Source organism: Brachyistius frenatus, unplaced genomic scaffold (genome assembly GCF_029030835.1).
Source record: "Brachyistius frenatus isolate BFR_SWC_R1_liver_20210118 unplaced genomic scaffold, ASM2903083v1 Contig_74, whole genome shotgun sequence".
Taxonomy (NCBI): Eukaryota; Metazoa; Chordata; class Actinopteri; family Embiotocidae; genus Brachyistius; species Brachyistius frenatus.
Window position 1 is genome coordinate 288,359 of NW_027210673.1, and position 107,664 is coordinate 396,022.

At 40.9% G+C, this 107,664-nt stretch overlaps 3 protein-coding genes across 4 annotated transcripts; 1 reads left to right on the top strand and 2 right to left on the bottom strand.

Moving 5' to 3' along the window:
• The first annotated feature begins 15,617 nt into the window (after positions 1 to 15,617).
• On the top strand, positions 15,618 to 47,238 carry LOC138626472 (tetraspanin-18B). Its single transcript, XM_069708128.1, has 9 exons — positions 15,618 to 15,869; positions 34,051 to 34,135; positions 41,556 to 41,651; positions 42,752 to 42,946; positions 43,234 to 43,308; positions 43,970 to 44,068; positions 44,303 to 44,479; positions 45,223 to 45,306; positions 46,353 to 47,238. Exons 2-9 carry the CDS (start codon positions 34,133 to 34,135, stop codon positions 46,398 to 46,400), a joined length of 777 nt encoding a protein of 258 aa, XP_069564229.1. The 5' UTR covers positions 15,618 to 15,869; positions 34,051 to 34,132; the 3' UTR covers positions 46,401 to 47,238.
• A 16,512-nt stretch (positions 47,239 to 63,750) lies between these two features.
• LOC138626464 (homeobox protein aristaless-like 4) lies at positions 63,751 to 80,806 on the bottom strand. 2 transcript variants are annotated; one of them, XM_069708113.1, is made up of 4 exons: positions 80,464 to 80,806; positions 71,431 to 71,744; positions 64,700 to 64,828; positions 63,751 to 64,071 (listed from the first exon to the last, which is right to left on the bottom strand). In XM_069708113.1, the coding sequence occupies exons 1-4, from the start codon at positions 80,804 to 80,806 to the stop codon at positions 63,751 to 63,753; spliced, it is 1,107 nt and encodes a 368-aa protein (XP_069564214.1). The 2 variants fall into 2 exon arrangements, with proteins under 2 accessions (XP_069564214.1, XP_069564215.1); XM_069708114.1 differs by lacking the exon at positions 71,431 to 71,744 and having other exon boundaries at positions 64,700 to 64,801; positions 80,438 to 80,806.
• Positions 80,807 to 103,327: 22,521 nt separating this feature from the next.
• Positions 103,328 to 106,997, bottom strand: lmo2 (LIM domain only 2 (rhombotin-like 1)). The gene is made up of 3 exons (XM_069708129.1): positions 106,319 to 106,997; positions 105,246 to 105,461; positions 103,328 to 104,687 (listed from the first exon to the last, which is right to left on the bottom strand). Exons 1-3 carry the CDS (start codon positions 106,357 to 106,359, stop codon positions 104,462 to 104,464), a joined length of 483 nt encoding a protein of 160 aa, XP_069564230.1. The 5' UTR covers positions 106,360 to 106,997; the 3' UTR covers positions 103,328 to 104,461.
• Positions 106,998 to 107,664: the final 667 nt, after the last annotated feature.

Consider the following 107,664-nt stretch of genomic DNA (forward strand, 5'->3'; position numbering starts at 1 on the left):
TCTGACTGCTCACCTCAGTTTGACATTTTTTTGAGTGATGTTGCCACGACCCCTTCGCCACCAGGGTGAATACAGTCCTGTTATTATCAATAAGAGCCAAAACCACAATTATCCTCGAACTCTTTACATTGACTTCCATGTAGTTCACAGAGCAGATTTCACAGTGCTGCTGCTAGTTTACAAATCACTTCGCTGGTCTAGTGCCATTTCTAATACAACTGAAGAGAAACCATGTGCAGCAACCATTCAATTCAATTCAATTTTTTTTATGTATGCCAAATCACAAATAGGTTATTTCAAGGCACTTAACACAGTAAAGTCCTTACAACAGAACTTTACAACATTATACAAAGGAACTCAACAATTGAACGGTTTCCACATAAGCTAGAAGTACAAAACTCCCTATCAAGGGAGAAAAAAAGCACCAAAAGAGGGAAGGGAAAACTCCCTTTTAACAGGAAGAGACCTCCAACAGAACCAGGCTCAGTGTTGGTCGGCCATCTGCCTCGACAAGTTGAGACTATTCAGCCTTAAGTTTAAACCAAAAAAGATGGTTACTATATAAGATGCTAAACAATGTTGCTTAGACTCTGCTTTTCTCTCAGGGTCAACTCAGATTGGAAAGTAAAAAGCCTTGTCATTACAGAAGAACTCTCTCATCATGGGGAAAATTACTACACAATGTAAACTAACACCTCACAAACTTTTGTCAAAGGTAAAAAAAAAATGTTTTTTAAAAAAACCTCCACATTTCCATCCCTGTCTTCTGGTGGAAGATATTACGTCTTTCCTTCACACAATGAGCAAACTTTCTTGTTAATCTTGCAGGAGGCACTTTGAGCCAGTGCGTGCATGCATGCTGGGTCTGAGAGTGAAAGCTGTTACCTTGAAAGCACAAAGTCAGAAAGCTGTTCTCTCTGGAGCAAATCGCTCCTGCTGCTCGGCCTCTTAATCTCTCATGGAGCTGCTGTGTTCCTCTCACACTCTAATAACCCTGCACTTCTGTTTTCTGACACACGCCTCAGCTTTATTGGTGCTTCCTGTCTTTCATTTGTGTACCATCCACCAGCTGTATCTGGAAAGAAACCCCGCTTCATTCTCCATCTATCTTCTATCCCAGAACCGTTGCTGCTCCCACAGGAGGTGTCAGTGCAAGGAGAAATCGTGTTCGCAGAACTTCAATGCTCTGACAGAATAATGCCCAGAGCACCAGCAACAGCATGTGAGAGAGAGAGAGAGAGAGAGAGAGAGAGAGAGAGAGAGAGATGGAGAGAAGTAAAGTAAGATTGCAATTATTTGCTTGTTTGTACGAATACATGTATTCGTAGGTACAATCTGATGTTGTTATTTCAAAATTTCCCCCTTCGACTCACATCTGACAGCAGAGAGCAATAAATCTGTGGCTCCTTTTTGAGACAATGTTTTGGACTTGGGCTCAGGCACACATTGGTCTGTGGAATGTAAATGCGATAGCTTGTAATCCCTCACATCTGCTTTCCTCATAAGCATCCACATCTTTATATGGTCAAAGTATTCTGTGTGGCTCCTGCTATTTGGTAACGACGTCTAGAAATATCCTGACATTTTGACATCTGTGGTGTAGCCTGTTCACAGAGGTAGCACCGAGGCGTGTTGTGCAGACTCGCTACTTCTAAAACACATTCCCCTGTGATGTTTAAGTAGCTACAAGTTAACATTAAAATGCATATTGCTGCTGGAGCACACTTGATGTGCACATTGTTTCCCCTCTCAGTGAGAATCATGCTACTTTTGTCTGAGCAGACTGACGGGGCCAAGTCCTGCTTGGCTCACACACTGAACTCTGTTGTCATGGCGACAGAGACGTCGTGGCGGTTGGAGTGCATCTCCTTCGAAAATAAGACCAGCACAGAGCATTATGCATCTACTCGTGCTGCCTCTTTACTATTAATGGATATAAATATTTATGTGGTTTGGAAGATATTTTCACGGTGGAGGTCGAGCCAGTGGCCTGTGGTGAGCAGAGACATGAGCTGATGAAGTGTTCTGTGTCAGACATTTGTGACTGTGTCCTCATGTGTGGATGCACAAGTGCATCTCTCAGCACCACGCCGCATAAAAAAACAACAACAATGCTGGACTTCAATGTAATGTGCAAACTGGGCTTTTATTGTGCTCACCGTACATTTAAATCTCACTCTCATCTTCAGCGGTGCTCCAAATCTGAATCATAAATCTGTGTTGCAGAGCCCTGGTGATGCAGCACGTTTACAATATTCTCAGACTGCAGTGCAGTAGCAATTTGCTGATTGAAATGACAAATGAGCAAAGAAAAATGTACTCGGAAATACATTTCATAATTAGTTAATTGAGTAGGTAATTCATCCAACCAAAATACCAATCATTTCTTAAATGTGAAGATTTGCTTTTTCTTCGTATTATATCACTGCAAGCTGAAAATCTTTGGGTTTGAGTGTTTTAAGTAAAATCAAACAGAATAAGTCATCATATTAGGGCATGGAAACCTGTGATGGAAGGTTTCAGTCTTTGGTGATGGATTAAGATAACTGATAAATTAACTAATAAGCAATATATTGTAATATATTAAGTAGTGTATTGGATAAAATCAGTTTACATACACCCCTCATGTTTGGTACATGTGTCAACCCTTACAGGAAAAAAAAAAACACGAATCTTACATGTTTACCACATGTTGCAACATATGATAACATGGGGAAATTATGTGGAAATGTTTTAACATGGGAATCTACATGGGCTTTACACAATGAAAATGTTCCAAAACAAAATGTTTCATGTGCACATTCACATGTTCTTTGCATATGAAATGCATGTGTGTTTTCTGTAAGGGAATAAAAGCAGTTTCAAACATCAATATAACATAAAGGAATTATTCGGTGCCTTGGAAAGTAGCCGAGAGCAGGATGGGATGACTGATAGCAGTCTGAGTTGTATCAATCTTCTTATTGATCAACTTTTGTCAAAAATAAATAGATGACAAAACAACATTTCCCAATATTACATACTGTTTCCTTTTTAACATATTACATTCTTATGTATGTTAAATAATGACAAATTTCAGATTTTGTTCACACTGGTTCGAAAACGTAAAAACCAGATATGTGATCTTGCTCTTGTGTCCATGTAGAAAAGTAGACGAGAGTGAGAAGAGAAATGCAAATTTACATTGAATAAAAAGAGTTTAAACTGACATTCACTGGCCACAAGGTCACCCTGTCACATCAGTGTGAAGTGTAAGATCTATATTTCATTTGTTTTCTGTGCTACCTGCATTTCACACTCGTCGCCTTCCTCCTCCAGTTCTCTCTCCAGCTTTGTTCTGCTAACACACACATGCTCTTTTGTCTCCCCTCCTTCTCTTGAGTTCGTCTTGAATCTGTAACATTATTTCTGGTAAAAGTGCAGCGCTGAGGCTCCCACAGTGGGCTCAGATTTATAGAAGATTAAATTATAAATAGAGCCCGTGGAATCTACAGGGAGAGAGGAAAAAAATCATCCTTTTATTATTTCATATCCATGCTTTCCTCATCTTTCCTCCAGGCCCTTAAGTTAACGTGACCCACCTCCCATGGCTGTCTCACAATCTATCCTCTCCGTAATGACTAATTTAAATGGCTTTGATAATCCGTTAGTACGATGAATTAAACAGCCATTAGAAGACGGTTCACAGGGAATGAGTGGATTAGAGGATGGCCTCAGCCTGCTCTCCATCTCATCTCTCACACAACAGGAAAGTATTTGTCAATCATTCAAAACATTTGTAAAACAAAAGGAGATCTGTCATTTCAGTTTCATCTTTCAGACCTGGGCTACTTTTAGGTTTAGCACTGTCGCCTCACAGCGAGGAGGTTCTGGTGAGGAGGTTCTGTGTTCGGACCACGGCGGGACCCTTTTTGTGTGGAGTTTGCATGTTCTCCCTGTGACTGCGTTGGTTCTCTCCGGGGACTCTGGCTTCCTCCCACCATCCAAAGACATGCATGTCGGGTTAATTGATGATTCTATAAAACATTCCCTTAGGTGTGACTAAGAGTGTGAATGGTCTTTGTTCCTGTCTGTTTCTATGGCCCTGTTTCCATTTGGCTATTTCAATCCAGACATTTGCGATCTGACCACAAATGGCCAGCAAAAGTACAGGTGGAAACACACCCAAGAAGCATTGATGTCTGATCTGCTCAGGCCACATTCGGAGGTGGCCACATTAGTTTAGCAGTGGAAACACAATCCATCCTGAGGATGCATTGTAAGACTACTCAGCTGACATCCTCTGAATATAAAAATAAAATAAAAGTAGCTACACGTTGATATGTTTGTATCTGACCCGGTGCTCCGGTGTGTTACCGTCATGTTACAGCAAGTTCGTTACATTTTGATTTTTTTTTTCTCCATTCAGTCTTTCACCTGATCTGATCTCTGCCTGCTCTTCTTTTATTTGTATTTAATCTACTGTGTGATTCTGCTGCAACAATTAATTGATCTGACCCGAATCATTGGGGTTCTGATGTTCAGGTTCCTGTTCTTGTGCTTATTTACTTCTTATATTTCTGTGATGTAGCCTACGTGGTAATTTGCATAAACACCGGGGGAAGTGATGTCCAACCTCAAGTGGTCACCCAGGACGCATGTTGATGCAAGGTGGAAACACTCTGCCTAAAGCTGGCCACTATTTGATCCGCTCACAGCCAAGATGTCTGGATTGAAATAGCCAAATGGAAACAGCCCCTATGTGGTGTCGCTGTGATACGCTGTCCAGCTGTCTAGCGTTTACCCTGCCTTTGCCCAAAGTGATCTGGGATAGGCTTAGAAATCATCCACTCAGAAATAACATTAGATTAAATTGATTAATTTATTAATTTTCTAAAATCTTTGTCAGATCTGGACAAACCCTGAAAAATATTCAAACTTCCTCCAAAATACAACTGATCTGGAGCCCTTATTACATTTTGACCAAAAAAAGCTGATGTTCAACTTCCTGTCAGATTTTTCCTGAGAATAATATTGACACATTTTTAGTTACAAAAAAAAAGGTCATTCAATTGAGGTGAATGTCCTGATCTTTCCCACCTCCTCTCTGCTGTCTTTGCTTGCTCTCTTTGCTTTGTCTGTCTGCTTGTTTGTTGTAACCTTGTGGGAACATCTTTATTTCAAGTAAACTTTGTTCCTATTTTTACCTGTTGTGTTTCATGTGGTGCTGACTTCTGAGCCCTCACAGTGTGCCGATATCAGCTCCCTGCTGAAGGTAACTCTGCCGCAGGTCTCTATCATAGCAGTTTATGATAAGAGGAATCTTCTTATCATAACAGAGTGGCAGAATTTTATTTTTTGCCAGTATGTAACACAGTATGTTTTTTACACACCGAAACACGAAGGGGTCTGACTGAAGCAGTGGGCAGCTGCAGTGCCTGGGGAGCATTTAGGGGTTCAGTGCCTTTCCCAAGGACACTTCAGCTATGGATGTTTTTCTTTGACGGTCCAGGGAATCAAACCTGGTGACCCTTTGGTCCCAATCACTTTTTCTTGACATCCAGGCCAGGGCTGCCCTGCCTGATTAACAGAGGCTCATTTTAATGCTGTGTGTTTAAAACAAACTTACATGCTGGAGTGAATTGAAACTGGTTGTGTTGGCTGAGCCTTGCTGTAAAGATGTTGTTCATGGCTCCCTGAGCTCCAGAAGCGTCCTGTTAATACATCTGTAGCTAGTCTGAATTTTATTCAGTAAATAATAAGTATGATAAATGTTCTTTTTCTTGAAGAAAGAACATGTGTCGCTGTAAGGTTGAAATAAAATCAGTTTTGCGTTGTTCAAATATAGTGTAACTCACAGTAAATGGCAGTCCCACATACTGTCGAAGTCTTTATTAACATCCTCCAACTCCAAAGACACTGCTGCTCCCAGTTTCTCCCTCTCTGTCCTATTCTGCTGTCTAAGACTCTGATGATATAAATGATAGAGAAGTCATAAATAAAGACACACTGTTGTCAGTGAGTATCTCTCTTCAGTCATGAGTTTGATGCATGAATGGCATCTTTTACCCGGTGTTGCTCTAAAAGAAAACATAGTAATTTGTTCCAGTTTACCGGTAGTGTGCAGTTTATCACGTCCCCTCCAGGAGAGAGGAAAATGCATTCATTATTAAACAAGGCCCTCCGGCACCAAACGTCTGTATTGTTAGCAGTAATTAACAAGGCACTTTCCTTCAGGATAACAGTAGAATAGAGAAGCGGAAAGCAGCTGATCTGGAAGCTCTTGACAAAAGGTGAGCGGCTGCAACAGATTTACAACAAGTCTGCCTGTGCAGCTCGCACAAGGAAAAGTCATGGAGGAGGCTTATTGTACACAGTGCATTCTCTGAATCCACATCGCACGTTAAAGTTTCATGTGTCTGTCAGTTTCTGAGTGGTACCGCAGTCAGAGCAAATTGAAGATTCATCCTGGGGGAATATAAATATCACATCAAAGAATCAGATCATTTTTCTTAAGAATATGTACACTGTCAACTGACAAAGGCATCAATTCTCCTCTGATAGACCTGGGCTCGTGGATTGATGATTTAAAAATGAGTTTTTATATGAAACCCAGCAATCAGGTGTTTCCCCTGAAACCACCTGGTGAGTTTTGACTTGAAGGAAAATGAGAACTAACCTGTGCTGTGTTGCTTTTCCCATGTTTTATTCCCTCACTGCTTCCCTTTTTCATTAAATCTTCCGTCTCGTATAGCATGCGACATGTTGACCGTTTATTCTCTGATGCTGCAACAGATGGATCTTGAAGTAAGACTTTGATATGAAATCATTTCACTGCTGAATCTCTGCGATCATGTTTGAGTTTTTAAATCAGGCTTTCCCACTTCACCTGGTCTCGTCTTTGTCTGGAAAGATTTGCACCACAGAGCCTCGATTCCTCATGATGGACTGTTCCAGTCAATCACCTGGATTATCTCTGCAACACTTGTTACGTCTTCAAATAATACGAGATGGAGATTCATCAGTAAATGAACATGCCTCCTCACTCAGATGCAGTGGGGGTCATTTTAGCCCTGGTGGACACATCCGTCTCTTCACTTTCATTGACAGGCTTGTTGGTTCACGACCTTGCCAGCCGAAGCAGGTGACCAAACTGTGATTACTGTCCTCATTTCAGTTAATACATTTTTTAGCCTTAAAATGCATACACATAATTCTGTATAATCAATAATTAATTGGCCATAAAGAGTGATGCATTTAGCAGACAGCAGTGCAGTGTTGTTAGTACAAAACAGCCAGGAGCTAACAAGTTCACGTGTTACAGTGAAGATGGAAAACAATTCAGTTCATTCTGCTTCTTTTCACGAGATAACCCACTCAGTAGTCTTTTATACAGTATAAATATCTTCCCAAAACCTTGCTGTAAACACAACACGTATCATATTCCAATATCATATATATCAATAATAAGGTATTATCACCGTTTAAGCAAATAGTCAAACTTGTTTGCAAACAGTTTCTAAAGACCCTTTTCCACTGCTGGTACCGGCCATACTCTACTTGACTCTACTCCCTTTTGGTACAAAATACTTTTCTGGATTATTTTTCCACTGAAGATTGCACCTCCTCAATGTGGCGTCGCTGTTGTAAGAACGTCCCATGAAACCGCTATGACCTCATCCTCAACGCGACACACGGGCTCACTGAATCCTTTCGTCAGCAACCAAAATCATACGCTTCCTAAATTGGAGGTGTCACCAAACATAATACCTGGTACTATCCACAACTTTTACCCAATGGAAAACCCAAAATATAGTGCGTAGAGTCAAGCTGAGTCGGAACCAGCAGTGGAATAGAGGCTTAACCCTCCTGTTGTCCCAGGGTCAAAATGACCCGCAGTTGTGTTCAACCAAGTTCTGTTTTATTTTATTTTTATTTTTATTTTTTTATAGGAGGCTGTGAGGGTTTCTTTAAAGAAACAGCCTCCTTGTCACCAATGATCCCCAAAAATATAAAAATTAAATAGAACTTGGTTGAACACAGCTGCGAGTCATTTTGACCCGGAGGACAACAGGAGGGTTAAATTACACATCAAGCAGACATTAGGGGCCAACTGTCTGATGTTTCTGGTTCCCTGATGAATGTAAGTTTTGGTCTCTGCCAGCTCCTGATGATAATATTTGGTTCTGTAGCTCAATGTTCCTCCATTTGGTGCTGCACAGTTGGTGTACAGGAGGTTGGGGAGTGTTTAAGCGGCCTTAACTGGTGTTAAACGTGTGTTACACCCCTTTGAAAAGTGATAGTTTTCACAAACACATATTGTAATTTTGTTTACATTTTTAAACAATAAAGCAATTGCATAACAGTCATAACAATGTACACATGCAGTCTGCGAATCAACTGTACATGTTTATTGGCACCATAATATTGAAGGGTGATTTTAAATGCAATGTGTTGGCAGCATGCATTTTCAGGAGATGAAAGCCTGTGCTGCTGATCTTGTAAGATAAGAACAGTAAGTTATGTGTGGGTAGAGGGGAACAGAAGAGAAATACAGTGTTTTCATTGCTCTGTCCTCCAGTAACATTATGGTTTCTGTGACATTTTTAGTTTTGCAGCCAGTTGGTTTAACAAGCATCACAGCTTGTTGTCTGGGGAAGAAAGATATCCGTGTAAAACATGAAGTGTCAAGAAAGTCTCATTAAAAATGACACCACCTCTTTTCCTTCCTGAGGTTTTTTATTTAATTATCAGAGGAAACAGGACCAAAACAGAGGAAGATCCAAAGCACAGGTTTTGTATTGGACACTGAATTTGGGGCACTCCCTGTCTTATATGTTAGCCAATAGAAACATGGCTGCAGTTCGTTTGCATGTAGGAAACACTACTGTCAGAGGAGGAGCACCTGATTTCTCTTTTATAATGTAAAATGAAATATTTCATGCAAGTTCTGGCACTTTGAACATGTCTGTGCAATTTCTCTCAGGGAGTTGTGTTTACATCCATATCTGATAACATCTGGAGTGTGATAAGGAAGAAATCCTTTGTTTGTATACTCAGACTTTTCTTCAGACTGTCGGACAGGTGTTTCCAAGGACCGGGCCTGTTCTTCTGATTGGCCACACTGTGCACACACATGCCAAAGTCCCTGATGGTTCCCCTCAGGCCTGGTGAATCTGACATAGAGCAGACAGTAATGAGAAAAAGGATAACTGTGTTCCATCAACAGCTGAGCCCTGCAGCTCCTGTCAACATTAAATACACATATATAGCTGCTGGCCATGCAGTTGCTAAGGAAGTGTTGGTATCCAAGCAGGAGTTGGCAGGGAAACATCCCCAAAGTTGATTCAAAAGATTGGATGCCACTGGAGTTGATTTCAAGCTGCATTTATATTTAATTTACAGTATGTATAGTAGTTCTCTGAGGGGAAGGAGTAAAATTACCTGGACAGCTGTAAAAAGGCTATAGTGTGAAGTGTAGGATGGCCAAAATAAACTCTGGGAACGTCATTATCAGCTCGTACGAAATTAAAAAGCAACCGTAGTGGTGAGATAGGACAGTGGTAAGAGTTATGGTCCTGAAAGTCCCCGGCTCAAACGATATTAACAGGTTTCCACATTACTCTCTTGGCCAACGGGGTCTCCAACTTGCTGGAGGAGAAAAGAACAGTGACCACCATGACAGTGTTGTTTCCACACCCGGATACTGTTCTCCAGTCAAAACCAAACATCTGGACCACTGCAGACCTGCCACAGAGGTGCACTGTTAAACATTACAGAGTAATGTAGAGGAATCAACACATTTTGTATCATTACCTTAAAGTTTAAAGTTGAACTTGAAGTAAGTTCAATCTAAAACTTTACTGTCGTTAAATTTCTTTAATTTGTTGGTTTGTTAAGCAGCACACAGTATTTATGTTGTTCTCTTTGCTGTTGTGAGGTCATCCTTGTGTGTTAGTGTAGATTTGTGTGCAGCTGTCCATAACTGCCCTGAAACATGAACAAACATTAAGGCCTTTGTGCCAAATGAAGAATTTAAGTGGAAAGCAAAACACATGTCAGTGTGACAAAACATTGGTGGATTATATTTGAAATCACTGATGCACTTTTTTTTTAGCAAGACAGTTTGCTAACATTACCTCGAGTCCAGTTTGCGGCTAAATGTCTGTCAAAATGGGCTGACTGGTCTAATGGTCAAACACTTTCAAGTTGACAGCTTCGCTGACAACCAAACACAAATCAATGCAACACAGGACACAAGAAGCCAAGAATTACTACAGACTAGTCCAACAGCAGGCTAGCTTGGCATCTGTCTTGCAGCCTTTTGTTTTGTGAAGCTCTCGCCAAAAACTAAAAGCCTGTCCACAATCTTTTCTAGTCTTGTTCAGTCCTTTCTCTTCCCTTCAGATTCATCTGTAAACGTCCTCACTGCTCTTCACCTCTGCCATGATGTCTGTACCGAGATTCCCCAGAGCCATGTAGATATATGGCTCTGAATGCCAAACTACCGTACCGGCTTACGAAGTTTACATAGTTCCAGAATAGGTGTTCAGGGTGTGGTGTGGGACTGAAAGAGCTGTCCTCCTCCCCATTAAATGTCAGTGTACCATCAAAATTCTTTTGAAGCTCATATTTTAGGGTAACAAGTTACCCTAAACTTCAAGTTTATTGAAGTTGTTTTCTCTCGTGTTTCTAAATTCAACCAGTTCACAATGTTTTGCAGTGCGCTGAGCCACGACGCCTCAATCCACAAATCATAATTCATTTTCAAAAATCTTTTATTTCCAGTTAGTTCCATCGTCCAAGACTCCCAGACCAGAAAATGTGTCTGGGCTAAACCAGTAACCACACAGCCTTACATATTTGTGATGCACAAACGACCACAGTGACATAAGAAGTGGCTCAATTGTAAAGCTGTTTGAATCAAGTTTGTCAAAACACACGCAGGATGTATGGCACACACCTCGAGGTACGGAGTCAATATAAGAACAAAATCAACAGTGTGTGTTTAATCTGAGATAAACAAAAAGCCTGTGTGAGATGAAGGAGGAGAGAAATTCAGTGTGACAGACGAATGGATCGTTCCCTCCCAGTGAATCCGATTTCTGGAGGAGGAGGGGATGCAGCGCTGGCTTGCCTGGCCTACTTTCCTCCATTCATCAGCCAGTTCATCCTCTGGGGAACACTGGAGGTACAGTATATTCAGGGTGTTCAGCCACGCTTGGCCTGTCACCACAAGACAGCGAAGAAATGGCTGCACTCAGGGAGGGAGAGGGGATGGGTGAGGAGTCAGCACACTTACTGTAGGCCACGTAAAGAGGGAGCAAAGGCAAAAATGGTCCAGTCATTCCTTTTTTTCCATCTTTATGCTTTCCCCTCACCCTGCTGCCCCGATGCCTCGTGTGTTTTTATTCTCTGCTTCGTTAAGCTCAGACCCTGCAGATGTTTCTGCCGTGTGCATCCCTGAAAGAAGAGGTGTATAAAATATCTGGATAGACTGACATACAATTCTACACTCTTCCCCCACTTTCCCGCCCACTTGTCTTCCCTTGCTCCCTCTCATGCCCTCAGGCTCCTGTCACTGACTGAGCTACAGCAGGTAGACATCCCTCATTATTAAGGTGGAGGAAATCCTAACGTTAGATTGCCTACAGGTGTTTTTTTTAATGCAACGGAATGCACATAGAAACAGAGAAAAAGTGAAAGAGAAGCACAATTAACAGCAGCCGCAGTACAGAAAGCATACTTCTAAAAGCTTTCTAATTCCACATTTAGTGTGTTAATGCTCAGATTTTCTTCTTTATGCCTCTTCCTACGGATTTGTCCAATTACTCTTTCAAACAGCACTGGGGCATGTTGCTAGGTTACCGCCAGGTAACCCACACAGTCACCACAGTTATTAAGATGAAGGTGTTTCCAAAAAAAATATGATTTCATAGCTCATGGCTTAAGAGTGAAACTGTCATTTATTGTCGCCTTATTCTAACCCTTCTCCCTCAGCTTAGTTAACGTGACAGATGCAGGCGGGCTCAATAAGCCAGATGGAGTTGCATGAATTCACACATAATCTCATGCAAAGCACACTGATTTTAGATGGTGTGTCGGATAAGGTCTTTAGGGGGAAATTGTCTGCCACTTGCCTCATGAAAATGGTCACAGCTTAAATATCGGCTGGGTTAAGAAGAGCTGTTTTCCAAAAGTTTCCCCTGGAGACACATGTTGAAGCTAAGTCTGGAAAACCGAATGTGACTTAGACAATGGAAAATGAAAGAGAAAAAGCTGCAGTGTAACTGAATGTGTGTGACACTGGCCTACAGGGCATGAGATGCCGTCGACACCCTGCCTCACAGTTTGATCCTGGTCCTGGAGTCTTGGAGAGGGCAGGAAGTCGTGATGCTTGGCACATTTCCCCTGGGCACTGGCTGATGCCCCCTGACAGATTGAGGCTGCAAGGATGTGTTCAACGTCTACGTGTGTGTGTGTGTGTGTGTGTGTGTGTGTGTGTGTGTGTGTGTGTGTGTGTGTGTGTGTGTGTGTGTGTGTGTGTGTGTGTGTGTGTGTGTGTGTGTGTGTGTGTGTGTGTGTGTGTGTGTGTGTGTGTCTTTGGGAATTTACATGTATCAAAATAATGGGAGGCGAACCGCGCAGTTGGGAACAAGTCAGCTGCAGCTTTGCTTGTTTGTTCAAGCAAATTAGATATAAATTCAAAAATAAATTAGTCATAAAAATCAAATCATCATCATCACTTAATTGATCATCTTACTGAGTTCTGCTCTATTTACTCAAAGTTGCCAAATCACTTTTTAATTTCTTTTGTGTTAAGTCTGATCTGCACAGTTTATGTTCAGTCATTAACTCTGATTCCCACAAGAAATATGCACTTAAATAGTTTGACATAAAAATGAAAAAGCAAGAAATGATTTTGATTGTGTGCTGTTTGTTTGTTTGTTTCTCTGTTTGCCAGCAGCATAAAGGAAAAACTACCAGCCTGATTTTCATGAAGCATTTACATATTAAAAACATTTAAAGACAAAACAATCCAGCATCGCATTACCGCAAATTGTGGTATATTAAATTACTTCTGTGCTGTTGTCGGGGAAATTCCGTAAGACTTCATCTCTGTGCGTGCGTGTGTACACAACAATAAGGCCCACTTTGTGAGAACTTGTGAAGCATGGCTACGGTCTGTTTAATGAGATAGCATGTGGTTGGATGCTATGTGTGTGAAATTGAAGCACTGGCAGTATAAATTGAATTAAATGGTTCTGTGTGAGATAAGAATGCACATGTGAGGAACAGCCTGTGAGCTGGCGTGTAGGCCACCTATGAGTGTGTGTGTGTGTGTGTGTGTGTGTGTGTGTGTGTATCTTATGTTATTAACATGGACACAAGAGTAAAGTTTATTGGCAGCGGCTTGGATGGAGGAGAAACAATTGGACTGTACACCAAATCGTGCCAGAAAAAAATTGGTTTCAAATGACTTTTGTACATGTAATGAACTGTGCGTGCAATCCAAATCCTCTGTGGTTTAACAGCCACATGGCTTAGCTTCAAGCTTCCGCTAATAGTGAACAAATACATGGCTTCTTGTACTTGTTCCCTGCAGAAGCAAAAACATCCATCACCTAATCTGAGCCACCCCAAATATGAATTACCATTTGGAGAGTAAATAGCTTCCTGGGTTTTCTTTTGCATCAGCTTGAGTAAAATATTCCTCGAATTAGAAATAAAATCCTACATGACTTGCACCATCATAGAAAGGTCAAACTGATGTTGGTGCTGTGTGTTGACTAGTGCGCTACATGCCGAGGGTCACAGATCACTACATTTGTTGATCAATCACTGATTATCTTAGAAAAACAAATAGTCACTGAACTGGAGTGTGTCAGAGCCTGAAGAGAGGACTTCTCTCAACACCACTGATCCATGTGAACCCTTTAAGGAGACGGGGGCTGTTTAGTCAGTGATTCACCTCAGCCTTTCTTTACACTCTGAGCCCTCTGAAAATACCCAAGCAGCCAAAAAGAAAATACCTCACAGCTGTTCTTTCTGCAGCCAAGCCATTCCTCTGATGCTTTTCTTTGCTCAGGCGGAGGACCTATGCCTGAACCCTGACAAGATTTTGAATCCAAACCTTTTTATAAGCTAATCTTTATCCTGTTTTGAACTTCACTTTAAGCTGATAGTTGTCTTTTTTTTGTTTTTTACTTGACTTCAGAAATGCACTTAAAATTGTGGAGGCGTCCTGAGGGCCAATAAGTGAGGGATTGAGGAGAAAACACAAGGAGACTGGGGGTTGGAAGTATCACGTATGCCAGTGGGAATGTCAGTGTCACGACCTTAGAGGAGAAGGCAAAAAGATCAGTCTCCGGAGCGCTTATCTTGCTCTCCATCTGTAGTAGATTTTGTGACACAAGGAGCACAGAGGGATAGAAAACACTTCAAGCGCCCCCCTCACCCCTCCAAATCAGGAACAAAAGCACTCCTCTTGTTTTCTGGCTTGTGAGAGAGGCACACAGCATGAATAATTAACAAGGGACAAACAATAACCATCAGCGGCCATATCTGAAAGTTGTAGCTTATCTGGTAGCTGGAATCAACAGCTTTTTTCAAGAAAGCGATACTCATTACTCCCACAAAGATAATATTACTGTTTGCCTCAGGATACTCTCTAGAAACTGTAATTTGTTCTGGTTTGTAGAACTTTTTACTTTCCCAAAAAGGGATGATTACATCTCTCATCTGTAGAAATAATATGTTGACTTCCATCATGCCTTTACTTATTGGAAACATCGAGTGCATTGTCATTTAACCTTTAAAAGTCAAACTGCAGAAGTGAGTGTTAGACAAACAATTTTAAGCAATGAGTTTTCCGATTCTTTTCTTGAAAAATGTATGAATTGGTATGTCTATAAAATGCAAAAAAAAAAAACGGTGAAAAATTACCTCCAGAATTTCCTACTACTATCACATCACACAGAAACAAAATCCTCACATTTAAGAAGCTGAAGGAACCAGCAAATATTTTGCATTTTTGCTTTGAATTCACTAATACAATTAATTGATTATTGAAAAATGTTGCATGTTCATTTTCTATGGATTGCCTAATCAATTAATGGACTAAACTCTACAACTCCAGTTATAAGAATATCTGATTTTTTTTTTTTTTTTTTTTTTAAAGGAGAATTCAGGTGTCAAATTGTTTCGACAACTGAAGGAAGAGTTTGGACAATATTAAAATGTCCTTCCTATAATTGTAACTTTACAAAAAAAATATCCAAAACTCATCATCGTGATATTAAACAATAGTTTGATTTTTTTTTTTTGTGTGAAATACTTCTTCTTGTTGTCAGTTAGATCATAGGATCCATAACACAGCCAGACATTTACTCATCTTACACCTCAAAATGGAAATAGATGAAACGGCTAGAAAATACCTTTGACCCAATTTTGACTGGCGTTGATTAAGGTAGTAACTGCAATTTATTTTCTACTGTGAATTAGTGTTTACCACTCCAAGTAACACAGGAGTGACAAAAGGGGGAAGGTGAACCGGGGGCGTGTCTGCCGGCGGAGAGTCTCCGCCCTCCGGAGCGCAGCGAGCTGCTGGATGAGCCGCTCAGCTTTAAGTGAGTTCACAAAACTGTTTGCATACCAATCTCTCCGCAACACTGCATGCCTGTCCAAACTGGGAGCGCACATTTCGGAGCGGTGGATTTTAATAGTTGGGCACGATTCACTCCAGTGGACACCCAAACTGACCGGCCTTTTTTTTTGTGTGTCTTTTACCTCCAGTAGTACCAGTCCACACAAACAGGCTGATCAGTACCATTTTCCCCGGGAAGCACCCTGTCACAGCCAGAGGTTTCAGCACGGAGCTCCGCTTCGAGGTAAGGAACGTGTCACTGCTTCGCAGAAGTGTCTCCAACCTTATTAATGTGCGTTGAAGTGAAACATAAAGAATCACCATCAATGGTATTCGTTACTGCCTCGTTGAACGGACTCATTATTTACAACAGCGTGTCTAATGGGCTAATGTTGTGCGCGGTGTTTGGTTTCTGCTTGGGCTACTTTGTTGCAGCAAGTTCCTCAAACACAAAATATCTCGAAAGAGGTGTGAAACACGGGGAAGCGCTCTTGATAATTGTTAAAAGTGATTTATTAAGCTGTTACACCACGTAGACCTGTAGACTCCTGTCCGGTCGCTATTTCCCCCTTAAGGAATAAAAGATTCATCATGCGCACACAATACATATCCACTGTTCCTATAAATGGCAGTTGTTGTTATTTAGTAATGGGTTAGATGATGAGAAACGTGACAGCAGGGGCCATCCGGTGCGATGTGTGTCAGTCTCCAAGCTGGCACCCTTCCCACGGGGGTCAGCCAAAACCGAGGAGGCTGTCTGCAGAGATGTATGGGGTCACCAGATGGGTGTCTCCGCCGGCGCTACCTTTGCTGTAGGGCAGGAGTTCGCTGTCAGTCTGCATTAATCAGGGGGATGCATCATTCAAAACCACCTCATGCTTTCTCTCTGTCTGTCTGATCGAAACTGGAGCGACTCAGAAAAAGGGGACCTGAGTGCTTTCAGCACAGTCACATGCTTAATCACAAAGTACTGAGCATGTGACTTAACAAGTGTCCAAGGAGATTTAGGGTGATCGAATTAGTGACAAGTTTGCTGCTAAAGTTGAACACTGACATCAGCAAAAAAGTGCAGCTTCAGAGTGAAAAGTTTTTACTCCCACAGATGAAACTCCAGCATCTGTTGCAGTCACAGCAGGGAACTAGGTTATAATCAGATTTTGCCCAAGGAGATAGGCTCCAAGGGACCCATTAACTCTCACCAGTGTCTAGGTGAGTGTGCTGTGCTGGATTGTCACACACCAGCCCTCCATCTCCCAGAGGCGGCTGCAGAGTGTCAGGAAATATCACACTCCAGCAGCTTGGACAGACTAACAGATAAGCTTCTGTTATGATTAATGGGCAGAGCTACTGCTGGCTCATGTAAAGATTCCTCTCTTTCTCTCTGTCTGTCTGCTCTTTGTTCCGCCCTCTTTATTTTCTGTTTTATCACTATTTCCCCCCCAGACTCAAATGAAAAGAAGTGATAGAGAGAGATGCACACAAACTGGAAACAGAGACTTTTTTGTTTCATCATGTTCTGAATGAACATTTGCCTTGTCAAAAAAAAGAAACAGTGGTATTGATGCTTTTGGAGCAGCTGCCAGCACTGATGACTAAACTCTGCCTGAAGCCGTCCTCTCGTCAGCTTGGTTCACATGAGCGTTGGGAAAAAGAAATAGTGTTTTTGTTCAGTGATGATTTCAGGGTTTGTAAACTTACAGTGTGATTTATGCGGGGGATAGAGGTTAGCCGCAACAATGCATTTGGCTGCCTCTGTTTACCTCGGAGGATAGCATTTAAATGGGAGCATGTCTCAGTGGATTCAAATGTCCAGCGAGCCAAGCCGGTATTTATTCCACCGACAGACACAGAACTCCTGGTGTGAGGCTTGCCACTAGTGATCATTTTTAATCGTGCCTTTGATAATGTGTTGCTCTTAATCACACAGTGCCAGCAATGAAACGAACAGCAATAACACATTAATATGAAAATGTGAGATGAGAAAGTGAGGCGAGTTCACTGATCCTAAATCCTCCAGTCCCTGGCAGAGATAGGAAAGCAAGAAATGTAGTGTATGGCAGCTCCTGCTGAGAGACCGGGTGACTGACTTGATGCCGCCTGGCCTGGCAGAGCATCGCTCATTAAAGGCCTGAAATTAATCAGTCTGCGGTTCCACATGGTTGGGTGCCTCCGATCTCTGCCCCTCCCCTCCCTTTCCTGCTCAAACTCTCACTTTCACTCTTTCTCTCATTCCTTAACATCAGCTGATGAGCATGCAAATGAGGCGGCTGCGTTTTTGGCTAGTCATTTGATCACTGGCCGTGAGTTTACATCCCTGATCCGTCCTGCCTCACCATCACATTCCTCCACCTCCTCTAGCCGTCCGTCTCCATCTGTATCACCTCATCTATTATTCCTTCTTCCCCTTGTCCCCCCATCCTTTATCATCCCCCCTTTCTTCGTTCCTGCCTCATCCAGTCTACAGATCACGTCTGTACCCATATCGATGGGTTCAGAGCAGTGGAGGCACGGTGAAAACGAGGCTGGGTCATCACTCTACACTCGCTTTTCCCTGTATCAGCCCCACTACAGCAGCAGTGGTCCGTAGAGAGCCCGGAACTAAATGGAGTATCTATTGGCTCAATGAGAAAATTGCTTTTTTCGATTGCTAGAGGACCCTTCATTTAATGTTTGTGATGCAGAGGCCTCCGCCTGTAATGGGTTCAGCATCTTTGTTGTCAGGAGACATGAGAAAATGAAATTAGCTTTTCAGCTGGCAGAAATAATTTACTTTCTGAAAGGTGTATTTTTCATCAGCTGTTTAAAAGCCATGAAGGTGTGTGTTCTTGTATAGTGTGTCCGCACTGTGATTTGTGAGGCCTGAATGTCCAACCAGTGTAGGTTGATGTTGTCAGTGTTTAGTTTTTTTTTTGTTGCTAAAAGCTCTTCTGCCATATAGTGCTGACTGGTTTGGTGTTTGTGTAAAACATGATTTCCAGTTGTTGGTTGCTGTGTAGGTCCAAAGTCCAGCTGACATGCACCTGCTCTGAAACCAAATGACATATTGGGGCTTTGTTGTATAAATATTGCAAAAATCTTTACATATTTTTTTCACTTGACTTAACTTAGTAGAAGAATTGGTGTATTGATAAAAGCAAAATGCAACAAAGTGCAATGGAAACAGGCTCGTGGTGTAAATTAAGGCCGTCACTTGAAGGTCGACTGAAGACACTCAGAACTGTGTTACAAAAGAAACATCTGATCTGTGTGAATCACAAGTTTCTGGTGATGGTTGACATTGATGAGAGAGAGCATGACAGAAAGCAGCTCCACGGTGGAGGAGTTAGTTCCAAAAAGGAGAGCATCAGCTGTTCGACAAACCACAGTCATATATTAGTTTTTACTGAATACTCGAAGGACAACTGTTGCTTCTATGCCGAGATATTTCACGCAGTATTTGTATTGTCAAGAATATTATTACAGCAGAAATACCAGGAAATATGCTGGTACTGTTTTAGGGCCATGTAACCCACCCGTACTATGGGCAATGTGAACAAAGCATGATATGACCTGATCACATTCGATACGTCTATCAGTACTGGTATTGAGGGGTGACACTGATACTGAAACTGTAGCCTTAAATAAACATAAGGAGTAGTTCATTAACTATTATGATAGTTATTAAGCAGAGATATGTTCATTTTCACACATCAACAATTGATAACATCTCCTTTTAGGACATGTTTTTTTTAGATAATTATTATATTTTTTTTTTATTCATTATCCGTTTATATGCCAGCTTGCAGACACTGATGCCTCATAGGAATTTTTTGCTGGCAAGTACATAGAAAACACAACAAACTGTAAAAGATCTGCGCACATGATAAAATATTATAACCTGTTTATTAAAAGTTTGTGTAATGTTTATCAATACTAAAAAGGGGGACTTAAAAGATAAATCAGAAGTCTGTAGGTATTTGGCAGGACTCTTGTTAATTCATTGTCAACTTTTAGTCACACAGGATTGACACATTTGTGCATTCCTTTGTCCGTTGCGTGTCTCCATCTGGGTCAGGAAGTAGTGAATGACCTAAACGTGGGGCAGCTGCCAGCCCCAGAGTTCAGTGAGAGCAGGAAGCGGAGGGGCCTCTCTTCCTTTTTATCAGGATGAAGCAGGACGCTGTTTGTGCTCAACCCAAGAATTCTTTGTGCTTATCTTGCGTTCACCCTATTTCCCTCAATAATGGCCGTGCTGAGCAGGTAATGAGGTAAAAGGTATGTATTTGACAAGCTGGGCTCGGGAGATAGCAGGCTCTCCAATAGGCTTATGGCTCGATAGGCTCTTAGTTGAGGGTACACTCAAGTCTGTTGCAGGATGTTCAAATCTATCTTGAAATCCCCACCACTACCACCACCACCATCCACCCACCCTCAGCCATCTCTCCCTCTGCATAATGTGTATCAGAACTAATAAACCATTTTACTCAGGTGTCCATTAAAGGACACTAGTGAGGACCCACCGGTCATTACACAGAGCGAGTGCACTCAGTAAGTCCGTGCGCTTTTGCCGGGAGGTTTCTTCATCACCTTGTGCTCTTTTTATCCCCCAGATGTAGTCAAAGCTCAGAGAGGGGCTTAGGCTGGCCAGGAGTCTAGGTATGTGACACGGGGCTAAAGTGAGGGGAGATTACCTGCCTGGCTTCAGAGACTTGGATGTACTGAATGATGCTGAGGTTTAAACCCATCGCTGCCTGAGAGACAGGATATAGCACAGCCACACAGCTTGTGTGTATAAAAGGGAGGCATTTGTTTTTGTGTTAGCAGGATGTCTGATTGTTCATTCAGTTCTTTGGTTAAGTTCACAGCGCAGTTCTGGGTTGACTCACACTGGGTTCAGTGTTGGCTCACTGGACTGGAGGAAGCTGGGTGGGTTAATCAAGTAGGACCGGGGAGGAAAAGCTAATTTTATAGATGTGTGACTGTTTCCCACTCTCACTGCCTAACATTGGGGCTTTTTACTGAAGATGATATTTGGGGCCCTTTTAATAATTAGCTTCTCACCTTGTTTACTGCATAAACGATCACACGATTTATTTCTCAACACAAATGGAGGATTGTACGATGAATATGAATCAGTGAGAAGTGATGATGCACGTTGCATAAATACTAAAAAAAAAAAATACCATCAGTATTCAGAGTAAATACTGTGAGTAGACTCCATCTTAAGACTCAGCTATGCTTCTCCATTTGTAAAATGTGCACAGGCGTCGTCACAGGTCTCTAATTCTGTACCAACGTTGTGTTTCAGACATTCTTCGCCGTTTGTTTAACTTGTAGCATAAAAGACTTTGGATGTGTAAAAGTTAGAGCTGGAAGGATTAGTCCAATTATCAATGTCGATCAATAGTAAATTAATCTGCAACTTATTTTATTAATTGACTGTTGCATGTCTTCAGATATCATCAGCTTCCAAGCTTCTTTATTGTAAGGATTTTCTGCCTTTTATTGTGAATTAAATGTATTTTGGTTATGAAATGTCGATCAGACAAAACAAACCCAAAACATTTGGCTTTATAAAATTAATCGCATCGTTTTCTGACATTTTATGAACAAAACAGAAGCAAGCATCATCGTGCATAGTGAGCGGTAACGCCTCTCCTGCATAGATCTTCAGGGACGTTTACGTGAACTTTTGCAGACATAGTGATGAGGAGACACACCACTGGGCATGAAAGCCATTTCACTTCATTTGTGGCCACTGTTCCACTCTTCTGTGTCTGTTTTTTGAGAATGGCACGGTGCACTGCGCTCACTTCAGATCTGTTTTTACAGCCTCTCCCTGTGACTCATTGGGTCTAATGGTTCTCTCGTCTCCTGACTCAGGCATTTTTCTGATGAAATGGGACTCTCTCCCAGCTTCTGGTCTTTCTCTTTTCTGTTGCCTCAGCCACTGCTGTGTCCCAACTCTCCTCTCTCTCTCCTTCACTTCCAGGCTCTCCTCCTCGAGTGCTCCATCGCATGTTTCTAAAACAAGAGAATATAGCATTGCAAGAGCACCCTTATTAACCATCACAGGCTTTTATAATGTGCCCTATTGTATTGCATATTCAGGGCCTGTTTTTATATCCTGTGCCTACAGGGGATCTGAGCCCCTGTAAATATCCTGCTTATTTTTAATCACTGACGATGAGATACACAGTGTAATGTGATATGATAATTGTTACTCAAAATGCAAACACGTTTGCTCTTGTCACAAATTGACTCGGTAATTTAGAGTGCACAAACTATTGTAGTGGTGGACAGTAGGTTGTTAATGATGACCCAGCTAATTAGGCCATCATCATTGTAAACAAATTAAATGCATGTGAGAGCTTGATGTTAACTCATTACCTCACTTTGTCAAACATTCAGCCTGTGATGGGAAGCTGATATGAAGCTCTGAGGGTGCAGCTACATCAGATTTATAGACACAGGGAGGAGAGTTGGTTGGTGTATGACATAGTCTTGTTTGCTGTCTCGGCTTTTTCAGTGTGTCTGAATTATAGAGTACCCCTAACAGGTTTATTTTCAGCATGATTTGGGTTTGCATCCCAGTCTGTTAATAACACTTTGCCGTTCCAGTCGGTGATAACCGTACAAACCTCAAATACACAAACACAAATGTACACACACACCCCTGCAGCCGGAGCACTGCTCATAAAAGTCAACGGGAAAATGAGGTAGTTTTATATTTACGGCATATAGACCTCATATCTGCTTGAATCTAGGCTAAATGTTTTGCATATAACTAGTAAACATGGCATAGAAAAAGCTTAGCAAAGCAGAGGTTTCTTTATTTTAACTTTGAAGTGATTGTTGTAAACTTCACCAGATGTAACTGGGCTAATGTGATTCTCTTTTTGCAAGCTGATTATGTGCATTTGTATTCACGTATGATGGCAATATGAGAGTCAGTACCTTTAAAACGGCCTGACATTTTCTTTACTCTCGGCCAGTTGCTTTTGGCTGTTTTTGAAGCCCACACACCTTGTCCACAGCACTGCTCCCTGCAGCTCCTGTGGAATAACACCACGGTTGTAATCCCCTCCCATAGGGCGAGACTCGCCACAGGTCTATTAGACATATGGGTGCTTGTCAGTCTCCACAGCATCAGGGGGACAGATCAGTGTTTGATTAAAAAAATAATCCACAGCGGGTTACAACTCCTACCTGGGGAAACTTGGGGGAAGGGCCAGCTAATGATCTCGCTCCTGCCAGGATCACAAGCCTCTGCGATAGACGCTTGTGTTTCCTTTCAGCTTGTTAAAAAGAACAGGAACTGAACAGTCTTTAGAGTTTATAAACTGGTAGCAGTGGGGGTGAGAGCCATCTGTCTTTACTGTTTTCTGTTTATGTTCAAAGCCTCTCAAGTTATTTGCTTTGCTTGTGTGATAATGTTATCTCACCTGAGGTTAAGACATGTCTTTAGAGTGTGATGCAGGTGTGCTTTTCTTGCCGGAGTCTTTGTTCGGTGTCGTCTCCTTTATTGCCCACAATCACACCATCAGACCACATCTGCTTGAACACTGAAGGTGCTGAACTGTTGCTTAGTGTAGCCATAAAGCCAACTGAGGTTGTTTGAGTTGAGCCAGCGATTCAGAGCAGTTAATGTGAAGACTGAAGTGATGGTTCTTGGACAACCTCCATGCATATTTCTTACCGTGCTGAATTCACTTGTTTGAAAAGCCTCTTCGTGTCTGACTGAATAATAACCTTTTCCTTTTAACAGCAAATCAAATGTACATGTTGTAGACGGTTATTTTTACTTCTCAAAGGGGAAAACAATTAGACAGCAAAGACGGAGCGCCGCGCTGTCTCATGATTTTTTGATGCCGCTTTATGAAATTTTTAACCCACTGCCACTTTAAAAGCGTGGGTTCCCGAGACAGCATTCATGGGTCACTGCGCTAAAACACGGCCTCTGTCCTTTGGGCAAACAGTTGGTCAATGCGAGCTGATGTGTGCCAACTACAAGCAAGTCACGCCATTAGCGTGGAGGGAATGTGTTGCATTTAATAAACTCAGTGGCTCATGGAAGTACCACAAGGAATCCACTGTGGTCTTCTAAGAAGAGCAGAGCAAAAATAGATCTATCTTTTTGAGTTAAAATGCTATTTTTTTCACTGTAAAATTTCTTCACTAATAGTTATTAGGGTAAACACAGACAAACCGTGAAGCATAATTCCTTTTTTCTTAATCCGCAACTCGCTGCGTCTTTTCTTCTTTGAAGCTCAGGGAAAAAGGAGAATCCACTGAATAGGAAAGCTGGCCACTGTTTAACCATTTATATGTTTAAAGAGTGTGATATTTTTATGAAAATGTATTTTGAATCAAACGTTTCTGACACAGGAATGCAAGAATCACCTCCACATGTGTTTGTCAGAGATAGCAGAGGCCCGGCAGGTGTCTGCAGCATGTGAAATTAAATTGACTGCAGTGTTCATTGATTTAAGTGTTCAAAAAAAAAAAAAAGAAAGAGTTCAAACGCTTGGAGAGGTTCCTTTCAGCGGAACATCAGGTGATCTTGGTTTGCTTTCCATTGATTTGTCACCTGTCCCCCGTCAGGACGACAGGCAAGGTTGCAAGGTCGTCCAGCATATAAGCTCGACCACCTGGTTATGACGCTCAAAAGTGTTTGAGGAAAAAACAGACTGCTCAGGCAATTCTCCAAGAGTTTGCACCCTGGAGAAACGGGCCCCGATCATCTTTCCAGATAACACTTGGCAGGAGGCAGATCCCATATGAAATGCCTCAGCACCAGTGTTGAAGCCAAAATAATTTGGTGGGTGTCTCTGAAAACCCCTGAGTGTTTAGAGGTTGTTTTAGCTTCATCTGTAAAGCCATACATGAACAAAAAAAATAATCTTGGACTAATGGCTCCAAACTGCTTTCTAACACAGATAAAACAGCTTTGAAGTGACTTTCTTTATGACTCTCTTTAATACTTTTTAATTTAGTATAAGTCAAGAACCGGATATGATCTCATTTGATCTCACCACATTAAAATAAGACACGAAAGAAACAACGGAGGAAGAGAAAGCCAAAGTTGTGAGCAATTATCAAAACCACTTTTACTTATCTCTGCAGGCAGTTTGGAAACAGACTACTTTTTTTAATTTAATAAGGAACAGATGTCTATTCTTTCCTCCCACAAAGCGTCTCTGGGTCAGCCTCCATACATTTGCCATATCTGGAGCACCCATGCAGTCTATACTGCAAGCTTTCAAAACACCCCCCTTCAAATATTTGACCGGCTCTTTGTGTCTGTTTCTGTTGCTTTTGGCTTGAAGCAAAGGTCTGTTGTGCTTCCAAGAAGCTTGAGACTTTGCAGGCAGCTGGAGATTTTAAAAAGTTAAAAAACAAAACCATTTAATATATCTCCTACTGCAACTCCACTGCTCATTATATTGAATATCATCTGTAATCTCCCTGCTGCTTTGTTCCTATCTTTACCATTTGGTGGCTGGTATCAACCCACACGTCTCATGGCGTGAAAATTAATGAGCTACATTTTTATCTTTGTTGTGTCAGCTTGTATGTTGCTTGGCATTATGTCTGGAAAACTATACAACAGTTTTCCTGGATACCTGTTAGCTTTTTGCAGAGACTACTTAGCCATCTGCAACAGTCATTAGCTGAATGCTGAAATTCCTCTAAATTATCTAAAATGATTAGCACTTTAGGCACACAGTTGTTCCGCCTCGACTCACAGGGTTGCTGTACGAGTATCTCAAAGATAAGTGCAAGATTTTTGTATTTTTTTGCATTTTAAAATCAAGTCACAAGCAAATGTTTAAATAAGCAGAAGTGCTGCAATGTGTTTTGCAATAAATATCCCAGTTGTGGTCACTCCTGTGGTCCTGTTATAGAAGTGGGGAGCACGAAATGGGATGTTTATTTATAACTGTAAGGCTGTGGTGGGCTGATGGAGATATGCTACCCACTGAAGCTTCAGTGCTTGCTTGTGCACATTACTCACAATTTCATCAGTGCCCCCCAATTCATACTGGAGTGCAGCGTCAGCAACATCTATTCAAGCAAGACAACTGTCATCAGTTCAGTTTAGTTCAGTCGAGAGACCTGAAGTAAGTTCAGCTGTGGTGTTGTTGCTATTTTGAACTTGTTATCTGCAGGTTCATACAGAAGCCATTACTATTATGGCTGTCTTCATAGTTTTGTGTGTTTTCAGTCTTAAATCAAAACCAACAATTCTAGATAGGTTTGACCTCACTATGTTGCCTATCTGACCACATTCATCTTCATACAATTGTCTCAGATCCATCATGTTTTGCGGTGTAAACCTATTGACTTGTGTTTCTTTAGGGACTTAATCCTGGACCCTCTCCAAGTAGCTCAGTTTCCATCCTCTCCTCATCTTTCCTCTGTCTCTCATAAATCAATGTGAAGTCATTGCATAAACTCCCTTTCCCACAGCTGGGAACTGTAGGCTCTCAAAAAGAAAGGGTCCCAGTGTGGCCAGTTAACCTTAACTCCCCGATTCCCACAACTGTGACGCTCCTGTCTTGTGAAAGTTTTATTTTGGCCTCTAAATATCAGTGTTTTCAGTGTTTCTTTCATTGCTGATGTTTGATGTTTTATGCATTGTTTTTCTAAGCAGCAGGGCTGTGGAAAAGAACTTTCTCACAGCTGGTGCTGACTGTTTACATCTGGCTAATACACTCTAAGCTCAGCAGATTAAATCTCATTTCTCTGAGTGCTTTTTGTGTTGAGCCAAGCATGATTTCTCCTGACGTCTCCTTGCTTGTGACTCCCTCAGCCTATTGACGGAATGTTTCTGAAAGCACTCCTGCATTTTCACAAGATTGAACCGTGGAAAATGTCCAGCCCCCTTTTTCCACATTTCAGTCCCATCCTTGCTTCCTCTTGGGACTCGCTCAGGGACCAGGGTACTGTATCTCCTCAAAGGACACCTTTCAACTCTTTGTCCAGGGAGTATCGAGCTCAGAGTGAAACGATGTGGAAAGGTATCTATCAAAAGGTTTTGGAGTGGGCAGAAGTCTTACAGTTTGGAGTTTAACTTTATCCTGGTTTCATCGTTCGTCCGCTGCTCCCATAGTCCTCCTGCCATCAGTCACACCCTTCTTTGCTGAAGAACCCAAGTGATAAAACAATTTTTTTGCCCCTCTGGCTAAAACCCATTTTCAGGCTATTTGGCCATTAGTGCGGGCATATTTGGCAGTGCGAGAGACAAAAAGCATGAGTCATTTTTGCTGCTCTCCCTCTGTGATGTTGTGAGTTTGTCACAGCTTGTTACCTGCTGCTTGTTACCACAGCCAACACGAACAGGCTGACATGGATGGGGGATTCGGAGAGATTTGGGGTTCTTTGGCAAATGCAGCTTCATGATGATATCCCAGTGTGGAGCCTCTGCGCTGAGGAAACGATCCAGATGCAAAGCTTCTGGCTCTCATAACCCAGTGGGACACCTGCCCTGCTGCTCCTGTGCAGCCCCCTGCAAAATCCACACACACACATACACACTGAGGCCGCCATCTCCCTGTGAGGAGGAAGGCTGGAATAATAACCTGCTGCTGCTGCATATTGATTTTCTATGCAGCACGTAAAGTATTTGTGTGCTGGCTTTCTGTTTTGTAATGCAACTCTGGCTTAGCTCAAGTCAAACAATGTGTGACTGGAACAGTTTGTCGTCTCAGTTACTCATAAATTCACCTGAATGTAAACTCCTAACAAGTTCACTGTTCTGCTTTACCACAGTTTGAATCGTTTTTCTAAACATAATAGTTCTGAAATTGACATAATTTACAACAAAAGACTCATTTTCCCAACATTGTTTTGATAAACCATGAAAAAGTGCTGGACGGCTCAAACAAATGAACACAACTCAGAAAATGGCTTACAATAATAATAATAACACTTTTACCCAGGACATCTACTCACCCTTTAGATTGTTCATGCACAACGTCAGTAAATACAGCTGTTGTCTGCAGTAGTTACACACAACACTATATTGATTTTTAGCCTGTTTGTAGGTGGGATGTGAAAAAAACTCAAAGTTAATGCCAATTGCCTATTTTAGTTGGATGTCCTTTGCATTAGTTTATATTTGGGGATAATAAATTACACTGACCCTCTTTATTATTATTGGGCCCAAGAATTTTTTTTAGCATCCACATGGTTATCTGATCAAAACAATATTGTCTGAGGGATTTGAAGCTCTCTATGCAGTTAAATATAACTTAAATTACAGACTGGAGTCATGATAAGATTGTTCTTTAATTTCTACGTTATTAGCAGTCAAGGTGGTCCACCTCCTACTATAAATCATTGCAGGAGACACTAAAGTGTCTACAGAGTCTGTTTCCTGGAGTCTTTTGTCCAAATTAAGCAACATGTTGCTCCCTGTTTTCTTCTACTTGTGGTCACCTCAGCCTGAGGTAATGTGAGATGATTGTATTACTGCAACAGTTAATGTTGCCACGACAGGCTTGTGAAATTCAAAATGACACCAGACCTTGGATATAATCTGGGCAGATATCCTGCTGTCTTCCTCCGTGTTTGTTTACACTTTAGTCTTGTAATGTGACCCACAGGTTTGTGCATTAACAAGCTCGAACATGTTGTGCATTGTTTCAGCTCAGTCTTTACAGCATTGTTTTACCTTGTTTCAACATGGTTCAAAACAACGATTTCTATGCCTCAAATATATATGGCAACTACAAATATTTGCCAATCACAGATTCTCACCACCACCATCTGATTTCAGAAGGATGTGTGAGTGAGCTTCACAGGGTGTGTTCAGCAAGGTATGCAGTGAAAACCATTAGAAATTGAAACCAGACCAGGGCCTCAGACTTGGGGCAGAACTGATGCTGTAACTACCAGGCTGTGATCCAAGTGTCCCTCAGCCCAGATTTTGGCTGTACTCTCTTTGTAGGGATTTATATTTCATACTAGTTGTGGCAAAGTTTTTGTTTTCGTTCACACTGCTTACAAAGTGATCATGCAGCAGGCTGCATTGGCACAGCTTGTGCGAGCATATGAACATTTCAGTTTGGCTTGTGAATGAGTCCAAACTCAAAGGCCGTCCACTGCTTTTAATTATGAAAATAAGTTTCATCTGGTCCCATCGTGCAAATAATGTGTTTCCACTTCTTGTGTATCTTCTGCATTTAGATGTTTACCACACATTAGCACATTAAACAGCTTCATGAGTCGAATGCTGACAGGTGGGTCAAGGTGAGGGCACATTAAGAACACATCACAATTACAGCTAATATTTCAGGTAAAGGACATTTTATTCCTGCTGAGGACCCTTGTAATGATCATTGCTACAGAATCAGATTTCAACAAACATGCAGGAAAACCTACTCTATGGTATTTTAGCCAGATTTAAATGAGGCCGACAAATGGTTAACAGATGTGTTCTTAACACGTTTAAGTGGCTGGTTTGACTTACAGGACAACAGTGGCCCTATATTTCTACAGTTAATGTCTTGTGGAAAATATCCCACAGGACAGCATGGTATAACAAAGTACAGTTTATTAACAATATATAGTGGTCTTTCAGGTGTGACAGTTTAAAAAAAAAACATCAGATTTCACTTAATGTGCTACAAGTACAACTACTTTTTTAAGTGTCTTTTGTTCACAGTAAGTAGGAGTTGTTCATGTGCAGGTTGACTGACAATTTGTTATTATTAGAGCTGTAATTGACAGAAAATGAACCTGCTGAACTGAATGAACGATTTTCATAATCAATAAATTGTTCAAGCACAAACAGCAAAAGTTTTTTTCTCAAAAGTTCCATCTTCTGTTGTCAGGATGTGTGTTTATTGTTTGTTCCAAAACAAGTTTGATTGGATGTTTGTAATCATAAAACAAACAACATGAAGAACATTGCATTTGGCTTTGTAGTAACTGACAAAATAATCAGCAGACTAATCAATAGTGACAGCAATCATTTGTTGCAGCTCTAGTTATTACAGAAACTTTTTCATAAAAATGATTTCACTCTCCTGTCAATCTACTAATGTGAACAGACAACAACTTTGGTGTGTTGTCCTCTGTGCACTCGAGCTGAGGAAAACATCCAGAGGGAAGATAATGCAAACTTCCTCGTTGTGCAGGCAGCCTGGATCTTCATGCCGATTCCTCTCTCGGGTTGCAGCTCACTGAGCTCCATGCCGCGCGAATCTCAAGCTTTACTGGCTTCAGGCTTTGGCTGGGATGGAAATGGTTATCGTGTGGCTGTTCGACCACTCACACGGTCCGTGGGTGGAGGAGTCGGTGAACAAACTGGGTTTAACAGTGCTAGACCCCCTCTGTAATGAACTCTTACCTTGGCTTGAAAGGCTACGCTGCTGGTATACTTGCTGTGTTTTTGTAACCCTCACTAAAAAAGCCTCACTCTTAATTGTGTCCCATGGGTCCCGAGCGCTCAGTATTCACAGCCTTTCCTGTCCCTCGTACTGATCCTCCCCCTCTCCCAACCTTAGCCCCATCATCCCGATTGGACAGGTCTTTCCTCTTTAATCGCTTGACTTCAAAGCAGCATCGTGATGCCCCACAGGCCCCTATAGGCTCCTCAGAGACGGGGGGCTAGCCTTGGGGGCCTGGGAAGTAGGGTGAAAGTGTGGTGGTGGATAAGGTGGTTAGTTAAGTTAGACAGGCACGAGTTAAAGAAAATAACAACAAGTAGTCCAGCTGCTGTTCTTCATCACAGTGTCACTAGAGAGAAGTTGGTGTTGTGTAATTATGGAAGCAGGTTGCACATGTTTGAAAGGCTCTGTGTAAAACACTTCTCGCTCCTCTTTGATGTGGGCATCTTTGTAGAGTGGAGAGATGTAAGCTGCTGCCTGACAAGCCTGCCACACAGAGAAGAGGACTGGCTAATGTTTGCCACGGGCTCACCACAGAGGTGGACATGGTGTCATCCTCCATCAGCATCAAAACAGCACCCTCCAAACACATTTCCAGCGGCTGCCTTCTCATCAGGTTTCCATTTAGCCCAAAACGATTAACACTGAGAAAACAGAAGACTGGTTAATGAGTTCAATCTGCATCTTCTAGCTGGAATAATTGTGCACTACATATGCGTGAATCCACTCCTGCCCGGTGTGTAACCCCCTCAGAGCTCCTACTGTAGTGCAGAACAAAGAAAACAGTGGGTTAGCTGTGGCCAGAGAGGGAGGGATGAGGGATTAGCTGTGTGATGCCCCCTGATCAGAGTGGGGATTGTTTCTCCATCATGGTGGTTTATCTTTATCTCTTGTGGTTGACTCACACTGTCAAATCGATAAATCCAGATGGGGTAAGGCGATAATTCTGCCTCAGCATTGCCCTCATTAAAGTGGATGTTCAGGAGATATATGGCTGCCGGCAAGTGCCCTCTTTCTCATGTCTGTAATATTAAAGCATGATGTATCTGGACTTTGCTAGAACTTGGCTCGAGCTCACTAGGGGGAGATAACATCCACAGCTGTAGATTCTTCCTTTTATTAAATTTGTTTATTTAAAAGTTTGATTCAAGGTAGAAAAGGCCCCAAAAGTCCCTAAATCTAAAGTTGTCTCTGAAGCTCAGTGTTTGTCCACACTGGTGAGGAGTTGAGCTCAATGCCAGCTGTGAAGTGAAGATGGACGAACTGTCACATCCTGCTTGTTTTCCACTCCGCTTCCTGTCCCCAAAGGAAATGTTGCTGATCAAACTCCCTGCTGTTCTCTGACCTCTGACATTTCAGTCAAGGTTTCCCACCTGATTAGAAGAATGAGGTGACTTTTGGAGCCAAAGAGAAAACACAAATGACTAGTGTCAATAAGTGCACATTGGCTGAACTATGCACACAAAAGTATTCATTCAACCAAAATGTTTTACAACCACATCTAAAGACACATGTTTATAGCTGTTGTGAAAGGCCACACCTAATGGCAGGGGGGTGGGGGAACCTGCCATCAGACACAAAGCAAGTCATAAATAATTGTAGAAATGAGGATAATACATGGATACATTTGGACAACATTTCTATAAAGACATTCATGGTTGTGCAGACAACATGTAGTAACTGTATAACCAATGGAAAAACAAGGGCTTGAAAGAGAGGTTAAAATCCTCCCGACTCTCACCTCCTGACACCTGATCTATTGTCCACAGTGATCTTCCTCCTGGTGCCGTAGAAACCACATCACTATCATACAGAGAGATGAGACTGACGTTTAAATATGACGTATCTTGGTAGGTGGGTATGTTGTTGCTTCAGCCTACATAAATTTGTTGTCGCTTTCTAACATGCAGCAGTCCTCTGTGTGAGCTGTGTGGATGTTGGATTGTCAGTCTCGACAGTTACAGAAATGTCTTCATTGGAAAGGTGAAGGCGAGGGTACTCCTGTTACTTAATGGCTACAACACTTTCCTCTGCTATATCGCTTGTGAATTGAATTGTGGGTAATATCTAGGCTGGATATTGTATGTAAAAGCACATAATTTATAATGTGCTACAGTCTCCCACAAGATAGATGTTGATGATGCAATAACATTGCCAGAGCCTGAAATATCAGCAGAGGCTAATCAATTAGTGGCTGCCTTGATGTTTAAATTGCCCACAGTGCTCGTGAGCTTAAATGTCAATGACAAATTGGCAAGAGAGATTTGTTTAAAAGGGAAACCATTGAGCGGATGTAGATGAAACCTTTTCTCTGGCATTGAGTCGTTCCCCCGCTTTGTTGGACCCTCTGTGGCCCGGCCTTTCTAGTCCCCCTCGAGGGTTCGTCCTATTGTTGTGCTTTCTCAGCTGTCTGCACTGATCTCTCCTCGCACCCCCATAACCGATTCAATGAGGCTCTGCGATCCTATTGGTGCTCTACTTTCCCATGAAAGGGTTTCCATGGAAACCAAAAAAATAATTCAGACCCTCAACACTGTTGCTCTCCACCAGCTAAATAGCTCTCTAAACATGGGTTCAAAAGAGACTACCGCTGCAACAGGCTTCAGGATCAAATTTGACCACTCTGCTGCTCAGTACTAAATTACAAACCATGATGATGACAGTTACTTTCCTATCTGCTGCTGCTGTAATATGCCGGAGCAAAATAGAAATGGGTTACAGTGTTGCATAGCCTGGTGTTATGTTCGCTAAACCATATGGTGAATATTTTGTAAATGACTCCTTCAACAAGCTGTGCATCTTTTGGCTCCCTGCGCACGTGTAGCCACTGTGATGTTATTGATTCCCTGAATGTGTGCTTTGTCATGTCTGAGTTCAAGGCTTTGTGATAAGGGATTGTATAATTCCAATGCATCTCTCCACCTCTTAGATTTGTCCGTTTTCCCGACTCGGGCTGTGATTGCCTTTTCCAGATGTAATCAGAGCCCTGTGTTCTGTATGGGGGAGGACGTGTTGCTGTCACTGTCAGTTGGGTTTTGTGTCCCGGTGAATCTGATGTCTGTTGGCAATACGGTGTGTCGGTGGGATGCTGCGGCGAGCTCTATCAGCCAGAATACTCCTGGGATGTTCTCCATCCCCAGCCCCTGTCAGATTGACAATACCCTACCTGTATTTCACCATCTAATGTGGCAAGAGCTGCATGTTGTTCATGTCTTCATAGGCAGCTCTCGCCATATTTGAAGCTGTAGTTGTCAGTGCCAGTGCTTTGAAATCTGCTCCAAAGTATTGTCAGTCAAAACTGTGCTGCTGACTATTTTTGCACATGGAGGCTGGAATACCAGCAGTTTAATTGGCTCTCATTGCGATATCGTTATTTTCAGCGGGGAGACAGTTGTGGCAAAGCAGTTTAGAAACAGGAGAAAGTTTAAAGCATTTATGCTCATTAGACAGACTTGGTGGGAGACGTATCCTACATTGACAGTGAAAGCCAGCAATGTGTGGTGAGACAGCAAGGTGTTCTGCTTTCAGTGAATAATGCATGAGTTCAGATGCTCATCAAGGTCAAGTCAGAAGCTGTATGAGGAGAGTGTGGTGTGTTGGGTTTTCTAATAAAGGATCATTAACCAAGTGAGAAAGTACACAGATTCTAATACCTCAAGGCAGATATTAAAGTTTTTCCTACCCAGAACACAGGTCCGAACTGCCACTATTAGAGGCAGCACATTTTTTTTTGTTCTATCCCTGTTAATTTTGCCTTGAAGCTGAGAAGTGAAATATTCACACAGATAAAACAGTGTTGCAGTCTTAGATTAGCACACTGCTGGGAGCGAGCGCTTCATACATAATAAATGCAAACTCGGTCATTTTAAGTGTCCTAGAATTTTATTTTCTGGGTTTTTCCAGCTCCCAGTCTTATTCCGCTCTAATGACTTGCGTACACCAAGACAAATGTGCCACTTCTCTTTCTCTCGCTGCTGCTTCACTGTTTATTCATCTCATTAGCTCTATCTTGACCTGTGCTTCTACTGCTGTGTTTCTGTCCAACAGCCCATGAAAACAGGAGAGGAGAGAAAAGCAAGAGAATTCATCAGCTTCACCTGAACAAAGACGAGGACACCAGCAGATACACATGGTATGGTATTTTCACCTCCAAATGCAGCACACGTGAAATAAATCCACAACTTTGCCATCCATCTATATTCCTGTGTGAAACCTATTTCTGACCTTCGAATTCCATCAGCATCTGTAATGTGAGGGTGTTGTCATGAATGATTTCCAGCATATCCAACAGTGACTCCGCTTCAGCACACATATGTTAAACCACTGAGTGAAACAGCAGAACGAGCTTGTTGACAGACTCTTTTCAGTAAGATGCTGACAGTACAGGCGCAAAGCCATTTTTACCCTCAACAGGAGGCACGGCGCTGGAGTGGGAGCTGGTGCGTGAAGCCGGTCCTGCAAACAGGCAGACGGGCGCTTTTGTCCCTCAACCATCACAGCAGGCTAGCACTGGTCTTTGTTAGCCTCTGATTTGCATTGGCATTTGTAACATTAGTATTCTAAGCACGAGTGAGCAGCAGACATGTATAGATTGAGAGGTTAAAGGGGAGTTTAGACCCAGACACATCAGCTGTAATCAGTCATAGCACATAACCATAAAAGTGGCCAACCAGACAAATAAATGTCTGTGCTACATGTGCAAGTGACATGTAAGATTATGACAAGGTTTTTCAACTGTTTTCAAATTTATAAGTACTGAGGTTAAGCATCATTGTGATTTAATACAAATTGGGTGTTCATTCATACAATCAGCCACAGAATGACTGTATGAATTGACCTTTGGAACAGTACCTGATAAGCACAAGGTCCATCCAGGTGCTCTTCCTCAATAGATTAATCCAGTTGTTATTCACACTGGTTTACAAATTGAAATTTTAATCCATTTTTTACCATATAACCAGAAGTTTACAAAAGAATCTCATCTTTAGAAAATATAAATGTTTGCAGTGTCCAAGCTCCATCTGCCCCTGAAAATTGTGTGGTACAATTAAAACAGACTGTTGTTTTTTGATACTCGGCAAGATCCCAACCGAGTGCTCCACAATCACACATTCTCATAATCACTGAGTTATATTAATAACCACATAGCCTACGGTGCAAGGTGTTGCCGTTGCAGCAAATTACAAGGCATGATAAAAGAATCATGAATTTTCTGCTACACATGTTCACGCCAAGGCATGAACACACTTTTGCTTTACTTCTATGAACTTGTTATTTGCAGTGGGGTCTCGTATATATGTGGTTGTCTCTTTCATCTAAAGGCCCCCACATAAACACAAACACTCACACACTTAATCCTCAAGGCTTTGTTTTGATCTTTGCATTGAGCTCGAAACCCCAGCCTGTAACACAAAGTAGGTTACACTCTTGTTTTGGCTGTTTTTGTTTTTCATTTCGTTTTGCAAAGTGCAAGAAGGTTCCTGTGTGTGTGTTGTGTGTGTGTGTGTGTGTGTGTGTGTGTGTGTGTGTGTGTGTGTGTGTGTGTGTGTGTGTGTGTGTGTGTGTGTGTGTGTGTGTGTGTGTGTGTGTGTGTGAGCGCGCACGTTATATCAGAGAGTGATAAAACCGCTTTTAGGCTTTCTACACTGGGGAACTAGCTGTATTCAAACTAGCATATGGCCTTGCAACAGGGTGTGAGTGATTGCTCATTAGACAAATGGCTGGCCAAGCTGCCCCCCCCACCCGCCCCCACGTAAAGTGCTGGGCTCTGCTCCTCTTTGTTTTCTAACAGGAACTAGTGTGAAGAGGATATGCCAAACCCTCCTCTAGCAGACAAAGGCCACTCTCACCCCATATCCGTGTTGCCGTAGAGACCAGAGTCCTACTTGGAGGGGCTGGAAAGATTCCTGTTTGGTGCTAAAAACAATCCCCCAGATTTGACAAAATTGTGTAGCCACAAGAAAGTCCCAGCTGATAACTTGTCTCATGTTTCTGTTATTTGTCAGAGTTTAGTGATGTATGAGCACATGTGTCTGTGTGCTCCTGTGCATGTTTTAGACAAAGTGAAAAAATGTTGTTCAGTCCCCTGGGGCTCAAAGTGTTTTCTCTATTCAAATCTCCCATTGTTTTATTTTTCTGCTGTGGCCATCTGTGATGTAAACTCTCTTTATATAGAGATTTGACAAAGACAACAACCTCAAATTCAATAGTAGGCTATTTAAAACCAGGGTCAATGTGAACATCACCAACATTTGAATTATCTCAAGGCTGTTGATCTTTAAACTTTTTCTTTATCGAGGACCTGACATTGATTCTTCTTCTCGTGACTCTAACATATAAGGAGAAGGCAAATATTACAGGAATTTGTGGAATAACCCGCTGAAGAAGGAAGAAGGGGAAATAATTCCCCTTGTTGTTGTCCCAGTACTTATTGAGCATTTAGTTTTGAATTGAATTATAATAAATTTTTGTGGAAAGCCCCAAACGCTGTATGTCATCCTCCAAAACACCGTGGGAAAAGCCCTGGCTGAGTCCTAACAAGCGGCGGTGCAGAAGTGTTTATGTGTTCATTGTGTGCTGATACCACATGCCTTCACTGCCAGACAACCAGCGGACTAAGAGCTGGAACTCCCGGGGATCAATGCATCATTGACCATGGGCCTGGGCCTGGTATTGATCCATCAGCCAATTTGTATCTTCACTCAGCCAGATAGAGGTGCCGAAACAATTATGTGAAATTCTCTGCTGGGAGACAGAGAGGATCACACACACACTTGTGTTCAATAGAAGCCAAAATCGGCTAATCTCAATCACATGTCCTCTCCCCAAGTTAACTATCGAGGAGTTATCGGTGCATTTCCCTGGTCCAATCTTTCTAATCTAAAGAAACTGGGGAATCAATTTCACTGTAGGAGTAAGGAGTATGAGCAACTGTTCGCACTGAACTAAAATCTGGATGAATGCCCAGTTGGGATGTCAGGAATGTGGCCTGCAGTGATGTTGACAACACATGGTAAGTCTGTTTCTGACTGTGCATTTGTTCACTCCAGGAGTCTTCTCTAGTTAATCAGCCTGTTGTTCAGGAGTGTGTCAGCTGCCTGGTCAGAGGACTTCTGCCCTCTGGGATTCACACAATATCAGCCCAAACTGAATGGGGCAGGAGAGCGCCGCTCACAGGCTCAGATAAGAACTGCTTTAGATTCACAGCACGTATTGGAACAATGGAATGAAATGATAAATGGCTTTGCAAGATGGACCCAATTCATCAGACTCTGCCTGCTTTTCGTGGTGAACTAGCATTGACCATAACCTGCAGAAGCTGATGATGTTCACCAATCATATATGTGTACTGTGAAAACTCATTAAGCTCAGTTAGCCTGAGGATAGAATATTTATGTGTGTCCACCTGAGCATCTAACCAGCATTATGACCTTTGCTAAAGCTCAGCAGTTTCCCAAACTTCCTCACCCGGCTGAGCTCCTGCGCTCTGTGTGAGCTACACCCACACACACTGAGTCGGGATGCCTTTGAGCTACTTTTGTACACTTTCTCTCTGTGGTTGTTCCCTGTTGTCTGCAAGCTGTATGCCCTCTAAAGTAGCATACAGTGCTATAGCTGCTTAGCATTCAGTACACTTCAAAGCTCCTCGTTGTGACAGAACAGCCCAGGGCTCATTCTCTCCTAATTGGAGGTTCATTAAGGGACATGGCGTGCCTCAGGGGAGCCCTGTTCATTGCCAGAGGAGCCTGTCTTTATTCGGATTTTGGGGTGTTTACTTGCTGCGGCTGACTTAGAAAGTCATGGAGAAATATGAAAATGGGTTTTTAATTGAGATAAAGGGTTATGCAGCATGTGTGTGGTCCTTTAGTGTCATTGTCTGAGGGTATTAGCGCATGCATGGAGAGCTTTAGAGTGGTATACAGTATCTGGCAAAACACACCTGCTTCGGGGAAGCTGGGGACAAATGTCCCTTCCCAAGGGTTCAATTACAGGTGATCATTTAGAGGGTCAATGACATTTAAAGGGGTCAAGCTTCAACCCTTATGATCTCATGGGGTTTTCAGTATTAATGATTCTTTGTTATGCCAGCTCATGTTCACGATGGAGTGAACTGGCTGGTTATGTGGGGAGCAGAGGGGGCGGCACAGTTTGGCGAGGAACAGACTAAGTGTCCCTGTCGTTCTGAACCATTTGTCCGGGGCGTTGGCGAGTGGAGAAGTGTTATGAACTCACTTCATTAATTGTGCCGAAAGTGACATCTTCAAGGGGAACCACCCAAAGGTGTGCTATTTATATATGGAGCACTCTCAATAGTCTATGTCTTCCTTATCTTTTAATTACAGTGAGTTGACACAACCATAATGGCTGATCGTGTAGATGCCGACCAAACAGGCCTCTGGTTTTCTGAGTTAAGCAGGAAAAAAAAGGCCCGTAGTAATGTTTCAGAATATCTCCTGCTCGTACGGAGAAGAATGTAGGTCGAATGACTTTGTCCTCATTACGGATCTCTGGCTGCCGTCGGTACTGTGGGGTTGATTTAGAATCAGTTCTCATTAATCCACTAACAAACCCAACCATGCCGGGCTCCACAGCCCAAGCTGTCTGTGGATCTGTCTTCGCCAAGAATAAACAATGGGATCTTAAAATGCCATGTGGCACTTTATGACGTGAGTACCAGGAGACGCTGCAGACGTAGAAAGGGTTGGCATTGATACCTCAGGGCAAAGACTGCCACTTAGATTGTCAGATTGAGGACATACAGTATTTCCTGCTAACACATTGTCTACAATTATAGCAGCAAAGTATTTCTTACTGCTCTGTGTCACATTCGTTTATAATAAGTGCTTTTTTTGCTAGTCTATACAAACACAATGTCACACAACTCATTAACTAAACACACTGCTGGTTTAGCAAACACCTGAGGAAGATCTGCCTTTAATATACTAGTAATTTGTCAAAGTTGCTGTGAGGCTGCAGCTCCTGGGGTGTGAATCATGTTTCGCTTGTCTACATAATGTACTCTGCAGAATATTCAGAGAGACTTAGTGGTCTGATCTCTACGGCTGGGCGGTGATCGATGAGGACCTGCGATCCCATGGGAGTCATGGGAAAGACCAGTTTGTTTACTCTGCATTTTCTCTGGGGTCTCTGTGGCAGTTTGATTTATGCTGCGCTGGTTTGCACCATCGGCTAGTTATTTGGAGCCTGGCTCGGCCCGTGCAGTACAGCCCATTTCATTCTCAAGCATTCAATTCATTTTAATGCAGAAAAGAAAATGGATTCCGGATCTGATAGTTGGCTTGACCCTGAGATGGGAGCGAAGAGCAAAAGGGTGAAGCTGGAAAAGAAATCTGAAATTTTGTTTGGAGAATAAGAAGTGAGCTGTGCCCTGAGAGTTTTTCCAGCCGACCCCGTCCTCCCCCTCCCTGTTCCGCCTCTTCATCCCCTACTCCAATAAATACATTTTACAGGCCCAGGATTGACAGTGGAGAGCTGGAGGGATGAGAACAGGCCTTTTCTGGTGCTTTTCTGTGAGTCTGTAATTTATGCTAATCTCAATTAAGACCTCCGGTGCCCTCATTAGGTCTTTCAGCGGGTATTAGGGAAAGGAGGGGTTAATGAAAACCCATCTCAGGCAATGAGGCTGTTGGTTGCTCTCAGAGTACCGTTAGGAGGGTGATCAATACCTAAGCATATCATTATGATTTACAGAAAGTGTTTAACCAAAGCTCTAAATCAATTTCCGGGGTCTGGGGACGAAAGTAGGATAGAAAGAAAATAAGCCCTCCGGCTGGTGAGGAGAGGAAAAGTTCTCATTTTATGTTAACTCGCTTCCACAGCAGACAAAGACTGCCATCCTATCTTTGCCATAGTTAAATTTTATTGTCACGGTAACTTAAATAAACCTGCAATAAGACAAAAAAAAAGTTTTCTGTGGCACTCACAGCACATTAAAATTTGGAGCAGACGGAAAAATAAACCAGTGCTAGCAAGCTCTAAAAAAAGAAAACCAGTTTAGAAAAAGATATGAGTTCTGGCTTAATTATTCCCACAATTTACGTACTTCAGTGTAAAATAATTACAGCAGCATTTGAAGAGTGCTTGTGTCAGCAGAGGTTTAAGGGGGGGGGGGGGGTTATGGTTTATTTCACCTGAAAATGTATATTTCTGAGTCGATTGTGTGCAGGATAGGGGTGAAAGGGTCAAAGCAGAATCACGTTTGAGCGACAGCAAAGCCCCTTCAAAGGCGGACCGGAATCAAACCTGGCATCGATCATAAACCTGGGCTTTCACTGCAGCTTCAGAAAAGCACAGAGATCACCCAGAGGAGTCCTTTGACAGCCCATCAAGCAGTTGAGAGACTGCCTACAGATTTGGAGATTACATTTGACGGGCGTACTTCAAAATACAGACACAAAAAAAAAAGAGAGAGAAGTTTTTTTTTCAATTTAGAGGTGGCAGTGTGTAGTTGTATAAACCTATTTACAATTCCTCTGAGAAATCGCTTTTTAATCCGCTTGTTACCCAGCTTCAGTCCTGGCTGTCACTACGGGAGAGCAAATTAATAATAAGACTTACAAAGCAAAGACTGCTGGTTCTTTTTTGCCAAATAATAAATGTTCTTACTTCACTGAGAGTGTAATTACAGCTGCCCCACAGATTGTTTCCACTTCACTTTCTGCTGAATATTTAGCGGTGATTCCTCAGACAGATCCTATCCTCCCTGAGGGGAAAATCGTGTTCATTTGCAGCTTGAAAGGTTAAACATTTGCTTTAATGAAACCTTTGTGTTGCATCACATATATATATAGGTGTACAGCGTCATGGATACTGAGCCTAAATTGTCTCCTAATGCAGGAGAGGTGTTCTTCATTAACCAGGAGTGCTTCCAGGACAGGCCTTCATCAAGGAAAGTGTGTTTATGTCAGGCAGAGGGTTAGCTGTCGGGAGCACATGGCTCCTGCCTCTCATTACATTAAGGAGAAGAAGACGTTTCATACTAAGGGCCATCCGTGGTCAGTTAATGTACCAAAAAAAAAACCTGTCAGGACTCACATCCTTAAAATGCTCAGAGACAGACAACCCCTTCAGTCACACTGAAGCCATGGACACCACTTGTCCAGAGACAGGAAGTGCTGATGGGAATCTGGCCAACGGACTGTGAAAGTACATTTTCAGATTAAATAAATGGTCACATTATGTGACAAAAATGAGTTGCATTAAATTGATTGACACTGTGTTGCCCAACCTGGTACTTACTAAAGGATTGCTGAGAAACTACAGCTGGTACAGTGTGCCTACTGGGACAACACAAGGATTTTTTTTTTTTTTTTTATCTGAAACTGGACCAAATAGGCTGACAGGTCACTCTGTGTGCATTAGTGTGTGACTGACAGAACTCATTAAAAATGTGAGCTGGTTTTTGCAGAGTATTATTTTCTTGGCAGTTTAAAGCCTATCCAGGGTGCTGGAGAAGGGGAATACTGTGAACATTTGGCATGATTTATTAAGTGACACATTTTGATGTTGTGTTTCATGCTATTTTCTCTCAGGGGCAGGGAGAGGCTTCAGCACGAGGGACAACCATGGAGGGCGACTGTCTCAGCTGCATCAAGTACCTCATGTTTGTCTTCAATTTCCTCATTTTTGTGAGTATATTTTCATCTGTTTCTCAAAGACACTTAATCGAGCTATCTCTGTAGTTAGTGTCAATCTAACGATTTAAGATGGACTGCTGCCTGGTCCCAGCCCGACTGACTAATGGAGCCACATTTGCATTTCATTAGATGAGGCAATCTTGATTCTATCAAATTCTCCTTTGATTAAATTTGAGTGTGCTGACACACATCTGAGGCACACCATGCCATGTGGAGTTTGTGACTGGCACCTGAGTTTATCAGTCTTGATCAGACAATCAAGAATAATCCTGTTAGTCTCAACCCGTAAAAGGGGGGGGGGGGTCAGAGTAAGACGGTTTGTCTTTTTTGCTGCTTTATTAAGCGCAACCAAACCATTTAGAAACTCTACTCAGAAGTGGGTGTTCAAGGCTGAGGTAATAATGCAACCAGCAGAGCAAAGAATGAACTTGGCTGTTAGCATCACTCATAACAACCACTTTATTTCACAGCTTTTGTGTGTGTGTGTCAATAGCCATTTCACACTCATGTAACTCAAAAGCATTTTTAAAGCGCAGAGCTTTCAAAATGGCTGCCTCCTCTCCTGGTAGCACAACCTCTTGGAGCTGAAGTGGAGCTTATTTGCACAGGGCCAGGTCTCTCTCTCTCTGGCAGGAAGAAGAGGATTGTGGTGTAAATGTTGGAGGCTCAGATTTCTTCCTCCTACCTCAGTCCCGTCTTTTCGTAATCACATGAGTCACCCCACGGTGACTGCAGATAGGGTCTTAGTGAAAGGGAGGATGGGAGTGGTGGAAGCGTTGTGCACTTCTTTAGCAGGTTGCTGGGTTAGTTGAAGCAGGGGAGATATCTCCACCCACACTCTCACTAAGGCATTGTGGCTCTGCACATAACCAGCCTTTGATCTCAGCCTTCAACTCTCAGTCCAACCTTTCAAATATTTGCATTACTAGTGTTTTCATCAGGAAATATATTACTTTCCATTGTATGACCTGTTGTTGAATTTTTTTTTTTGTGTCACATCAAGCTATCTTCCGAGTTCTCATTAATGTTTGAAAAAAGCAGCCAATTTCTGTTTTGTCTAACAAGTGTCTTCTTTGGCTTCTCTCCACCAGCTGGGGGGCTCCTTCCTCCTGGGAGTGGGAGTGTGGGTGCTGGTGGACCCCACAGGGTTCAGAGAAATCGTAGCAGCCAACCCCCTGCTATTCACTGGTGTCTACATCATTCTGGGTATGGGAGGCATGCTCTTTCTTCTGGGCTTCCTGGGCTGCTGTGGAGCCATCCGCGAAAACAAGTGTCTGCTCCTCTTTGTGAGTCTGCTGACAAATTTGAAATGTAGTTCTGTTATAGATCTTTGTTTGTGTGCATGTGTCCTGATTATTATGTCTGTCAGTTTTTAGAATGTCATGCTTGAAACAGAAAACCAAAAGAGCAAATGCCCTTCTATTTGCCTCTAGCCTCATCCATAGTTAATGCTGAGCGAAGTGGGCTCAGCCAGAATGTGATTTTTAAAGACTGACATGCACTTTTTCTGACATTCATCCACCTTGTCATACTCTCTTTCACCCTTTCTTTGTTTTCTTTTGTCTTATTGCAGTTCTTCATGCTCATCCTCCTCATCTTCCTCGCAGAGTTGGCTGCTGCCATCCTTGCCTTCATATTCCGAGAGCACGTAAGTTTTCATTCATGTGTCCAGTAGAGCTAGGTTTCAAAACTCAATGATCAGATGGTATACTCTACTTGTTTACTGACCTGACAGTTTCTTATTTAAATGATAATTTTCCCTATTTTTTTACAGACTTTTATTTAGCCGTTGTTCTCCTCCTATAAACAGTGTGACTCGTGATTGACAGTTTCACTGCAGCATCCATATATATATCATTGTTTTTGATCCTGATATTCCTGTTTCTTGTTAAAACCTGGCACCTAAATTACCCACAATTCTACTCTACCACCCACAGTTTGCTGGAAGATTTAGCAGCTAATGTAGCCTCGAGTCACTAGCCCCAAGCAGAGATAAGTCTTAGGCTACTAGTGAGCTCATTTCTTTCTCGCTCCACACCCCTCCAGATTTTTTTCGTTTGCAAACTTCTTAAGTCTCAACCGATCTTGCCTCAAGTTACACCCCTTAAAGCAGTTTATCGGAGCGCTCGAAGCTCCCTCTGGAGCCACGAAAGGCTTCATACATTTTTCACATAGGCTGCAACTACCCAAGATGTGTAAACCGACTTTGATGTGTTAAAATGACACCTGGCCCGAGGGTAATGATGTCATTTGAAGGACCAGATATTATCTGTGACACTAACCTGTGCTCTCGCTGGCTGTTGCTTCAGCTGACCAGAGAGTACTTCACCAAGGAGCTGAAGAGACATTATCAGGGCTACAACAACAGTGACGTCTTCACCTCCACATGGAACGCCATCATGACTACAGTAAGGCCAGCGTACACATGCCAAAGTGCTGACACTCTGTAGCTTTTACCAGCAGCCTGTGGAAACACGAGGGGTTTCAGCCAAGTGTCAGGGGGCTATATTTTATAGATAAATCCCAGACATTTAGGTCAATATTCATGCTGGATTGGTGCACGCATACAGTGGACCACAGGCCAGTGCACAAATAGGCACTCAGCAATAAGGGCTTCTTCTGCTATTCTCTCCTCCCTTCAGTTTGACTGCTGTGGGGTGAACAGCCCAGAGGATTTTAAGGACAGCCTGTTCAAGCTGATCAACCAAACTCATATGGTGCCAGAAGCCTGCTGCCAGCGTGCCAGTCAGACCAAGGAACTGGTCTATATCAACCAGGAGCAGTGCTTATCAGGCAATATGATGTTCCGCAATAACAAGGTAACTTCTGTCAAACTCTCTCCCTCCCTTTCCCTCCTTCTGAACCACCATCAGACTTAATTAGAGCAGAAGACAGTTGAGGGGTGACATCCAGAGACTAGCTGACTCCTCCATGGCTGATTAGTGTTTTTCTGTGTTTGGGGTGTCATGGGAGACCATCTTACAATGTGGTAGGGCACGGAGACACCAGTGAATGCATGCATCTGTGTGTGTGTGTGTGTGTGTGTGTGTGTGTGTGTGTGTGTGTGTGTGTGTGTGTGTGTGTGTGTGTGTGTGTGTGTGTGTTTATACACGGTTAAATTAGAATTTTTGTGGAGAATACATGTTTGCAAAAATAGAGGATAATAAGTATATGAATATGTGAAAATTAGATGCGCTTCACAGTTACACACACGCACACCCACATCCCTGCTTCCATATGTGCAAAGGAAGCCTGGAGCGTAGTTACAGAGAAAGCTGATAGGAATTTTTTTTTTTTTTTACTGCACTCTCCACCTGTTGTTTTCCAAGCCACTAGAACAATGAGACATATCCACAGTGTGTGCCTCTTTCTGTTCATTCACACAAAGAACTCATTAAAAGGCAGTGAGTCTGGAGGCCCTGCTTCCCACTCATTTAGCCGAGCCTTTGTTCAAAGCCGCACTCAATTGAAGCTGTGATGTTACTTTAATTGTGTCTGTAATTCTCCCAAGTTTACAGCCTATTGATTCTCTGCTGAGCGTCACTTCTTTGTGTGTCCACAGGGCTGTTACTCTGCAGTAGTTGACTACTTTGAGCTGTACATCTATGTGGCTGGAGCCCTGGCCATCGTGGTGCTAACCATTGAGGTATGAGGGTGTTTTAAAATATGCAGCATTTTCTTTGCCTCTCAAATCATCTGAATATTAATTTCAGAAATGAACCTTAGGCTATTTACCTAAATATGACAGTGTTATCTGAAAGCCCTTTGTGTGGAAAGATCTCCATCTGGTGGTGAAACTTGGGGTCACAGGAACATAGATTTAACTGGACTGCTCTGTGACAGGTTTTTTTTACAGTTGGTTACAGGCATGTCATTACATTTTTCACCTACATACTGGTCTTTTTACCAACATGCATGTCAGAGGAACAATTATTCTCACATCCAAAACACACTTATGTATCCCAAACATTGAATACACATCTTAGTATGACCTCTACCCACAGACAAATCTCCTCTCAAAGAAAACTCTGTCAGTCATACCACCATGACCTAAAGAACAATAACAATTGACAGCATTACAATAAGTGTCATTACTGTTTATAATGTAGCTTGTAATTAATTTTTACATTCATAGAATCGTGTATAAACCAAGCTTTCAAAGTAATACAAACAATGGCACCCATTTATTGAATGCACTGTGGTACACTACCATATAGGATTGTACCTGAACACTATATATTCACTTTGCATACCTAAAGCTACAAATATAGATATAAAGGAGTGCTTAACTCTGTTGGTTGGCCCGAAGTCCCTGTTATGTCATCATGTCCTCCCATTTCCTCATCTCAACCAAGTCTTTCAGAGTTCACAGAGGTGTTTCTTTTAAGTGGAGCAGAATGTAGCACAATGCAAACTATTTACAGTAGCTTTTTTAAATTTGTATGTAAACATGTTTAAAAGAGACTCAATAAATATGTAAACAATTTATGGAATTTCATCTGTGTCAAAGCAATGTAAAGCAGTGCAAAGACTGCAGAGGAAAGTGTTTAAATTGTTCCAAATTGTTTACACAAAAAAAAGTAAATAATCCAGACAGGGTGTAGTAGGCCTTAGTTTGTCATGACGTTGAACAATTTGTGTCTTTCTTTGCTAATTATTTCTTATTCCTTCCTTTTCTCTTCCTCTCCACAGCTTTTTGCCATGGTCTTTGCAATGTGTCTCTTCAGGGGAATCCAGTAGAGCTGCTCCAAGTTTGTTTGTTTGTTTAAAAAAAAAAAAAAAAAAAAAAAAAGGGAATTCAGGAGAAAAGAACAAAACGGACATTTGTAAATTTGTGGATCTCTTTTTTTCTATTGGCTAATTAGTAGAAAAACAAACTCTTGTACTTCACAGCTGGACTTTTGAGGTACTGGGTGTAAAAAAACAACAACACATAGATACACACAAACCATTGAAAAAGTGGGAGATCGGAGACAAAACTAATGTAAAAAGATTTGCGTGTGAAGTGGAAACAGTAGTTTGTGGACCAGGTCTAGCACAGACTGGGTGTAACGTGGACCGGGGAGGAGGACCAGGTGAAGCCTGAGCAGAAGGCACTGCACTGACTTTTGGATGAAGAATATTTATATTAAGTAAAGTTGGCTTAACTGTAAAAAATGGTGTTTCATGTACACTCTGGTTGTTACCCTTTCCCCTTTCATACGGTATACTGTAACAAACTCCCTCCCTTCACATGCCTTTTTTACAGCCACACATCTTTAATGCTGTATTATATAAGCTGTGTGTGTGTGTGTGTGTGTGTGTGTGTGTGTGTGTGTGTGTGTGTGTGTGTGTGTGTGTGTGTGTGTGTGTGTGTGTACATACTGGATGCGCTTTATGAATGTGTATAAACTAGTTTGTGAGCTTGTGGCTCTTCATGACCCCTCCCAAGCTTGAAAGCCAACAACCTCTTTTTCTATTTGTATGGTGATGTTTATTGCATTAGTGGTTCTATGTGGTTTTAGGTGGTGAAATGTATGTGTATGCATTTGTATTAGATTCTTGAAAAGTCAGTGACATAAATGGAATTTTAAACGACTGTTCTTGTGTGTTTCTTACACTGGTTGCACTATTTCACATTATTATTAAAATAATAATAATGATGGACGAAAGGTTTTGGATCAGGCTAATTAGGTTTATTGCTCTGCTGAACTACGATCAACTTCCCCTTCATTCTCTATTCACCGTCACTGTTTGACACAAAAAGGAAAAAAAAGAAAAAACATGGTAAAGCGCACTTGATAAAATACATTTTGATAAAAGGATATTTGTCAAAAATTATCTTTATTCATCTCCTGCATGAGTGATTGGTCAACTGCATCCGGAAAGTATTCACAGCGCTTCACTTTTTCCACATTTTGTTATGTTACAGCCTTATTCCAAAATGGATTAAATACATTTTTTTTCTTCAAAATTATACACACAATACCCCATAATGACAAAGTGAAAAAAGGGTTTTTGACATTTTTACAAATCTATTAAAAATAAAAAACAAAAAAAATCACGTACATAAGTATTCACAGCATTTGCCATGACACTCAAAATTGAGCTCAGGTGCATCCTGTTTCCACTGATCATCCCTGAGATGTTTCTACAACTTGATTGGAGTCCACCTGTGGTAAATTCAGTTGATTGGACATGATTTGGAAAGACACACACCGTCTATATAAGGTCCCACAGTTGACAGTGCATGTCACAGCACAAACCAAGCCATGAAGTCCAAGGAATTGTCTGTAGACCTCTGAGACAGGATTGTATCAAGGCACAGATCTGGGGAAGGGTACAGAAAAATGTCTGCAGCATTGAAAGTCCCAATGAGCACAGTGGCCTCCATCATCCATAAATGGAAGAAGTTTGGAACCACCAGGACTCTTCCTAGAGTCGGCCGCCCGGCCAAACTGAGCGATCGGGGGAGAAGGGCCTTAGTCAGGGAGGTGACCAAGAACCCGACGGTCACTCTGACAGAGCTCCAGTGTTGCTCTGTGAAGAGAGGAGAACCTTCCAGAAGGACAACCATCTCTGCAGCACTCCACCAAGCAGGCCTGTATGGTAGAGTGACCAGACGGAAGCCACTCCTCAGTAAGAGGCACATGACAGCCCACCTGGAGTTTACCAAAAGGCATCTGAAGGACTGTCAGACCATGAGAAACTAAATTCTCTGGTCTGATGAAACAAAGATTGAACTCTTTGGCCTGAATGCCAAGTGTCATGTCTGGAGGAAACCAGGCACCGCTCATCACCTGGCCAATACCATCCCTACAGTGAAGCATGGTGGTGGCAGCATCATGCGAAGGTTCATCTTCCAACAGGACAACGACCCGAAGCACACAGCCAAGATAACAAAGGAATGGCTTCGGGACAACTCTGTGAATGTCCTTGAGAGGCCCAGCCAGAGCCCAGACTTGAACCTGATTGAACATCTCTGGAGAGATGTGAAAATGGCTGTGCACCGACGTTCCCCATCCAACCTGATGAAGCTTGAGAGGTCCGGCAAAGAAGAATGGGAGAAACTGCCCCAAAATAGGTGTGCCAAGCTTGTAGCATCATACTCAAAAAGACCTGAGGCTGTAATTGCTGCCAAAGGTGCTTCAACAAAGTATTGAGCAAAGGCTGTGAATACTTGTGTACGTGTTATATTTTTGTTCTTTATTTTAAAGGGCTTTTTTTCACTTTGTCATTATGGGGTATTGTGTAGAATTTTGAGGAAAAAAATTAATCAAGTCCATTTTGGAATAAGGCTGTAACATAACAAAATGTGGAAAAAGTGAAGCGCTGTGAATACTTTCCGGATGCACTGTATTTCTCCTATAAAATGAGTCTTTGTTACATCTTCTTGACATTTGCAGTATTGAAATACAAAAGATGGGTGGTTTCATTTGTTGATCGATTGAGCCAAAGCATAATAAAATGCCATTACCATCCATTACACGTGGCTCTTTGTGTCATTGTTGTAATGAAATCAATCTCACCTGTAATGCCTGGGTGTATTGATTTTTTTTTTCCCCCCCCCAAACAAGAAACCATGATAAATGTAAACATCATGCAATGAGAATATAAAGAAAAGGTATGGTTTCAACATGCTGTTTGAAATTGATCCATTGCCACACCATCAGCAAATGGCACAAGGGAATATCAAAGAAGAATGAAGAAAATGAACAATAATTGCAGCGCAATATTGAAGCAGCAAAACAGAGCTGAGAATGAAACTGGAAGGCACTGTTTGTGGAATCTTTGTGAACATTAGTATACCTTACAGAAAATACACAAATATACACATATAAAAACATTGAGTGGGGATTTCAAAGCTCCTGCATACACACAAGTTATTACATCTTTTTTTTTTTCTTCTTTTTTTTTTGGCTTATTAGACCCATTTGCAATGGCATCATTTAATCTATAGTTTGACATATTTTGCCAGCAGGTGCTACTTTAAAAAATATTAATCAGTCTTTATCTTTGTGTGTTTAATTGTTTATTAACAGAGCAGTAGGCCTACAGCAGCCTCAATCAACCCATGAAACAAATCCCTCTTTATTCAGCTGATGGAGCTTCTGGCTGTTACAGATGTCTATTCATTGATTTTACACTCTAAAACTTTACATTTGAATTTGAATAAATGTTCAAATGATCAAAAATTTCACCAAAATTTTTTTTTAAAAGTCCAAAAGCTGAAACAGGTTTGTGTATAAGAACTTAGTTTTTTCTTCTTTTCTCTTCTAGCAATCATCTGAAGACCCCTCAGATTTTTCTGCTGTCCCCCTATATTTAACTGGATATATCTGATATCACGATATTTCAGGGTATGATAAAGATAGTCTTAACCATATGACAAAATACTGAAAAATATTTCATTATTAATTTCCAGAACATAAAATTGTCAATCAATAACTTTGTGAAACCAACCCTGGGCAGATAGTAGAGGCATATCAATACTGGATTTTTGGGGTTGATGCAGATACCAATATTATGGAGTAAAAGAAATTCTAATATCGATATATCAGCTATTATTTGTTTTGGTTGTCAGGGATAGGGTTATATTTGAGTTACAATTAAAAGAAGAATCTATGGGGTCATTATTCATTAACTTTTCAGTAATGTTTTTGAAACAAATTTACTAATTACTTGGCAACTGACCATGAAGACACCACTGTCATGTGTACTCCACAAAACCATGTGTGCTGCTGAGGTGAAAGTATTGTGAACAGAAGAGTCAGAATGCACTCTGCTGGACAAACTGTGTCTGACACATTTCTAAATTACCCGAAACATCTTTTTCTACATGATGTTTTATATTAGCGCATATATGAAAACATAGCGATACCACTATAGCCGAGGGAGGCCAATATAAAATGGCTCGTTTAATTATTTTAATGCTGATCAAAGTTATATAACCCATCTTTTTTTTCAGCATATGAGCACTACTGTAAAAAAAACAAAAAAATTCTGCTCGGTGACACAGTATTTTATTTTGATGATGTGATCATTTAACATATATACAGCATTGTAGAGTTTCCAGTTCACTATGAACATGCACACATGCCTGGGTTTAAAGCCCTGATTCGTTATCTTTATAATGTCTGAAGGATGCTGCTGATGCAGATGTCAATCCACAAAATGAGTGGGCAGAGTAGGTGATGAAGATATACCTGGTGAGCTGCTACATCTGTGGATGTAGAGTGCCACTGTGTGGACACAGGCTTAATTACACTCGCCAAATAACATTAAAATGAATATGTTGCTGTGTGTATAGTTGCTTTATCATATTGATGGTTACTATTAATTTGACTTCATTGAATATTTCAAACGTACAGTAAATTACTGGATAAGGGAAATACAGTTTAAAAATTATTGAATGCATATTTATTTTAGTAAATTGTCAGTATAAATTAAATCCTGTTAAAAAAATCCCCAATGCAGCACATTTGTTTAACAAATGACATACATATAGGCCAGTATTTCAATTAGTTTCTTTAAGTGGTTTCAACTCAGGATTTCCTTGGTATTAATTTTGGATTTCTATTCAGTCTATACGTACATCTACTAAAGAATTATATGTCCTGGTACCCCAAATTTATTTTTCAGAGCAATTAAAAAAAAAAAAAAAAAAAAAAAAATCAAATCTTAAAGTATATTTAAAACATTTCACTAGTTTAAAATCTACTCACTATTCCTAAGTGTAAACATTTTTCACCAAAAAAGTTGAGTAAATGGTTTTAGTTCAAGTAATGGAAATTTAAAGAGGTGTGCTGGAAGGTGTTCGGTCTGTTTAATATATTTAAAATGACAAGACAACACAGAGCTATGCCCTGACCATCCCACAAATAATCTTTATTGGGCTATAGTTTTTTTTGCAAGAAGCATGTTCTTATATGCAGCATGAGATGCTGAAAATCTGAGCAAAGCCATTATTTGGCACGCAAATCGAAGGGTAGGTCAATATTAGGCAATAAAACAATATTCTCACATCTTCATTACCTTCCCCTGCCACAGAAAAATGAATTTGATAAAAGTTCACGTAAAATGTATGACAAATTACAAAACAAATAGCCCATAGCACATTTAGAACATTTATAGAACTCATTAATTTGTGTTCATATAGCCTACATACTTGGTTAGTTGGTTGGTTCACACACACACACACACACACACACACACACACACACACACACACACACACACACACACACACACACACACACACACACACACACACACACACACACACACACACACATATACAGTATATATGTGTATCCTCACAGAAACTCCAGAAGGCTCCTCCCACCAGGCTAATTGATTAGGCTACAAATGAAATACCTCAACTCTTAGGTTGTCACTCATCTTCTTACCACAACACCAATCAATAACATCTCAGAAAACCCAACCAAAAAAAACACAAAACCTGAAAATGCTATTTAAAAAAAAAAAAAAAAAATTAATTCAATTAATGATCTCATGACGTACCCCTCTACGATCAGATTCAACAGCCGACTGGACTCGTGGCCGAACCGAGAAGAAACCGAGACAACACTCGCAGGTCACCTTTATGCAGGTAACTAAGCTTCAGCTTGTTTTAAGCGCAGTGGCGCCAAAACAATAATAATAATAATAATAATAATAATAAAGTGTTTAGATAGGTTTGAGTTAGCTATCTTCAGTCAGTGTTTACACGGGAAACACACAAATTCCCGTAAAAGTATGACTTGTCGTCTGTAAAAGTCAACCAGCAACGATTCTCATCGAAAACCACACAGCTGTAAAAACAACCATCTTAATGTGGACGCAGCAACACGTGCTATCCAGATAGTAAGCCTTTTTAATCGGGAGATATAAGGTTTTGGACATTTGCAGCTTTCTTGCTGAGATGCTCACATGTAGTAGTAACTCGGTAATCTAAACTGGGAGAACCAGTTTGAACGTAAACTGGCTGCTCAAGCATGCTGACCAGCGGGAGACTTTTATTAGTAGGCTCTTTGTGGCTGATATTGAAGCACTTTCATGATTATTATCAGTTCATTGAGGATTAAAAAAAAAAACAACAACAACAACTAACATTCTTACTTTTTGCACAAGACTTGTCGCTTGAAATGTTAGGGTTACCATTGTCTAAAATCCTACCCAAAATACCTCAAATGTAAATGTTAAATGATAGGTGATCATTTCAGTACGGATTGTATCTTAACTTAACAGGTTGAGGTGCTTTAATTCACCACGTGAGGGCAGTAGCATACCTACCACTCATCACCTACCACTGTTTGTAAATCTAAATGTTCCTCCAACAAGAAGTACTTTTGTGTCGAGAGTGTTTGTAACATACACGTGAGAATTTCCATAAGTATTTATTCATCATTATTGTCTGTGTTGGTGATGTGTTTTGTTCTGTTTCAAAATTAAAATGAGTAAATATGCATTTCATAGATTGAAAATTTGAGAAATGCTGCTATTTGCCACAAAATGTACCATTACATCATCTTTATGCATATTGTATTGTAAATTGGGCCTTTTCATCAATTCTGTAAACATATTCTCCAATACAAAAACTCTCAAAACTGTAATCCTACAAACACACGTATTGACTGAGGCAAATTTCACATGACAATGAGACTGGCACCTCAAATCAAAACAGTCTGGTATTTTAGGCCCACTTAGTGCGTGACCCGCTGATCACAGAGTGAGCACCGGGAACAGTCTGATTGTTGTAGGTCCTTCAACCTGAAATCAATGTTCAGGTTGATTTGGGATTTCACGACAGTTGCTTTAAGTGTTCCAGGTGATAAGCGTGACCATTTCACGATCCCGGAGGTTTACTCTCTCCACCGTGCTTCGGTCGCATCATTAACGTGTTAATGCAGCCCTGAGATGTGCAGCCTTCCTGGTGGAATCGCAGCAGATAATATACCTTGGCAGCTACTTTGTCATATTTCTTCCTCTGGCATGAAAATCTGGATTTACATTTGGAAATCAAACTAAAGGCAGCCAAAATTCTAAATCTGGCAAAAATCAACCTGATGCAAATATTGAACACATTAAAGACTGCTTTCGTTTTAAGGAAGAACACCAATTCATTTATTTTGTTGGAATTTTTTATATGAATTGACAGTTTGCGGTAAAATTCCTATCAGTGCATCTTTATTATTTTCCATCCAAATGCGGCTGCCAGAAGAGCCTCACTTAAAGCTTTTGGATTCTCTCAATAGTAACAAATCTGAATGGAAGAACAAACCCTGAAAAAAAGCATTTGAGAATGCTCCTTTGTTCTCAATATGTTATGAGTTACCGGGGTTGAATTTCTAATCTTCCTACCGCTGTTAAAAGATCTTGTGTGCAAGCTCTTGATTTTTTTTATTTTTTTTTTTAGTATGGGGTCATTGCAAAGGATTGATGTTGTAGTATTTACCTCTTTTCTCTAATGTAGTCTAGCACCACCACCTCTCTTCTTTCCTCATAAAAATTCCTACCCCGACAGAGAGCGAAGGAGTGAGGGATGGGGAGAGGTGGAGCTGAGGGCTTCCATGTTCAGTTTGTTTTAGCCCTCTGTTTGGAGAGGAAACTTTCATTGCTTGATGATTTATGGGTGGTTAGCCTCCCAGGGGAATCAGAGGGTCCTTTTTCCTGCGTGTAATAACCACCCCTTTAACATAAAACTTAGGTTTCTCCTTTGTGTTGTGTTTATCCAGTGTGAAAGGTGTCAGGTCCGGTGGGGAGTTGAAGCGCCCGCGATAAGCCCCGGTGGACCGTTTAGCAGAAACTACACCAGGGGCAGATGATTCACATCTGCTGCAACAAGACCACAAACCCAGTTATGAAAATATGAGAATGTAGAAAATTACACTCAATATTACACGTGATATACAGAACAAACATCACGTCAAATAATGCTGCAGCTCAGTCTAACAGGCTTTTGTGTGTGTGTGTGTGTGTGTGTGTGTGTGTGTGTGTGTGTGTGTGTGTGTGTGTGTGTGTGTGTGTGTGTGTGTGTGTGTGTGTGTGTGTGTGTGGTATAGAAGGTCTGAATGTCCCACAGAACCAGTGGCAGCCTTTGTGATGCACAGTGTGGTGCCCATGACCCAACGTGAAACAGGAAGTGAGCTGGGAAGGCTGGGATATTAGTCTGCAGGGATGGCTTGTTTCTCAGGCCGAGCATCATCAATGTCTTGAGAGATGTCTTGTGCCCTGTGACTCACTTGTGAAGCATGTGTTTTCAGTCCGCAGGACGTGGAGTTAGCCGATGACTAGAAATAGATAGCCCGAGCTGTCCCATGTGAAAAGACCACAGAGGGCTCTGTGGTTACAAAGGAGAAGAGTAATGCTAAGTGGCCGGCCATGAGCCGAGTACCACTTCATTTTTCCTCATTAGTTATCTCTTTGTATTTTTTCACCTTCTCTACCTTGTGTTTCTGTGTTGCAAACTTTCCACCCAGCTGGAAGCGAGTGCACCGCGAGCTCCTCATTGCACACCAGCTTTTCTCACCATGTGGCCCTCGCTGTCGAGCCGTCATCTCTGCCTGTCAATCAGTTCCAGAATGACACGGTGCACATGGGTCCGCGAGAGGTCAACTGTTTTGTATGTCTGACCTTTGAGCTCTGCAGCAGGAGGGCTTCGTGTGCAAACGCACCGAACAAGACTGGACTTGAGTGCACAATAAATCAGAACAGTGCTTCACTGTCCCCATATTCACAAGATTCATAATTGGAAGCATATTGTGGAGAGGACAGACAAAAGCCGGTGCTCTGGAGCAAAGAGGTTGAGGGGTTAAAAACACAGGCTGATAACAAACTTGAAGGGTGTTAGGATGGAATCAGCAGACAGGATTTCAGCATGTTGACTCGGGCTGTACGCAGGCGGAGTAAAAGTTGCAGGAATCAACAGAGTGAGTCATTTCATGGCTACAGCATGCCAGCTCACTGTCGAAGCATGTTTTATCAGTCATATTATTTATGTTCTACCACATGTATCCAGTAAATACAAAAAGCTGCCCTTATAAACCTAACCACTCTGGTCTTATACGTAATGCTTCTGCAAATATGCACTTTTAAATTTGTCTATTATTTTAACAATGCTGCATCTCTACAACAATACACGAGCGCTGGTTTAACCCACTAACCCAGTGGTTGTACGTCCACAGTGTTCACCTCTTTTAGCCAGCCCAAACCTACACCCATGTGCCTGCACCGCTTTCTATCCTTTCCCTCTCTGTTTATGTTGGCATGTCAAAAAGCCACACTAGACATTTCCACACTGTAATGAACTACAGTTTTATTAGTGGGAGTCAGTGGGTGATGTGAGCTGTCGTGAGGTTGTATCCATGGTTGTAGACCACAGAGATGCTTGTCGGGTAGCTGGCTGACCATCGGCTCTTTGGTGGCCTCCGTCAGCTGAGCGACTGACCGCAGATTAACAAACCGAGTTTCTACCTTCTCCGACATGAGAAGATGATCACTTTGATAGATTCACCTGGAGCTTGATCCATGTTTGATTCCAGCCTAGCACAGTGGCTGCTGACTGTGGCAGTACTATTTGGTTTTATTTTAAAACAGGGGTTTTATATTATGTTTACAAATTAGTTGTAGACACAAAAGTAACACAAACAAGCCTTGATACAAGTCATAAATGTAAATATGACATTATTTGCTCTCTTTCCTAATTAGTTCATACTAAATTACAAGATACGGGTTACAGCATCAGATCAGATTATGGCTGCTCAGAGAATTAATATACTGACTGTTTAAAAGTGACGATAGACTGCACGATTACCTCACTTACCTACTGAAGAACGGGTATACTGCTGTTGGAGATTTGAAAGAGTAATGAGGAAATGTGCGGTGAAGGCAATTACCACAGAAATAGCCTATACTAGCTTATTAAATTATATGATCAGCGTTTTGCCCGAACACCCGAGTATTAAGTATAGAAGAGGAATCATTTATCTTAAGAACTTTCAGACTTTGAAAACTTTTTCTTGCAAGCAAACAAGCCGACCATACAGAACTCACACATTGTATTCAGGTATGAGTAAGTGCAAATTTATAACTTCACAGTATGAGCAATAAAAGAGATGAAACTGATCTCATTGATAGCTAAGCTATAGATGAGATAATAGCAGTGGCTGGCTCAGAGCCAGGAACCCCATTAAAAGGAGCTCGGGGAAGGAAGGTATCCATGCTCCTCTCTCAGTAAACCTCTGCTCTGATCTCACCCCTGAACCACGTCCCCGTCCTACTCTTAACTCCTACTGCAAACATGCTATGTCTCAATTCGCATGCTTTTGTAAGTACACTAGCATATAGTACAATTACATATTAGTACACTTACTTGAGTAGTATATGAATTTTGAAAGGTTATTGTTTTTTCAGATCGCTCACTGCCGACCTGCACTTACTGTAACATTTGAATGCATCACCTACAAACATATCTGCTGGCTTCGTTCAGTTATTTTACCTTAAAATGAATGTATAATATATGTATAAGAATGTAAAATCATTTTTTGCGTCCTCTGTTTCACGCACACAATAAACATACCGATAGCTTCTACCCAAAAGCAGGATAGTGTTAATCAGTGAAAAAAAAATTCTACTGGACATATACAAAATAATAGTAAGGCCTTCACAACAGCTACAGCTTCCTGGGACATCGCAGTTTGAAAAAATACTTTGGGTCGGTAGTCCCTCCCTTTACACTTCGTAGCCATAATGGCCACCATTGAGGATGAAAAGTGTCCAGCGTTCCAAACCATTTTGAGTGCACCAAAGGGATACCTGTCGTGCTCTGAATGCTTCCATACATGACAGCGTTAATGCACTTATATCTACTCAGGAAAAAGGTAGTATAAAAATATGTGGGAATTGAGACACGGCCTCAGTGACCTGTCAGATCTTGTGACCTTGTGGTCGGACATGACACACTTCAGGTTCAACTTATTAATTTAGTTTTTAGTTAGGTCCTAAAATTTTCATTAAACATCCTAGAAAAACTTTAAAAAAACAAAAAACATTTATATTATAGGGGGCACTGTCGTACTCATGTTGCCTCTTTGTTTTCCTCCATTGTTTTGCAGATCTTTCCTAAAAACAGATGCCACTACTTTTAGATCATACATGCTCTGTAGGATTAGTTTCTTATGCGTGTCAAAAGCTTAGCTAAATGTTAGCTGTTTACTGGCATTCTCGGCTTGTAATGAGCAACGTTTTACTGGACAAAGTGATGTATGATGTGTTCCTTCCTCTCCCATGTTGAGGGCCTGTGGTGCTGACTTACGGCCACAACAGGCGACTGCTCCTCCTCGTCTGTCCCTTATAGGACAGAATCAATAAATCATGTGCCTTTTGATTTATGATGAAATGTTACTTGAAGTTCTTTGAGTGAAGTAGTAGCTAACATGGCCTGTGTGAATTCACATGTCTGAGTCTGTTAGGAGTGAGGTATCTATTTTTTTTTTTTACTGGTCAGCGTGCTTGTCATTTTGCTTTGACTGCAGCCGTTTACAGTTGCTAGGAGTCTCTTCATTGGTCCAAAAGTGTGTGGAGAAATTTGATTTACAGTGCAAGCAGCAGCTTTCTTTTCATACCAAAGGGATCATTTAACAGTTTAAGCCAAAGTGCCAGCGCTAAAATATGACCTATAAGAAAGTTTTGCTGAAAGCTGATATAAGGGCCGATTTACAGCCTTGGCCTTGCTAACGATGGCCCTTAATGAGCAGCTCAAGCATCTACTTGTTTATGGAGCAGACTGATTGACAGGTCAAGTGATGGAAAAATAAAGTAGTGAATGAGGAATTGGATCTGTCCCCTCTTTGCCATATCAGCAGGGCCCTAATGTAGTGGGGTGAACTTTGAAGTGCCCTAATGGTCTTCATGGTCCCTTAACCTTGCAGGCTTCTATTAGGGGTGTCAGTGGAGCCTGGCTGGAGCAGCGTGACCCATTAGGTTTAATGAGTGCTGCTCAGGGCACCGTGGGCTGCTCTTCTTCCTCTGTGAGTGTTTATTTATCTAGCTGTGTTTTAGACAGAAGGAAAGCCTCTTTAGCTAGCACTTTATGTTATCAGACCTGTAACCATGGTTCTGTCTGTGTCAGTAAAATGATCTCACCGGGTCATGATCGGAGACTAAGAGTTTTAATTTTTCCAGTATATATCTACAGTGTAATATTTCCTCTCGATGATTAATGGTCATTTATTAAAGGAGAAGTCTGGTGACATTTTGTATTTTCTTCCCGTGAAAAATCCCATGAAAAGACCCAAACTAACACTGAATTTGGCCGATCAAGTATCATCTGTGAAGCTAAATCCTGACATACCTTACTACTCTGAGCCATGAATATAACAACTTCAATGAAAAACTTATCAGAACCACATTGATACTCAAATGTTTTAGGAAATTCTGAACTTATCTTCAGTGAAAGTATACTCAATTCTTTTGATTGTTTTGAAAGATTTGCACTGGGTTGACTGTCACAGACCTAATAGGGAATTTGGAAAATATTGAAAGACACAATAACACATAATTGTTTTGTAGTAGTTAATGGGATTTGTTTTCCAGTCTATCAACAGTGTGCGTTCACTGTAAAACTTAAATAGTGTTGTTTTGAAGCGTTTTGTGCAAGTGAAGTATTCTTATTACCGTTACTGGAAAAAAATACTGTATGGTAAGTATTTCATCTGACATGTAGAAGCTTGCGCTGCAGCAGGCCTTCTTCTGCCCTTTCATTGCAGTCCTATTGATGAGCTCCAGTTCCTTAACTAGAGCTGGAGGCTTTAGTGGGTGACAGCAGGCTTCTCTCGAGTTTTGCCATTCTCATGCGAGCAGAGTGCTCCAGTTAAACTCTTGCGCAACTATGGAAAAGTCAGCATGTTGTTGCCATGAGCAAGCAGGAATGGGTGAACACCGACATTTTTTGCAGGGCAAAGACCACAACGATGGCAAGATGTGAACTGGCACAGGTTTATCTTTTTTCCTGGCCGTGCCTTCTCTTTGTCTTGCATGACAGTTGTCTTAAGTGGTTGTGCCTTTTGTGGAAGATCTTTCAAATTAAGAGAGGATTGATTAGACGTAGTTTTGTTGTGTAGGAAAGGCATTTTGAAGTGCTTATGATTTTTTTTCTGAAGCCAGTTTTGTTCCATAATTGAGCTTGTACTGCTAAAACAAAGAACATATGTGTGAAACAATGTCACACTGTATACTGTGTTACATCTCGGCTCTCTCACCACAGCTGTAGGTAGATTGTTAGTCTAACAACACCTGAAGGTATTTAAGGCACATTCAAACTATTAGGCTCAACTTTGGGCCTAATGGCTTGGGCAGAGCATCACATCTGGAAGCTGTGAGAAAAAAGGATGGGATCACACCTCCAATCGTGCGTACACACACATTATGGCAATGTATTTTGATTGTATTAAGCCCTTTATGTCATTGCATATCAGTGTGTAATATCTATGTTCATGTTCACTGGTCTTTTTTTGTCATTTAGTGTCTCATACGCACTATTGCAATTATAATTAATAACCCTGCAATCTTTGATTTTCTCATACAATACTGATAATCAATGATTCAACAAAGTCTGTAAGCAACACCTTTATTTATTATTTATTCAAGAAGAACTTTGGCTTTCTGAATATGCCTGTTTGAAAGTTAATAGTACCGTCACATCTAGCCATTAAATATGAAGCTACAATCAGCAGCCTTTAGCTTGGCACAAAAACTGGAAGCCCGGGGAAATCTGGCTCTGTCTAAAACTTGGCCATCAGCATGTCTAAAGCTTGTGATTTAAAACATTGTATTTGTCTTATTGAGAGGTGTACACAATACACATTTTATTTTACAGGCTCTTATGAGCCAGACGAGTTCTTGACCAGAAGTAGTAGCCTCATAGGCTGTATCTAGAATCTAGAATTAAATGAAATTTAAAGAAATTAAGTGAACAAATAGTGCCAAGGGCATGTGCACTACTTTCTACTTTTAGTCCTAGAATAAAACAAACTAATGTGAAAATTAGAGTTGTGTAACGCTGCTATTGTAAGTGATGAGGGAAAATTATGATTCACAAGTGCCAGAAAGATAAATTGAATGATCACTATGTCGCAGATTATTAAATGCCTGTTATTATTAGCGTCTACTCATAAGAGTGTGTTGCTGTGTTTAAGTCTGAATTGATTGGCAGTGGCCCAGAACAAACCAGAAACATTTGAGTTTATGATTCCAATGTTGCTAAATTATGGCTGTTGCACAGATGTGGATTCACTTTTTTCCTGCCTGACACCTGTGCTGTTCAAACCAGGAAGAAATAACCAAATCACCCAAACTTTTCAGCTTTGGTGGCAAAAAGTGTGATTGAGTTAGAAACTAATTGGGAAAGTAGGTTTTTAGGCCATTTAAAGAAAAACTATCCTCACCCATTCATCCATTGGAGATCCATTTATTTCAAAATCATTTCAAAATCACTTCAAAACCATCATCGACAGAAACGGCAAGTTACTTCTGTACAAACAAATGTCCAGCACCTTGAGCAGACCTCAGTGATGCCGTTCATGGTGCTAAATATGGAGACAATTTTCAACTACTGGGACAAAAAGTCTCTGGCTTTAAGAAAGAGACTACTGTCCCAGCAGAAGTCCAAAATAATAAAAAACAAAACACTTCCTCAACACTGTAAGTGCAATAACTTATTGCATTGGCACAATCAGAAGTAGAAGTGCTTGATTAATATACAAAAAGCTGCTTAAAGCCATACAAAAAAAATTAGAAAGCAATTTCAACCTGGGTAAAAGTCCAGAGCTACTCTTCAGTATAACACACAGAACATAACTTGACATTTCTCAGCAATATTACTGTAATACTTCATTGGTCTATTTCTGGAGGTCCATTATTTGACAAATAAGCAAAACAAATGTACAAGCAAAAGAACAATATCATTTATATTGTTCACATTCACACAATACAACATTATAACCATGAATTTCAATTGCTTTATTTCAGTAGTATCAACATGGACGGAGCTGCAGAGGAGGGGAGCACTGAGGGAGGACCAGTGACACACTGTCAACTTGACAAGTAGGAATTCTGTCACACGTGAAATCATGAAGGAATGTATTTTGTTCACATCCTATTTTTATCCTGAAATTTTGATCGTAATGTTTTTCATCATAATTTACTTTAGAGTCCTTTTTCATTTGCTGACTTCTGAGTACAGCCAATAAATCCTGTGCGTAGATTATATGAAAGTGTTAAAGTAATCATCACGTTGTCGCCTAACATACTCACTGTTGACAGAAAAAGGCTTCAATGCAAGTACAAATTATTAAATGGTCTATAGATGTAAAGGAAAACTTTTAAATTCTTTCTACAAGTTGAACTTTGAATTTGAACAATTGAAAAACAAATGTGATGACACTGAGGTCTCAAATAGAACTGCAAAAACAGGTCACCAAAAAATAATCAACACCAATATTCATAAGCAGTTAATCATTTAAAGTTATTTTTAAGCCAAAATTGACAAACACATTCTTCAATTTGCTCTTTTTCTTAATCTTCGTTTGCAATGAACTGAATGACTTTGGGCAACAAGACATTTGAAGACGTCACGTTGGGCTTTCCTGCCATCATCCACACAGGGGAAAGTAAATGGATATCTAGCCAGGCAGGCGTCTCGGAGAGATCGGCCAAAAGACTAATGAAGCCTGTCTCTGGCCGCTGCCTGGAGCCCAGCTCTGGTGACAGGCCTATTCCGACGGGGTAACGCACACAGATACCCCTGCAATCACTGGACATTCTCACCACATTCCTGCAGTGCCTCTAATGTCATCACATTACCTAAACGTTACAGAATGCTCCTCGGGACGATTGGGGCCACTGATGCGGCCTGCAGTCTCTGGCATGTGATGGATTCTGTGAGGAAGCTACAAATCCCAGAGTCATCTCAGCTGAGTCCACATCTAACGATGAACTGATTATTTCGCCGTGTGTGCAGCATGTCCTCACCATGTACTGTGGTGTTCGTAGAGCAGGGTAGCTCGCTTTACTGCTAATAAGTTGCATCTATTCCTGTGGGTTGCTGATTGGAGCTGGCGTGGTAAATTGGTGTTGAAGGTTGCTGCTGTGCACTGCTGCATCTGGCCTGCCAGTGGAGACACTGTTTCCTGTAACCTGAGGCCTGAGCCTCATAGGGGAACCTGTGGAGGCAGCCCTGGGAGAGGAAATGACAAGTTGGTTTGAAATTACTGCCAATCCAGTGCCTGCTCTCAATTGGCAGGTAAAATCTGCTCCCGCTCAATTAGACTCTGTTTACTTATTGCATTAAACCTGTCCTTCTTTTCAGGGACATAAACTACCCACAACAAACTAAATTATTTATAATTATAGAATTGCAGTTATAAAAAAGTAGTAATAGAAAGTGACTGAAAAGAAACTTTCAGCACTTGGTATGCATCTGAGATTGCTCTCACTGAGTGGATTTGTTTTTTTAAATAGCTTACAAAATGCAGACCTTGTTCAGAAATGGACTTTCACTGATTTACAGTATGAGAGACAAAAGTGGTAGTTGCGTAAATGATGTAAGTGTGGCAGGATGAGTGATACAAAAAATATGATAAAGGAAGCAAATAATGTGAATCATGCTTATTTCTGTAAATAATGAATGTATGATATGGCTGGATTTGGCACTGAATTCATATATTATATGAATGATATTTGTAAACCATGTTTGCGCTTGCTTATTTTACTATAACCTTTCATCAATATGAATGTTAGCCAGTTTATTGGAGAGTTAACCCCATATTTCAATGAGACCTGAGAGATCAAGGAATCAAGGATGAATGTCCTCATCTGAATCACACCTCTGGATTTCTCTCAAATTCAGCATCTGCTGATTGTCATAGTCACAGTTATCTTGGTTGTGTTGGCCGCTGTAATGGCCTCTGTTATCTCCACAGTCTCTCACTGTTCATTTGACCGGTGTTATCATTAGTGCTCTCAGGAAAAACCCTTCTTCCCCCACAGTGCTTGCTGATGGCTGCTCCAGAGAGGGGGCCATATGGGGGCCGAGTGGAACTGGGTTGGGACATCATGTAGCCCAGGAGATGGCCGCGCTGTGTTCCTTGGCCTTCATACGCAGGGCAGCTATGCTGGAGGATTTGCGATCTGGATCAACGTTGAGATCATAGCCATTGATTCCCCCGCCCATCCCACCACCCCCAAACAGGCTGCCCATATGTGTCTGTCCCATGTGGCTGCTCCCTGGACTGGGCACACCCAGGAAGTCAGAGACGCCTCCAGGACCATGAGGGTGAGGCGGCATGCAGGAAGGAACGGAGTCACAAGGCACGACGCAGCCAGGCACCGGAGACGCCCCGCTGCTGCTCCCAATCCACGAGGGGTTCTGGATCTGTAGAAGAGCAGGAAAAACAGGTTAAAGGGACTATAATGGATATTTTCACAATAACAATGAATTAAATGTGAAAGTGGTTGCTCGTCGACCTTCAGAGAATTATCCTTCCCTTTGGCTTTGCAAAGCTCTACAGTGAATTTCAGTTCGTTGTTTACCTCTCTGGTCTGCGACTTTACTGTTTCGCTTCACTGTCACTGCATTCATAGTGACATTTTCAGCCGCAGTAGGTTGATGTTTTCAGAGGTAAAGCCCTAACAACCCACTCCACCTTTCTGCCTCAACACCAGATGGCAGGCTAGTTAACATTGCAGAGCTTTTAGCAACTAAAGAGCCAGATATTTTCTTCGGGAGGTGGTAGAGACCAAATATAGAGCTAAAAGAGAGTATTAGACTTGCATTCAGGTGGTCAGAGGCATAACTTCAAATAAATTTGAATGTTTATATGCATTGTCTTGAGGTGTAAATAACTGTTTTGCTTGCAAGTTATCCATATGTCCACTGCCCCCATGTGAAGGTTTAATAACAAACCTTGATCATGTTTTACACTACATTAATATTTTCTGATTCTGACCGATCATGAGAACCTGCAGTTATCAGTGAGCGGACTATCACTATTGTACTTTACCTGTGCATAGTTTTCAGGCCGGGTGAGTAGAGGCAGCTCATAAGCAGTTGAGAAGTGCGTGCGGACCTGTTGCATCTGGCCAAAACGCTCTCGCTTCCTCCACTTAGCTCTGCGATTCTGGAACCACACCTGCAAAGAAAACAGACCATCAGGAAAATACCTCCTAATGCAGGCCAGCCTCTCTCAAACAAAACTTGAATATCATTTTTAAACATGGCTATCAAAGCTTTCATATCATGTGGAAGCACAAGTACTTTTTTTTGGAGAAAAGTGGGGCATCTTCTTGCTCCGCAAGACAGAGTAAGAAACTGAGACGCATAAATTGAAGATAGTGCAGCAAATAAATTCTGCAGCACATGAAAGTCCGGGCCCTAGTTTTAAGACTTGACGTGTCTTTAAAGTACCGTCCACACTGAGCTATTGATGTGAAAATGGTGAGTCTCCCCTGGTGCTGCATGTTTCAGCTCCTCCCTTTGATACACAGGCGTCTGCCTCCCTTCAAGCTGCCAGTGTCGACAGATCCACATCTGGGCCTGTAGCTGTTCATAAATCACTCTGAGAAAGGTGTGCTCTCTCCCACATGTCAGCACAGTGGGATACAGTAGGGAATCCCTCTGTGTAATCCATGAAACAAATGCTGAACTTTTGACCTAGAACATAACGTGTACTGTATGCGTGTAAATACGTATTTTCTATATTTCCAACTTTAGGTTTATGAAGTATTGTCTGTAGCACGTGAGGAAGGTTTTCTGGGTGAGTTTTCCAGACTGATAGACATGCTACTTTTCAGAAAGGGTGTACAGTACTTTCAGTAACCTGCTGACAGACCAAGTCCAGGCTACTTAGCCCACATCTCCTTAACTGTGGAAGGTACTGGGAAAGAATGACTGAATGGTGGAAAGGGCTCTGAAAGAAAAAGTGCTACAGCCTGAGCAAAAGAGTTTCAGCCTGAGAGAACTCCACAAGGATATTTTTGAAATCTTTAGATGTGTTCAATATATTAATCTAGAATACTCTACATACTTTTATTTCTCTCACGATATCTGTCGTCCTAGACGATGGATCCCATCGCTGGTGTGATGCTGTTTTTCGTGGGCTTTATTTATTTCTTCTTTTGAGGGGTAGAGGGTGTACCTGTGTTCAATTTTGTGTAACATAATCACGTTTGACTAGTGTAGATAAAAATAAGCAAAAAATATGCGACTGGATACGTCAAGTGTTACATATTATGACATGGTCTCTACTGTGTGCACAAGGCCAAACATGTCTACATGTTCTTTCGCTGCATCAACTAGTCAATTGATCTTCTTTAAAAAAAAAATCTTAAAAGGGTGTTGATGAGAGTTGATTAAATCAAAATGTTTTTCATTCAAACGATGAGCAAATAACAATGTTATTTAATATAGTCAAACGACTTCATTTTAGAACGTACTCAATCGTATTCTTACCTTTTTAGTCATTATTACATTTGTTGTTTTTTAAATTAAGTCGTGGATAGACGTCACATTATTTCTTAAGATTTCCGCCTTTCCTAACCGTGCATATCTCCTGTTTAAGTTGTAACTTTTGTTGATTTTTTTTTTTTCTGGAGAATTCTCTCACATATCCACGCAAAAGAATAGAAAAGCTGAGGGGAGTACTGGGAGTCTCCACATGTTTATCTGTATCTATTTGTTGATTGTCTGAATCTTATCCTCCCCAGAGAGAAGAGGGAAATTTCTTCAAAGAGAAAAGAAAGAGCGATCCCGCTTCGACACAGGGGTTTGAACTTGGATTGTGGGTTGATTCCCAGCCCAATCAGCTCGTGGTTTTCACAGTGCCTGACATGCAATTTCCCCTCAGTCAACCTCTTTAAATCCTCCCCTCTTGTCTCTCACCCTCACTGTTTCTCTCAATCAATGTAAACACAGTGAAATTAAATGACAAACCTGAGCTGTGTTGTACAAAGATGTGAAGATGTGAACTAATATGGGGCAGGAGTGGATTTTTATTAAATGAGATAACACCAGCTTTAAGCAGCAACCTGCATGCAAGTCTATCATTGTTCTAGATGCTTGTAACCACTAGCTGGTTCATTTCCAAAGAGAAAACCATGTATATAGCTGTTGTCAGGAGTTTTGTGAGAGGCTGACGTAAAGAAATGTCGTCTGACTCCGACATTCCTCAGGTCAGCTGGCGAGATTAGACGACAGCTCACCCTTACATAGGGGTAAGCGGATATCTGAGGTTGTGGCTGAACCCCAATGTCAAGGTGAAGGGTTGTTGCCCTTTGAATTATATCATATGTTTTGAGGGGCGCTCTGACTCCATGTTCTGCTCCCCCTCAGGATTTGGGGTCTATTATTGTTTTAACATTTGTCATGTCTTTCCTTTGGTGGCTCTTTGGTTACATGAGCTCTTAACATCACAGGTTTCCAACACAAAAGGTCCTGATTGGATTGATAAACATAAAAATGACTTACAGTTGTAGTTTTAGTTTCTAACATGTTTTGGAACTCTTTGATTTAACAGAGGTTTGTGCCTCTCGTGTATTAATAATAAATGAATAAATCTTGTACACAATTTTCCTGAAAATCTGTTCATATCTGAATTTCATTTAACAACACTCGCTGTAACTGTGAGGGTAATTCAAACTCTTTAAAGACTCTTTTAACCATCTGGAAGAAACATTGTTAGTCTCATGCGTGATTAAAATTTAAAAAAAAGAAAAGGCTAAAAACGTTATGCCTCTTATTCTTTTCTTAACTTGTACAACACTAACCAAAATTGTACATCTTGTAAGCAGTTATTCTACAGCCTCACATCAAAATGTGTAATAGCTACATGTGTCCACAGCTCAAAACGTATAACTCTCAGTACTGGCTCTAAAATTAAAAGATGCTAACGCTTTTCTTGTCCTTTTCTGTTGGCCCGCATCCACGTCTCTTGCCTGTCCTACGTTACTTAAAAGCTAATCCACATTGTTTTTGTTTTTTTCTTGCTCACAGACTCAATCAGTGGTTTCCTAGGATCTGTGTTTGATCCATCCTACCACCCCCAACCTCCTCCCTCCGCAGACTCTGTCACTTTTTCTACTCTGTCACATGACTTCCTTCTTGGACAACCCTGTCTCAAATATAGACATCTCACAATTTTAGAGCTGTTATTGTGAAACGAATTTGTTTTGAACTTTGGCGAAACGTTTCTATGATGTGAAACTGTATTTTGGCATATATAGATGTTTCTTTCCAAAATGTTGTGTTTTTATTCAAAATAAGGTGTTAATATTTAATTTTTGGTCACCTGGATGAGAAACTGCAGTCACAACTTCATTTAGATGTTTGTAAGACTCTTTGAAGAAATACTGTCCAGAACAGCAGTAAGTGCAGCTGAAAGAACTTCTAGGCTTTGGGCTAAGGTCAATATCAAAAGTGTTTCAAAGCTACACTTTGCTTTTAAAACAAAGTTTTATCAGTTACCGCTCGGTCATCTTAATTGTGATCGATCAAGATAGCCTTAGATAACTTTTCTCCTCCTCTCATCTTAATCTCGTTGTCATCCACCCACTCCTCTGTTGAAGCACAGCCTCTTCTGTCTGTCTCCACCCCACCCCCAACGCCGAACCCTCTCCATGTCTCTCCTCCCTCCTCCCTTTTAAGTCAGTGAGGGGAAGTGGGGATATTGGAAAGTGAGATGGGAGAATGTTCAAACTGGAGCTTGTTTTCATTTCATGTTTAATTTCCTGACGCCTAAGCCCTCGGCTTTCCGCAGCTAACCCCTTTGACCTTTTAGAGGCGTGCAGACGAGAGCAGCGGACCAGGCGTACACTTACACACACAGGATACACACACACATTTACATACCATATTATGTACAGATTTTTAAAATCACTCACTAACAAGTGCGGTATTTTAACCAGGACCCTCTCAAACACTGACTGGAACCTTTTTATACACAAGCATGTCGTCTGAGCACTGTATTCCCCCTGTCTTGGTTTCTGGGGACTGAGTGTGTAATGTTTCACAGAGGGTTTACTCTACGTAGCTTTTCCTTTGAACGGCAGGAGGAATAAGACCCAAGCCAAATAGTTTGGCAGAGAGATAATTCAGGGAACATTATGAAGTCAGATGTGTCCTTTGCTGCTCCATGTCTCTTATTCCCAAAGTTATAAACTTCTGCTCTTTTCAGAAAGGAAGGCCATTGGTGTCTTTGCATAAGCAGATTTCCAGTTAACAGAAATAGTTTTATTGTTTATCATGAAGAGAAACCTGTATATGATGCCCAAAAGGATGGTATTTACCAACTGCAAACACTTACTACCCTTGTTTATTTTATTTAGCAGACATCTGCAAAGAAGGTGGCTCGATGCTCTTGGAGCTCAAAGTGCTTGGCGGTGATACAGTAATTGCTAAAGACGCTGACAGCAAAATGCAGCTTACAGAGCCATTAAAGAGCTTTATTTATGCTCCAGAGCCAGCAGGCAGAGAGAGAGGAAGAGGGAGAAAGGGAGGGCAGAGTCCACAACTCCAGAAACGGCTTTGAAGTCCAGACGTCTCACCTCATCTCTGTCATCTAGGACCATTGCAATTGATAGACTGCCCCAGCAGTCACTCACACACAACTCCTCCTCCTCCTCCTCCTCCTCCTCCATAAAAAAGTAGGCAGCATGGTGAAGTTCAAGTCTGAGGTTGAGAGCTAATTGTTCTAAATAAACTAGTGGCAGCAGAAGTCACAGATGTGATTATGGAAAACTGCAGGCCGACTTTATGAAGACATTCATCATTAAACTGAGGATGAAACTGTAGGACCTTGACATTGGCATTTTGGCAGAAATCTGTACTCTGGATTTCAATTGCTGCTGTTTTGGAGATGAAAAGGATTCTCCGATCGCTTGCCAAAGCTTCGAGTGCCCCTTGGTATTCAACAATTGGATATCCCTGGACTTTGTCTCCGTGGACCTTCAGTTGAAATTGTGGGGTTTAGTCTTGATTGCGTGCATATTTAGGGTCTGATTTTAGAAGTTTGGGTCAAACCTCACAGTGACTCAACAGAGTCTGCTGTGTGCCTGTCAGATGAAAAAGTTAATTATATTCATCTGGGGAATAGATGGGTCTGTGTGAACACAGCATGAATGTACTTATTTTACTGTAACACCATGAGGACCAGGCCAGATTCTCTGTCCCTGTCTATGTCTTGGACTATGTGTGGAAATTGAAAGTGGCATCTCAAAGTGTTTTTTATATCCATGCCAAATAGCTTTGATGGCTTTCCATGTGTTTTCCTTCCCTGCCTCCAGAGTTGTGCAGTGAAGTAGTTTGAACATGGTAGTGCTGGGGAGAAACCCTTGGCCTCTGACCCTCTTGTGGAGTCTGCACCGTGTAAGTGCTAAGAGCAGAGTATTCCCCGAGTCCCACCCATTCAACCCTGATCTAAAACTGGCAGGCAGAAAGAGAGATGGAGAACAATAGGCCTTGCTGTCTGCTGCTCGGAGCAATCTTTGTCAACATGCCAGTCTTAACTCTCCCAACCCTCTTTCTGTCAGCTCCCCGAGTGATTATTAGCATGCAAACATGAACAACTGTGCCCATGCAATGCAGGTCATGGAAACTGTCCTCCCAGGAAGAAACGACGACATCAGTGGTTTCAGCATGTGCCCAAAATGTTTAAGTGACAAATCCCTTTTGTAGAGCAGTGATTCCCAAACTGTGGTTTGTAAGACTCCACCTGGTGGCACATAAGAGCCTTGCTGAAAGGCCGAACGATATGTACTCCAACTGGCCCAAGTCCAAAACATTTAAATGTAATTACATACAGCAGTTATTATATACACACATCACATCGCAATAATGTAAGGAAAATGTGTTGGTAATCATTTGAATAATTACAATCATTGAAATAGAAGTTGCTTCTGCTTAGTCACGTAGGGTGGTGTGATGTCATGTCCGACTAGCATAATGCAAACGTTATCTTGACACAGTCAGTCCTCAGTAGTTAATTTTATCAAGCAGAATGAGTAGTTTTTTAATTAACTACATGGTCCATAAAACAGTCAAACGGCAAAAGATAACGCTGGACCAGACAGGTCCAACGCTGAGGAGAAGTTGGATGTAAAGTCGAGTGGAGCTTTTTAGAGCTACAGATGCAAATGTATTCGTTGATTTTAAAACAGTGGCTGCTGTTGTTGCTGTTGTTTAGCTGTTCTAAGGCTATTGCAGGGTTGAATTCTCGAATTTGATTTTAGGGAAAAAAGAAAAGAACAAATTTGGTACCTGCAGTGTTGGTGCTTGTGAATTTTACTTCGGTACATAGTGGCACACAGTCTTAAAAGTCTGGGAACCTCTGCTCTGGTGGACTGGAGTGAAAACACTGAACATATGAGACAGCTGTTCCTTCCTACTTCCAAGCCAACATCGTCTTAAATATGATCATAATCATTTCCAAACCTTAACCACGTGTTTCATTATAGTAACCATGGCAACACCGATACTTTGACAAAGTAGTAATTTTAACCCAAACCACTATGTTACAGGAACTGTACTTATTTTAACTCGCACTGTGATTTTTTTTTTTTTTTGTGCTTAAACCTTACCAACTCTTAACTGTAGCTTTGTCACATCATGGAGCTGATTTATGATGCCTTACAGTGATTGGTAATTGTTTTGGAAAAGACAAACAAATCCCGCTGATAGGGATGTCAGATCAGCAAATGTTTGTGTTGTTCATACATGTATAGTTTGTCATGTGTATCCTACCTGTACACGAGCCTCTGTCAGATCTGTCCTCAGTGCCAGCTGCTCGCGGGCATAAACATCTGGGTAGTGTGTCTTCTGGAAAACTTTCTCCAGCTCTTCCAGCTGGTAGCTGGTGAATGTGGTGCGATTGCGTCTCTTCTTGCCTTTGTTGCTCTCAGCCTCGCTTTTGTCCAGAGGGCTAGAGAGGTCCGACCCGGGATGCTCGCTCGGCCCCTTCACACCGGGTTCCTTAAGGTTTAGGTAGCTGCCTTCCATCCCGGGAGGGTCGATGCTCGGGGGCAACTCAGACTCTGTCAAGCCGCTGTTGTCTTTCCCTGCATGGATGAGATGCAGAAAGAACGAGGTGATCAGTCTCAGTTTGCCACTGATTTCACACATGAAGTTCAGTTAACTCATCATGAGGAACATAACTCAGCCTGAGAGAGAGCTGTATAAAGTTTTTTTTTGTGGTTGTGAAGGGAGCAAAGCTTTAAAAAAAAAAAAAAGATTAACATTTTTAAAAGATAGCTTGATTTACGAACTGAGGGTTTGGCGTTGGAGAGGAGTGGAATGAAAGATGCCATGGGAAATGCAGAGTCCAGGGTTTGACTCTACTGAAAAGCACAAGTCAGGATATCTGCAGCACCAATTTTGACCAATATTTTAAAATATATCTTGTGTGAGTCCCTCAACTAGAAGTACAGCACACTATCTGTGCAGTACCTTTTTAATTCTGTGACATGGATTGATGGCAGTGCTCATCATTACAAATTTCAAGTGTGGATATTAAACTTTGGTCATGATGAAATACATCTGCGCAATTTTGGTTTCAGTTGTACTGTGCCATTCTTACGAGTTTCATATGAAGCGATTAATTAAGTGTGGCTTTACATATAATATAAACCATATTCTCACTGTAATAATATTTTCATTAAATAAGCAATTACAACCAAGTTTCTGACCATTAAAAAGCTGAATATATAGTGTAATACGCTGTTAATAGTAGTCCTGTAATTATAGTTACTGCTCTTACTATAATTTGAATATCAGAATCATACTTTCTTTAAAATGTGGCTGAATAGGGCAACCTTATAGCTGAGTGGTTAGGGTGCATACCACATGGCCATGAATACCATCAGTCGTGAATCCCCAGTTTAATTCCCGGCTGGCTGGACCTTTTCTGAACGTCATTCCCCTGCTCTGTTTCCCCTCTACACTGCACCGTCTGGATAAGGGCAAAAATGCCCTAACAAATATTCTTTACAAAAAAATTGTGTCCGAATAAAACCGTGGTGCCTCACATTCGCATCAACAAGTGTGTCTGCTCATCATCGCATTGCAAAATCTCCACAAAATGACATTTACGTTAGGCTTACATCATCTCTGTAATGTTTTATTTTAAGGTTCAAAGGCCCTGCCTGTGTGTCGCACATCTAAAAGTTGCAGAGAAGAAATGTCTTTTTTGTTTGAAAGGTATGTCACTACACATCGGTGTGACACAACCCTCAAAGCCCCTCTCCCTCACATCTCTCAATCACTCCACCTGAAATCCGAGCCACACAAAATCTGCTCCATCTCGAGCCTTGTATGCCGGGCCTTGTGTACGGGGGGCGACCACGCTTTATCCCGCAGCCTTGCCCCTCAAATGTAAACAGCATTGTGTTTGTCACCTTCGATTTCGTGAGCGTCCATTTTGCAACAGACCTTGCTCTGTTCCTGTCTGCGCTTGCTGGCTTTTTTTGTTTCCTTTTAGGAGATGAAGAAAGCTGTCCCTTCTCCTTCAATAAACAAACAGCCGTGTGAATAAATAAGCTGAAGGGCTCGTTGCGGGCCAGTGAGAACAGTGTGCTCGGTCAGCCTCTGTTTGCCTTTCTTGTGAATGGGCACGGAGAGCGCCCTCTCCTTACTGTATTTGTCTTAAACCAGCACATAATGGTCTCATTTTAGTCCAACAACATTTGTCTTCGAGTTAGGAAGATTAGGATGATTAACAAATAGTTTTGTGCATGCGTTTGCCTTTGTCACTTTTCATTTTTGTTTTGAGTAATGTAATCATTCTCACGAAACTCAGGCATTGGAGAAAAAAAAGAGTTGATACCTTGTGGCACTCGTGAGTCTTTGAGCCAAGATTTTTAGTGGTTAATACGATGACTAAATAGTTGTGGAGTGATGAAGCTAGGCGGTGGCTGTCTGCAACATGCATGTTTGTTTTCATGGATTAGTACGTCTTTGGCTAGTGTGTCCCACACTGAGTTGTCAATAGTCATCCCCTCAAAACTGCAGCAGGCCTCCCTTGCTCTCTGGCTATGACTTACCCAGACCGAGACACTAATGGAACAGCACAGGTCGCCCAGCTGGAGTTCATGACCTCATATCGCCGTGGCCTACCTGTCAGTCCTCTTTACGGTCTCCACGCTGGCAGATGTTCTGACATCACCAACCCCTGAGCTGGCCTCTTATTCTCAAGCACTGTGCAATAATTTCATTCTACCCCTGGGCAGGAGCACGGCTGCCGTGTTAGCAGAGTAAGACAGGTCAACTCAAGGTTCCTGCCTGGCATTTGCATCTGTGAGAGAAAATGCAGTTATGCCCCTGAGCAAGGTATATATCCTGTGAGGCTGAGCACAGATGAGGGGATGTGAAGAGTTTAGGATGCAGCTTGGAATTGTTTAAGGTTCTCTCTCTTATCAGATTTTATACTGGCATCTAGAATAGTTTGATATTTCGGGAAATACACGTATTTATTTCTTAACACTAGTTAAATCCGAAGATTGATGTCACTTCCATGTCTGCACAGGAAATATGATGCTATGAGCGGCCATCTAGCTTAGCATAGCATGAAGACTGGAAACAACTCGCCTGGCTCTTTCCAGTGGTGACAAAATCTGCCTATCAACATCCCTAAAACTCAATAATTAACAAGTTGTATGCTGCACTTTATTTGTTTAAGTTACTGGTCCCAGCCAAGAAATAGTTTGGTATTTTGACATTTTTAAACTTTTTGCATGTTTTTATAGATTAAACAATACACAGTGAGCTTTAGCAGACTGATAGGTGTATTTCTGGCTTTTGACAGAGCCAGCCTTGCTGTTCCTCCTGTTACCTGTCTTTATACTGCTTAGATGTTTGAGAGTATCGATTTTCTCATCTAAGAACGCTAAAAGGTGAATTTCCCCAAATCTTGAACTTTTCCTTTAAGACTCTCAGTTGTAGAGGCTTTTTTTTTTTTGCCACATTTTAAACTGGAATCTGGCCTAATCAACATCTTTTCTCTGTGTATTACTCCAGACTCATCTCGCTTCTCTCTGTCACGCTAACCACACAGAATCCTTTGCCACAAACATCTTTCAATTTTCCCGCATGCTGAGCTGTCTCTTCTGCACGCTGCTCCGGAGAACACAGCCATCACACACTGCTTTCTTTTAGGAGCCAAGATTCCAGTCCTTTGGCTCAGATTTTTTTTTTTTTTTTGGGCATTCAGAGTAATGTGTTTTTGACAGTTGATCTTCCTTCAGTATTTATCAACGTATATATAACTGCGCTGGATATCACTGCCTGATCCTGCAATTTGCCAAGTTTCTTTGTGACAAGCTGCAGACCTCTTCAGTTAGCTGAGGTCAGATGTTTACTAGGGTCAGCAATTTAATCACTGCTGAAAACAGAGAGAAAACATCAAAGTGTAATTTAACTGGTTGTAAAGCAACAGGGCACCCTCTCGGTTTTTATGGAATAGGACGGGTTGGGTCAAGTGAAGCCAAATAAAAGAAACACTATAAATTAGTAACCTGGGGAAGGGTTAATGACCAAACACTAAATGGGGAAGGGAATGCTTTTAAACAGAGTGCTCTGAAATGTTCTCTCAAAGTTGATAGCAGTATGCCGCAATAGTAATCACACCTTATATGGACCAAATTAAGTCAAGAATAAGTTTGGTCGTAAACAGGTGACTATTAATTTACATTCGCTGTTGGTTCACATATGCTTTGGGCTGGATTCTTTTTTCCGCAATGTGGTCTAAAACCTGATGTTGACTGTTGTTTCCTCAGTGGAAGGGAGGCTCCCAGATGTTTCTGAGGAGCGATCTATGCCAGCAGCTCACGCAAGAATGCTGATTCCCTGGGAAACAGAAAATCTTTCTGTTCAAGCCGAGCTCCTCAAAAATGTACTCGATCATGACCTCGCTGCTGTCCTAACACTTTGGGCAGAGGCTGTCTTATTCTCATATCAAAGTGCATCAAAATAGTTTTGGTCAGGTTAGAGTTATTTTAGGAGAGAAAGTAATTAGTTGTGGAGGAAGAACTAGTTTTCTTGTAAAGCATCTTGATAAAATAGCTTTCATGTATATCAGTGCAGAGAAACGTTTTATATTCAAAGTATTAACCTCTTAAGGTCAAGATGAGGGAAATTTGCTTGTCTGTATCAACTTATTGCAATGACTGGGTTTCATATAATCAATATTACAATTCGTCTTGGCTTTGGGATACAAATTTAGTAAATAGAAGAGTAACAAATGACAAGGAAATTCAATTGAGTGTAGTTATGAAATATATAATGTAATGCAATCATCTGTAACCCCTCCCTGTTTTCCAGTAGCCCCAAATACATTCTATGATCACATAGAATACTTCATATTCGAATCACATTTTTTGCCTTTTTACAGTCACAGACAAACATGAAACTCTGTGGTGCAGGCAGTGTGACCAGGTTATTTGGTTTTCTTTATCTTAAAACAAAGAGATCATAGTCATACATTTGCCTTGCCCAGTAGTTTCCAAGCTTATATTTCCTTTTTGATTATACCATAGCACTGTGTGGCCACATGTTTGCGTTGTGAGGTTAGATTTAGCTGATAGTCCACTGATAAGAACTGAGGAAGTAAAGGTAATGCCCGCCTCAACACCAAAGACACCGATCAAAATGTGTGCCAGCTGGCCAGTCTTTCTATTCTGGCCTGCGCGCAGATGTCAGATTGGCTGGGGGAAGTTACCTTCGGCTGCAAGAAAGGCGGCCGAAAGTAGAGGCCAAGGCATGCTGCGTTAGTGGGACAACGGCAAGACGGAGTGCAGGAGCATATATGAGAAGGAAAACATAATTTTGAGTCGTGATCAGAGGCATTTTAATTGAATTTGAAACTTAACATCGAGAAAAACAACACCTCATGAAACAAGATCTTGCTTGCCAAAGTTATATGAATGTCTTTTTCTTTTGATGCCAGGCAAATTGCTGCCGCCTTTCCTCCTGAGTCACACATTTATATAAGCCATTACTTTCTAACAAGTCAGGAATTCATCCTTTCAAGCATTCACTCATTAAATATTCTAATTTATTCTGGTTCACAGACACAAGCTGGCACGATCACAGGTGTCACCCTGGCGTTTGCTTTTTGTTCAAATCGACACAATGTGTTAGTCATCAGAACATGCATATCCTGTGACATCACTTCCCCAAGCCTTTTAACATGTACTTACAGTACTATATTTTGACAGGATGCTTTTAAAGCGCTGCCAGGACTTTTTGGGGTTGTGTTTTGGTTTTCATATGCTAAGAAAATGTTTTACATATAACAGGATGCTCAATATCCCACTGAAGGGAGGAGGGGTGGTTTGAAAGAAGAAAGATTGACAATTGATTGTTGTATTTTCTAAATGCATCATTTGCTTTGGTTATTTTGTGAAATGACAAAAAGGATACGGTGCAATCTGTTTAGCCTGGAGCACTGTTCCCACAACACTAGTGTGTAGTGATAGTTTCCACTTTAGAGTTTCAGCCTTATCTCCATTTACATACTCTTGAATTATAAAGAAAGTGTACGAATATTCTCATCACAAATTTATGTTTACAAAATGTTATGGTCTCTACTGCATCAATCAGTCTGTATCAAGGATAAAAACTGAACGTTAATCAAACTTCAGCTGTGAGTTCAGTAAAGTACTTGCATGTAAACAGTCATTCCCACACATGTGTGGCTTTCCCAGAAGCCCTCTCATTTCTCTTGAGTCTCTCAAATCATTACCCAATCTTGATGTCCATTTCTGACTCCTTGCTTATTTGTACAAGGTATTGTTGAGACAGGGTTATGTAAACCAGTCCCACTTTGTCATCTCAGGGACTCTCTGTAGCTTTGGAGATGTGATGTTTGGGGAGTATGAATAATAACTATAGGAGCCAGTAATGCACATCTGCCTTACATTAATGCGGACCTCTCCTGCGGTTCTGACCTGCATTCCTCAGCTCTCGAACAGCTCCAGAGGTTTTATTTCAGTCATCGCTGTGTGAGCAGGTAGATGGCTCCGTCCCTGTCCTCACTGTGGCACACTCTCACTGATTAACATGCACTGAAATGAACAGACCCGCCAACCTGAATCACTGCTTTGCATTAAATTAGTCTTTTAGAGACAATATTGTATTTAAAAAAAAACATGATCTGTCTGGTAGGGACGAAGTATAATTTGTGCCTACGCACAAACAACTTAAATTTCACAAAACACTATCCCAGACACCAAATATGTTGCACATTTTCAGTGCTGAATATCTAATATTTAAAGTTGAACTTTAAAATCTCTTTAAACCTCTTCAATTTGACAATTTCTTTCATATTGCTGCAGTGGAATTCAGGAAATGGGTTGGGAAATGTTTGGAATTGTCCTGAATTTAAAGTGTGAATTTTATGAAGCTTATCCCAAAAATATTCCACATTATAATACATAATATTAACACAATGAACCTACATCCTCACCGTTGCTTCTCTTATCTTCATGTGTTATCAATGTAATTATTAACGAGCAATTTTAGCATCCACGTCTACAAAGGGGTAAGACAGCGAGTAAAGTTTTTCTCCCTTTGTGTTGCATCGAAGCACCATTTTTCATGTAACATCCTCACAATAACACACAGATACAAAATGTTGGGTTGCAATGTGAACAGCATTAGAGCTGTAGCTGAAGTTGCCACATAGAAAATTCCCCATGGCTATGAGATGACTTTTGTCATCGCAATGGAGATAAACCATCAGCATTGAGCAATATATCTCCCATTGAGGACCACACATAACAGCGCAACCCTGTTGACGCCTGAGGCTTTGGCAAGAGCCCAAAGTATCCTCCCCAGAGCCACGATGCCTTCATCTGGCTGCAACATTTTCAATAATAATATTGCACAGCTCTCCTCAAGGGAGGCATGTTGCATTTAATGATGGTGTTTAAATGATTCTGTCAATGCACTTGCCAAATCCATTCACTTCAATGCAGGGGTGCTCAAGTGTGTTGGAGGCAGAAAAAAAAAATGACAGTTCAGACCGGAGTGAAGAGTGACTCCAGTTGTTGCTCAGGAAAGCAGATTACTTTGCACTTTATGGATGTATTTTGGCAAACTGTGGCACTGACTACTGCGCAAAAAATTGTGTTAGTGCAAGTCTAGTTGTAATTGGTCCCACTGAGCAGAATTAGGGAAGTTCAATTTTATTTGTTACACCTAATTCTGAAAAACACACGGTCCAGCATTTACTGTTTTTGCATTTTCTGTACTTTTGATGCAAATTGCTATTTGGAAATATGTACGTAAAGGTTGAGTTACTGCAAAGGTTTTGATTAACGTGTCAAATTTCAGCTGTGATCATAACAGATGTTTTCTTCTGTAGCATCATGATAAACATCTGGGATTGAATTATAGGCGTCAACGGGTCTATAGCCTAACGTAATGCTCACCAAAATATATATTTTTGTTTTTGTTTCTCTAGGCTACAAATATGGTATACATATTTTTTATTATAGTTTGTATAAGGTATTCTATTTTAGCCTATTTGCCCTTTCTATCTAATTTCACAGTTGAATCCATTTTGTCCACTTAATAAGGAGAGTTTCTCTTTCTATTTTGAACCCCCACATCTTGTAAAAAGAGACAGTAAAATTAAATGTTTTCTTTAAACGACCTTAAGGTTACATTTGTAGAGCAGCAAATTGTCGGCAGAGTCTTCAGAGCTATAAAGCTTTCGTTTGAAATGGATGCTGTTTGTCAGCTGGATGTGCAGGCAGTCTGGAATTTTATTGAACATGGATGGCTCCTGAATTGTAAATTGTTTTGGCCTATGAGGCTCCATGGAATAAATGTATCTATATTCCCCATTTCACCTGAAAGACGATAGGTGCGCTTTTTCTGTTCATCCTGAAACATTAAATTGTCATAAATATAATGGACAATCATGCACTAACTTGTCTTCAAAATAGTCCAGATGGCGTTTTGCTTTCTTCATTTTCGCCACATGCAGTGAGTTTTCCGTTTTGCGTGTGTATGGAGACGTGACTCAGTGACCTAGATGTCTAAAAAAGTACAATCATTTTTTTTATGCCTTTATTTTCCAGTGATTTAAGAGAATTTTCTAGCAAAAACAGGCTGCAGTTGTAGGCCAGTGAGAGCAGTGACAGCGATGCAGCGGCTTCACGAGATTGCGAATTTGATGGTGTTGTGAATGACAAAAAAAAACAACCTCTTGACTTGCAGTTTATGATCATATAGATCAATAAACACAAGTGTGAAAAAAATCTATTTAATTACCTTTAATGACTGAATCTTTTTTGACTCAAACTTTGCACTACCTCGAATTGGAAATAAAAGGCAGAATGTAATGTATTTTAGCTCATCTTGCAGGCGCGCAGGTTCCTAAAATACTTGAAACTCACTTCTGATCAAATTCAGAGTTTCATAGGCAAATTAAGGTGAGAGATTAAATTCTCAAATCAGAACCATTTTTGTCACAAAAATTTAATTATTAATCAAATTATTTTCTCGACATAGTTGCCCACATCAGGCTGATCGGAAACCACCGCACAGTGAAACATCACCGATGAATTTATAGCCTATATACGAATAAAGTTCTGTCGATGGTGGGGGGGGGGGGGGTTCTTCTCTCCTCCGCTAACAGATCACTGACTTTCACATCATGTAGCACACAGTACAGTGAATTCCCATTATTGTTTACAAATGTTCCCTCTTGTCGTGCATTTCCGTTAAACCTATGGCCAATATGTTTCACTTTGAGCCTGTTTTCTGTGCACTCACCATAGCAGGGAATGAGCGTCCCGTTGTGTCCGCTGTCCAGGTGCAGCTTGCTGCCTTCGGGTGGAGTTTTGCAGGTCGGCCGCTGCATGAAGAGCTGGTATTTGTTGAAGTTGCCCTCCTCAGCGCCATCCAGTGACTGGCACTCGGGCTGGAAAGGACTCCGGGACTTCTCTCCGTAAGCCTGCCCTTTCCCCGGAATGAACGTGGGGCTATATTTCGCTTCAGTGGTCGGGAAAGTCCTGAAAGGGTTCGCTTGGTGTTCTCTACTTTGCGCAGTAGAAGAACTATAATATGAATCCATCGATGTCATATCGCAGTATGAGACGCACGTATCTGCGTTCATACCTAAAAAGTTATTATAAAAAAAAAAATCCACACGATTCGTCTTTCCCTCCCCTTCTCTAGACAGCGGATGTTCTCTCCAAACTCTCATGCACTGACAAACTCACACTGCTGCGCTCATGCACACACACGCTCACACCGACGCATCTGGGACTGGTTAGAAAATGAATCAGATGTTTTCCAGAGTCTGCAGACTGAACAAATGCTAAAAGCCCCCTGAAGGTTTGTCGGGGTAAAAGAGAAATGCCTCGCTCAAACTGATGGCGCCTCAGTAGCCTGCAGTGTATGTGACACACGGGGCACTCCGACCTTCGGGCTCTACGCACGTCTGAAAAAGGCCCACTTCGAGTCTCAGCCGTGCGCTATTATGCAGCCCAGTAGAAATGGGAGGTCAAGCTCAGAGGGGGGAAAAGCTTTTTTGGTAAACACGCGGGAGACACAACACATGACATTAATGTAATTAGAGGATGAATGTAACGGCTTTGATTCCTGCTGTTGCATGTCGTAAGACCCCAACCTCTGACTTTATTGAAGTTCTTCATATCAAACTTTAAATCGTCGTTTCCGTCTGTGCCGAGGGGGCCGCCACACGTGGTTATTAATTGATTCGTGGAGAATCATTTGTGTTGTCTTTCATCCCTCTGTGCGCAGGAAGAGGACTTAAAATGAAAATGGAAGGATCAATGCCGGAGTCCGGAGCAATAACAGCGCCTGAAATGCCGCTGATAATTAAGCTTAGATATAATATAAATATTTTCTTTGTGTATTTGTTTTAGCGATCTGTATTAAACCAACAACGTTAACCGTCTGAGCAGGCCCTGATGCGAGAAGTGAGAGTCTGTCTTTCCACAATGGAGGAGCATTAGAGCCACATCATCGCAACAGCTTACAGCCTTGCAATTTGAAGATTGGCTACTTCTTAATATTGAATTAATTATAAATCATTAAACCTGTGATGCTCACTTGGCTTCGTGAGCGATATTACAATTTAGCGAAACGTCGCCACGCCAGCAATTTGCCTCGTCTTGGCTATAAAAGCCTGAATTGGGGTGAAAGTCTTTTAAGGAAACAAGATCGGCCTCTATGCCTGTCGGTAGTCAAATTGGATAAGCTGTCTCAACTCACGGCCTTAATTTTTCGGGTATTATCGTGATTTGGTGGTAATTATTTAATATCACCGAACCGTTTGAAGAGCTCAATGAGGAAAATAACATATTATTGACATATTTATTAGACTGCACTTGATCACTAACATGTTAATAATATACCATTATTATTATTATTATTATTATTATTAATATCCTCGTCAGTTGTCATTGCAATTTTTATTTTAAAGTGATAAAACGAAATTTCTTTCTTTCTTTCTTTCTTTCTTTCTTTCTTTCTTTCTTTCTTTCTTTCTTTCTTTCTTTCTTTCTTTCTTTCTTTCTTTCTTTCTTTCTTTCTTTCTTTTAGTAACGCATTAATTGTGGTTTGAGACATACTGTAGCTCGTGGCTTGTTTATACGCCTGTTGTCGGCCATATTCCGCCAGTAGGAAGATTACATTTCTCACAAATAAAAGATAAAAAACGATACAAACACAAACGATGGAAATCACAAGCTCTGTTTTAAGCTGTTAGTTGTTGTTTTTTACATTCCCAAAAGCAATATTCTTTTAGCATTAATTCAGTTTCTTGCTGTAAGGAGGTCATTTTACAAATTGAAAATGAAATTATTTAGTTGTTTATATATATAAAATATCACGTGCAGTCTCTTTGTACAGTGTGTAGTCTTTCTCAGCACGGCACCTCTCTTGCTGTGCAGGTATTCGTTAACGAGACTTTTGACTATATTCTTCATCGGTTTATGTCTCCTGTAAAGAGCCATTTCCAATATAATTGTAATGACTTTAACTTTGGCTGCACACCCACCGACTTTTGTTTAGTCATTTACTTATTTTTTTATGTTGCGGCTTTTAATATGAGGTGAAATTAAACCTGTTTTCCGCGCAGCAGTTTATTTCAGGCGAATTTATGCCTTCATGCCTCTGAAATGTAATAAAGAAAGCTCCGAGCACACGAGTCAAGAAAGCCTCGTTGACCTTGAGTGTCTTATCAGCATCAATATTATCATCAATGTGAGTGACAGGCAGCAGACAGACCAGGGAAACAGGCACAGCTGGTTTCTTCTGCAATCTCCACTTCTTTCTGCATTTCACTCTGTTTTCAGGGGGATTTAGTTATAATTTTCTAATCGTGATGTCACTGTTGTTTTTGTCTTCTAACTAATCTCCCTGGTGTTATACAATTTACTTGGATATTTTGAGTATTAAAGTGAAAACACTGTGATTTTGTCAGACTTTCAGTGTAGAAACAAAGAGATTTTTTTGGGGGGGTGTATTTATTTAGCTGTTACTGTATCTACACACCAAAGAGAGAAAGTGTACACACACTTTAGTGCATGCCTGAGTTTTGCTCCAAATATAAGAACGAAAGGTGAGACTATAAATTTGAAAGTGTTTGCTTGTATTATTTATTTAATTATCCTTGAAATTTGTTTCCTTTTCAGAGTAAATTAGCCTAAAAACAAAAAGCTGATACAAACATTTTAAGAAAATGGTGTCATATTTATTGAAGTTAAAGGTTGTCACGCAGCTAACGAAATCAGAGTGACAGAGTTCTCCTTTGCTACGATGTATGTGCAAGCCTCCCTTAATACAAACCACTCCACAGCCACAGGCTAAAGTCTCAGCTGTCATAGATAGACATCACCCATGCATGGCATTCTCTGAAAGCTTTCCACTAAACGGTGACTTGTCTGTTTCACTTCCAGTAGGAGCCATGTCCAGGTATTCACTGCTGAGGGGTCGGGCTCTGCACTGATGCAGCAGCTCACACCCTTTTTTCTTTTTCTTTTTTTTTTGGCACAGGCCTTTTGTGTATCAGCAGCAGGGTCCCTTAAAACTCCTCTGGCTGTCGCTTTCTTGTATTAGAAGCTTGGCCGGGCGGTAATGGGATGGAGAAAAGGCTTTAGGTTGGACTTTATCTCAGGATTACCATGTAAAGTTTGGCTGGGGGACAGCTGCGATTGGAGATGGAAATATATCGCTATTGTACTACTATTGTGCATAATGGGAACAAGTTCTGATATTTTGTGTAATCATGACTGTGATTTACAATGTACATGTCAGAGCAGTAAGAGCAACACCTCAGTTATCTGAGTTAGACTTGTTCCCTGTGATGTCCAGTTTCCTCATAGATGGGAATTTTAAGTAATTAGAGAAATGTTGGGGATTCATAAACCAGCTGAGACTCTTCAAACCAGCATGCAGATCTAACCTCCCACTGTCTTAAAGTCTAAATTAGTGGTAACGTCTGTCCGTGTGATGTCTCTTTAATACATAGCTGCTCTAACCCTTGCTGCTTCATGGTCCTTTGTTTTCTGTGACTGCAGGTTATATTAAAATCCGCTTGCTTATTGTTACTATCCTCAGAGCTTCATTGTACTGCACAGAGTTTCACACAGGAACACGTTTTTTTTATTTTCATCTGCTGAGAGTGGAGAACTTCTTTGTGCTCAATCTGAGTTTAAAATTAGTTTTTATATATATATATATATAGATGACTAGTGTGGAAGCCAATGAAAACCCAGTGATGTAGAAACATGAAAACTCTTGAAACCACTTGAGCTTTGTGAAAAACTATTGAACTGTTGAAGTATTCAAAGCAGAGTCATTTTACATCTTGAAAATGTCCTGAAGGGATCTGTGTTTGAAGACTTTAGCACAAAAGAGCAACACTGCTGTATCGGATTGTTGTGATTTTTTTATTCAAGTGAAAAGTGTTGTGATTTCTGTTTGTGTAACTCTACAAGTTGGCAGAGGCAAAAGTGTGAGTCACTGAGTTGAGATTAATTGTCCTAGATCTTCATCTTTGGTTGTAGTTTCTGAAGAGCTTGTTCCATCCATGCAACTGTTGACCTGTGGCCATGGCAGCAAGACAGTGAGCCTTGGCGTTGTTACCCCAGTATTTATCTGCATGTGTTATAAATACAGTTTTTAACCGCATACATTTAGTAAAAAATCACTGCTCACAATCATTACCACATTGATGTAGTGCTTGGATGAATGTGAGAGAACGCTCTCACCTGTGGACGAGCGCTGAGCGGCTGCTCCCTGCTGAGGTACTCGTAGGCAGGTTATTACTCCGAAGGGGTCACTCCATATTTGACAAATGGTACACACAACATCCTTTGTATGCATGTGAGAGAGAGTAAAAGGGACACCAGATTTTTATGTGTAATTTTAAATTGGTTTCACATGAGCTGGGCACACACTGCATCAGCAGATTCTCTGATCAAATTAAGCAGAGATGAGGGGAGAGAAAAAAGAGGCAGCGGTTGTACTGATGTATAATTCAATAAACAGGGCCAAGTAGGGGCAGACAGAGAGGATGCTGTACTGCCTTCATCTCTCAGCTCTATATCTGGTTTGTTTAGCCATGGATGGTTAACCCATGAGAAGGAGATACATGGGAGTAAACCTCCATCAAACAACCATTATCTCTGCAGCAGTCAAATAAAGATACATACAGGATGAGCGAGCATGTAGAGAAGAGTAACATTCTTAATCTCTGCCTATTATCCTTTTTGTAATCAATATCTTGGTAAGAGTGAAATATGTTGTATTTAGACAATTAAATGATTAATTGATCGACAAAAAAGGAATTGACAAATGAAAATCAGAAAATTATTTTCTTATATTAAAGCAAAACATTTATAGCTTGAATAATTAGTTGATTACCTGACTCCTCAGCTGACCCACAATTATTTGTTTTAATAATTTGTCATGACAAAAAAGGCAAATATTTACCAGCTACAGTCATACACACAATGTGATAATTTTGCTACTCTTCTTTGTCATACAATATGTGTCATAATATTGGCTAACCAGTCATTTGAAGAAGTCACCATGGCTTTAGGAAATTATAATTTCCTGGAAAAATTATTACACAATGAGGTGACTGGAAGACTAATTGATAATAATAATAATCTTGACCATGATTTAAAGAATTATTCACAGTTGAAATGTTTAGTTTGTGTATTTGACTTAATTTCCTTCAGGCTGCTAAATGTTGTTAATGTCTGTTGTTCTTTGTCATCTGTTACAGTGAGGTTGATATTTTTGGGGTTTTGGAATTTTTGTCAGACAAAATGAAAAACTTAAAGTTGTCATTATGTGGAAATTATAATGAGTATTTTTCTCTATTTTGTGACATTTTGTCTACAAAAGAATTCACAGATGAATCGAGGTAACAATTTCCAGATTAGTTTATAAAGTTAATAATCAATACTTGCTGCGTTATCATTATGACACATATTGCTTTTACTCAAATAATAGATAAAAAATACCACACGTATTGTATTGTATCAAGGAATAGTATATTAAGTCTGATTCACTGTCCTCCTCACTGTGTTGTCATACTGATTGAAACTTTGTTGCCAGAAAACCTAGATTTATTGTTCAGACATTAAATTTGACATAAAACAATGGGAAGTGTCAGCTTTTATTTGAGCAGGTTTCTATCAATATAGACAAAACCTTGTGGCAGATGCAGCCCTTTAAACACATAGTAACAAATGTTAGATATTCAAAAGTCATTGGACAGATACATACTGTATGAAGTCAGGCAAAACTATTACATTTAATTTTTTTTTTACTTTTCAGTAAATGACTCTGAAGTCTTTAACACACATGAACAGAGTCTTTTCTTCCCTGACAATGCTCTCCCTGCCAACTTCAGCTCCTCCTTGTTGTGAGGTCTCGCTGCTTTTAGTCTGGTCTTCAGAACAGTTGATTGACTCGACCAGTCAAGGATGTTCCAGCTCTTCATCCTGACAAGCTCTTTTGTTGATTTGGCTGTATGTTTTTGATCGTTGACTAGCTGAATGATGAAATGTGAAGGCATTTGGCTCACTCTAAATAAACCAAAGGCTCCTGTTGCTTGATCAAACTTCAACTTGGCCTTTCTGTTTTTGAAGCTTAAGCTTTGTATCTTGTGGTGAATCCTCTGAGGTTCAGGTCAGGAAGTCCTCGCTTGATTGTTGACAAGAAAACTTGTTTGCCTTTATCCTGGAGAGCTTTCTTGACTCGCAGTTCCGTCATAAAGGGTGTTTTCTTCATCATGCAAATTATTTTCAGTCTAAAGAGTCTCAGCCAGTTTGGTGCTCCTCTGTCTTCTTGGTTGTTTTTTTTCTATTTTTGGACTACCTTTGACATCTCTGATAGATGTTTGATTTTTTTTTTTAGCTACATTATTATCCTATTCACTTGCATGGCCACCTTTTTAGTGACATGACAGAGAGTGTCACCTCAGTCAACTCTCTGAGCCTCATGTGGGCTCTTTTGTGCATGAATTTGCACAGCTGCCCAGAAACATTAAGTTGCTGGATTTCCAAATACTTTTGAAACCCCAATTTAGGCATTATCCTCCACACAAGTTTTACCAAATTGAGATAAATCCACCGAAATCAAAGCTGAGACTTGTCACTTCAAAGTCCTATCCATCATTTTATTTTAAATTGAATGTGTTGAAGCCAAGTGGCAAATTGAATTCAGATATTAGCCGTTAGCGAGCAGTGGATCTGAATTGATCTGATTGGAAACCCGACGTCCCACCCACCAATAGCAGAAATCGGACTGCACTAAAGACATGTCAATCAAACAGATACGCTCCCAAAAACATTGCTTTTTGAGGCCAATTTTCTAATAAATGACAGCATTATTTTCAGTTGGACTGCCACAAAACTAATGAGAAGGAGTGACTCTAGCTTACAACATCAAAATGACAAGAATAAAAAATGTATTGACTTGGTATTTCATGGGACGAGTTGAATGGGAATCTATGGAGCCAAAAGCAACCTCCAACGGCACAAAATTATATTGCAGCTGAAAGGCAGTTCTACATTGGCCTAATTTTCAGACCCGGAAGCTAAGTCCACTTTTATATACAGTCTATGGTTGAAACATGAGGAATAAAAATGTGGAACTGTCCAAATATATATCATCTTCAGGGAACACATAATAATGCATATTACAGGAGGTTTGTGTGAACAATAGAACAAACGTTTTACATTTGGAAGCTTGAATGTGGAATATATTTAACATTCTGCAGCATTAATATATTAATGGAGGTGCCTCTCTCTAATAATGTAAAAGCTGAAGCAGCTAGTTGATTTTTTTTTAAACATGAGACGTGAAAGACTTCAGAGGATGAGGGTTAACAGTTGTGGATGCATGCTGCAAAGATCTCTCTCTCTCTCTCTCTCTCTCTCTCTCTCTCTCTCTCTCGCTCTCTCTCTCTCACACATACACACACACACACACACACACACACACACACACACACACACGCAATAGTAATATATTTCAAAAGAGGAAACATCTCTGAGATGTGTTAAATGTCCTTATATTGAGCACTAGTTGATGACAGCTAGAGGGCATCTTCAGCGGGAGTATACAGAAGATCAGTCGCTGCAAACTAACATGGGAGCTAATGAAGATAATGAGTCTCTCAGATAATCCTGTACAAATTGATTGCAGACAGAAAGTACACCATATGCCAAGCATTCTGTGAAGATGACACTAATATCCTGTCATTTTGATGTTAGCTTTAATATTTATGGCCACATGTGCTTTGTTCCCAAATGCAACCGAGAAGGCATCCTACACTACAATTTTATAACTTCACTACTGAAATGATTGTGTTCTATTATTTTCCTCATCTTGCTGTTAGTGATGATTGTAAACTGACATTTAACACTGGTGCCCCTCCACATCGACTCCCATTCAAGGCCAGCCTCATACAAGTCAAATGCTTTCAGCCTGAAAATAGCACTTGTTTCATTTCCATGTGCTTATGTTTATTGTTTCTGCCATCTCTAATTCACAGGAAGTACTGAACATGCTGACTTTTTGTCTTACTTCCATATCCTTTCATATTATTACAAAATAAGTTGCTTACAGTGACAGACATTTCTGCATATATACTGACTATACTGACATCTAATTTATTATAACTGAGCCAAACAGGAGAATCTATTTGGTGTACATGTTGATATTAATATTTATGCCAGGAAAATGACTAAAGGCCATTCAATTAGATGTAACATGGCATGTGTTTTATCTTGATAGTGTAATTGCAACTCAGATTTGATTTTTCTGTGGCTGTTAGGATGAAAATAAATTCACAGCGAAGTAAAGTCCACAGAGAGATTTAGTCTCTCCTGGTCACAGTATTGTTATTTGCAAGTCATTTTTATTTAAGAAATGTCTTCATGTTTTAATTTTGGAATGTGAATTTACATACGTCAGCCACTGCTGTCATCTTACGACCAAGCAAGGTAACAGCTACAAATACTGCAGCATTATTTTTCTACTCAGGTCTCATCTATCTGCCCGTTTAAAACAGTTTTAGTACGTGTTTGGATTGTAACAGAACACCATGTGTGTGCTGACCCAGCCTGATCTTCCCACAGCAGTGTCTGGGCCAGGCCAAAGCGATGTGCACAGAGACGCAGAACCAAAACAAAACAAAACAAACGGGTCTGAGGGAACAAGTCTTTCAATCCAGGCTTCAGTGCAGCCACACAGGGCTCAGGGAGGACTCCCATCTAGATGGAGAAAGAGCCACATTCCCCTGAAATGAGCTTCTATGGGATGAAAGCTTTGTGTGAGCTCCCCTGATGACCCACGACCCCATCTGTATTTGTGCAGGGGGGAGCCCTGATCCTGGGCTCTCTGCCTCCCTGCCAGGATCCTGGGGAGTCGGGTTGGTGTGGCCAGACAAACCCACCATTCTACCCCCAGGTGTTTTGCTTTTGGGGTAAAGAGAGACCCTCAGATGAGCCGGCACTGTCACAGCAGTAACCTTTCACCCGAGGAGTTTCAGAGGTGGACCATAGGAGGCTGCTCCAGGAGCCCTGTGCTATCCTGTGTCAGAGTATGCAGCACAATAATGTTGCAACAAATCATCAGATCTGCTTTCACTGTTTTGCTTCAAAACACAGTTTGACATTTTTATATTGGCTGACAATCATAAGTACCTGATTTTTGCATATTGCACAGGAAGCATGATGTCCACATTTTACTTGCCGGTAGCTGAGAAGAACCCGGCATGTCTCAGCAAAATGGAGGCCAGCTCCAGGAAATCAAATGTCTGTGAGGAGGCGAGGAGCGAAGCTGTCATCAGAAACCTGTTTGCTCCTTTTATCTCTGCCAGCGATGGTGTACTGACATCTTCACACCCAACAGGCTTTGAACACTGCCTCAAGGGATTAGTGGAGAGAAGATGCAGGTTCACAGATCAGAAAATTCACTTTTATACTCAAACCTGGTGGTAATACCTTTGAAAACTAAGGACGCTCAAAGTTCAACAACAGCAGAAGTCAACGTACCGAGTGCACACTGGGGCTATGATCACTAACCTCTGCCCTACCCCTTAGGCTTTTCAGGATGTTAGACTCAGCCCCAAACATACCCAATTACAAACAAACACAGATGCCTCAAATTCCACTTTCACTTGAAACAGTTGGCTGACCCCCTTTTCCCCTCTGTTCAGGTTACCTCTACCCACTTTTTCCCTCAGGCCAACGTTAATCCAATAGAGAGCTCGCTTTAAAGGAGGTTGAACAGGAAGACACTGTGGGTGACTCGGTAACTTACCCGGCCACCTTCTCCTCCTCCCCCACCAGCCTGTATATGTTCAGTGGGAGACACAAGGAGAAGGGCATCTTGACGTGATCGTTATCGTTACCAATAACCATCGAGTCCGAAAGTGTACAGCCATGCCAGCGGCTCTGTACTTCGACACAACCATGAGATAAATGCTAATGTTGGCATGCTAACACGCTCACAATGACACAACTAACATGCTGATGTTTGGCTGGAATATGTGTAGCTTTGCTTGTTAGCTTTCTTTGCTAAATCAGCACTAAATACAAAGTACAGCTCAGGCAGATACCACAGCTTGTTGTTCCTTTTTCACATAAAGTTTTGGATGACATAATATTTAGACCTGATGGTCACGCTGGATGAAAAGTCAGGGTTCAATTAAAAATTATTTTAAAGGGCAAATTTCAAGTTTGAACCAAATTTCATAGCAATCTGTCCAATTGGCATTTGACTTCAAAACAAGTTGAATCTCATGGTGGCGCTATGGAAAAGTCAGGGTTTCAACAACATTATATAGGATTCATGTCCTGGTGACCATGACGATCTTGTGCTAAATTTTATAGACACACACACACACACACACACACACACTGACACGTCAGTTGCATGGCAGTTCAGGAGCCGTGCTAATTTGTGGTCTAAAGAAAATTACATGACTTGGTATCCTCCTGGTTGGCTGAATGAGTTGTCCTTATGAATCTCTTATGAAGTTTTCATTGTATTCCAGTCTTGAAAAGACAACTGCCCTCTAGTTGGTTTTCTAAACTTTGTCTTGGACCTACAACATTTTGGGTTGCATGTCTCCCTTGTTTTTGTTTCCTTTGCTCATATCCCCTTTACTCTCTTACTTTCCCATCTGTTAAAAAACAAACTTTCCTCCACTCATGTCACTTTTATTATCTCTGACTCTTTCCCTTTGTCACTTCATTGCTCTCATTCTTTCTCTCACTTCTCGAGCCAGAGTTTGACGTTTCCGATTGCTCAGCGTCCCAGCAGGCAATATCCGGATTTGGTTTTGTGGTTGTACCATAAAACATTCTGACCAAGTGACATTCCTGTTTATGCTCTTGGTTGGCTCTGTAGCTGAGCTTAAAACCCCCAACTTCAGTCATGTTAACAGCTACATTGGCTTTATTGAACATAAAACAAAAGATAAAAAGTCCAGAAAGTTTCTTCCATTAAAAAATCTCATCTGTTTCACTTCTTTGCTGCTCATCATTTGTAACTGGCATGAACAGTATTTACAGTAATTGCTGAAATATTTTACCTTTTAGGATCAGTGACCTGATTTAACTCTGTTAGTAGCTCCTCACCTGCCATTTGTTAATGTTTGCCCTGCAGAGCTGCATGCAGATGCATCACATGGTTTGTGTGCATCACAGACTCCCAGGTAGTCTCTGACCCAACAGACAAGGTCGCCTGTGAGGGACAAACAGAGCTGTACTCATCCTCCTAATTGTCAGGAATGTTCTCATTGAGACGAGAAAGAAGCTCTTTCACATGGCGTCTAATCAGAGTCATGCTCCCTGCACTTAATGTCGGAGGACACTTGTTGAACAACAGCTTTGTCCTCTTTCAAACGACTGATGAGACTTGGAGTCCTACTCACCCCTGCAGAACCACCACAGCACAATGTTGGTTCACAGCCTGGCCCATGTCACCCTGTCTGTAATGCCACATCCACTGACACCTTAAACAATGCCTCACCTTTTTCTATTGGGCAGAATTGGTCATGGTTTGAACTTCTGGGAAAACCTAAAAGAGAAACTAAAACTAGATCTGAAGAATAACTTAATCAGAATGATACCGGGTTTGAAACCAAGAAGATTATGTTGTACTTTTTCATTAGAAACTATAAACTTATTTATCGTTTCTGAGATAGGTCACTGGTGGAAAAGCAGTTTTATCCAGTATATATTTTTAAGTGTATATGATATGGTTTTAATAATCATTTTTGAAAGACTCCATTTGACAAATACTTAAAATGCCACATACTGAGAATACACAATTTGCTGTTGTCTATAAATAATGTTAGTATTATTTTAAAAAGTTTCCCTTAATCAACAGGGAAATGAATGTATTCGTCAGCAAAAATGGATTGCAACCCCATTTTGCTTATGCTCATGCAAACACACCGCATGTGAAGCTGACTTACCCGTGATTTGTGGGTTCAGATGTGATCTGAGTCAGCTGCAGTAGTCATCACTGCATCCAGGAGTCTGTAACAATTATAGTAACAAAGCTTTACAACATATAACTTGAGAATAGGGCCTCTGGCTCTCACTATTGTGCAGCTAGGCTTTCCTGTAAATCTATGGGCCTTTTTGGCACCAGCTAAGAGGGTGCCGTCTATCTTTAACAATATGACAGTTGGCATGTGAACTGATCAAGCATTAAAGACACATGTTGGATAATACACTTGTCTGCACACACATTCGTCAAGATTGCTTCCACAAGTTTCGCTCCTCAAATGGTGTCGCAAATTTTCTGACATCTCTACAATCCTGGATTTAAAATTAATATTTTCTTTCATATTTCATAACTGGCCTTGACTGTCTAATCCCACTGAGGGCTCGTGTCCCTTTGGTTTAGTAATGAGCTATATTTGACCAATTCCAGCTCCTTTGATTTACTCTGAGAATTAGCAGACTTGATGTAATTTATGGAACTATTTCACTACATCATAGTAAAGCTTTGGAACGAGATATTTTCATTTTCTTTATTATAATGCCAGCCATTTGCCGAAAGATTTGCATGAGATGGGGCAGATTGACAGTAAACAGCTGTCTGAACGTGGGGATAATGGGCCCAAATGCTGGGTAATATTTGAAACCGGGATAAACTGTGTCACAATTCAGAGTAATTTCACATTCTTGTGTTACTGATGATTTTAGAATTTGAAGCTTTCTTCTTTCACTTGTTGAAAACCGTCAAGTCGATGTGCTTAGTGTGATGCCTTTGGACTGAATGTTGGCTTATCACAGTGGCAGACATTCCCGAAACTTCATGTATCACAGCGGAGGGATTTGTGGAAACTCTGCTCACATACAATGATGATTGGGATGTTTTTGTGTGGTTGATCTCCATCTAAAGATAGTGACTCACATGGCGAACACAAGACATGGCAAGCCCGAGCAATAAACCTGTAAACTACGTGGTTCCTTAAATTGGTGGCCGAGAAAATTAGAGTTGAGGGGTCCACATAGAGGTGCTGGCCAGAGGCCGATCAGGCCGCGTGATTTAGCCTGAAAGGTAGCAGCAATGATAGACGTCCATGGACAAAGGGGCCACTCACCAGTGCTCTTTTACTTTACGCCTCAAACCCACGCGCACTGCCCTTCGATTGCTTATTGAATTACATCTAATCACTCAATTAAAGTCACATGGAGGAGCAGCATACATTGTCTGAACCGAGCCACTGGATGGGGGATAACGGGCGCTGTGTTATCATTCGTGGGAAGTTTCAAAACAAGATATCTGAAATGTTAGCACCATGACAGGCGTCTCAATCTTCAGCAGCGGCTTGGGAAAGTACCATTGTGTATCTACAAAAACTCACTGTACACATTGTATAAACTGACATACATGTGTGGAAGAGGTGTTTCTAATATGTAAATGAAAAATAATCAATTAATTACTTCAAAATATTTCCATCACCTTGTTGAATCCTTCTCCCAAAGATCTCTGTCTATTTTGAAACCAACAGGTGACCTGACAAGATTGACTGCATATACTGAAGCTACATGTATTCCAAGAGCACATGTGCAGCTGTTTCCAACATTTAATGACAAAATGGATACATATTAGTCGCTTTTGTTTAAATAACTCATGGATTTTTATATATTTTTTAATTCATTGTTTGATTGATGAAATAGAAAAAAATAACATCTGTTCATAACAATTTTTAACAGCGTGAGTTGATTCTTTGGTTTGTCAAATCAACAGTCCCAAATTTAAAGATATTCTCATCACCATAATAGAAAACAAGAAAATACATGAAATCTTCATATTTAAGATTTATAAACTAGTGAATTTTCACTATTCAAGCTTGAAAACTTCGCTAAATGGCAAGTGTTTTGGTGAAAGGATTTTCATTGGCCAGCTAATCATTCAAACTGTAGTTTACATTACTTAAATACAATTTGAGGCACTTCTTAGTCGATAATAAAGTTTCATAAAATTTTACAAATTTTAAAAATCTCTTTCTCTGTTGAATTATCAACAGGTTCGCATATTCATTTATCATGATCGAATAAAAACTTCATTGTGCTGTATTTTTGAATGCTAAAATTGCAATTTAGTAGAAATATTTGGTAGAATCTAGACATTTATTGTCACAGTGCTCCATGTGTATTTAAGGCAGCAGGGTCACTTCCAAGGTTCTCTCAATCTATACAAGTTCCATGTGGAGATCTACCGTAGCTGCAGTGGGTAGGGTGTTGAGAGGCAGCAGTGAGTGTGGAGGAAATGGGGTCTGGCATGTTGACTCAGGAGTAAATCCCCCTGGACTTCTCCAAAGGCTGCTATTAGAGTTTAATCACCCTGCGATCCTGGACACACTCTGAAGCTGGGAGGGATGACTGATGAGCAGGCAGCACACAAACTGTTAGTATCAACTCATCCAGAAGCTGCAATCAACGCTTTGGATGGATGAGTGCAATCCAATGATGAGGAAGCAAAAAAAGCCCTGAAAAAAAAGTAACTTTACACTCTTGTTTCCACTTTTCACGCTTCCCATTTTATTCAAAACTGTCCTTTCCTGCTTTTGAACAATTGGTTTGTGAAACCACCAGATTAAGTTCTTAAATGATACTTGAACGGCTGGCGCAAGTTATTTGTTCTCCTAGTTATATTTTATTACCTCAAATTTCTCAAGGCCTTCGCAGCAATGTTCTCAAGTTCTCAACAAGCGAGGCTCTTAGTTTTCATTATGTATAGCTTATTTTTAGACAAAGGGGCCATTCTGTTGTCTGCAAAAGCACAAAGCAGAGCAGCAGTGAATTGTTTCAAGGATATTTGCATAATTCTTAGTGACTTAGTCTATTTTAGGCTGAATTTTTTCCAGACCTGGCTGTTAACACTACCAGAGAAAAGAGAAAAGAACAAGTGTGGAGAGAAATGGACTATCAAAGGAAGGAACTGAGCTTTCATGTTAGGACACTTTGATTGTGTTACAGATTGGTTCCAGGTGAGGCGGCTCTGAAAGCGAAGAAATCCAAGGGAAGAGAGAAATTCTTAACAAAGGATGGCATCGCCAGGATTTAAGCATTAAGGCAAGATGTTAAACAGCAGGTGTAGAGAATCGATGAGGCTCAAATATTCTGTATTGTGGTGGGTGGCATCACCATGGAGCACTCCAACTGTTTGGAAAAGGATTTGTTTTTTTCATAGATGAAAGCCAGCGATGTAAAGTAACTGACATTTGCTCAAGTAAATATTACAGTAAATTTGTTTTGTACTTGAGTTTTTCCTTTTGTATGTTACAGTTTGAATAGTTTTACTCCACAACATTTCAGAGTTAAATATTGAACCATTTCTTCCACATGTATTTGTAACATATCAACACTTACTTTACAAATAATATGTTTTATGATTAATTACTTAATCAAGTTTAAAGATGCAACTAAAGATTCCATTACGAGATTAATCAATTGGTCCATAAGATCACAATAGCCCCCAGGATAAGGAGATCACAGGGAGATTAGATTTAGTCCAACCACACCCCCAAAATATTACATTTTATTATTATGTAAAACCAAGAACTGGAGCTATTAATCACATTTAAGAATTGGAACTATCACTGCATTTTTTTCTTAAAAATAACTTAAATGTTTAATCAATCATTGCAACATCATTGCAACCCCTAATCCTTACCAAATTTGCTGCTTTGTTATCGATGAAGCTGCCCAGGATTCTAAGTAGGTAAAATTAACTACATGTGTTACATTTATCTCAGTACAGTTTTGAGTGCAGAGTTTTACCTTCCGTGGAGTATTTTTGTTTCTTTTACCCCTGACAAAAGAAGTACAAAGCCTGTCACTGTGTAATTTAAAATCCATGCCCAGTCAATTTTCTGTCCTACAGTTCTTCACAATGTGTCCAACTGTGGTCCACCATTCTGCCAATGTGCCTGCCTCGCTGGCTCTCTCTCTGCAGTGATTGGAAGCAGGCATTGCGTGGGAAGTCCAATTAGAGACGGAAATTGCAGTGAGGCTGGCGCTGTGCAGCCATGGTTTGCCGCTTGGTCACTTACCTGCACATCTGCACTGATTTTTTAAAAGCAGTAGCCACCTTTTTCCACCACCTTAATTGGAGTTTCCATTGCTGATTGCTTGAAAGAGAAATGCACTGCCACGGTCTGCTTCCTGGTAACGGTCTGGCTTTTCACTGATGTTTGATGAGAAGGAGGTGCGTGTCAGATTTAGATTTACACCAGGAGGTCCTTTTTATGCTCATCTAAATAGAGCAAGTCAAAACTTATGGGGTCCCCACGATGTGTGGTGCAAGAGGTCGCCTACTGTCGCTGGAGTAATAGGTCTAGATAAAATATTGCATGCATAACGGTGTGGTGTTTTAATGAGAAAATGAAGAGTTGGCTGAATGAAAAGAAATCACAGCAATCAATCACTGAAATGTTAATAACTGGGAGATTACCTAAGTATTTGCATGCAAAAGAGAATAAATCACAAATATTATGTGAGATTCTCAGTTATGAAAATCATTTTTCTTCTTTACTCGACAGGTTTAGTTTTTATAACAATCAACTTGCTCTGCTGGGCATTGGCAAATTGACCTTTGACTTGTAACACTGCTCACTCACAGTCATACTGAACCCTCAAAAATGTTTCATGTGTCCTGTTGGTTCATTTTCTCGACTATTCATCCATGACAAATACAAGTTGGTGGTTTTGGAGTTATAAAGCACATAACTCCTATGATTGTAGTTTCTAATGCATATTATGTGGTCTCAGCATGCAGCTACATTTATTATTCCATAATATTGCTGCCTGTCCATCCCAATAGGGCAGTACTTTTCCCTCAGCCTGTGTGATGCAGGTCTCGGGTCAGAGGCTCTTGTGCAATGTAGTTGGTTCATCAGAAGCCAGCATATGCTGCTCAACATATGGGGATCATTTTAAGAGGAAAAAAATGACTTATGGTCAAAGAAACATATGTAGAAAACACACGGTAGATTGGCTCAAAACAGATTTACTATCCCTGCATCACATATTTTTGCAGATCAAAAGAATTTCAGCCATGATAAACTTCAAATTGACTCTGTGGGATATCTCAATCAAATCAGTCCAGCGATATTACTTGGAGTAATACGATTTGAGAAAGGAAAAGGGGAAATCTGTACATGCTTATGTGACACAAATGCCAAACATTCCCAAAAGGTGATGTATTGCAGAAAAGAATCATCAGAAACCAAATATACAGATTTTGAAAACGCAACTGTTGGACAGTAGTGGAACAAAATTAAATACACTGAATCGAGCCACACATAAAGGGATATTGTGACACCTTGGATTTTTGCTCATGTGCTTTCTTACCAAGAGTTAGAGGACAGGGTTGATACCAATTTTCCATTTGTATGGAAAATAACTTAAAGGAAACGGCCTGGCTCTGTATGAAGGTCTGAAAACCAGCAGAGACTAGAACAACCCGTGCAAAACACTGAATTGTCATTTATACTATTTTCTCTATGGATTAAACTAAATGATACAATTAACATGGTAATTACTGAGCTCAAAAGGTGTTGACTGGAGGATATATATTTTTTACATTTAAAGCTGGCCTTTCCTTTGGCTAGCTGTCTCCCCCTTGATCCTCAGGCTATTTTCATATTTTCTGTAGAGACAAAGGATTGATATCAGTCTCATATGACTCTTAGTAAGAATAGAAATTGATCAAATTTAAAACATCCTGAACTATTCCTTTGCAAACAAATTGGAGGTACTTGCACTTTTGTTGAGTCATCTCATTTTGTGCCTCTTTACACTTTGCAACAGTCCACAGAGAAATCTTGTACTTTTTACTTATTTACGTGACATATATATTTACCGGAACCAAATTAAGCAATTCCCTTATAGACAAAACATAAAAACCTTTGAAAAATGATACAATGTAATTGATTAACCTACTAAACAATGTATTAAATGCTATATATAATAAATTAAATCTGACAAAAAAGATGACTAAAAAAAATGCTGCTCGATTCTAAAGAATACAATTCTAAAATATGGGTGAGTTGTTTTTTTCCATTGAGGAATTTTACTTTTACTTTCTTAACATTTTGAGTGGAGGATTTTTACCTTTACTAATGACACGTATAGACATTGTGCTATTGTAACTTATGATTGACTGAATTGATCTGAATTATCCTTTGAACCACTGTGCTACAGTCCCTCCTCCTGCTTGACATAAAGGCCTCCAGGCCAAAGCAGTAAACATCATAATAATCACAGGATCCATCACGTCGCACGTCTCTACACATGGCTGGCTGAGAGAACAATGAAAGGGAGGAAAGCTTGAAAGACAAAAAAAAAAACTACTGAGAGTAAAAATGTATGGGAAGGTAGATGAAAATAGGTGGAAGAGATTGTGTGAGGTAAAAAAGAGAGAAAGTATAAGGTGGGTGAAAATTCAAAGTGGAGGCAGCTTAGTTGTGGAGTTTTTCTGAGGCCCCAGAGGTTTTCTACCCAATAAATCCTCAGCACATATTTAATCCAGTCAGAGGGACATGCTCAGCGAGAGGATGCACGCTTATTATGCACCTATCCAGATCTGAATGTGCTGCCATACCAAACCCCAACAACCCCACCCCCAAACTCTACTCCCACAGCCTGTCCTCCATCCAGACTGCAGGCGCTACGGGCTATCAGGGAATCGGAGCAGGAATGTGACTCCTGACAGACACATCTCTCAGGACCTCAGACTGAATATGTTCCCAATTAGCTCCATCTGATAAAGTGTGAGTGCAAGTGAAACCCAAGGCGGGCATGATCAATAGCACTGGACTCATTTTTTCAGATGGTTTTGACATTGACAGGCCGTGCTGTGATTAATTGCCATGGTGCTGCAGATAATTGTCCAACCACATCTTCCTTTGTAGGTGTCGTTGAACCCGCAGTCATGTCTCTCGTGCTTTGAATATTGCTCGTCACTTTCAATTCAGTTCTAATTAAAGGCCTTCTAAACTGGCATCCATATGAAAACCAGCTTTGCCATAATCTGCTTGTCAGTTATTTCACACAAACACACTCACACTGATTTTTTTTCTCATGCATCACCCAAGATCCCTCTACCTGGACAGGAACTGCCATCTGCTGTTCATGTTGCACACTGCACCAGAGTGAGCTCGACCTGTGGTGGTTGCTTCAGTGGGGCGAGCTGTTTGATAAAAACAAGCTGCAAGCCGCTGCGGTTTCATCCTCAGAAAGTCTCCTTGGTTTCCATGCATGCCCAGCTGGATGTTTTTAGGTTTACCCATACGGGACTGTTGTGACATGGGCACTGGAGATGAAACAGGCCTCCCTCTGCACACAAACACAGCACTACACTCCCGGCCTTGTGTACAGCTGGTAGGGATGACACAAGAGGCACAGGGCTTTATTGAGTCCTGCTGAGGCTGCTGTGTAAGTCAGCGATGTGCTCTGGCAAAGCTCAACCTGCAGGGCAACACAGGAGAGTGGGCCGATGGAACGCAGGCTGCTTGGCCGATGCTAAAGGGTCTCTGTAGGCCAGTGTATTTGTGTGTGAATGTTGTGAGATGAGACCTGCCCTCCTCTCAGATCCAGTCTTATTAAACTCAGTGAACTCTTTTCAGAGCAGCAGATAAAGAGTACAACACCTGCATTTAACCCTGAAGTTCTGTGTGGGGTCCTGAATGGTGACTCGCAAAGCCATTTTTAGTAGCTCAGAAATCACAGTTTGATCACCTTCTGTGTTGTGTCTCACAGCTTGCTCTGGTCTTCAGAGGGAGTCAAAGGAATGGAGCCACATTTTGAGCAATACACTTTTTGGCAGAGAATTTAACCCATGCCAAAGCATCTAGACCCGTCAGTCCACTGGATACCGTGTTCGTGTCATGTTTTGCCTCACCTTGGCATGGAAAATACAGACATGTATGACGAGAGTCAAAGAAGGAGGTCATGTGATGAAGGTAATTTGGTGAGTCTAAGTAGGGAAGTATCGGACCTTCACCGAGGAGACTGAGACTGTGAGAAAGTGATTTTCCTAACCCTGACTAAGTAGTTTTGGTACCTAACCTTGACCATGTGGTTTAGGTTAGGACTTCTCACCTCTAGGCGATGCAAAGCGTATCATGTCTGTAGTGCTGTAGTGGACTGCTGGATGTCTTCCACACTTCAGCGTGATACCAGGCCGATCAGCACTGCTCTCAAATCTGTCCATTAAATGTAAAGCAAACCAGCATAATGCACAAAGACACGAATAATATCCACAACAGCTCGCTATGCTTTCTCCGGTCGACCAGCTACCAGCACTTCTAAAGCTCATGCGTTACCACGTTATATCTCATTTGAGGAAATCATCTGAAAGACAAAAATCAGATGCTTCACCATTTCACAGGAGATGTTGTGCCAGATTATTTCTTGGCAGGAAGCAGCTGCCCGATGACCAGCAGAAACTAATGCCCATGTCTCATAATGCTGAGCTAAGCTAACCGGCTGTATGGATGAGTAAAAACTTTGGAAATTACATTTTGCCAAACTGAATTACTGTGTTTTTGTTTGTATGTAAGGTCAAAATATAACACGATTTCCTTATTTGTTATGTGTTAAAGGGTTGTCATTTCAGTGCTTTTCTGTAGATTGGGTTTCAGTTTAGTCAGAAGGATAGAAAGAGAATATATGAAGTAAAAAATGTGTTTGTTTTTGCAGTTTTTGTTATTACTACATAAAGCTTTGAAGAAGTAAAGATGTCCATAAAACATAAGGGTTAACTGTCCCATGTCTCCAGGATTGCAGATATACTAGTCTCCTGAGCTGCCGCCACACTCTTATTTGCTCATGTTATTCATCCACTCATATCTTCAGCCTGGTGTTCAATATGGAGCTGATTTGTTGGTGAGACCACCGCATCGTGGATTTTTTTTTTCTATGTCGCCATTCCTCAAGCATTGCTTAATGCCACACTGACGATTCTGCAGACCTCCAAATGAGCAAAGGCCCAGCATCCCTCTGTGTGCCGGTACAGTATATTCCCATCTCTATTGTGGGAAAACTCGTTAGTTTCCCCACAAGTATCTCTTTCAGCAAGAACGTAATCTGCGCCTGGGTGGGTTTTGTCTGTTTCTTCATTCCTCCCTCATGTATGAATAAACTACTGTAAGACTCTGCTAATCATCCGGGAGCTTCTGTACTCTGCCCTCCTTCACCCACCTCTCCCCTTTTTCTTTCTGTCTTGTCTTTGTTGCAAATTGTTTCCCAATCATATTTTTCAACCCCTTTTTAATGTCGGTTAAGGCCGCTTCTCTCACCAACTAGCACAGTGTGGTCAGACGCCTTCATCCAGACTCACACAGAAGAGCAGTTCATGGACTCAATTACTGAAGTTGTGCCTACAAAGATAACTTGGGATGTGAGGCTGGTGGATGGCACCAGAGGAGCACGCCTTGTGGCCACTATGGAGTGACTTGACAGCTGGCAGTCATGAAGAAGAGAGAAGAAACACTTTGCAGCAGCTTTGAAGACAAACAGTGGGAATAAAAATAAAAAAAAGAGACAGCAAATGTTACAGCCCAACACATCATGACTTCATTAAATTTCTCGCTAGGATCTCTAGGATTCATTGTTCATGAAGTCAGAGGAGTTTGTGAGATGCTGAATCCCATAGAAGATTTGAAATAATCATTTTCTTATTCAGCAGCTTTCCGTCCCCTGCTAAAAAACCTGGCATATGACTGAGTTGAAATTGATAAATCTTTTACTGACCTCTTGTGGCTAAAAACTGGTGCAAAAACAGGTCTGTGTTTTTTCAAACTGCTAAATCCTTCATTTCTTTGTTTCTTGCAACTTGTTCTCAGAGGGGAACAACTCCTGATACATGTTCTGCAGGGACACTACAAAATCTTATAATTCATAATAGAGCAAGTCAGTAATAAAGCAAAACCTGCAATTTTGAATAATATGGTTTTAGTGTAGTATTTGTATTAGATTTGAACAATTGGACAGTGCTTGAAACCTTATTTTTGCTTTTTCTATTGCATTTACTCCTTCAGGGGTGCAAACAACACAAATAATTCTCATATTGATTTCATTTGCATCTTGTACTGGTACTAAACTCTCCTCATGATTTCTCTGATGCATACCAGCAACAGAAATAATTTCCTGTTATCGTAAAGTTTTGTTTTTGTTTCCATTTTCAACAACTTTGTAACATTTTGTTTCTTTTTTAACTATTGCACACAGCAACACACAGTTGTGATTGATACCCAGACATATTCCCACTCGGAGCGTACATCTGTTTAATCAATTTATGATGTGATCACTTGAAAGCTGCCCTTAAAGGTCAGTGTAAGAATAAGTGGTTTGATGAATGTGTCTGGCACTCAGTAAGGAACCTGCTTATTTTAAGCATTCTGTGTAATTCTTACAATGTGCATATACTTAAAAAAAAAAAAAACAGCACAATGTGAAGAAGGGTATGTAAGTCTGTTAAACCCACTCACACATAATTCTTTTAGATACTCTTAAAAGCCATGTTTTAATACAGAGCCTGTCCATTTTGGACAGCATATGTTGCTTTTTCTTTGTGACCCCCAGGAAGACACTTGTGACAAAGATAATAAAAGTTTCTCCAAATTTTCATTTATTAAATATATTGACAAGTACATTTTTAAAAAGTCTTGGGTGCCTGTCCAGAGAGTTGTTAAAATTACAAGAGAAATTCTTTGTTAGTAAAATAAGTATTGCATGTGTTCACTTTACCACTAGAGGGCGCCACCAGTTCATCCAGGTAATACAGAACAATCTTTCTGATCAGAACTTTTCAAAATGGATAGCCTATAGTATTCCATTTATGATATTAAGATCTGGTGCTCTAATTTCCAAGTCTGTAATTTCCGAATTAATTCTCACAAATTTCTGTCTGTGAAGATTCTCAGTCAAGCAGTGAATGGTATATCAGGGTGTTATCCAAAGCCTTTCAGATGAGAGGTGAAACATCTTTTAGAACCATAAGCAAGTCCAGTTGCCTTCAGATAACACCGAGATATCTTCTAGAAAAGCTTCAGTGATAATCATAAGGAATATAAAGATAGTATTCAGTTGGTACACATCCAATTGATTAATTCCAGTTAGTAACAAACATAACTGAGACACTTTTTCAGTCAATGCAGCAGGTCAACTGAACAATTCCATGTGAAATTTGTCCACATTCAAACATTATGGTTCCAGTAATGAATAAATAATCAGTGAGTGGTTATTTAGATATAAATGTAGCAGTTCCTTCAACAAAGTTCACATTTCCTTCACAATTAGAAAGTACTGTATTACGAAATTACAAATCCATAAAACAAATCTTCTTGTTGAACATTTCAGGTCAGACTGACGTGATGCAACAGTGTTTGACTACAAGAAACTTTGCAAACATTTTGTTTTTGTTTGTTGCTAAAATTGTAAAATTCCAGTGTACATAACAAATAATTAATATTGCATGTTTCAGTATTTTCAGTATTTAAGACATTTTTGCTTTTAAGAATGAAGCCTTTGATGAGAAGCCTTCTGTTATTGCTGGTGCAGTCTTCATTTGTCTCCAAAGCAAAGTTGTAGTCCCTCCTTTTGTGTTAAAATGATTCCATATGAATTTCAGGTGCATGATAAAGCCTGCATGGGAAAACAAATTGTCTGTTTATCAGTGATCTGTTACCTTTAAAGCCAGCGGGAAAAGGCAGCTCCATTGTGATGAGCAAGAGATTCTCCTAAACCATATTGTTATTGTTGAGCTTGGTCCACTCAAATATGTCTTGCTCGCACACAATGTCCGAGTTGATGAGAAGGTAGCGATCACCCACACAGAAGTGCTTCTGGCAGGCAGCGCACTTGAAGCACTCCAGGTGGTAAACCTTGTCCCGCACACGCATCGTCATCTCGAAGGCTCTGATCCTCTTCTCACAGGAAGCACAGAGACCGTCCTGACCGAAAAGCCTGATGAGATGGATGAGAGGGAATCAACATGTTACTGACAAGAAGATGAAAAAAACATCCACCCACTCTTAATGACATGAAACTGGAAGAGGAGCATCTCCATTAAACTACTGTGGAGCTTTCACCTGACCATGGACTCACCTGTCATTAATTAAACAATCTAACAGGTGAAAAAATGGTGTTTGTGAAATTCAAAAAAAAATTATACGTATTTATGTTGCTGCCAACAAACCCCTGCAGATGTCGCTCTTCTCTGTAGGACTCGCTCACAGATGTAACTCTTGCAAAAATGGTCAGAAATAAAGAGCTTGAATTAAAATAGGCAAAATAATGTTCAGTTCTTTTGAACTGTAGTTTCTAACAAAGGCCCTCAAACAGTGGTAAATATTGCATTTGTTGGGGACTATTGTCAGCTGCGGATTCATACACTTTTTATATGCTCGTGAGTATCCCAATGTGATGACATTTTAACATGTTAAATGGTGTCTTTTGATGAGAAGAAGGTAAGAAACTGCTTGATTAAATCATGATATTGCAACATTACATCACCATACTAACCTGAGATAATCTCTGCGACATAGTTTTCTTCCCAGTTTGTAGTAGAGCCGACGGCCCACCTCCCCCAGCCGACAGCCACACAGGTCGCAGCTCAGGCAGTCCTCATGCCAGTATTGCTCGATGGCCTTCAGGAAGAATCTGTCCCCGATGCTCTGCTGACACCCACCGCATGTCAGCAGAGACGGGGGCATCTGGAGGACCTCATCCACCGGCTCCCTATAGAGGAAAAGGTAACTGGTTAGAAAATCTAATATTTTAGGGCTGCAACAAAATACTTTTTTTTATCACGAGTTAATTTGCCAAATATTTCCTCCGATGTTTGATCAACTCTTTGGTATGTAAGCTGTCTGCTGAGGTGGCCCAGAGCAATGTCTTTAACTCTTTATCCCTAAAATATTTTTGTTAGTACCCTGCTAACATGATGCAATTATCAAAAAAGGTAATAATTTGAGGGGGGAAAAGTCTAGGTTTCCAAAATGATTCTGCACTGGCATTTGCTGATCTACCTGCCCTGTAAAAGTGTTTCTTGCATCTGGTCATGCTTTTTTATTGTGTTTTCTTATTTAATATGAAATGTGCTCAATCAATGTATTTTTTTCATAATTGACTTAAGTTGAATCTATCTTTGATCTTGAGTTATGTGTGCAGTTCTGGCCACCTGGGGGAGCCATTGGATATTGTTGAGGTCCACTAGTGCCACAAAACGTTAGGGCTACTTTAATAAAGAAAAGTGTCACATATTCTGTGTTAAAAATGGTGGAATGATTTACTCTTGGACAGTTTTACCTCTCTGTCAGTTCTCTTGTTCAAGGTAATACTGATTTTTTTTTTCATTGCAAGAGCTTATTTGTACTCGTTTTATAAACACTGAAGGAAGTCTACTCTTGGACATGAACTTGAATATTTCCCTTCAGCATATTTCTGACCTCTTGGTATCAGCTATCTGCAGCCGTTGCACGCGGAATAGTTTGGTGTCACACCAATGGTGCTGCGTCTTATTCGAGACTAAATTAACATTATTTCAAATTGTTCAATTTGTTCAAATTATTTCAAATTGTAACTAATCTACTCACTCATTGGCTTCCAGTGTCTTCCTCTCTATAGTGGACGTCATTCTTCCAATCTGATGATCCGGATCAGGTTTCGGAGTCCGGAGCCAGCAGCTCAGCGGCGGCTACCTGTGAATCTAACCTGCGGGCAGACGCGCTGCCCCTGCCCCCACTCCCTCCAAGCCGCAGTTTCAGTCCGGTTTAATCTTTTTTTGTTGTTTTTTTGTGGTTAATCAAAAAGCTGCCGAGTCCAGCAGAAATGGCCGCAAAACAAGAAATGTTCGCGCTGAGCAGCTACGCGATGATGGAGGACACTGTCATCATTTCCTGAGGCGATAACCCGCGGTGACACTTCATGTCTTTCAAGTCCATTTTATCATTCTGCGGCTACTTTAAAGACTGTCCGCGCCTTAGTAAACGTAGATACCATCAGGCCGATCAGAAGGTCACTTGCGTGGATCTCCGTGTCCGTGCGTCTTTTTGGACTGAGCGAGCTGTAGACGCGCTCCTCCACAGGAAGCTGCGGGCACCGTTATTGTGCAGCAGCGGCGGCAGCATCGTGTTTAAATACGTCGGGCCCCCTTGGTCTCTGCTTTCGTTTCCCTCTTCCTGCTCACGACTGTTTGACAATGGGGGGAAATCGGTCTTAAAGCGACAGCTAAACACTGCACAGCCTGCTCTGTCAGGCGAGGAGTTAGGTCGTGACTGAGACTAATGAGTTCATTATATGCTTTGCTTTGCTAAAGTGCGGATCGGACTAAAGATAAACAGTGGCATGATATAATTAGAGCAGTCCCAGTGTGTTTGCTCTGATCCGTAGGCTACAGCAGTCCCATTACATGAAAAAGAGATGTATAAAATATGTTGTAGCCTATAATAAGGGTTTTAGAAACACTTTAAAAGACATCATATGTTAAGTAATTAATGGTTAATATGCCATTTACTAATGTTTAAATTATCTATCAGAGTATTTCCAATCATATGTTATAACTCCACTTCACTAAAATTCAGCGAGTGTTCTTTTTACTTTAAAGTTATAATCACTATTGCAGTTTGATCTTATTACCCAATGTATTGTCATAATTTAAAGGCCCTGCATGCTGAAGCACATGTTTTCTGTTGTGTTGCTGATTAGTCCTTTCCAGACTAAAGTTACCCCAAAATAAAATAGGTTCAAATTTGTGTGCAGAAATCATTATCTTTCACACAAAGGATTAAAGCTCATCAGCTTTCAGGACCTTAATTATAACATAATCAGCCCTTTCATACATTTATACTTTGTTACTGACTTTAAATTTCATTTTAAATGCTAAATAGTCCTTTTAAATACTGTTTTACTGTTTTCATTGTGTAGTTTAGGCTATAACATA

Excerpts from the sequence above, each read along its gene's own strand:
- lmo2 (XM_069708129.1), bottom strand. The coding sequence starts at position 106,359 with ATGACGTCCACTATAGAGAGGAAGACACTGGAAGCCAATGA. Across the intron at positions 105,462-106,318 it reads AAGACACTGGAAGCCAATGA|GGAGCCGGTGGATGAGGTCC; the intron begins GTGAGTAGATTA and ends TTTCCTCTATAG. Across the intron at positions 104,688-105,245 it reads TGTCGCAGAGATTATCTCAG|GCTTTTCGGTCAGGACGGTC; the intron begins GTTAGTATGGTG and ends CCATCTCATCAG.
- LOC138626472 (XM_069708128.1), top strand. Across the intron at positions 43,309-43,969 it reads CCTTCATATTCCGAGAGCAC|CTGACCAGAGAGTACTTCAC; the intron begins GTAAGTTTTCAT and ends CTGTTGCTTCAG. Across the intron at positions 44,480-45,222 it reads TGATGTTCCGCAATAACAAG|GGCTGTTACTCTGCAGTAGT; the intron begins GTAACTTCTGTC and ends GTGTGTCCACAG.
- LOC138626464 (XM_069708113.1), bottom strand. The coding sequence starts at position 80,806 with ATGAACGCAGATACGTGCGTCTCATACTGCGATATGACATCGATGGAT. Across the intron at positions 71,745-80,463 it reads GACGCTCATTCCCTGCTATG|GGAAAGACAACAGCGGCTTG; the intron begins GTGAGTGCACAG and ends TCATCCATGCAG. Across the intron at positions 64,072-64,699 it reads GGCCTGAAAACTATGCACAG|ATCCAGAACCCCTCGTGGAT; the intron begins GTAAAGTACAAT and ends GCTCTTCTACAG.